This window comes from Microcaecilia unicolor, chromosome 9 (assembly GCF_901765095.1).
Source record: "Microcaecilia unicolor chromosome 9, aMicUni1.1, whole genome shotgun sequence".
Classification (NCBI taxonomy): Eukaryota; Metazoa; Chordata; class Amphibia; order Gymnophiona; family Siphonopidae; genus Microcaecilia; species Microcaecilia unicolor.
The window spans coordinates 30,785,762-30,894,643 of record NC_044039.1 but is presented as its reverse complement, the minus strand read 5'-3'; the positions used below and the strand labels follow the sequence as shown (position 1 = coordinate 30,894,643).

Below are 108,882 nucleotides of genomic sequence, written 5' to 3'. Positions count from 1 at the left end.
GGTTCTCAACCCAGTCCTCTGGACACATCTAGCCAGTCAAGTTTTCTGGATCCCCACAATGAATATGCATGAGATAGATTTGCAAATCTAGCACAAGCATATTCATTGTGGATATCTAGAAAACCTTAGTGCGGTGGTTCCCAAACATGATCCTGGAGGCACCCCAGCCAGTCAGGTTTGCAGGATATCCACAAAGAATATTCATGAGATAGTTTTGCATGCAGTCTTCACGACACCATCCAATTAAAACCACTTGGGCCAGCACACTTGACTTATAAACTAAAGCAGTGGTTCCTGCTGTATTTGTATTTTGAATCAATAAAAATGATTAAAAAAAAAAAAAACCACCCCCATCTATGCTCATCTTAAAGATGCATTCCCAGTCAGTTGGGGGTTCAAATCCAACATAGGCTATGGTTTGCTTTGGAGCTAGATCAAGAAACACCTTATCTTTTGAAGCCTTACGAGTAGTCAGACTGAGAAATACTGATGTCAAGGAACACACCCCCTTATCTTTCAAGGCAAGATCGGCATTTCTCAGCCTGAATACTCATACGGTTTCAAAAGACAAGGAGGTGTTTGTTGAAATAAGCTATGTCTGATTTACACCCCCGACTGACTGGGAATGCATCTTTCAGATGAGTACTGATGGGCATTTTAATTTAAAAAAAAAACATTAATAGTTTGATTAGAGTTTTAAATAAGGCAAAAAATTGTCAAACAAGTGTTTAAAAAGTATTATGTGACAGATGAGGAGATGGGTGTGAAATCTTGCTCATAAAAAGTTACAATCCAGTAAGGGGCACTGCTGAGGTCTGTAGTATTAATTGTTATATATTGGAGGCTGTTACTTGTTATGGATGTTGGAGGACCTCTATGAAAGTTTTTTGGTGCTTCATTTATGAGTCGCCTTAATTAGTCATTCCTGATGTAGACCAAGTAATCCAAACCACAGCATTCTTTCCTTTTCCCATGTAATCTAGGTTGGGTTTTTTTTTTTCCCCAATTACAACCCAAGTTACTCTACTAGAATCAGTGTACCATTCTGCTTAATCTCATTTCCAAACACATTTGAGTACTAGAAAAAAAAAAAGAAAAGTTATCAGTTCCCTAAAGATGTTTTATTAGTGTATAAATTGCAAATAACTGCTGCATTCTTTAAAAGATTTATTTTAAATGCAAAAATTAAATTCCATATAAATACAAATGAACATGAATACACAACCAAGGAGAACAAAGAGCAAAAATGGAGTATTTCAACTTATCTTACACAGGGCAAGTCAGTTGGTGCATCTGCTAGGAACATCCCTTTTTAAAATAGACTTCTACAGTTTCTTCATGTATGTGTCTCTCTCTCTCTTCCAATATGTGATGCAGAATGGTGTAGTGATCTGTGAAGGGATGGCTGAAGGACTTCATCTGCAGAATACAGTACTGTAGTTTGTGTTGGGCCTTTACTGCCTGCTTTTCAATGATTCCACCAACCTGTGAAATATAAAAAATTGTAGGTGAGGATAAGTGTTTGTCTGGAATAATAGCATATCTAAAATGAGGGTGGGTAGAAAATCATTCATTATAAGACGTGCTAAAAAAGAAAAAAAAAAAGTTACATGGAATAGGGACTTGTAGGAACCAAAAAAAAAGAAGACAGCAATATTTCCAGCAATGGGGGACAATAACACCATAATTGACATTGCAAATATACCTTAAACAGAGCCAGGGCTGAAAAAGGTGTAGGTGACAGGGAAAGAAAACTAGTATTGCTTTAAATATAGAAATTTATATGCTCAGCTATCCAGAGCAGGGGCGTATCTGTGTGGGGGCACAGGGGCCTGGGCCCCCTCCCCGCCAGCCGAGGTCCGACCCGCAGTCTCCATATTTCGTCTTCCTCCATGGGCCATGCTGCAAGGAAGTAACGCTGCAGTGCTGATTCGTTGAATCCAGTTCGGAGTCTGCCGTCGCAGCACGTTGTACGCGCGTACAACGTGCTGCGACGTCAGACTCCGAACTGGATTCAACGAATCAGCACTGCAGCGTTACTTCCTTGCAGCATGGCCACGGAGGAAGACGAAATATGGAGACTGCGGGTCGGACCTCGGCTGGCGGGGGTTGGGCCCCCCCCCCCCCCCCCGCCAGCAAAAGTAAGCAGCGGGGGAGGGAGGCAAAAATGTGCCCCCCCTCTCTGGCTCTGGCCCCCCCTACCGCCGGATTCCAGATACACCTCTGATCCAGAGAGGAAGACAAGTGGGCAGCCTGGCTATAGCAACTACATAAGATCTCGTAAAATAAGTAGGCAAAATTAATAGATCCTTAAATATGTAATAGTGTCCACTCACTATTTACTTAAATATGAGGGGAAAAAACCTCAGAAAATGCCTGCTGATATACAGTGGGGGAAATAAGTATTTGATCCCTTGCTGATTTTGTAAGTTTGCCCACTGACAAAGACATGAGCAGCCCATAATTGAAGGGTAGGTTATTGGTAACAGTGAGAGATAGCACATCACAAATTAAATCCGGAAAATCACATTGTGGAAAGTATATGAATTTATTTGCATTCTGCAGAGGGAAATAAGTATTTAATCCCTCTGGCAAACAAGACCTAATACTTGGTGGCAAAACCCTTGTTGGCAAGCACAGCGGTCAGACGTCTTCTGTAGTTGATGATGAGGTTTGCACACATGTCAGGAGGAATTTTGGTCCACTCCTCTTTGCAGATCATCTCTAAATCATTAAGAGTTCTGGGCTGTCGCTTGGCAACTCGCAGCTTCAGCTCCCTCCATAAGTTTTCAATGGGATTAAGGTCTGGTGACTGGCTAGGCCACTCCATGACCCTAATGTGCTTCTTCCTGAGCCACTCCTTTGTTGCCTTGGCTGTATGTTTTGGGTCATTGTCGTGCTGGAAGACCCAGCCACGACCCATTTTTAAGGCTCTGGCGGAGGGAAGGAGGTTGTCACTCAGAATTGTATGGTACATGGCCCCATCCATTCTCCCATTGATGCGGTGAAGTAGTCCTGTGCCCTTAGCAGAGAAACACCCCCAAAACATAACATTTCCACCTCCATGCTTGACAGTGGGGACGGTGTTCTTTGGGTCATAGGCAGCATTTCTCTTCCTCCAAACACGGCGAGTTGAGTTCATGCCAAAAAGCTCAATTTTTGTCTCATCTGACCACAGCACCTTCTCCCAATCACTCTCGGCATCATCCAGGTGTTCACTGGCAAACTTCAGACGGGCCGTCACATGTGCCTTCCGGAGCAGGGGGACCTTGCGGGCACTGCAGGATTGCAATCCGTTATGTCGTAATGTGTTACCAATGGTTTTCGTGGTGACAGTGGTCCCAGCTGCCGTGAGATCATTGACAAGTTCCCCCCTTGTAATTGTAGGCTGATTTCTAACCTTCCTCATGATCAAGGATACCCCACGAGGTGAGATTTTGCGTGGAGCCCCAGATCTTTGTCGATTGACAGTCATTTTGTACTTCTTCCATTTTCTTACTATGGCACCAACAGTTGTCTCCTTCTCGCCCAGCGTCTTACTGATGGTTTTGTAGCCCATTCCAGCCTTGTGCAGGTGTATGATCTTGTCCCTGACATCCTTAGACAGCTCCTTGCTCTTGGCCATTTTGTAGAGGTTAGAGTCTGACTGATTCACTGAGTCTGTGGACAGGTGTCTTTCATACAGGTGACCATTGCCGACAGCTGTCTGTCATGCAGGTAACGAGTTGATTTGGAGCATCTACCTGGTCTGTAGGGGCCAGATCTCTTACTGGTTGGTGGGGGATCAAATACTTATTTCCCTCTGCAGAATGCAAATAAATTCATATACTTTCCACAATGTGATTTTCCGGATTTAATTTGTGATGTGCTATCTCTCACTGTTACCAATAACCTACCCTTCAATTATGGGCTGCTCATGTCTTTGTCAGTGGGCAAACTTACAAAATCAGCAAGGGATCAAATACTTATTTCCCCCACTGTATATCTGCCATCGTATCCAGTGGCTTATTTAATCGCTCTCAGGCGGCCACTCAAGCATCTGTTCTGAAAAACCCCAGAGCAAATTTTAATTATCACACTGTGTGCTTTCATTAAATATAACTTCATTTCTTATGAATTCTTTATGATTTTTTATAAAATTGTAACACAATCCACTTAAGATAAGTGAAGAGTTCATCCTGCTATCTATTGGCGGAGATCCTAACAGGCACCTATTCCGGCACGACATTGTGTTTAGCGGCAGCTTCTTAATTGACATTCATGCTGAAGGTCCTCTGAGGAAGTAGGTTCTGTGAAACGGGTCCCTGTCGAGCAGGGACCGTCTCTTCATGTTCAAGTCTACAGCGCTGCGTACGTCTAGTAGCGCTTTAGATATGATAAGTAGTAGTAATCTCTGCCAATAGATAAGTGAACAGAGTTCCTCCTATCTTAAGTGGATTGTGTTACAATTTTATTAAAAAAAATCATAAATAGTTCATTAAAAAAAAAAAAGGTTATATTTAATGAAAGCACACAGCGTGATAATTAAAATTTGCTCGGGGAGTTTTTCAGAACCGATGACTGAATGGCCCCTGAGAGTGACTAAACAAGCCACAGGATATGATGGCAGAGGTGTTTTCTGAGGTTCTTTTCCCCCATATTTAAACAAAAATTCAGTGGATTTGCAAGGTCTTCTGTTTAGGCATAGCAACTCCATGGCCAAGGAAGATACCACAGGCACAGTCTTTAAAAATTTTTTTAACCCTTTACCCAGGATCTACCACCCTCAGAACCCTGAAAGAGAGCAAGAGCCCTCACAGGGACCTATCACACTGGCTAAGATTGCTTATCCACCCAACGGCGGACAGACTGAGAAATACTAGCTGGCTGGGAACTGCACAGGGTTCTTAAACAAGTCTGAGTCAGGTGTTCTCAATCTCCAGCTACTGGTAGGCATGCATAACCCAAGCATCTTGACCAGGCCAAAAGGAAAGAAAATTAGGTACGATTTCATTTCTTCTTAGATGCTCAGCTTGGCTAACTCTAACAAAGCCTTTTTGGCACACACAAAAAAAAAAAAAAAAACAACACCTAACCAATTTGCCCATTCACTCAGCCCAGCTCTTCCTGTCCCTGCCGCTAAGAATATATCCCAGCTACTACTACTACTACTTAACATTTCTAAAGCGCTACAAGGGTTACGCAGCGCTATACAATTTAAACATAGAGGGACGGTCCCTGCTCAAAGAGCTTACAATCTAAGAGACAAGTGAACGGTCTACTGCTCTTCAGATGCCATCATCAACTATATTAGGACAAAGCATCCTCTTTTTAAGTCAAATTAAGAAAATCAGATAATTTTGGTGCCAATTCCAAAATTTCCAAACAGGATTTTTTAAATTTCTGTGCTGCCTGACCCATCACTGGTTGTTAAGGGTTCCAGCATACATTTACACAATGAATATTTATCTTACACTGCTGCTTAACTGTGATGGCGTGAGTAGTACAGTGGCACCTGGTCCTAGGAACACTCCCTCACTGGTGTTGAAGTTAAACCACCTTATGGCAGGCAGCGCTATTATGCTGAGTTAGAAGAGCAGGACTCGGGCAAGGAGGTGGTTACATGCCCTAGGACAGACCAGTTCAGAGAGGTCCAAAGTGAAGGTATCTCCAGGAGAGAAGCTTCAAGGGAAAGAAGTCTCCCAAAATGGTGGCTGGGCTGCAGTATCTGTGGGAGAGTCATAGGGAACAAGGAGTGGCCCTAGCTCAGAGGTTTGCAGCCTGTAGATGCCCAGGGATTGCATGAGAATAAAATGCGCCTTTATTTTCTGTGAAGATCATGGTCCTGAGTGTCCTAGTTGGAGCCAGGCCTGGATTTATGTTTGAGTAACTAGAACTGAACAACATAGAACTGCTAAGAGAGATGCAAGTAAATGTTATCAGGGTTGGAGGACCAGACTGCATTGCTTTAAATTATTTTCCATCAATAATGGTTTCCTTTGACTTTACACTGTAAACTGTCTGTATCTGTGGGGTCCTATAGCCAACCGCAAGTCACTATCACAATAAGATTAATGATTTGCTTTCCGCTATGCGATGGTTAAGGATGTCCTACAGCTATGAAAAATATTTTCAGCAATTCTGTTTTGTAAATACTTACCATTCCATTGCATCATCAAGCCCAGTGCCTTTGGTTGCAGATGTTTTGAAAATCTGCCATTTCCTGTCCTTCAGGCATGGTAGGCCCAGTGAATTGGCTACTTCTGTGGGAGTCATGGCTTGTTCCATATCCTGCTTGTTCGCAAAGACCACAAGAATAGCCTTCTTCAGCTCTTCCTCCTGCAGAGTAAATTTGACCATGAACAGCTTATACATAAAGAGCTCGTTCAACAGGAAGTCTTCATATAAGTAAAGCAAAAATCAAGGGGCATTTTACCTTCTGTACCTCAGCAATAAACTCTACCAGGCACTACCATATACAGAACACAATAAGACTGAAAAATAAATGCAGTTCTTCCCACAGGACTGGCTTCAACCCATCACACACAGCACTATATTCAAGTTTTGAGCAAATACAGAATGAGAGAGAGAGAAGTAAAAGTTACTGAAAGTCCATTTGCTTGCACAATTTTGATTTAGGGCTTCTGTCTCAAAGTTTCATTTCCTGAAACTAGAAGATTCCACAGAAAACATTCAGAATAAAGTATTTGTTCACAAATTGGTGTGGAACACAAATAACAGGTAACCCATTGTATATATTTTAAAGTAGAATTTTGTTTTGTTCCTTCCTAAAAGTGAAAAAAATTATCTATGGCCAGACTACATCATTTCAAAATTGTGCATTGTTGTTTTTGCCTTACTGGACACAAAACTTTAATTTAGTTCAAGCATCTCATCTTGTGAACCCCTCCCCAGTTAGATGTGTACTCTGGAAACCCAGTAAAATTTCTGACACATGTTCATTGTTCCTATCCTGAATACCTATCGGTGAAGTCCCCAGGACAACACTGGAAATCAATGACCTAGGCTGCAGTCCATTCACCCTATAGTTTGATTTGCACAAGCAAAAAAATAAAATAAAAATAAATCAATCCTCTCTTACTTTTTCCACAAAGTTCAATGCAGCAAAACAGAAGTCAGGATAATTTAATTAGAATTACTCAGGTAACTTTAGCACCAACTCCATCCCTGCCCCTTAAAAAAAAAAAAGGGGAGGGATGAAAGGAGGATTATTATTTTCAGGATAAGGATACTAGAAAGCAACAGAAAAGCTGTCCAGCGCTGCTCACCTGTTTTTCAAAACCATAAAGGGCAATTCCATAAAGATATGTGCCCAACTGGAGCCTAGGTTATAGAATAACAGTGCTGCTATTCTGTAACATGCTTAGGTTCAAGGAGGCGCACACATTTTTTTTTTTTTGTTACATTTGTACCCCGCGCTTTCCCACTCATGGCAGACTCAATGCGGTTTACATGGGGCAATGGCGGGTTAAGTGACTTGCCCAGAGTCACAAGGAGCTGCCTGTGCCTGAAGCGGGAATCGAGCTCAGTTCCTCAGTTCCCCAGGACCAAAGTCCACCACCCTAACCCACTAGGCCACTCCTCCACTGTTGCTACTATTTGAGATTCTACATGGAATGTTGCTACCATTGGAGATTCTAGATGGAATGTTGCTACTATTTGAGATTCTACATGGAATGTTGCTATTCCATTAGCAACATTCCATGTAGAAGTCGGCCCTTGCAGATCACCAATGTGGCCGCGCAGGCTTCTACATTGAATGTTGCTAGTGGAATAGCAACATTCCATGTAGAATCTCCAATAGTAGCAACATTCCATGTAGAATCTCCAATAGTATCTATTTTATTTTTGTTACATTTGTACCCCGCGCTTTCCCACTCATGGCAGGCTCAATGCGGCTTACATGGGGCAATGGACGGTTAAGTGACTTGCCCAGAGTCACAAGGAGCTGCCTGTGCCTGAAGCGGGAATCGAGCTCAGTTCCTCAGTTCCCCAGGACCAAAGTCCACCACCCTAACCACTAGGCCACTCCTACACTGTTGCTACTATTTGAGATTCTACATGGAATGTTGCTATTCCATTAGCAACATTCCATGTAGAAGTCGGCCCTTGCAGATCATCAATGTGGCCGCACAGGCTTCTACATTGAATGTTGCTAGTGGAATAGCAACATTCCATGTAGAATCTCCAATAGTATCTATTTTATTTTTGTTACATTTGTACCCCGCGCTTTCCCACTCATGGCAGGCTCAATGCGGCTTACATGGGGCAATGGAGAGTTAAGTGACAAGGAGCTGCCTGTGCCTGAAGTGGGAATCGAACTCAGTTTCTCAGTTCCCCAGGACCAAAGATGTAGGCTAGAGCTTGTCATGCTGCCAGAATCCCAGCTATGTAGAAGGACCTGCAGGGCTCCTTGTTTATTTACTTGTTCTAGTTATTGGGATTTATTAGCTGCATTTAACAAAGAGATTTATCAAAAGCAGTCTACAACAGCTACAAAACTTGTTAAATTAACAATAGTAAAACAACCCAGTATAACCATAAAATACACTCAATGAGGTAAACTTTAAAATGGCAACCTAGTAATAGGACTAACATGATACAGTATCAGAAATGCAAACGCTGATCAGCAGTGTAGAACAATCATAATCAAAACCAGTTCTGTTGGGCATTTTCCCTAAAAGACTGTCGATTCCTTCTGAGGAGATGACCAATATGAATTAGAAGACACCTTAAAAAAAAAATTAAGTCTTGGACCTGGCACCATGAGTTTATTTGCAACCAGCTGGAGATTCCCACCCCTAACTTGTATTGTCTGGTCAGTACAGTGACAGTCCTGGCCTGCAAGAATGATCTTAAATCCAGTCACTAAATATTACTCCTGAGCAATGACCATGGTTCATTCCCCACTTCTCAGCATCCACAGCCAGCCCAAAGAGCCAGAACCAAGAACTTTCTGCTGCACTAAGCCACCCCATTGGGTTGGCACCACAAGCAGCCTGATTTTCATGGAAACGTTGATGATTTGTAGACCTGCTGGGCGCACACACTCCTGTGCATTATTCTATGGATAAAAGGGAAGGGCAATTTTAAAAGCTATATACATGAATAAACTGCCAGTGTAATAAGTAACTGTTCAACCCCACTGTCCCTCAGTAACTATTCCACAACATACTTTTAGCCACATATGAAGAGTTATGCTGTAACAGGGTTCCTGGCAGGAGTTTATTCTGTAAAGAAGCAGAGGCACCTATTTTCTTTTATAGAATACTAACCTGAGTACAAACATGCTTAAAATTTAGGTAAAGGAACTTACATCAGCCATAGACCTAGTGTAACTGCAGGCACCTAAATGCCAAAGGCACACATACTTTATACATGGAATCCAGAAAAAGCGGGACCCAACATTTTCCAAATAACCCAAAAACAAATGTACTATCATTAAAAAATTATTACTATTGAAAGGCATTACTACAAGATGCTGTAAAAAGAAAAAAAAACCTGGATGATCAGGAAGTGACCATTAAGATCCATTTTAGCAAAATGATGTTTAGCAAAGAAGAAAGTTGAAATTACATTTTTGAAACAAAATAAGGCATACTGTGCAAAGCATTTGCTAAGGGAGTTTCCTAATAAAGATTGGATTAATGTCTTTTCAAAAGTCATACTAAACGTTTAAACAATTGCAAAGTATTTTGAACCTCTGGAAGGGGTCCTGTATTTTTCCAGACACCATGTAGTATTTTATAAAGGTGTGTCCCTCCCAGGCTCCATCCATGTGTACCCCCCTTTGCAAATATACACTATTCATAAGTGCGTATTTACAGAATACTGCTTAGGCATAAATCTGGCAAATATGCATGCCCATGTTAGTATTCCAAACATTACCGAGCATGTAAATCTTAGTGCTCATTTTATAGAACTACCCCCTTAGTGGCAGCATTCCTGGTGCTGTGTTTAAATTAAGAGAGGAAAAATAATTTACACAGAGTGTACTTTCATTTCTATTTACATTTTTTTTTTCCATGGAAAAAGAAGCAACACACCAAAAAAAAAAAAAAAAAAAGGCAACAGCAAATGCATGTCAAGTTTTAAAGTGAAACTTCTACACCCGCACTTCTGCTTTGAAGAGTGGTACTAAGACAGGGCTTCCAAAAACTGAGTCGGGACCCCAAATGATGTCACAAAACACATTTGGGGGCACCACCTGGGTGGGCTTTCCATAGGCACATTATTATTCTGACCCTTTGGGGGGGGGGGCGGTCCACACAAGTTTTATTTGGATACAAAAAAAATTGCCACGCACAGTACTAAGGCCTTTATCCCAACTCAAGTACATCCAATTTAAATCTCTAGGAGGCATTTTTTCAAAGCACTTAGCCTTCCAAAGTTCCATAGGTTTCTATGGAACTTTGGAAGGCTAAATGCTTTGAAAATATGCCTAATATACATAAACATGTCCCAGACATCAATATGGAGCACAGGTCATAAAAAGTAACATTTTAGTATCTGGAGAACATCAGATCTAACTGCCTCACACAACCATCAGAACACACATTTGTTCTATCGCAATAAGCGAAATGGTGTGGTGCAAATCCCCATAGGCTCTCCTCGTTGTTTTACAACTATTTGTTTCATTCTTATATTTCTTATGTTTCTTTTTGTCAGACAATATATAATCTCATGAAAAAACTAGTGTTTCTAAGAACACTTATCTTAAAAGACAGCAGCTTGAAGATATCAGAGGTATCAAAGATATCAGAGAACCCCCGCCATGCATGCACAAAAATTAGCACTGCTTCCTTTTAAAATTCCCACCATTCTGCTCTTTTGGGGAAAATCATAAATTTTAAATAAAAAATAACTTCACATACAGTTGTAAAGAATGTGCATATCCCTGTTTTCATACCTCCAACATAGCTACTAATTCTGACTTGGAAATTCCAATTCTGTCACGGTCGCAGCTGTCCACTACATAAATAACAGCATCTGTGTTGGAATAATAGCAGCGCCAGTATGGTCTAGAACAAAACAGAGAAGGCTCTTTATGCTGCAGGATTTATTTAAAGCAATACAGTAAGTCGGTAAAAAAGAAATTATTATTATTCAGAACAATTTCAACCATAACTGTACCTTCAAAAAGAGTCACATTCTTAAGCTAAAATACTACCTCTGCTTATCCGTAACGTTAGAACTGTACGCAGTTTGGATTACTAAAGACTGAGCACCTTCTCAGACACGGGATTCTACTACTACTATTATTTAGCATTTCTATAGCGCTACAAGGCGTACGCAGCGCTGCACAAACATAGAAGAAAGACAGTCCCTGCTCAAAGAGCTTACAATCTAATAGACAAAAAATAAAGTAAGCAAATCAAATGAATTAATGTGTACAGGAAGGAGGAGAGGAGAGTAGGTAGGAGGGTAGGGTCACCACTTGCTTAGATTGTCAGCTCAGGTAAAAGAAAAAACAGGCCCAGTTGTACAGGCAGAGATTTTGCATATACTTCACAACAGTCACCACCCCCTGAGTCGGCTCATCTGGCCTCTGTCTTACTTGAAGTAAACTGTTTGATTGCTATGACCTGAACACTGCACAATTCTGTAGAGCTATTAATAAAGTATGGGGAGGGCCATTTTCTTTTTTTTTTTATTTCTTTATTTATAATTTTAAATTACAATTTTCAAGGATTACCTTGTACAGAAATACAGGAGGAAAATAAAATAATATCCAATCATTCACATTTATCAGGCATTATGATAACTTATAGACACATTTGCATATACACGTATATACATATACATATATATACATACTTATATACTTAGACTGGTTAGTCATCTTTAGGAACTATATAATTAATATCCTTTCTTAGACCCCAATTTGGATGAGGGGGGGAAAAGAGTAAGAGAAGTTTTACAAACTTATATTCAAATTAAGAAAAAAAAAGCTGCTTTTTCTCCAGAAAAAAAACAATTTCATTTCACTTGTTTCAATTCTACAAATGATTTAAGTTGTTCCAGCGAAAAGAAGATATATTTAGTTGGACCCAATTTAACTACACACTTACACGGATAAGCAAGAAAAAAGGAAGCACCAATATCTATTGTCTTTTGTTTTAAAGCAAGAAATAACTTCCTTTTTTGTTGGGTAGACTTGGTGACGTCTGGCTATATCCACACTTTTGAGCCATAGAATTGAGCTTTCAAATTTCTAAAATAAAGTCTTAGAATAGCATTGTAATCCTGCTCAAAGACCATTGATACAACCAATGTAGCTCTGTTCATTATAATGTCCAAAGATTGTTCCAGAATATCAGAAATATTTTGTAAGTCAGAAATACCTTTCTCAGAGCCTTGCACTCCTTCCCTTGTTTTAGGAATATAATATATTTTATTTAATGGGGGTATTGTCTCAGCAGGAAAATTCAAGATTTCTAACAAGTATTTCTTAAAGGTATCTATCAGAGTTACCCCCGCAATTATAGGAAAATTCAAGAGACGGAGATTTAGGCGTCTGTTAAAGTTCTCAATCTGTTCGATCTTACGTCTAAGGTCTGTAGAGTCCTTAGTGGAAACATTTTTAAAGGCATTTAAAGTATCAACCTCTTGTTGTAAAGATTGCACTTTTGTTGTTAAATCATTTTTAACAGAGTCTACGGTGTTTTTCAAATCTTCAAACTTAGTATTAAGATTAAACAAAAAATACCTGCATAAACTGAATATCTGAAAATTGACCTCCCTCAATACAGGAAACATTGCCATAACACTTTTCCACTGCATATAGAGGAGGTGATATACTATCTCTGCACAATTCTGCCTGTACACATAAAAAGGAGCCAGTATCTGCAAGTTCTTTATATCACCACCTTGAGTGAATCTCTTTATAAAGGCAGTTAATAAATCCTAACAAACGAACAGCGCTGCCTTGTGGTCAGAGCTAGAAAAGCAGTCTGAGGCAAAGAAACACTATTAGGATAATTTTAAATTTAAATGTAAATTTTGCTTTTTCCTACATCGCGGCTGTCCTTTGCGACGGGCTAGCTTGGTTTTAGAAATTTTCTACGTCCAATCTCAGAGGCATTGGATACATACACATTTTACACAATTTACGTCCAAACTCTGACCCCTGAGGCAGGCGTTGTTTAACGCCGAAACACGGCCCGTGTCGGGTCATTTCATTAATAAATACTCCTGCTGTCTCAGTCTTGAAGGCCCAGTGTTGCTTTTTTTGTTTGTGTACTTTTTATGTATACTGCTTACCCTCTCTGTTTGGCTTGTCTATATCATCACCAAAATTCACCCTTTCCTTTCTAAGCACACTACCAGAACCCTCATCCACACTCTTATCACCTCTCGCTTAGACTATTGCAACTTGCTTCTCACTTAGCCATCTCTCTCCTCTTGAATCTGTTCAAAATTCTGCTGCACAACTAATATTCCACCAGTGTTGCTATGCTCATATTAGCCCTCTCCTCAACTCACTTCACTGGCTCACTATCCGTTTCCGCATACAGTTCAAACTCCTCTTATGGACTTATAAGTGTATTCACTCTGCAGCTCCTCAGTACCTTTCCACTCTCATCTCTCCCTACATTCCTCCCCGGGAACTCCGTTCACTGGGTAAATCTCTCTTATCTGCACCCTTCTCCTCCACTGCTAACTCCAGACTCTGAAGCAAATCCTTCCTAATCCTAGAAAAATGTGTCTACATCAGAAAGGTAGTGCACACAAGGAAGGCTCTAGTCATTGGAATACTACCGAGGCTACTGCTTGGAAACCAGGCACTGTACAAGGCAAACCAATATTACAATTAAAATGTAATCAAACATTTATTACCTGATACTTGTCTGGCCCCCAAGGTCCCACACCTGAAATTTAAGGTTCTTGTACGTTACAGTCTCAACATTGAAACCAATTGCTGAAAAATAAAAAAAAGTTACTTCAATACTTTGAGCAAATGCAACCACATTAATGTACCTTTCAAGATATCAGAATCTTAACAGCAGCTATGGCATGATTTTTTTTCTGTTTTTTTTTTCCCCTTGTTTTGCTGATAAAATGAACTTGTGATGAACGGGTTAATAACACTCAGCAGACAAAACAATTTGGGCTCTTTTCTTCTGAGAATTCATAGGCTAGGCAGGGACAGGCCAAACATTACAAGAGGTGGTACCAGTGGTATAGCCAGGAATTTTACAGGGGTATGTCTACCACAATGCCCCTCCCCCCCGGTATCTTAAAATCATCGCTGCTACAGTCTTCACCCAGACAGTAGCACTCAGGCTGCCTGTGGCCTGCACTGAGACTTCTTCTCTGAACCGTCCCACCCTTCACAAAACAGGAAATTGCGTCAGAAAGGGCAGGACAGTTCAGAGAGGAAGTCCCGGTAGGCCACCTATGAGTGCCACTGCCTGGGTGAAGACTGCAGCAGAGATGATTGTAAGGTACAGGCGGGGGTGGGGGAGCCAGGTCTGACAGGGGGGTACATACGCCACACAAGCAACTTGTATAAATACGCCACTGGATGGTACTGACATACTTTAACTGGTCTTCAACTAATGCGTTAATATGACTTTGGAGCAGGGGTGGGTAACCATGGTCCTCAAAGACCACAACCCAATCATGTTGTCAAGATGTCCACAACAAATATGCATGAGTGATTTGAATGTACTGCTTTCACTGTATGAATATGCATGAGATGTATTTACTTAGCGGACATCCTGAAAACCCAACTGGGTTATGGCCCTCAAGGACCATGGTTACCCACCTCTGTTTTAGAGGATGAGGATTTTCTCTGAGTTATGCAAAAATCTATGTCGTGTCTACTATGGGACATTAAAGGTCCCATGCAAGCAGCACACTATTCTTATTCTGGTAACAATGAATTAATGCAACCAGGTACACTACATGGAGTCCAAACATTTAAAAAAAAAGCTAAGCACATTCGGAAATAGGATGCATACAACTGTGGCTAAAGAGCAGCAAGTTTCCCAAGATGGAAAAGCATAAACTAAACCAAAATGATAATGAACATTAATGCACTTATGCTTAAGGTCCTTTTGTGAATGTGGCCAATGGGGAATTTTTTCAGCAGATGAAGTTAACACAGTGGCTTCTCACACCAGTCAGGTTTTCAGGATCCCCACAATGAACATGCATGCAATAGATCTGCATCCAATGGAGGTAGTGCATGCACATTTATCTCATGCATATTCATTGTAGGTATTCTGAAACCCTGACTGACTGGGTGTGTCCCAGGACTGGGTTGAGAACTAGTTAGCTGGAGTGGAGGAGTGGCCTAGTGGTTAGGGTGGTGGACTTTGGTCCTGGGGAACTGAGGAACTGAGTTCGATTCCCACTTCAGGCACAGGCAGCTCCTTGCGACTCTGGGCAAGTCACTTAACCCTCCATTGCCCCAGGTACAAATAAGTACCTGTATACAATATGTAAGCCGCATTGAGCCTGCCATGAGTGGGAAAGTGCGGGGTACAAACTCCTATGTTCACTTATAGAACTGCAAATTCCGCACTGTATAGAAGGAAGTTTACTACAGTTTATTAACAAATGCAGAAGGCCAGATATATAAAATCACCTTTAAACCAGCACTTACTAGGAATGGTGGTAACAACCTCCCCGACCTGTAACCTATACAGAATTGTAGTCTTTCCTGCCCCATCCAGTCCCAGGATCAAAATTCGCATTTCCCGTGTTCCAAATAAACTGGAAAAGATGCTGGAAAAGAAGCCACCTACAAATAAAGCAATCAGAAACAACATTCTACGATTGTTGTGTTTTAGACTTTGTAAGATACAAGCTTACAAATGTAAAAAAACAAAAACCCAATAAACAACCTAAGGGAAAGCAGATGGGATTTGATATACCGCCTTTCTGTGGTTACAATCAAAGTAGTTTACATATTACATAGAAAAATATAGGTAGATAAAGCCTATATAGTCTATCCAGTGAGTCTGCCATGTACTCTCCCCATCACTCCCTTAGAGCTCCTATATACTTGTCCCACGCTCTCTTGAATTCAGACACTGTCAGATACCGTTTTCGACTCCACCACTTCTACCACCCTTTCCGTGAAGAAGTATTTCCTCAGGTTACTTCTGAGTCTATTCCTTCTCACCTTCATCCTATGCCCCCTCGAGCCAGAGCTTCCTTTCAATTGAAAGACTCACCTCCTGTGCATTTATGCTGCATAAGTATTTAAATGTCTCTATTATATCTCCCCTCTCCCACCTTTCTTCCAAAGTACACATGTCTGTCCCCATACAGAAAACCACTAACCATTATAGTAGCCCCCCTCTTTTTACATCTTTTTGAAGGTGAGGTCTCCAAAATTGCACACAATGTTCTAAATGAGGTCTCACCAGAGTCTTATGCAGGGGCATCATCTCCTCCTTTTTCCTACTGGCTATTCCTCTCCCTATGCACCCAAGCATCCTTCTAGCTTCGCCATCACCTTTTCTACCACTTTGGCCACTTTTAGATCGTCACATATGATCCCACCCACGCCTGCTCCTCTTATTATATTTTATACAGGTACTTATTCAGGTAGAAGCTTATCCTACCCAGTAAGTGCTGCTCACCAGAGCCATACCTAGATTTTCAGAAGTATTATCCAGATATTTATTTATAACTTCTTATATTTTGCCTGCAAGCCCGAAGTGGCATACATTCAGCTACAGCAAAGTATTTTTCTGTCCCTGGAGGGCTCACTAAATTTATACCTGAGGCAATGGACAGGGTAAAGAGTCAGGGATTTGATATACCATTTTTCTGTGGTAAAACCAAAGCAATAATATACATTTATACTATGCAGGTACTTTGTCCCTAGTGGGCTCACAATCTAAATTTTTGTACCTGGGGCAATAAAGGGTTAAGTGAATTGCCCAGAATAATAAAGGAGCTGCTTTGAGAATCATCAGCTCACTGCACTAACAATTAGGTGGCCTACTGTGCTGCAGAGGGATTTCAGCCAGGTTCTCCTGGTTATCAGCTTGTTACTCTATTAGGTTACTCCTCCATTCTAAAACTACTACTAAAAACCCTTTCAGACCACCCCAGCACTATCGGCATAGAACCAGGACACAAACTGTGTGACATTTCTAGTTATGTAGTTAGTGATGATTTTCAGCCAAATAGCTGTTCTAACCTTATTCAGGTGCCAGTTTGAATACTGCCAATAACTGGGTAACAGCTGGCAGTCAGTTATGGTAAGTTTATCCTAATACCAGCGCTAAATATCTAGGTATTAAAAAAACTGTAGCGGCCAGAACTTTTAAAGCGAATGCTACATACCTGTAGAAGGTATTCTCCGAGGACAGCAGGCTGATTGTTCTCACTGATGGGTTGACGTCCTCGGCAGCCCCCTCCATCGGAAACTTACTAGCAAAGGCCTTTGCTAGTCCTCGCGCGCCCATGCGCACTGCGCATGCGCGGCCGTCTTCCCGCCCGAAACCGGCTCGAGCCGGCCAGTCCAGTATGTAGCAAGACAATACAAGGGAAGACACAACTCCAAAGGGGAGGCGGGCGGGTTTGTGAGAACAATCAGCCTGCTGTCCTCGGAGAATACCTTCTACAGGTATGTAGCATTCGCTTTCTCCGAGGACAAGCAGGCTGCTTGTTCTCACTGATGGGGTATCCCTAGCCCCCAGGCTCACTCAAAACAACAACCATGGTCAATTGGGCCTCGCAACGGCGAGGACATAACTGAGATTGACCTAAAAAATTTACCAACTAACTGAGAGTGCAGCCTGGAACAGAACAAACAGGGCCCTCGGGGGGTGGAGTTGGATCCTAAAGCCCAAACAGGTTCTGAAGAACTGACTGCCCGAACCGACTGTCGCGTCAGGTATCCTGCTGCAGGCAGTAATGAGATGTGAATGTGTGGACAGATGACCACGTCGCAGCTTTGCAAATTTCTTCAATGGAGGCTGACTTCAAGTGGGCTACCGACGCAGCCATGGCTCTAACATTATGAGCCGTGACATGACCCTCAAGAGCCAGCCCCGCCTGGGCGTAAGTGAAGGAAATGCAATCTGCTAGCCAATTGGATATGGTGCGTTTCCCTACAGCCACTCCCCTCCTATTGGGATCAAAAGAAATAAACAATTGGGCGGACTGTCTGTGGGGCTGTGTCCGCTCCAGATAGAAGGCCAATGCTCTCTTGCAGTCCAATGTGTGCAGCTGACGTTCAGCAGGGCAGGAATGAGGACGGGGAAAGAATGTTGGCAAGACAATTGACTGGTTCAGATGGAACTCCGACACAACCTTTGGCAAGAACTTAGGGTGAGTGCGGAGGACTACTCTGTTATGATGAAATTTAGTGTGGGCTACCAGGGCCTGAAGCTCACTGACTCTACGAGCTGAAGTAACTGCCACCAAGAAAATGACCTTCCAGGTCAAGTACTTCAGATGGCAGGAATCCAGTGGCTCAAAAGGAGGTTTCATCAGCTGGGTGAGAACGACATTGAGATCCCATGACACTGTAGGAGGCTTGACAGGGGGCTTTGACAAAAGCAAACCTCTCATGAAGCGAACAACTAAAGGCTGTCCTGAGATCGGCTTACCTTCCACACGGTAATGGTATGCACTGATTGCACTAAGGTGAACCCTTACAGAGTTGGTCTTGAGACCAGACTCAGACAAGTGCAGAAGGTATTCAAGCAGGGTCTGTGTAGGACAAGAGCGAGGATCTAGGGCCTTGCTGTCACACCAGACAGCAAACCTCCTCCACTGAAAGAAGTAACTCCTCTTAGTGGAATCTTTCCTGGAAGCAAGCAAGATGCGGGAGACACCCTCTGACAGACCCAAAGAGGCAAAGTCTACGCTCTCAACATCCAGGCCGTGAGAGCCAGAGACTGGAGGTTGGGATGCAGAAGCGCCCCTTCGTCCTGTGTGATGAGGGTCGGAAAACACTCCAATCTCCACGGTTCTTCGGAGGACAACTCCAGAAGAAGGGGGAACCAGATCTGACGCGGCCAAAAAGGAGCAATCAGAATCATGGTGCCTCGGTCTTGCTTGAGTTTCAACAAAGTCTTCCCCACCAGAGGTATGGGAGGATAAGCATACAGCAGACCTTCCCCCCAGTCCAGGAGGAAGGCATCCGATGCCAGTCTGCCGTGGGCCTGAAGCCTGGAACAGAACTGAGGGACTTTGTGGTTGGCTCGAGATGCGAAGAGATCCACCAAGGGGGTGCCCCACACCTGGAAGATCTGTCGCACTACACGAGAATTGAGCGTCCACTCGTGAGGTTGCATAATCCTGCTCAATCTGTCGGCCAGACTGTTGTTTACGCCTGCCAGGTATGTGGCTTGGAGCACCATGCCGTGACGGCGAGCCCAGAGCCACATGCTGACGGCTTCCTGACACAGGGGGCGAGATCCGGTGCCCCCCTGCTTGTTGACGTAATACATGGCAACCTGATTGTCTGTCTGAACTTGAATAATTTGGTGGGACAGCCGATCTCTGAAAGCCTTCAGAGCGTTCCAGATCGCTCGTAACTCCAGAAGATTGATCTGCAGATCGCGTTCCTGGAGGGACCAGCTTCCTTGGGTGTGAAGCCCATCGACATGAGCTCCCCATCCCAGGAGAGACGCATCCGTGGTCAGCACTTTTTGTGGCTGAGGAATTTGGAAGGGACGTCCCAGAGTCAAATTGGACCAAATCGTCCACCAATATAGGGATGTGAGAAAACTCGTGGACAGGTGGATCACGTCTTCTAGACCCCCAGCAGCCTGATACCACTGGGAGGCTAGGGTCCATTGAGCAGATCTCATGTGCAGACGGGCCATGGGAGTCACATGAACTGTGGAGGCCATGTGGCCCAGCAATCTCAACATCTGCCGAGCTGTGATCTGCTGGGACGCTCGCACCTGCGAGACGAGGGACAACAAGTTGTTGGCTCTCGTCTCTGGGAGATAGGCGCGAGCCGTCCGAGAATCCAGCAGAGCTCCTATGAATTCGAGTTTCTGCAGTGGGAGAAGGTGGGACTTTGGATAATTTATCACAAACCCCAGTAGCTCCAGGAGGCGAATAGTCATCTGCATGGACTGCAGGGCTCCTGCCTCGGATGTGTTCTTCACCAGCCAATCGTCGAGATATAGGAACACGTGCACCCCCAGCCTGCGAAGTGCCGCTGCTACCACAGCCAGGCACTTTGTGAACACCCTGGGCGCAGAGGCGAGCCCAAAGGGTAGCACACAGTACTGGAAGTGACGTGTGCCCAGCTGAAATCGCAGATACTGTCTGTGAGCTGGCAGTATCGGGATGTGTGTGTAGGCATCCTTCAAGTCCAGAGAGCATAGCCAATCGTTTTGCTGAATCATGGGGAGAAGGGTGCCCAGGGAAAGCATCCTGAACTTTTCTTTTACGAGATATTTGTTCAGGGCCCTTAGGTCTAGGATGGGACGTATCCCCCCTGTTTTCTTTTCCACAAGGAAGTACCTGGAATAGAATCCCAGCCCTTCTTGCCCGGATGGCACGGGCTCGACCGCATTGGCGCTGAGAAGGGCGGAGAGTTCCTCTGCAAGTACCTGCTTGTGTTGGAAGCTGTAAGGCTGAGCTCCCGGTGGACAATTTGGAGGTGTTGAGGCCAAATTGAGGGTGTATCCTTGCCGGACTATTTGAAGAACCCACTGGTCGGAGGTTATGAGAGGCCACCTTTGGTGAAAAGCTTTTAACCTCCCCCCGACTGGCAGGTCGCCCGGCACTGATACTTGTACTGCGGCTATGCTCTGCTGGAGCCAGTCAAAAGCTCGCCCCCTGCTTTTGCTGGGGAGCCGCGGGGCCTTGCTGAGGCGCACGCTGCTGACGAGAGCGAGCGCGCTGGGGCTTAGCCTGGGCCGCAGGCTGTCGGGAAGGAGGATTGTACCTACGCTTACCAGAAGCATAGGGAACAGTCTTCCTTCCCCCGAAAAATCTTCTACCTGTAGAGGTAGATGCTGAAGGCTGCCGGCGGGAGAACTTGTCGAATGCGGTGTCCCGCTGGTGGAGAGACTCTACCACCTGCTCGACTTTTTCTCCAAAAATGTTGTCCGCATGGCAAGGCGAGTCCGCAATCCGCTGCTGGAGTCTATTCTCCAGGTCGGCGGCACGCAGCCATGAGAGCCTGCGCATCACCACACCTTGAGCAGCGGCCCTGGACGCAACATCAAAAGTGTCATACACTCCTCTGGCCAGGAATTTCCTGCACGCCTTCAGCTGCCTGACCACCTCCTGAAAAGGCTTGGCTTGCTCAGGGGGAAGAGCATCAACCAAGCCCGCCAACTGCCGCACATTGTTCCGCATGTGGATGCTCGTGTAGAGCTGGTAAGATTGGATCTTGGCCACGAGCATAGAAGAATGGTAGGCCTTCCTCCCAAAGGAGTCTAAGGTTCTAGGGTCTTTGCCCGGGGGCGCCGAAGCATGCTCCCTAGAACTCTTAGCCTTCTTTAGGGCCAAATCCACAACTCCAGAGTCGTGAGGCAACTGAGTGCGCATCAGCTCTGGGTCCCCATGGATCCGGTACTGGGACTCAATCTTCTTGGGGATGTGGGGATTACTTAATGGCTTGGTCCAGTTCGCCAGCAATGTCTTTTTGAGGACATGATGCATGGGTACAGTGGACGCTTCCTTAGGTGGAGAAGGATAGTCCAGGAGCTCAAACATTTCAGCCCTGGGCTCGTCCTCCACAACCACCGGGAAGGGGATGGCCGTAGACATCTCCCGGACAAAGGAAGCGAAAGACAGACTCTCAGGAGGGGAAAGCTGTCTTTCAGGAGAGGGAGTGGGATCAGAAGGAAGACCCTCAGACTCCTCGTCAGAGAAATATCTGGGGTCTTCCTCTTCCTCCCACGAGGCCTCACCCTCGGTGTCAGACACAAGTTCACGAACCTGTGTCTGCAACCTCGCCCTGCTCGACTCAGTGGAACCCCGTCCACGGTGGGGGCGTCGAGAGGTAGACTCCCTCGCCCGCATCGGCGAAGCTCCCTCCGCCGACGTAGTCGGGGAGCCTTCCTGGGAGGTAGCCGCGGTCGGCACCGCACGCGGTACCGACGTCGGGGACCTCAACCTGGGCGATGGGCCAGCCGGCGCCACGCTCGACGGTACCGGAGGCGCAAGCACCGCCGGTACCGGAGGGGTAGGGCGCAACAGCTCCCCCAGAATCTCTGGGAGAACGGCCCGGAGGCTCTCGTTTAGAGCGGCTGCAGAGAAAGGCTGAGAGGTCGATGCAGGCGTCGACGTCAGAACCTGTTCCGGGCGAGGAGGCTGTTCCGGGCTGTCCAGAGTGGAGCGCATCGACACCTCCTGAACAGAGGGTGAGCGGTCCTCACGGTGCCGATGCCTGCTGGGTGCCGGATCCCTCGGCGACCCAGAGCTCTCGGTGCCGACACGGGAAGGAGACCGGTGTCGATGCTTCTTCGACTTCTTCCGAAGCATGTCACCGGAGCTCCCCTGCACCGACGAGGAGGACGTAGAATCCATCCGTCGCTTCCTCGGGGCCGAGACCGAAGAGGGTCGATCTCGGGGGGGCTGTACCGCAGGAGCCCTCAGGGTAGGAGGAGACCCACCCGAAGGCTCACCGCCACCAGCAGGGGAATGGACAGCCCTCACCTGCACTCCTGACGATGCACCCCCGTCCGACGACATCAGCAGACGAAGTCTCGGTACCACCGACGTCGATGCAGTCGCCCGATGCCTCGGCGCCGATGCAGAGGTCCGATGCCTCGATGCAGTCGATGAAGAGGCGGCCAAGGAAGATGGACCGGACGCTGACAACGTCGATGCACTCGATGCCTCCGGTGCCGATGCCGACGAAGAGCCCGAGAACAAAACGTTCCACTGGGCTAATCTCGCTACCTGAGTCCGCCTTTGTAACAGGGAACACAGACTGCAGTTCTGAGGGCGGTGCTGGGCCCCTAGACACTGAAGGCACGCAGAGTGCCTATCAGTGAGCGAGATTACCCGGGCGCACTGGGTGCACTTCTTGAAGCCGCTGGAAGGCTTCGATGTCATGGGCGGAAAAATCACGCCGGCGAAATCAAAAGCCGAAATGGCGAAAATGTAGCACCAAAATTTTAGAGGGAGAAAAAATCTCGACCGAGGCCAAAAGAGGCCTACCCCGATGACGAAAGAAAACTTACGGGGCGAAAACTAGAAACTACGGGAAGGGCAGAAAACCCGAAAGGGTCCTCCGGAACACTTCCGGAGCGCTTCCCGAACTCTTTTTACACAAAAAAACAGAATAAACACGTCGAACCGGACGCGCGAGGTCGACTCTCCGGGGCACGAACGGCGTAACACGACCGTACCGAGCGCGGACGAAAGAAGACTGGCCGGCTCGAGCCGGTTTCGGGCGGGAAGACGGCCGCGCATGCGCAGTGCGCATGGGCGCGCGAGGACTAGCAAAGGCCTTTGCTAGTAAGTTTCCGATGGAGGGGGCTGCCGAGGACGTCAACCCATCAGTGAGAACAAGCAGCCTGCTTGTCCTCGGAGAATGGCTTAAATACATTTCATGAGACTACATGGTCTAAAATGTTCTTTGCCTGAAAAAAGTCAAACAAGCCCTCATCGCCACTGGAAAACACAGTATTAACTTTCCTTTTACATTTGAATTATTTAAAATATGTAAGCTACTTGTATTATGTTTTCCTATGAAGTCAAAGAGGGGTAAAACCAAGTAGTCTTTCCCCTAGAGCATTTTCCAGAGACCGGTGTTTTCATTTGTTAAAATATTAATTCTGACAAAGGCTAAAGGAAAAACAGATTTCACATTTTCTTTTGTACCATAAGCTAGGTAGAATGAGAGAACGGTGTAAGCTTTTCCATATTACCCTGACAATAATTTCAGCTCAGAAGGATCACAATACACGATGGGCAATTCTATAAAGTGATGACATGCGTGTAAATGCCAAAATTCTTCCTAAGCACTATTCTGCAAATAACTGCTTAACTTACCTGGCATGTATTTGCAAGGGGGCATACACAGGGGGTGGAGCACGGGCAGGACGCCTTCTTAAAGAATACTGTTTAACATAGAAACATGATGGCAGATAAAGAGTCAAATGGCCCATCCAGTTTGCCCATCCACAGCAACCATTATCTCCTCCTTTCCCTAAGACAGTGGTTCCCAAACCTGTTCCTGGAGGCACCCCAGCCAGTCAGGTTTTAATGATATCCACAATGAATATGCATGACAGAGATTTTGCAAGCACTGCCTCCCCTGCATGCAAATCTCTCTCATGAATATTCACTGTGGATATCCTGAAAACCTGACTGGCTGGGGTGCCTCCAGGACCCGGTTTGGGAAACACTGCCCTAAGAGATCCCACATGCCTGTCCCACACAGTCCTCGTCTCCACCACCTCCACTGGGAGGCGATTCCATGCATCCACCACCACCCTTTCCGTGAAAAAAGTATTTCCTTAGATTACTCCTGAGCCTATAGCCTCTTAACTTCATCCTATGCCCTCTAATTCCCTAGTTTTCCTTCATTTGAAAGAGGCTCACCTCCTGTACATTAATGCCACAGTTAACATCTCTATCACATCCCTTCTCTCCCACCTTTCTTCCAAAGTATACATATATTGAGAGCTTTAAGTCTGTCCCCACACTTTATGAAAAAAGACAACTGACCAATTTTATAGCCGCCCTCTGGACTGACTCCATCCTGTTTATATCTTTTCATAGGTGTGGTCTCCAGAACTGAACACAGTATTCTAAATGGGGCCTCACCAGAGACTTATACAAGGGCACTATCACCTCTTTTTTTCCTGCAGGCCATTCCTCTCCCTATGCACCTAAGCATCCTTCTGGCTTTGACCGTTGCCTTTTCTAACTGTTTAGCCACCTTGAGATCAGACACAATCACCCCCAAGTCTCGCTCTACTTCACCCCCTATACCAGTGTTTCCCCAAGTCCAGTCCTGGAGTACCCCTTGCCAGTCAGGTTTTCAGGATATCCACAATGAATATGCATGAACTTGATTTGCATACACTGCCTCCATTATATTTATTTATTTATGGCATTTGTATCCCACAATATTCCCGCCAGCAGGCAGGCTCAATGTGGCGTACAATAGTCTATTCAGCAAAACAATAGTACAAAATACAGTATTCAAAGACATATATATGCCCTATACTATACCTTTCCCTTGGATTTTTGCAACTTAAGTGTATCACCCTACATTTTTTAACATTAAATCTGAGCTGCCAATTGCTGGACCATTCTCCAAGCTTTGTCAGATCCCTCCGCATGCTATCCACACCCTCCGGGGTGTCTATCCTATTACAAAGTTTGGTATCGGTCACAAACAGACAAACCTTACCAGACAAACCTTCTGCAATATCACTCACAAAGATGTTAAAAAGAGCCGACCCAAAGACTGATCCCCGCGGCACACCACTGATAACATCCTTTTCCTCGGAGCAAACTCCATTTACCACTACCCTCTGTCTCCTTCCACTTAACCAGTTTTTAACCCAATCAAGGGCACTGAGTTTATTAGTCACCTGTGCAGAACTGTGTCAAAGGCTTTGCTAAAATCCAAGTACACCCTATCTAGCGCCCCTCCAATAACCAGTCATCCAGTCAAAGAAATCAACCAGATTTGTCTGACAAGACCTGCCTCTAGTGAAATCATGCTGTCTCGGGTCCTGCAGTTCATTTGATTCTACAAAACTCACAATCCTCTGCTTTAGAAGTTAACTCACCACCAAGGTCTGACTAACAAGCCTGAAATTCCCAACCTCTTCCTTACTTTCACTCTTGTGCAGAGGGACCACATCCGCCCTGTTCCAGTCCTTCGGAAGCACTCCCGACTCTAAGGAAGCATTGATGAGGTCAGACAATGGAGCTGCCAAAACTTCCACGAGTTCTTTGAGCACCCTTGGATATATCCCATCAGGCCCCATTGCTTTGTCTATTTTTAATTTAGCTAGCTCCTCACGAACACGGTCTTCTGAGAATTGGTCCTGGTCTACTAAACATCCATTCTCATTAGCATTTTGTTTCTGCGGTCTTACCCCCAGCCTTTCATCCATGAACAAAGAACAGAAATAATTGTTAAACAGTTCAGCTTTATTTTTATCTGCTTCTAGAAAATCCTCCTCTTCACCCTTGAGCCTCACTATGCTCATACTTAAGTCATCTCCATGGCTGGTATAAATGTGGGTGCCTAGTTCCATTATAGAATATGCTCTTAACAGTTCTAAAATAACTCCCCACATCTGATGAAGTGGTCTCAGAATTCATGTAAAATACTATAGATGGAGAAAATAATGGCAGATAAAAACGTATATTTATCTATTACATTTGATAATGCTAAGGTACACATCCTTCTGGCTTTTGCTATCACTTTTTCAACTTATTGTACAGGTCATGACATGTAAGTCATGAGCCAGTTCCCAAATACCCCACCACAGCATCAGAAACCACCACCTTAACAAACAGCTGGTACAAGCAACACAGTAAGTGATGGCAGATAAATCAACATAGCCTGCAGCAGGCTGGGCTCAACGGCCCACTAGTCTTTCAACCTATCATGGAACAGGACAAGTTATGACAATTCTCCTTTGATCTTCATATCCAGTACTTTTAAATCTTCTTTATCCTTGCTCTAACACCATCAAAGCATAAATCTACCAAAATAACTTTCTCTGGAAAAGTAGACTGGGGTTAGAGCAATACCCTGAAAACAAATTCAAACTCCACTGATGCTCCTAGTGACCTTGGGCAAGTCACAGACTTAACTGACAATGCCCAAAGTACAAACTTAAGATTAAAAGGCCTCTGGAGATAGGGAAATACTTAATGTAACCGAATGCAAATTGTCTTAAGCACTGCTAAAAAGGTACAAGTATATCTCTCTATATAAAACGCACCTCCAACATTCTAAAAGTGAAGTGGCTGAGATAGGCATTCCTGCTCTCTGTATCGCTGAATTGACATCACGTACTTCCGGGTTCGTTACAAGCAGAAGTGACCAACCACACGAGGTTTCTCGGCTTCAGAATGTTGGCGGTGCATTCTGTTAAATAGGATTGGTCAGTTCCTTGAAGCACAGCTAGAGCTCAGCGTCCTGCATAGTAACGCTCAGACACCAGAGAGAGGGAGGGAGGGGGGCCTGACACCAGAGAGGGGGGGGGAGGTATCTCTGTCACACACACACTCTCTCTCTCACACACACTGTCTTTCACACACTCTATGTCTCACACTGTATCACGTTCACTCTCTCTGTGTCACACAGTCACTCGCACACTCTCTTGGTCTCGTACACTCAGAGGCTCATTTTCAAAGCACTTAGCCTCCCAAAGTTCCATAGAAACCTATGGAACTTAGCCTCCCAAAGTGCTTTGAAAATATGCCTCTCAGTCTCACAGAGAGTCTGTGTCTCACACACACTCTCTCTCTCGCACACACTGTATCTGTGTGAAACACACTCTCTCTCACACACTGTGTCTCACATACGCACTTGCACACATTCTCTCTCTGTCACAGACACACTCACACCCAGACTCACTCTCTCTCACACACACACTCGCACATTCACACTCTCTCTCACACACAGTCACTGTCACATATTCTCTCAAACATACACACTCCGAGGAAAACCTTGCTCGCGCCCGTTTCATTTGTGTCAGAAACGGGCCTTTTTTTACTAGTATTATATATTTTATAGAAGATAGATATACTGTGGTTTGCTGGCTTAACTGGACAGCTATACTAAATTCCTCTTCAAATGAACTACTGCAAAACCAACTAAACTCAGCTCTGCTTTATTATTATTATCAACTTTTCTCTCTAGCCCCCTCATCTAACACCAACAATCAGTGGCAACAGGAGATGAAGAGTTCGATTTTCCCGAGCTGCCTCCTCCCCACCACAAACTTGCGTGGCAGAGGGCGCAGACCTTTTCCTCACCAGGGCCAGGCTGCTAGTTGAGAGAGGCTTGGGGGACAACCGAGTACCCCCCCCCCCCCCTCCCTCCCCCGGTACCCAACAGGGGCGCCAACAAACTACAGAGCCCCCCACGCTCAAGCTTCCATCGCGTTAGGAGGTGTTGTGTACGGGAGTCGTACAGCGCTGCGCACGCACGGTGATGCCTCTTACTAGGGCTCGCGCTGAGTTCATAGGTCACTCACCCACCCCACCCTCAGGTCGGTACCGTCGGGGGCTACCTCGTGGGTCCCCTTTACTAAGCAGCTCAAGCGGCGCTATTAAGAGATGTCATGTTGCGAGAGAGCTGGTGCTACCCGGCGGTCACGGAGCCGAAGAGGGACCTCGGGCACGTCCGGTTCTCCGCCTTCTTCTTACCCATGTCGTCTTCTTTCCTCTCTCTGCTCCAGACCCGAAATCTCTGTCACTGAATCCGGAAGTGGCGCGCGGCTCCTCCACGTCACATAAACAGACTTGCCAGCGTGGGGCGCGAGACGTCTAATCGCGAGCTCACTCAGAGCCTGACGTTTCGCAGCGACGCAAAGCGGTTTGTTTCCCTTCAGACTCTTAAGGAAAAAAGACGAGACGAGACGGTTCTTTCAGGGAGTTCATTCTGGAAAAAAAAAATAGTAAAGAACAAAAATCAAACATTTGGAGAAAGGTCGGGGTAACGGTAAGCGCTGCTCCTCGTACTGACGAATCTACCGTTGCTGAATCCAAAGCTGTAGGCAATGCTACCTGCTGCTCCGAAGGGGCGGGATTCACGAACCGCTGTGCGCCTGCGCCAGGTGTGCTGGTCGGAGGCGTGGTGGGAGCTGAAGTGTAGCCTTTCTGTGTCAAATACCATAATTCTCGTGCGATTTCTGATATTTTTCATTTGTCTGAAGTGCTTTCAATCAGTGAAATCATATTTGGTTCGTCTGTTATTGAAAATGTTTTAGACAAATACTCCTCCAAACTGTATGATACGTTAATTGCTATAGGTTTAAAAATGGTTTTAGCAAATTGGAAGGATAATTCCTCACTTTTGGTGGCATTCTGTTTTACAAATACACAAATTTGAATTATCTTTAGCCATCAAAGTTAAAAATTCCTTATATTTTGACAAAGTGTGGTTGCCTTTAAAAACCTATCTTTCTTTAAACAAGAGTTCTCCGTAATATTTGAGTGTAAATTGCAGGTTCTGTTTTGAATATATTTATAACTTGCTTTCCACTAACCCCCTCCCCCCTTTACCTTCCTACCTTTCCCTACTCTGATACTTATATGTTGATATTCTTTTATATGACTATTTGATTATTCCTTGTATTTTGCATTTCTTATCCCTGTATCATTGTAAATTAATAAAACATTTCAAGGGCATAATTCTGAATTTAATCAAATCTTATTGCTTCCGATCCGAAACGCAAAGTTTTTCCATGTATCGGAACTTGTTTCTAGGATTGCAGCTTCACGTGCCATCGGAACAGAGTGCTGTTGTCCTGGGTTTTATCCTATTCCATGCATAGTAGTATAGCACCAGACGGTAGATAAAGACCAACATGATTTATCCAATCTGCGCAGTAAAATATTCAGGGTTGTAATTGTTGCTTCTCCCCCCACCCCGTGCCTGGGGTCCTAGTTCTTGATAGTCGAAAATTAGAGCACTGATTCACTGCTTGCAGTGAAACAAAATCAGGCCTAGATGCAGTAGGCTGAGAACCAGGGAAGTTAGGATTCAAATTCTACTGCCATTCCTTGTGATGTTGGGCAAGTCACTTAACCCTCCAGTGCCTCAAGTACAAAAATAAACAGGGAAATTAAACTGTGCCAGAATGTAACTTGCCCTTAAGCTACTACAGAAAAGACATGAGCTAAAACCAACGTAAGTAAATTGGACCTTGTAAAGTTTTATACTATTGTAGGTGCGGACTCTTTCACTGTATCCAGGAAGAGATAACTTGTGTTATGTTTAACTCCCTACCTCAAATATTTTGAAAAGTTGGCTGCTATGCATATTGTAGTTGTAATTGACCTGACACTCTGTTCTTCCATTGGTAATGATGTGTCATCAGCATTATTTGTACTGAAAGACCCTTTGACATTATTAAAAAAAAAATACCTAAATTTAGGTATTTCACCTGACTAATGTGTCACTAGATGTGTTTTAAGGGCACAGTACACTGCAATATGAGATGGAGCCAAAGCAGTCCAAATTAATAATAGGCAAAATTTGTAGAATCACACAGGGGCAGCATCTTCTCCTTAGCCACAAAATGAGGAATGCACTTCACAGTGATTCTTAAGAAAAGAATGTCAATGGCCATATTTATTAAACCATGCAGCAGCATTGTTACAACAGAAAGAAAATTAATAAATTATCTTCTCCTGCCTTAAGCAATCTTTCCCCCTCTACTACTTTATATTTGCCCTCCCCAGCCCCTCCCCCTGCCTTCTCTTTCCCCTCTATACCTCCAGTCCTTATCTCTTTCTCTCCCTTTCTCTATACTCAGCAAATCTCCTTTCCCTTCTGCTCTTTCTCACTCCACATATTTCCTCCCTCCCTCACTCCTAGATAGTTGCCCTCGGGGTGGTGAATTGAACAAATGCAGCAGACTTCACCTACCAGCCAGTCAGCTGTTTGCTTACCAACTGGCAAACAAGATTGGTCTGCAGGCAGTACATGAGCCACTGGGTACTCTGCTGCTGTTCCTCAGCAATTGCCCTCTCCCCCAAGACCTCAGCTTCTAATGTCAATCATGCATCTCACTTTCATTTGCACTCCCTTCTCCCCATTTTTGCCCCTGACCTTGTACTTTCTAGGATCTGCCTCACTTTCACCTCAGTTTCCCCTCACACTTGTTTCCCCTTCCCCTATACTCTTTTCTCCCCCCCCCCCCCCCCCCAGGTCCCCATCAGTCTTCTGCTGCCTTCTTTTCTCAGAATATTGCTGTCATCTGGTCCCTATTTTATGCAATCCTGCCTTCTACACCACCTGCTGCTTTTTCCAGCCCTATGCGAGCTGATGCCATTCTTATCTGTCCCTTATGCCACACTAGAGTGTAGAAGAGTGGCCTAGTGGTTAGAGCACCAGCCTTGATATCTAGAGGTGGCCAGTTCAAACCCCACTGCTTCTCCTTGTGATCTCAAGCAAGTCACTTAACCGTCCATTGCCTCAGGTACAAAACTAGATTGCAAGCCTTCCAGGGACAAAGAAATACCCAGTGTACCTGAATGTAACTTACCTTGAGCTACTACTGGAAAAGGTGTGAGCAAAATCTAAATAAACTAGAGAACCACTGCTTCAATGTAACTAGCCCATAAAGCTTTTTAGCATAAGCTGATTTTCAAGCTGTATTCAAATGTTCTTGCTTTTAAACTTTAAAATATAAGCTGGAGTTGCACATTGGAGGAGATTCTATATATGGTGCCTAAAAAATCAGCACTGAAATCAATCCCGATTAAGCATATTCTATAATCGGCTCCTAGATGTAGGTGCTGATTATAAAATAGGCTTAATTGATATCTCAGCGCCTAAATCTACGCGCATCCATTTACACCACTGAAAACATGGTGTAAATCCCAGCACGTAGATTTACATGCAGTGGGCCAAATTCTATCACTACGTGCGTAAATTTCAAATTACCCACAAAATGCCCATAACCACACCCCTCTTTGCCTGCACGCGTTAGTTCTTCACACTTCATTACAGAACATGCTTAGCAAGTTGTGTGCCAAAGTTTTAATTAGTGCTCATTATTGCTTAAGTGCTGTTATCAGCGCTCATTAGCTTGTTAAGCCAATTAAGTTGTGTGTCTTCTTATAGAATCCGCACCGATTTCAGCTCAGATCTCCAGGTACTCTATATAGAATCCAGGGGTGTATGCCATTTTGAAAATGCTGTGACACAAATGAGTCACACAGTGAGTCCTAAAACCTTTCCAGCCTCTAGTTCAGTTTCACCAACTTGACTGCATTCCATCTGTTGCACCATTGCACTCCGGAGATTTTTGGAGTCGTTTCCAGTTTGCCTAGTCTTCCCGGAGAATCTTCTCTTTGTTTGACTTCAATATCATCAGAACAATAAAGCTATAATGTGACAGAGAGCACAGTCATCCAAAACAAATGAGGAATGCAGAAGTAAAAACAATCATGTATTTGTATGAAGCAGTAATAACCTAAGTTTATTTTTGCAGCAAAAACAACAGTTAAAGGAAAGAATGGTCCCTTTCATAGCAGCAATCCACACCTGTACTTCACTAGGCCACAATTCAGCAATTCAGGGGGAAAGTTATCAACATAGGCTACTGTTAAGACATGTTAGTCTACTGTTAACCCCAGCCATTAGCAACAAGGTTCATTGCATAAAACGGGGCCTATGTTAAAATAGCACCAGTTAGTGGTAAATAAGACATCTTTAATTTTATTTATTTGTTGCATTTGTATCCCACATTTTCCCACCTATTTGCAGGCTCAATGTGGCTTACATGTGGCTTACATCAATGTGGCAGGCTCCACTGATAACTATACCCCCCAGCCTTACAATGCAAGTTCTGGAACTTTTTATTTTTTGAAAATGCTACTTACAGATGGATGTGTTCACCCGGAAAACGTCTACCTCAAAGCCATAATCAAATTGTTTTTCTGGCTGTGTGCTAGATGTTGGATTGATTTTTAAGTAAACAATAGGAGGATCACCATACAGGACTCCAAGATACAAAGTCACCAAACATATAAAGAAGAATCCAATAAAATTTATATGGAAATATGATGTTTGACTGTAATAAAATATTTCTAAAAAGCAAGTAAAAGACCTCAAAACGCCCAACCACTTACTTTCAGTTTTCAGCGGCTTTAACTGGGGGCGTGGTGTTCATCACTGGTCATAAAAACCTTGCTTGGAAAGAATTATTTTAACTTTTAATTTATTTCCAAAAAGATTTTAGCAATTTTGCTCTTTTTTAGATGTCATATCAAAAATGTCCCTCTGTATACTTTTATAAAATATTCCCTCAGAGCCATCCCTGATTGTGCACATTCACACACGCAACTTTCCACCTGTCCTGTAGAAGATGCAAATGTGTACGTATATTTGCTTGTTTTATAAAATATGTTTAAATATTGCAACTACATCCCCTCAACTTCCAAACTACACCCCTGGAAATGCCTACAGATGGTGCATATGTAAGTATGCAAGAAACAAGAGAATGAGGAAAATGAGCACAGGAGAGCGGTGGCGACCCAGGAAAGGACTGTGTAAATGCCAGACTCTCTACAGTGTGTTCTAAAATCTGGAATACACAAAGGACCAAATTCTATAAATGGTGCCTAAAAACTTTGGGCCAAAAAAAACTGCACTTAGCATTATTCTGTAAACCTCGCCTAAAGTTAGTTGCGGTTTATAGAATACTAGTAAAAAAAAGTCCCGTTTCTCACACAAATGAAACGGGCGCTAGCAAGGCTATCATGTAATGGCAATTATGTTTTTAAGGGAACCGTTAGGAGGCGAGTTGTGCGAGTTCCGCGCTCGCCCGCTTCCCGCCACCCTGCTGGTTACGATGGAGTTTGAGCGGCACAGGAGTCTGGACGTCAACGGCCAGTTATGGCGTGAGTTCCTGCTTCACGGCCATTCTGAGTTTGACACGGCGCTCATTAATGCGTACGGGCTCTGAGTTCCATGGCCCTCCCTCTCCTCCCCTCCAAGTTCCAGGCCCCCTTCTCCTCTGAGTTCCAGGACCCCGCCTCTCTCCCTCTTTCTCTCTCCCTTTCCGAGTGCCAGCCTGAATAGGAAAGAAGGCCATTTTTGAAAAAGAAAAATGTCTACCTTTTTTTTTTTTTTTCGAAAATATTTTTATTTATTTTTTATTTTTGTTACATTTGTACCCCACACTTTCCCACTCATGGCAGGCTCAATGCGGCTTACATAGGGCAATGGAGGGTTAAGTGACTTGCCCAGAGTCACAAGGAGCTGCCTATGCCTGAGGTGGGAATCGAACTCAGTTCCCCAGGACCAAATACTGTTTCGAACAAGGTTTTGTGCTTTGGACATTTTCTTTTTTGGTCCACTTTCGGGAAAAAAAAAACAACAAAAATAAGTGCAAAACATAGAGATTCATGCCATTCGGATGTAGGAGGAGCCAGCATTTTCAGTAGACTGGTCCCCCAGACATCCCAGGAGAGTAATGAGAAACCCTAGAGGGCACTTCTGTGCACTTCATAAAAATGTTCTCAGGTACACATCTCACTTTGCTCCCTTATCCTGTCCCCTGAGCCTTCCAAATCCCACCTAAAACACACTGTCCCCCACTGTACAGCACTACAATAGTCCTTATACCGTGTTTCCCCGAAAATAAGACACTGTCTTATATTAATTTTTGCCCCCCAAAATGTGCTAGGTCTTATTTTCAGGGGCTGTCTTATTTTTCGGGGAAACATTGGGGTTGGCCCGCCTGCCCTCCGTCGCTCCCGGAACTAACCTTAAATGCCTCCTTTCACCTTCGCAGCAAGCAGCAGCAGGGCAGGGCACGCCTTCCTTTCGTGTCCCGCCCTCGCCTGACTTAACGTTCGCGAGGGCGGGGCACGGAAGGAAGGAGAGGTCTGCCCTGCTGCTACTTGCTGCAAAGGTGAAAGGAGGCGTTTAAGGTTAGTTCCGGGAGCGATGGTGGAGGGGGGGGCGCCTGGTGACCTCGGGTGGGGGGGGCGGCTCGGGGGCGGCCTTGTCCGGCTCTCTGCAGCCCTGCTTTCAAACAAAAATTTGCTAGGTCTTACTTTCGGGGGAGGCCTTATATCTACCAATTCAGGAAAACCTCTACTAGGTCTTATTTTCGGGGGATGTCTTACTTTCGGGGAAACAGGGTAGGTGAAGGGGGCACCTATATGTGGGTACAGTAGGGTTTAGGCAACTTTGGGAAGGGTCACAGTTTCCACCACAAGTGTGACAGGTAGAGGGAGATAGGGACCTGGATCTCCCACTCCATAGTGCACTGCAATGATGGCCACTACACTACTTCAGGGACCTGCATGCTGCTCTAATAGACCTGACTTTAACATCTGAGACTGTCAGAGAAGTTGGTAAGTCATATTTTATTCATATTTTAGGGGGTGGGAGGGGTCAGTGACCACTGAGGTGGTATCGAGGGTCCAAATGGTGCTTTATGAAAATGTTTGGACGTCTTTCTCTTTTGAAAATGAGCCCCAGTCTCTAAAACTGAACATAGCACTCCAAGCAGGGTCCCGCCTATTGCTTGTATTAGGGGCATTAACTGTTACAGCTTGACCAAAGCTGGATTTTTAAACTTTGGTTTGTTGAACCTCGTGGTCTGAATGCATTTGTAGTAGCAGTTCTACTTCACAGTAATTCACTGACATTTAAGACTTGATTTTCTCTGTCTGCGGGGGGGGGGGGGGGGGGAGGGGAGCTTTGTAGATTTTTTTTTGTTACATTTGTACCCCGTGCTTTCCCACTCATGGCAGGCTCAATGCGGCTTACATGGGGCAATGGAGGGTTAAGTGACTTGCCCAGAGTCACAAGGAGCTGCCTGTGCCTGAAGTGGGAATCGAATTCAGTTCCTCAATTCCCCAGGACCAAATTCCACCACCCTAACCACTAGGCCACGATTTGACCTTTCACTAGCAAGTCTTAATGTCCTGTGAGACCCATGAGCATTGGGTTATGCCGAGAACATTATACTGAATGCACCTTTCTTGTATAATATCCTACCAAACTCTGAAATCCCTTCAAGGTTTTGAAATCATTAAACTGTGGCACAGCACAATGTAAGCTGTATTATAAATACGCCTTTTTGAAAAGTATTCAACATTTCTGTGCTGTTTACTTATAAAATTGTGATAGTGACATTTGGTGTTCTGAACGAGCACTTATCAAACAATGTACATCGTTCCAAAGGTTCGTTCATGAGTATTGCTGTTCAACTGGAAAAGCCATTCAGAACTGAATGCACGGTTTTGTAAAGTATGAAGCTGTCACAGCACAGAAGCATAATCGTGTATGGCAGTAAATCAAAATTTGGCAACCCATTAAGGACTTGTGGATAGTTCTTTTTTAGTCTTAATATTCGTACTGATTTTAAAATAAAGAGAGAACATTAATAACAACAATTGTACTACAATATGATATTTAAATTGAGTTAAAAAAATACCTTAAAGTATGTAAGCAGTATAAAGTTCATACATGTGACACAGATGGTAATAATATACATGTGGATTGTTCTCCTGGCTGCTCCCATGTCGGTTAGACAAAATTTTATCACTTGATACGGCTGCACTCAGGTTCTGTTGTGCTTTGTGTTTTTGTTTTATTGGTGTTTTACTGAAAAAAAAAATAATAAAAAGGATTGGAACTAAAAAGTCATATGCCTATTTGAGGGGCCCATTTATAAAGGTGTGTAAGAGCCTACACGCATCCAGCATGCACCAAATTGGCATTACCGCCCAGCTACCACATGCCCTGGGCGGTAATTCTGAATTTGGTGCATGCTGAAAACGTGGTAGAAAATATTTTCTATTTCCTACCGCGTGGCGCTTACCCGGCGGTAAACAGCAGTGGGCGCATGCTGCACGCCTACCGCCAGGGTAGCGGATGAGACCTTACCGCTAAGTTAAAGGGTGGCGATAAGGTCTCAAGATGAAACTGGATGCACGCTGGTTTTTATTTTGCCGCAAATCCATTTTCCAGCCCCTTAAAAAAATGTCCTTTTCCAGGACACTGTAAAAACTGGTTCGGCACGTGCCCGAAAGATGCGCTCGCACTGCCGCAGGCCACGTTTTGCTGCGGCTTAGTGAAAAGGTCCCTGAGTGATTAGTCTTTGTAGCATTTAGGCTTGTCTTATATAACTGAAATACAGCTCCATGTGACACTTTATTTTCATAAAATACTTTTGATTCCCACTGCAGCTCCTTGTGACTCTGGGCAAGTCACTTAACCCTCCACTGCCCCTGGTACAAAATAAGTACCTGAATATATGTGAACCGCTTTGAATGTAGTTGCAAAAACCACAGAAAGGCAGTATATCAAGTCCCATTTCCCTTTCCCTACCAAAAACACATACACTTTCATTCTCTGCCTCTGGCCTCCAGAAATGCCTGGCATTGGGGATGTGAAGGCTGAAGAATCCTAGCAATTTCTCACTAGGTTCAGAACTATCCTTTTGAGTTTTTTAATCCGATCAGAAACCAGCTGAGAAGTAAAAAAAGAGCAAGAGGAAACACGCTAAATGAAGGGGATGGCAGACATCTACTTTTCAGCCCCAAATGGGACTTCTCCAACTTGCAGTCATAGTATAAATGGTCAGAGCATGTTACAGCTAAAACAGGTCATGTGGTATTTCTAACATCCTGTTCCTGAGGAAGATGAAAAGTACCCCTTTAATTCTGTGCAACTTCCCCAGCCATGAGTTACCCATATATAAGCAAAACCATGTTTTCCTCTTTTATACAAATGTTTTATACAGAGCTCTATAAAGGAAAATGACGGCATTTATAAGACTGGTCACCTGTGTGAGAAACGACTTGCTAAGCGGAGGAAGATTAAAACCAAGTCTCGAAAAAGGTAAAAAAAAAAAAAAAAAACAGTATGGGTGATTGGGAGGAGAGATTGCTGTTCTCTTAATGTCATGAAATAGTAACATGGTTCAGCATTAGGTACTGTAAATTACCCTGGCACATTCAGCTAAGGATTCATTCAGAAGTTCCTGTGATAAGGCCCTGATTCTGTTCTCTGATCATCAGATACTCCATTTCTTTTGTAAATGTGCTGTAGACTGGAATACAGAAGTTTTACCTAAACTGAAAATCATTTACATATAAGATAATGTGTTGCATAGTTTGTAAATTTGGCCCTGTGTGTTTCTTAATGTACCCTGCTCAAAAATAGCAAATATAATTTGCTATTTTTGATTGACAAATAAATTCTGCATGTATTATTTTAAGTCAAGGATTTTATCTGAATATTTCATAAGGTGAACAACTTCCCCATTCTTATGTATCTGATGCAATGTTCTTTTCCCTCTGTCTAGAGGTTAAGATCAAAGTTAAGGTTGTCTTCTATCTGATTTGCTTTCTCTCTGCTTTACCCTTGGGTTTATGGTGTTTCTGAGTTTCTGTATTCTACAGCTGCGAATTCTATTGACTTGTGAGCTTTGGTATTGATATGCTGCTTAGAAACTTGGGGGTCCTTTTACCAAGCTGCAGTAAAAAGGGCCCTATGGTAGTGATGGGGTCTGTTTTTACCACAGCGAGTAAAAAGGCCCTAAAAAAAAAAAAGACAGGGCCATGCAGTAAGATTATTCTTTTTTTTTTTTTAAATCATTTTACTTAATTACATTCACATTTATCACATAAATGTAAGGAAAAACAGAAATTGATATTAAAAAAGAAAACATTTTCTCCCACCAATATATCTCTCTATATAAAAGGCAACCCCAACGTTCTGAAGCCTCCACGGAAGTTGAGGCACCCGAGATATCCGGTGTGCCCTGGAGTGTCTGCACCGCCCTCGCGTCAAAACGTCATGACGTCGAGGGCGGAGCTATGACACTCGAGGCCCGAAACCGAAACGCCACAGCAAACTAACAAGGCAAGTAGCTCGGAGGGACGGAGGGAGGGGGCCCCTTGCTAGCGCCCGTTTCATTGCCCTCAGAAACGGGCATTTTTTCCTAGTGTTATATAATCGTCCACAACTGGGAGATCCAAGATCAGGAAAACAATCTCAAAGAAAATAAGAAAAACTCAAAATGATTAATCTTACAATTCACATTTTCTGAGGGAGGAAGGTTAATCGGTAATTGCAGCCAGTACAGTGGTAACTGAAGGAAGTTGCTGCAGAGGGTTCTTCATCTGTTCTTTCAACTCCACAAACTCTTGTAATTTCTTAGGTTCAACAAATAAGTAATTATTAAAATTCAAAGAAATAGGACATTTACAAGGGAATCACACTAGGAAGATCCCACTTAGGGCAATGATCTTTGGCTTAAAAGCCAAGAGTTCACACCTCCTAGTCTGCGATTCCCCTGATGTCAGGAAATATATTTATCTTTGAACCCAAAAAACTATCAACCATGTGTCAGAAATACAATTTCAAAACATTATTCCTATCTAAATCAAAGGCGAAAGTCACTAGTAATATAGCTTTTCCAAACTATCAGTTAAGTTCACATCTCTTTTCTCTGATAAAGAAGATTATTTAGGGGAAGTATAAATCGCTTTAAACACCGGAGGGTGGCTATCAGAAAATGTTTGCAAATTATCAGAGAAATATTTCTTCAACAATTCAATAAAAGAAAAAATTCCATAGTCAAAGTCTCTTTTTATATCTTGGACTTCCACTTTGTTAGATAAATATTGATATAAATTCTTTAATTCACATGTTTATTCCTGAAAAATTTTAGACATCTGAAGAAGAAAGTTATTCACACTCTGCAGCGCTTCTCATAATGCGTCCATTGTGACATTTTTTGGCTTCACCAGGTCCAATTTCTCCACAGAAACCGCTCCAGATATCTTCGGGGGAGGGGGGGAGAACTCACTCTCCAATCCCCCAGTTGGTTTATTATCCGGAGTCGATGCTGCGCCAGGACCTCCTCGGGTCGCGTGAAAATCCTGATCCACTTCAGGCGTTTCCACTGTCGACCTCCATAGCGAAGCGTTACTGTTTCCGAGTCTTGGAGGGGTCGTGCCAACAGGGGGACTCAAAGTCACTCCCTCTCCACTGAGCTTTGGCAATAAAGCCTTGCTGTTCCCCGAAGCAGGAACCGATATCCCCGACGTTATGACCCTGAATCTCTCCAAAGTAGGCTGAGAAGTGGTGGGAACCCCAGCCGTGTTCGAGGAGGACAACACCACGGCTTTCCCTTTTCTCTTCCCCATTCTCTGGGGAGCACACCTACTTCTTCAGGTATTCTGGCGTAAAACGGGAACTCAACTAACGTACGTCCTCCCTCAACGCCATCTTGGATCCTCCAGTTTGGGACATTCTGTCTGGTTTCTGCTCAGAGGCCTGTCTGATAAGGGTAACCCTACAGCATAGCCCTCTGAGTCATTGAAACACTGAAGCCCCTCCACCACGACAAGGTGGTGTCCCTTTGGAGGGGGCGGTAAGATTATTCTTACCGCATGGCCATGCAGGGGGAGAACACTTACCGCCACCCATTGAGGTCGTCATAAGGGCTCCCACGGCAACCTGGCAGTAACCAGACAGCCCACAGCACTGCCCAATTATCACCAGGTTAACAGTGCATTAGAAATTATGGAATTATTTTCTGTAGTGCCGGATGTGGCATACACTTGAGGTGGAACTAGCGCCAGTGGCCGCGTTGGGCCGGCGGTAGCTCCGGGTTGATGCTCGGGTAAAAGGGCCCCTTGGTGTGCAATGATGGAATCCAAAAAATTATCAATAAAACAGTTTTCTGGATTAATAGTTCAGATATCAATTTCTAACTGTTAACTAGAAAAAAATAGCCTGGAATAATCATAGAATGAACTTATACTTGGTTTAATTGACGTGCAATAAAAATGATCCTGTTGTATGAACACCTGTGTATCGCAAACTTTATGTACATTTCAAGATATTCCAGGCTGCCTTTGTTACATTTTGAATGCTGCATCGTGAAAAGAATCACATTTGAAAATATACTGTGGTCATCCATATAGAATACATGAGGCCTATTGGCTATTGAAGAGCGGACTTAAAATAAACATTTTTGTGATTTTTGAAATTTCACCTAAGTAAAGCTCATGAAACTTGATTGATTGTCAGCACTGGATGCCCGAGTTTCCCGTTTAGCCATGGAACAGATACAGGACGGTCAGTGGCATAGCACATTTCCCCACACTGCCCTGTTAATGTATGTCAGTGCTTTTTTCTGGTGGAGTCACTTATAGGGGTGAGAAGGGAGGTCGTTCTCTATACCTGCTCCGTGGCCTCTTTATAAAGAATGCCATTTAGTGCCAATCATATTGGAAACTGAACTAAGCCCACTGACTTTTCATGTAGACCACAAAATGGCACAACATGGGGCCATGCCTTTTGATCATTTCCTACCTAGCAACCTGATGGTATCCAATCTGAGAAGCGTAACCTTCTCTAATATATGCCTCATTTCTATAACTGGTCACAAATTCAAACTGAAAGCTCCAGCAGACTTCACTGTAGGCCCCCCCCCCCTCCCCACCCCTCATATTTTACTACTACTACTACTACTTATCATTTCTATAGCGCTACTAGACGTAAGCAGCGCTGTACACTTGAACATGAAGAGATAGTCCCTGCTCGACAGAGCTTACAATCTAATTAGGACAGACAAACAGGACAAACAAGAGATAAGGGAATATTAAAGTGAGGATAAAATAAGGGTTAGGAGTTAAAAGCAGCATCAAAAAGGTGGGCTTTTAGCTTAGATTTGAAGACGGCCAGAGATGGAGCTTGACTTACCGGCTCAGGAAGTCTATTCCAGGCATATGGTGCAGCAAGATAAAAGGAACGGAGTCTGGAGTTAGCAGAGGAGGAGAAGGGTGCAGATAAGAGAGATTTACCCAGTGAATGGAGTTCCTGGAGAGGAATGTAGGGAGAGATGAAAGTGGAGAGGTACTGAGGAGCTGCAAAGTGAATGCACATAGGTCAATAAGAGTTTGAACTGTATGTGGAAACGGATAGGAAGCCAGTGAAGTGACTTGAGGAGAGGGTTAATATGAGCATAACGACACTGGTGGAATATTAGTCGTTCAGCAGAAGTTTGAACAGATTGAAGAGGAGAGAGATGGCTAAGTGGGAGACCTGTGAGAAGCAAGTTGCAATAGTCTAAGCGAGAGGTGATAAGAGTGTGGATGAGGGTTCTGGTAGTGTGCTCAGAATGGAAAGGGCGAATTTTGGTGATATTATAGAGAAAGAAGCAACAGGTTTTAGCAGTCTGCTGAATATGTGTAGAGAAGGAGAGGGAGGAGTCGAAGATGACCCCAAGGTTACGAGCTGATGAGACAGGAAGGATGAGAGTGTTATCCACAGAAATAGAGAATGGGGAGGAGGAGAGGTTGGTTTAGGGGGAAAGATAAGAAGCTCAGTCTTGGTCATGTTTAGTTTCAGATGGCGCTGAGACATCCAGGCAGCAATGTCAGACAGGCAGGCTGATACTTTGGCCTGGATTTCGGCTGAGATTTCTGGTGTGGAGAGGTAGATCTGGGAGCCATCAGTGAAAAGATGATACTGAAAACCATGGGATGAGATCAGAGTACCAAGGGAAGAAGTATAGATGGAGAAAAGAAGAAGAGCTCCCAGGACAGATCCCTGAGGTACACCAACTGACAGTGGGATAGAAGTAGAGGAGGATCCTCTAGAGTATACACTAAAGGTACGCTGGGAGAGATGAGAAGAAAACCAGGAAAGAACAGAGCCCTGAAATCCAAGTGAGGACAGCATATCAAGGAGAAGGCTGTGATCAACAGTGTCAAAAGCAGCAGATAGATCGAGAAGGATGAGGATAGAATAGAGACCTTTGGATCTGGCCAGGCACAAATCATTGGAGACTTTAGCAAGTGCTGTTTCAGTTGAATGAAGGGGGCGAAAGCCAGATTGAAGTGGATTAAGAATATCTTGAGATGAAAGAAAGTCAAGGCAACGGCGGTGAACAGCATGTTCAAGTATCTTGGATAGGAAAGGGAGGAGGGAGATGGGGCGATAGTTGGAAGGACAGGTAGGGTCCAATGCAGGTTTTTTAAGGAGTGGTGTGACTACGGCATGCTTGAAGGCATCAGGAACAGTCGCAGTGGAAAGTGAAAGATTGAGGATATGACAGATAAAAGGGATGACAGTAGGAGAGATAGTGTTAAGTAGATGGGTGGGAATAGGATCAGAGGAACAGGTAGTTAGTTTCGAGGAGGAAATAAGATGTGTAGTTTCCTCTTCAGTGATTTCAGAATAGGAAGATCTTTCGGTGTGGGGTTGCAATGTCTGCTAGATTATATGAATCATAAATTATTCTCATGTTATTTCACTCTACTTTTTTTTTGTTAAGGGAACGGATTGTATAATGTATTAATAATTCTTATTCAGACTGCCCATTATAATCCAAGGGGGTCCTTCATATATGGTGTATTGGTAGGACTGCCCATCTTTATTTCTTTCCTGTTCTGTTTCTTAAACATTTCTTACCCACCCCCTTTTTTCTCTTAATCCCCCACCCCTCCTTTCAGGTGGGCCATTAAAAAGTAGTTTCTGTACATATTTATTTATTTATTTATTAGGATTTATTTACTGCCTTTTTTTAAAGGAATTCACTCAAAGCGGTGTACAGCAAGAATAAGTCAAACATAAGACAATACAGCAGTAAAAATGTTCAAATAACAATACAAAGTATGGCATAATATACTACTTACAATGTCAACACAATGTGTAATAAAACATTTTAATAGACAGCGTAAGGTATAAGATGGAACATATAGATAGGTAAGAGAGTAAGAGGAGTTAGAAAATAAAGGGACTAATTAAAAGCTGCATATTAGGTCAGAGCAGGGCCGTGCCGACAGGGTAAGCGAGGTAAGCATGGCAGGAGGGCGCCATCCTCTGGGGGGGGGCGCCCCGCCGCACCATGCTTACCTCGCCCTCTTCTCCCCAGATCCTTGTCCTTTTTTTTTTTTTGATTAAATTTACCTCTCTGGCGCGTGGCAGCGTAGCGTTAGTGAGGAGGCGGCGCTCCCTCGCCCCGACGTGTCAGTCTGTTCCCTTCGCTCGGTTCACCTTCTTCTGACGTCAGAAATGATGTCAGAAGAAGGCGGGACACTGAGCGAAGGGAAGAAGACACGTCGGGGCGGGGGAGCGCCGCCTCCTCACTAACACTACGCTGCCACGCGCCGGAGAGGTAAATTTAAACAAAAAAAAAAGGATCTGGGGAGAAGAGGGCGGGTAGTGTAGCGATCGTTTTCGGGGGGGGGGGGGGGGGCGCCGGCGGGGCCAACTGCAGGGGGGCACCGGAGACCCTAGGCACGGCCCTGGGTCAGAGAGGTGGTTATATATTATCTCAGCTAGGGTAGGAGTGGATAAACATGTCCTGCTGCAGTATGTGCAGCCCGAGTCACTCCTTGTATGTGTGTGAGACTAACAGGCTAGTTACTTCTTCCATTAAAGACTTTGGTTGAAGAGCCAAGCTTTCACCTGCTTCTTGAAGTAGAGACAGTCTTGTGTTAAGCAGAGCCTTTCAGGCAGTGCATTCCAGAGTCTGTGGGCTACTCAGGAGAAGGCTCGCTTGTGTTACGTCTGTGGCAGGGGCGTAGCCAGACCTTGCCAGGAGGGGGGGCCAGAGCCTGAGATGGGGGGGCACTGTTAAGCCGCCTCCCCCCCGCTCGATCGCGCCGACACTCTTAAACTCCCCCGCCCCCTCCCGCTACCAACCCTCGGCCGCCGTCGCCGCCCACCCCATGAAGTACCTTGTTTGCTGGCGGGGCTGCCCAAACCCCGCCAGCCAAGAGTGGTCTTCAGCGCTTGAGTTAGTAAACTCCGGCGCCTTCATTCAAGGAAGTTCGTCTGAAGGATCAGCTGGTTTTGACGCATTTACGTCCTGCACGGGGCTACATGCACGGTGCAGGACATAAGGCGTCAAAACCAGCTGATCCAGGATCCTTCAGACGAACTTTCTTGAATGAAGGCGCCGGAGTTTACTAACTCCAGCGCTGAAGAACACTCTTGGCTGGCGGGGTTTGGGCATCCCCGCCAGCAATCAAGGTAAATCATGCGGTAGCGGGGCTGGCGGCGATGGTGGGGGAAGGTTGGTAGCGGGAGGGGGGGTCGTCGGCAGGGGGCCAGGGGCGAATCTGCGGGGGCCCGGGCCCCCTCAGGCCCCACGTAGCTACGCCACTGGTCTGTGGCTGTGACCACCCTCAGACTTACCCTGTTTCTGGGAGTCAGTGGCTGTGCTGGCTTCTGCTTGTCTCTGTGTCTGTCTCTGTCTTAGTTTCTCTCTGGCTCTGTGTGCTGATTGCCCTACTGAACCTCACCTGTGTGGGCTATGCCTTTTCCAAGATGGCTGCCGCCGACTCCTCTATGCCAGTATCCAAGATGGCTCCCGCTGGGCTGACTTCTCTGTGTGTCAAGCCTCTGTTTGGATGCAAGGTGATTGCTGCAGCTGTGCCTCTGGTGTGGAAGGGCTTTATTAATCACTTAGAGACTACAGCCCTGGCCTTTGCATTTCATCTAGGGCCCTGGTGTATAGAGTGCTCTGTACACTGTTTCAGTGTTTGCTCTGTGTGAGTTTCTATGTTTGACTAGATAGCTTAGGCACCGTGTGGCTTGTTAGCCTGTGTATAGCTTTGCTAGTGCTCTGTGTTTGTTTAGACTAGCCAGCTTAGGCACCGTGTGGCTTGTTAGCCTGTGTATAGCTTTGCTAGTGCTCTGTGTTTGTTTCCAGTGCATGACTTGTTAGCTTGGGCACAGCTTTGTTGTTAGCTGGTGTATAGCTTTCAAGTCTCCTGAGTGTGCTCTGTGTATGTTTCTTGTGTATGACTGGTTTGCCTGGGTATAGCGTTTCTATTAGCCTAGGTACAGTTTACTAGTCATTGTGTTTAAACCTGCCGACTGCCAGAACCCGGACAGTCCCTGCCTGTCGGCCTTGCCTGCACCTAGGTGCCAGGGGGCACTCCTGGATCTTCATTCCTGCTGTTCCTGCTTGCAAGTTCCAGTTCCGGGTTTTCCTGTAAGTCCTACCGGCTGCCAGAACCTGAGGGCTCAACCCTCGGGGAAAGGTGGTCAAGCGTAGGTGAAGCCTAGGTCCAGTGTGTTCCAGTTCAGCGGGTTTCACTCCTGTATGTTCCAGTCCTGTGGGGCCCTCCAGTGTGTTCCAGTCCAGCGGGCTCCACTCCAGTGCGCACCTGTTCGGTGCGTTCCAGTTCCGTGTATTCCAGTGTAGAACTCCAGTCCGGGGTTCCGGTCCAGTTTTGTCTCATCTCTACCTTGGAGGTGATCTTGCCTGCCACTGCCGCTCCACGGTAGTGGCCCATGGGCTCACGAACCCAGTGCTCCCGGGGAAGAAGCCTGACAGTATGCCAAGGTCCTCGAGCACGCGACAGCTTGCAGGTATCACATCCTGTAATGTAATTTCCTCTCTGTAGCAATGGTGCTGCATTACTGTCAGTTAGGGGGAAAACATACCACAGACTTTTTCTATGGGATACGGGAGGGTTTTCCAATACAGATGTTTACTTCTTTAAGAGCATAGAAAATCAAACCATTCTGAATTTACTGAAAGCCATGCAGAAACTGCCTAAAGCTTGCATTTACTGATATCAGTGTATATGGGAGTAAATTCTATAGGTGGTGCCTAAACATCCACGGCAAAAAATTGCATGTAACACTATTTTACTTATTTATTTATTTATTGAATTTGTATCCTACATTATCCCACCTTCTGGTAGGTTCAATGTGGCTTATATGGAACAAAGGGGGTGGTTACAAGTTATCGAGCAGGTTAACGATTCGATAGAATAGTTTGAGTCTGTGGGGTTGTCTCGCGGAGAGTATAGAGCTAGGTTGCGTTCATAGGGGATTCTGTGGAGATTATATGACTGTTGGTAGAAAGTTACAATAGCACTTAAAGTTAGGCCTGTTTATAAAAAAATACTTTGGGGCCTTTACAGAGCGGCGGTAAGCCCAACACAGGCTTAACACTCGCTGTTCCAGGACTACTGCCGGCCCAATTCGGCTGCTGGCAGTAGTCCCACCTTGAGCACGCGCCATTTCTGGGGGAAAAAGAAAAACCCCAGAAATGGCTTGCGTGGTGATAGCCCATTGGTAATCGCACAGCGATGCCCGGTTACCACCGGGTTAGTGCAGGAGCCGTTATCGCCACTTCAGTGGGTGACAGTAAGGGCTCCCTGCTGCATGGCTACGTGGTAAGAGTTATCTCACTGTGTGGCCATTTTTGGGGGTGCTTTTACCGGCTGCGGAGAAAAGGACCCTGGCGCACGGGGAAAAACTGCCCTCGCCGCTACTGCAGGGCTCTTTTTCCTGCAGCTTAGTAAAAGGACCCCTTAGTTTTGGGAACTGTGACTACATTTAGGAGCAACCATTTAAATAATGAAACCTTGGTGAAAATCCTCATGCATAGATTAGAAGCAGATCGCCTATTTTCTGTAACATCACAAGGAACATCCCCTGATCTGCCCATGACCCTCCCATGGCCGCACCCCCTTTTCGGACACATGCCTAAATTTATTCGTGTGAATTTAAACCCATTTAGCACCGATTGCTTGTTAAGATCTCAATTATCTGCGCTGATTGGCTGGTTATTTAATTAAGTTGTACGTGCAAATTGGGCTCACACCATTTTTAGCAACTTTTATAAAATTTGGGGGATGATGTGCGTCCAGAATATAGAAAGCAAGCAGGTGATGTTCTGCAGTAGAAATGCTTTTGAGTGGGGCAACCGTGGATTCTATATATAACGTTCAAAAATTGCACATGAAAATTTGGGCACACACAATTTGAGTAATGAGACAATTAGCGCTAATTATTGGATGCCAACAATCAATTATTGATAATTGGTAACAATTTGGATTTGCTCGCGCATCTTGCTAAGAGCTATTCTATAAAGACGCACAAGTACATTTTTTAGTGCGCAACTGAAAAGGAAGCATGGGTGGGTCAGGAGTGTTCACTAAAGATGCGCTCGGTCAGTGGCGTAGGAAGGGGGGGCGGGAGGGGCGGTCCGCCCCGGGTGCCAAGCGCTCGGGGGTGCCGGCCCCGCTGGTTCCCTGCTCTCTCTGCCCCGGAACAGGTTACTTCCTGTTCCGGGGCAGAGAGAGCAGGGAACCAGCGGGGCCGATGCAGCTCTGAGTGACGTGCACTCTGGGCGGATCGGCCCTCCCGCAGGTAAGAATGCGGTCCGGGGGGGGGGGTGCACAGCGGCGACCCGCCCCGGGTGCCATTAGCCCTCGCTATGGCACTGTGCTCGGTATTATAGAATTTGGGGGATCCGCGCCTAATTTATGTACCAGGATTTACACCAGGTTTCAGTTGGTGTAAATCCTCGCACCCAAAGTTGGGTGCAGATCCCAGAAGTACACTATATTCTATAAAAGTTGTCCAACTTGAGCACAGTATATAGAATAGCGCTCAGCGTGTATTTGTTTCAGTGACCAAAGTGGGACACTATTTACTGAATCTAGCAGGGGCGTAGCCAGATAACAGATTTTGGGTGGGCCTAGGCAAGAAATGGGTGGGCACCAAGGGCATCTTTTACTAAGGTGCGCTCACAATTTTAGCGCACGCTAAAATTGTGGGCGCGCTAAACGTTAGAGACGTCCATAGGAATGTATTGGCATCTGTAAAGTTTAGTGCGCCTACAATTTTAGCGTGCACCAAAAACGGGGAGGATGGGCCTGGGTCCGCCTGCCTGAAGTGCACTGCACCCACTAAAACTGCTCCAGGGACCTGCATACTGCTGCAATGTACCTGAGTATGACATTTGAGGCTGGTATAGAGGCTGGCACAAAATATTTTTAAAGTTCTTTTTTGAGGGTGGGATGGGATTAGTGACCACTGAGGGAGTAAGGGGAGGTCATCCCCAATTCCCTCCGGTGGTCATCTGGTCAGTTCGGGCACCTTTTTGTGCCTTGTCATAAGAAAAACTGGACCAGGTAAAGTCATCCAAGTGCTCGTCATGGGTCGAAGATGCCCATGTGTTAGACATGCCCAAGTCCCGCCTTTGCTACGCCCCCAACACGCCCCCATGAACTTTGGTCGTCCCTGCGATGGAAAGCAGTTGGAGACGTCCAAAACCGGCTTTCGATTATACCGATTTGGGCGACCCTGTGAGAAGGACGCCCATCTTGTGATTTGTGTCGAAAGGTGGGCATCTTTCTCTTTCAGAAATAAGCCTGATAGTATATACAGGTATTTATTTGTACCTGTATCAATGGGCAAAAGCTATCAATAGTAGTATACATTTGGGTATAGTATATATCTTTCTGTCTTTGAAGGGCTTACAATCTGAATTTATACCTAAGGCAATGGATAGTTAAGTGACTTGCCCAAAGTCGCAAGGAACTGGAGTGGGATTTGAACAAGGGTTCCCCTGGTTCTCAGTGTACAGCTCAAACCATTGGGCTATTCCTCCACTCTGCTTAGTTCAATTTAATTAATCTTTCTGCTTTACATAGCTCAGAGCTCCTGATAGAAAGCCAGCATCACAAATATAGAAGCTGTTGATGTCATGATTCCAATAATCAAAGAACAAATTTGAATAACATAATATTGGAATTAAATAAATTAATGATTGTATTTGGGATACCTACTTTGTAGTCAGCCACAGATCAGAAAATTCTAACACAGGATCTTGCTCACCTTTTCATATAAAGAAAAATGTTTTCTTCCAAACAGTAATCAGAAAGTTATTTGGTGACATCCTATCTGTATGCAAAGTGTAACAGCCCAGTCCTGTTTTAAGTGTTCTGAACTGTATCTACTAACATTTGTAACTGGAGAGCCCAAGAGGATATAAACTAGTGTTCTGAAAATATTGCAAGTGTATATCCTATACACAATGGTGACACCTAGTGGCCAAATTCAGAATGCATGCATACTAGGTTATGAAGTAGGGACAGTCTGGGTGGGTCACTGACCAAGGACTCTCACTGCAATGACTGAGTTTGAAAGGAGTGGATTGGGGGGTGAGGTATAATTAAATGGGGGAAAATCCAGGGTAGTTGTCAATGAAGGTTCATAGCACTGTAACCCAACAGAGTCCGGTTCCAGAAATGTACAGGTTAAAAAAAAAAGGTTTGAATTAAGCCCATTGTGTAAGTAGACGCCATAGTAATCTTTGGAAATACATCCATTAAATCCTTTCCCAGAATTGAGTGTGTGTGTGTTTTCATCTTAATAGAGTCAATTTTCAGCTGATGTGGTAACCATGTATAAGCATCGGTGCTGGTGCATAAATTCATTTGCATATTCAGAGCCACCATGCGTATAATCAATAGTGTTAAATACACATATAGGGTTGGATTCAGTAAATGCAATGAGCGCTCTGTACAGAATAGTGTTGGGTACCGTAGGATGACTTACACCAACTGAAACCAGGTGTAAATCTTGATGTGCAAGTTGGGTGCACATCTGCAGTATTCTATAATATTGTGCAAATTATGTATAAGCAGCAGTCAAATATGAAATAATGAAATTATCCATCACTGCAGGCCACAAATGGGCTCTGCAGTGTTGGGGGCTCTGGCCGGGTTCACCGGGGAGGCCTCTCTCCGTCCCTCTCTTTGCCGATGTGGGACCTTGGCCGCAGTGCTCCTTCTCATAGAGAGCGTAGGAAGGGGGCAAGCCCTGCTTTCTCTCGGGGTGGGGCGGGGCTGGGCAGAGTCCTGATGTTGGATGCCTTCCCCTATTTGATCTGTCCTCGCTATACTATCAGGGCCTTAGTATTGGTCCTCACTGTGGATCTGCCTCTGTGCTGAGACTCTGCTTGACCTGATCTGACTTCTGCTGCCTGATCTGACTTCTGCCTGAACACTGACTCTTCTCCTGCCCACTGCTTGACCCGACCTCTACCTAGGCACCATCTCTGCTTCTGCCTTCTGCTTGACCTGACCTCTGTCTGGATGCCTCTGTTCCCCTACGCTGAGCGTGGGACCATTTTACCTTCAGACATCCTCGACAGCCCGGACCCTTGATTTGGATCGAAGGCCTGATGGCCACCTGCAAGTAAGGGCTCAACCCAAGGGGAACGGTGGTCAGTGCAGGTGAAGAATTCCTGGCTTGTCGACCACTCCTCGGTGGTTATTCAAGGGCTCACTTCAATCCCAGGGGAACCATGTGATAATTCTATACCATTGCACCTAAATCTTAGGAATGCCCCTGACCCTCCCATGGCCACACCCCCTTTTGAGATGCACACTATGAATTTTAGGCACGATGTTATATAATTGGGTACGGAGGAGATTCACATGTAATTTTCAATTATTGCCAATTAAGTGCTTTTTAACACTAATTATTAAATGTTAACTCCTAATTAACTAATTTGTTTGCACACGGATCTGTGTTCATGTGTTTCATGATCAGTATTTAACAGATTGAGAGCTGCCTCATTACTTCATCCAGTCAGCAGATGCCTCAATATCCTAACCAGTAGGTGTCAGGCTATTCACACCTATGATTTATAGTTCATCAGGAGGCAACTGTGGCACAGCAGTAACTTCTCTTTAATAAATCTGATAAAAAATGATAAAGGGGATGGAACTCCTCTCATATGAGGAAAGGCTAAAGAGGTTAGGGCTCTTCAGCTTGGAAAAGAGACAACTGAAGGGGGATATGATTGAGGTCTACAAAATCCTGAGAGGTGTAGAACAAGTAAAAGTGAACCAAATTTTTTTACTCGTTCCAAAAATACAAAGACTAGGGAACACTCAAGGAAGTTACATGGAAATATTTTTTTCACTCAACGAATAGTTAAGCTCTGGAACTCTTTGCTGGAGGATATAGTGACAGTGGTTAACATATCTAGGTTTAAAAAATGTTTGGACAAGTTCCTGGAGGAAAAGTCCACAGTCTGCTATTGAGACAGACATGGGGAAGCCACTGCATGCCCTGGGATTGGTAGCATGGAATGTTGCTACTATTTGGGATTCCAGAATCTTGCTACTCTTTGAGATTCTACTTGGAATGTTGCTACTATTTGGGTTTCTGCCAGGTACCTGTGATGTGAATTGGCCACTGTCGGAAACAGGATACTGGGCTAGATGGAGCATTGGTCTGACTCAATCTGGCTGTTCTTATGTTATTATGTAATCTAATAAGTACTGTGACAAGAGTTGTAGACAGTGAGCCATGGATACACTTGGGGCTGGATTCAGTAAATGACACTCAAAGTGTGATGCTGAAAAAAATCCACGTGGAGCGCTATTCTATAAATGATGCTCTGAGTTGGCTGCCATTTATAGAATAGCGCTTAGAGCAGATTTTTACACCAAACTTTGGGCACAGCAGTTTACACCAACTGAAATCTAGTGTAAACCCTGGCACGTAATTTAAGCACAGATCCCTGGTATTCAGTAATACCACGCACATCTCTAGTGAATGTTCCTGACCCTCCCATGGCCATGCTCCCCTTTGAGTTGCACACTATAAGATTTGCACGTGGATCTTTATAGGCTAGCGCGTAGCGAGATGCACAATGCAAATCCAAATTGGTGCCAATTAAAGCCCGTAATTGATAGCACCCAATTATTGGCACTGAGCCAATTGAGTTACATCTCAGAATAGAGTGCAATTGTGCACACGGAAGTGTACGCACCATTTATAGAGTCTTGGGGTTGATGTACCTGCACAATATTTATTTCATGCATTTATTACCTACCAATGCTTAGTATTATTAAGGATTACCAGTGGCAAGTGTTCACCTGTAGGCCCTAAGCTACAATTTTGGAAAGGGCTCACAGAATGAAAGAAGTCCATCTCACAAGATCTGGGAGTAACTGCAAGTGGCCCAAGTCTTCCTTGGGGCTCCCCAGAAATGCAGGAGCCCCTTAGGCAAAAGTTAGGCCATTGTGACTTATGGTATGTGTAGCAGGTATTTAGCGGTACATCTGATCGTGGAGGACTGAAAGGAGATCATTATTGTCTAGTATGAGACACTTGTCCACTGTGTCCACTTCTGCCTCCATGGCCCACCTGTAGACTCAAAAATATTGACTTCCTAAGGACTACAGCAGATTGGTACCCCCATAATACGAAAAGTAATCTAAGTGGAACATTTTTTATTTCTTCAATAGAAATCATAATAAAGAAAACCCATAAGATCAATTATGGGTGGATAATATTGGTATTCCTGCAGTAGGGCTTATATATTTCAATTATAGATTTATTATTGTATTAGATTAATTTACTGCATTGGCATTCGCCTCCGGTGGATGTAAGCCACATTGAACCTCATACAGTTGGGAAAATGTGGGGTATAAATTAGATAATAAATAAATATATTTAGTTATGGTGAAGGGATAAAAGAAAAATGGGTGGGGGGGGGAAGATATATACTCGATAGGAAGATAATTTAATTATTTTGCAATATGAGTCTTATAAAGACTTAGGAATTAAAATTAATGAAATTTGATGTAATTGAATTAATTAACAAATTAATTAGCAAAGAGGGGTAAATAAGAAGGGTTTACTGGGAAGAGATGTTGAGGTTTAGTAAGGCATCCAAATTAGAACAAAAAGAATCGTTTTTTGTTTTTTAAGGTTGGGGTGGAGCAAAAGAGCACAAGAAATTCAGGAAAACTGGCGGGCTCCAGGCTGAGGAGAATTGATGGGCAGCAAGGAGGAAAGCTAGTTGAGGGAACAGAAGCAAGAAATTTCATCCCACCCAATCCCTCCCAAAATTTAGAAGAGTGAGGGTTGGGATTGGGATCTTGGCTAATTTTGTAGTGGGGATAGCGATGTTTAGGGATGTTAAAAGGGGTAGTTTAAGTCGCAGCTGCGGTAATTTAAATGAGAATTTTAAGGACAATGAATTTACTGGCTATATGGATTTTACAGTGTAATCTGCTTGTGTGCGAAACCGCCAGAAGCAGAAGTCAGGCCTTGATGTCACCACAGGTCTCACTTTACAAGGTGGTTCATGGAGTATTAATACATTTGATGGAATAAATATGTGCAGCCTGGTCGGCACCGATTAGCTTTATAAAAGGAAATAAAAAAAAAGTGAAGGTTGCATTGAAATATTGATAATAACTTTTTTATTTGTGTTGGTTATGAATTTTTGATTGGTTAATAAAGCTGCAACCAAAATTATTCCTCCAGTTTATAAGGTTGTCATATGTTTATCCCAGAAGGAATGGATCCTAAAGAGCTTAGACGAGATTGGGTGGCAAAGCCGGTGACGGGAGACGGAGATGGTGCTGGGCAGACTTATACGGTCTGTGCCAGAGCCGGTGGTGGGAGGCGGGGATAGTGCTGGGCAGACTTATACGGTCTGTGCCCTGAAAAGGACAGGTACAAATCAAGGTAAGGTATACACAAAAAGTAGCACATGTGAGTTTATCTTGTTGGGCAGACTGGATGGACCGTTCAGGTCTTTTTCTGCCGTCATCTACTATGTTACTATATTCTTTGTTCATGTGTGAGTCAGGAACGGATGCGAATCAAATGCCAATATTATGCTATATTAGAATTCTAAGCTGACCATTTAACATCAGAACTCAAGCTCAATTTCAAACAGCATTAGAGCTAGGTACTTGGCCACTTAAATAAAGGCAGTAGCCCATCATTCTCAGTTTTATTGTGAAGAGCCAAGTCTAAACTTCAAAGGATGCATTGCAATAGTTGAACGCTCAATGGTTAGCTTTATTTTCTCCTGCAAAGCAGTCTTAAGTCAGCAAGATCATATGATGTATTGTGTCAAGCAAAACAGAGAATTCAATAAACAGTATTCTAGAAACTTCTCTGTTGGTCCATGATAGGTTGAATAGGTATATTTACAAAAAAGAGGAAGAGCTGTACTGTAGGCTATTCATAGATAATTGTGTTTGGTGACTTCCTTTTTAGAAAACGGACTTTTTAAATTTGAATATTACTTCATTCATTACTACCATTTTTATTATTATAATGAGGGGTTTAGAGAAGTACCTTTATATATTTCTTTACCTTTTTTTTTTCTTTTGTAAAGAAAAGTTCATCTTATATGATCAATATATAGGATCAGTATTCATAAGTATTTTTGCAATTTGCATGGGGTGCTTCTGGCCACACAAGCACTCTTGTTTGAAAATCAGCTGCCAGCAAAGTTATATATTTTGGCCATATAATTTCATATACCGTCAAAATTTGTCCAGATAACTTCACAAGGAGCCCAGGGTCTTCAGGAGGTGGAGCCAAAAGTTAGATGGGTAGTGGTGATAAGTTTCTAAAAATCTGCAAAATTTACCCTTTTACGTCTGAATACTGAAATAGTACTTCTAATTTTAAACAGATTATGGCCATTTATTTAAAAGCATATCTTTAAACAATGACTGTCTCACTGTATGTGACTGAGTCACAAAAGAGAGGGTAACAGCATACAGATATAAACAGAAGCACAAGAAAAGCAAACACTGGGCCTTCAGGATTGAGAAAAAGTTTAACCTTTATTCCGAAAATGACCCGATACGGGCCGTGTTTCGGCATACAAACAAACTGACGGCGTTTCTAAGCTAGAACGGACTCTTAACACACTTTGGGAAATACATCCTGATTGTTAATTTTATCTTATATGTCCATGAGCAGACCTATAGGATCTTTTTGACCCCTGATGCAGGCGTTTGTACGCTGAAACACGGCCCGTGTCGGGTCATTTTCAGAATAAAGGTTAACATTTTTCTCAATCCTGAAGGCCCAGTGTTTGCTTTTCTTGTGTCACTGTGTGTGACTGACATAATGCTACCAAATTTATAAATTAATAACATGACAGAGATAAAAAGTTAACATAATACCTGCCAGCTATTCAAACATTTAGGGGCCCTTTTACTAAGCTGCGGTAGAGCCTACGTGCGTGCAGTGTGTGCCAAAATGAGACTACCGCCAGGCTAGCATGCCCCCTGGTGGTAACTTCAGATTTGGCATGGTGCATTCCAGCGGTAGAATTTATTTTTTAATTTTCTACCTCATACGGTGTTTCCGGCAGTAATCGGCACTTGGCATATGCCAAATGGTTACCACATGTGTAGCACATGAGCCTTACCGCTAGATCAATGGGTGGCAGTAAAGACTCAGGCCGTAAATAGGCATGTGTTTTAGTTTCAGCACTTGCCCATTAAAAAAATGTCCTTTTTTCCCAAATGCAGTAAAAAAAAATGGCCCTGTGTGTGCTAAAAACATGTGCCCACACTACCACAGGCCACTTTTTACCGCAGCTTAGTAAAAGGACCGACCCCTTAAAGAATAATGTGTCTGGTCAATATTTAAATGATATGGTTTGTGCCTGTTTAAAATGACATGCCACAGCATTAAAATAATTCACTGATGTTTAGTACCACTAGATATACAGACCACTATCCAGATAAACACCCCCCCCCCCCCCCCGTTTAATAAGCCACGATAGCGGCTGCTGTGCGCTAATGCCAACGCAGCCCATTCACTTTGAATGAGCTGTGTCGGCATTGTCGTGTGGCAGCCGCTAGCACAGCATAGTAAACAGGGGGGAACGTTTGTTCCGCTTTTTTGCTGTCCTAACTTTATCTAGATAGGGTCCGATATTCAGCTGGTGGCAAATTGCGTGTGGCTGAATGCTGCTGGTATTATACCCGATATTCAATGCTGGGCCAGGTTCCAGCATTGAATTTATGAGTATACAGAGCCGGCCAAACTACAGATGATTAAGTGCAATATTCAGCACTTAACCAGCTATAAAGAACTGCATAAAAATAGTACTGCCTTTTATGTGGTCCTATTTATGCGGTTTAGTTTAACCGGTTAAGTGCTGACTCCACCCCTGGAATTCCCCCAGAGTAGTCAGTTTTCATTTGGGTGCTAACTAGACATTTTCACGGTCACTATCCAGTTAAGTACCTGGTTAGCCTGGGACAGACGATTTAAACAGCCTGGAACCTTTCCTGGCTGTTTAAATGATTTTGGATATTGAGCCTATAGTTTTCAGGACAGCGGTCTGAAATCACCACTAGGATTTCCCCCTATCTTGTATCCTCCTACCCAGCCCAGTTATGACAGCAATAGTCTTTGGTCAGGGACCGCAAACTGCTAGAGCCTGATTAACCTAGGCCTTAACCATCGCTCCCTCCTCTCCCACCTTAGCCTCAGTAAGCCCAGAGCCAGCACCTGCACCCAGGTCCTCTGCATGGTACTATTTACTGAGCTCAAAGGAGAGAGAGAATCCAAAAGCACAAGGACCCTTCAAGAGCGGGGGTATCTCAATTTCACTGTATTAATCAAAGCCGACACGGTCTGTGTTTTGGCGGGAAAAGCCTGTGTCAGGGTTCCAATGGTGATGTCTAAATCCAAGGTAACAATTCATCCGGTGAGGGTAAACAGCCTTGCCTTGAAAGAGACAAATCCACTGAAGACTTAGTTGAATGATGCCAAACAAAACTGCGTGGGAACAGAATAGAACCTTGAAAATTCTTTCCGCACTGAGGAAAACCGCCGTACACCAGCAAAGGTAGTTTTCTTCAATGCAGAAAGAACTTTCAAGGTTCTGCTCTGTTTCTGCGCAGTTTTGTTTGGCATCATTCAACTAAGCCTACAGCGGATTTGTCTTTTTCAAGGCCAGGCTGTTTATCCTCACTGGATGAATTGTTACCTTAGATTTAGGCATCACCATTGGACCCCTGACGCAGGCGTTTCATGTCGAAACAAAGACCATGTTGGGCTCCTCGTGCTTTTTTGACTTTTAGCTTTCACTTTCCACTGAGCCACCAGGCAAGCCCTGGAATGGGTAAAATTAAGATTCTGGCAGGCAAAGCAGAACATTAAAGGCCTCATATCCAGATAACAGCAGCTATTATCCAAATCATTCCCTTAGCTGATGTTTTCTGCAGAATTTCAGCAGCACTTAACACTGCTGGAAACCCTTCCAAACTGCCTCTGCAATATCCGGCTAGTGTCAGGACAGTACATGGATAAATTATTTTTACCATGTTTACCCAAACTGTGCACAAGTACCAAGAGAAAGTAACATTGAGATGTTTCCCGTTTTGTATTTAGTTATAAAACTGATTAAGGACAAGCACGATATAGATTCTTACTAAAATAAGGTGAAGGCGTCCAGACACTGGTCTACACTGCAGACACTATACTAGCCTGATGCACGATTCAGAATAAAAAAGCACATTGATGTTACTGCATGTAAGGACTATTTGCTGTGATATGCTTTGATGTCTCCATGCATACCTCCTACCCACCCCCATCCTCCCACCCTGTCAGACTGTCATAGTAATGCTTGAATGTTTTCACTTATATACACTGTCAGCTAGCACATTTGCTTATTTCCGATCTGACGAAGAAGGGCAACCTTCGAAAGCTAATCAAGAAATGTATTAAGTTATGTCCAATAAAAAAGGTATCATCTTATTTTCTTTTCCATGTTTTATTTTGTTTGATTTCTATAGATTCTACATGGAATGTTGCTATTCCACTAGCAACATTCCATGTAGAAGTCGGCCCTTGTAGATCACCAATGTGGCCGCACAGGCTTCTGCTTCTGTGAGTCTGACGTCCTGCACGTACGTGCAGGACGTCAGACTCACAGAAACAGAAGCCTGCGCAGCCTTCTACATGGAATGTTGCTAGTGGAATAGCAACATTCCATGTAGAATCTCCAATAGTAGCAACATTCCATGTAGAATCTCCAATGGTATCTATTTTACTGTCATAGTAATGCTTGAATGTTTTCACTTATATACACTGTCAGCTAGCACATTTGCTTATTTCTGATCTGAGGAAGAAGGGCAACCTTCGAAAGCTAATCAAGAAATGTATTAAGTTATGTCCAATAAAAAAGGTATCATCTTATTTTCTTTTCCATGTTTTATTTTGTTTGATTTCTATAGATTCTACATGGAATGTTGCTATTCCACTAGCAACATTCCATGTAGAAGTCGGCCCTTGTAGATCACCAATGTGGCCGCGCAGGCTTCTGCTTCTGTGAGTCTGACGTCCTGCACGTACGTGCAGGACGTCAGACTCACAGAAACAGAAGCCTGCGCAGCCTTCTACATGGAATGTTGCTAGTGGAATAGCAACATTCCACGTAGAATCTCCAATAGTAGCAACATTCCATGTAGAATCTCCAATGGTATCTATTTTACTGTCATAGTAATGCTTGAATGTTTTCACTTATATACACTGTCAGCGAACACATTTGCTTATTTCCGATCTGAGGAAGAAGGGCAACCTTCGAAAGCTAATCAAGAAATGTATTAAGTTATGTCCAATAAAAAAGGTATCATCTTATTTTCTTTTCCATGCTTTATTTTGTTTGATTTCTATTGATAACCTGTGAAAAATTAAAATCAAGAGCTGTACATTTCTCAAATTATTTTCTAATATATAAACTTCATTTTATCATAATACCATTTTCCTGCTAACACTATAAGCTGACAATCACTGCAGGTTCTTTTCTCTTAGAATCTAGCTTCTGCACACCACAAATTCGATTAAAACATTGCATCTTCATTATATCCAACAGAACCTGGAAATTCTTTACTATTTACCTAAATAGTATCCAAGTCAGAATTTAATATAATAAGTTAAATAAGAAAGACCATAGTTTACCTCCAAGCAAAATAATCTCTGCACAGATGGATAGCAACTAATGACACACAGTGCTTTAACAATGGCAGATTCTGCGCCACACTTGAAGTGACAGCTAATGTCACATCTCCACAAAGAGCTAATTCTAAAGGAGCTTATCATCCTAAATTTATGGATTTCAATTCCTGCAAAAGTTTTCTATCAAAAGCATCTATTGTGCAAGATCATGACTGCATTTCTTGCAATCGCATTAAAAAAAAAAACAGCAAAAAGTACCCCCCTCCCCGGGACTACCTTACAATTTTTGGTGGTCTAATGGTGTAGTCATGGCGGGAGTGATCCCCAGTCTCACAAGCAGGGGTGTAGCCAGACACCCAATTTTGGGCAGGCTTGAACCCCAAGTGGATGGGCATCTCCCCCCCCCCCCCAAGTGATCTGGCATCTCTTAACTTCACTCCCCCCTCCCCCGGTGTTTTTAAAATCCTTCAATGCTGAGCTGGCAGCGACTCATACTGACTGCTTGCACCAGAACTGATCCTTCCCTTTGATGCAACTTCCTGGTCCCACGAACAGGAAGTTGTGTCAGAGAGAAGGTTCAGGGCAGGTGTGAGCAGCCAGTATGAGTCTCTGCTCGCTGCCGGCCTAGCACTGAAAGATTTAAAAGGTATCGGGGGGGGGGGGGGTTGTGGGGAGGAAGTTAAGAGATGCCAGATTGCTGGGAGTCTTCAGTTGGTGGGCTTGGGGAAATTCAACGCTGTGCCGCTGCTGGGTGGGCCTGAGTTCAAAGTGGGTGGGCCTGGGCTCACCTATGGCCACCCATAGCTGCACCACTGCTCATGAGACTGCCACTAGAGGTTGAGGCAGCCATTTTGAGAACAGAGCCAGCATGGGCAGGAGCAACTAGAGATTGTTCTTGCCCCAACTCCATCCTCATGAGGGTAATTCTGTAAGTGGGCACCTCCATTTAGGTGCACCGAGGGCGTGTAGCAGGAGCCTATTCTATGCCAGAATCTGAGCACCTAAGTTCTATTATAGAATGCTAGTGTAAGTGAAAGTGCCTGAATGCAGCACAGACATGCACAAGTTATTCTGTAAGTTACTGTCACATTCCTGGTGCTTGTCCTGATTGGAGCAGGGACATTTTGTACCTAAATACTTATCACTTTTGTACAGTGCTGTGTACAACAGTAACTCTGTAAAACTGAGCAGTATTATGGCTGGCAAGAGGTACTTTTCTGAGGAACCCAGGAAGAAATTGTTATCATCGACTTTATGTCAACCAGGCATTATATGAAAAAGCAACATAGAGTAGCAATGTGTTTTATCCAACAGTCATACTCTCCAACAGGGATATGCCCAGTAATTTGGTATTCCATCTTCCTCTTGCAAGTTGTATAGAATCTAGTCCAGTGGTTTTCTCCTGCTGCTCCTCTGGGCTTCCAGCTCAGTCAGAAATGGCTTCTCTAGGTCTCTAGCAGCAAGAATTTTCATTAACAGCTGAGATACTGGGGAACTAGGTTTGATTCCCACTGCAGCTCCTTGGGACCTTGGGCAAGTCACTTAACCCTCCTATGCCCCAGGTACAAAAACTTAGATTGTGAGCCCACTAGGAACAGAGAAAGTACCTGCATATAGGGGTGAATTTTATATATGGCACTGAAAAAGTGCTATTCTATAAGCTGAACTTAAAGTTAGGCATGGTTTTTAGAATAGTGCTTGTGCCTGGGAATCGCGCCTAACTTTAGGTGTGGCCATTTACATGCATCCTCGTTATTCTCTAACAATGCACGTAAATGCTAGGAACGCCCCTGTTCCACCCGTGACCCTTCCATTTCTATATCCCTTTTTTCAGATCATAGGTAAAATTTAGATGTGGATCCCACACCTAAATTTATATGCGTAAACTTTTAAATTTAATTACTGCCAATAATTGCTTGTTAAAAAAATTATTAGTGCTAATTAGCTTGTTATTGAATTAAATTGTGTGCACAAGTTTTGATGGTTTTTATAGAAGTACAGGGACAATGTGTGCAGCACTGCATATGTCTAATACCACTATAGAAATGATGAGTAGTAATATCACTATACAAGTGACTAGTAATATTAGTAGGTAGTAGTAGTAGTGCTATAGAAATGATTATAGTAGCGCTATAGAAATGATGATGATTAATAGTAGTAGCACTATAGAAATGAGTAGTAGTAGTAGCACTATAAAATTGATTTGTAGTAGTAGTAATACTAGTAGCATTATAGAAATGATTAGTAGTAGTGTAGCACTATAGAAATGATTAGTAATAGTAGTAATAGCGCTATAGAATGATTAGTAGTAGTAGCACTATACAAATAATAATTATTATTATTAGTAGTAGAGCTATAGAAATGATTAGTAGTAGTAGTAATAGAGCCATAGAAATGATTATTATTAGTAGTGCTATAGAAATTAGTAGTAGTAATGGTAGTAGTAGTAGCAGCACTATAGAAATTATTATTATTAGTAATAGTAGTAGTAACACTATAGAAATGATTATAGTAGTGCTATAGAAATTTGCATTAGTAGTAGTAGCACTATAAAATTATTATTATTAGTAGCAATAGTAGCACTGTAGGAATGATTAGTAGTAGTAATAGTAGTAGCTCTATAGAAATGATTAGTAGTAGTAGTAGTGCTAAAGAAATGATTAGTAATAGTAGTAGTAGCACTATTGAAATTATTATTGTTAGTAGTAGTAGTAGCGCTTTAGAAATGATTAGTAGTAGTAGTAGCAGCAATAGCCAGATATTCTGCATCCTGGAAACTTTGTAGAATTGAGCACTTTAGCATCAATAATGTCTGTTTCATTCAGCTTTATCTGTGTCACAGATTGCTAAATTAATAATCACCACTACAAAATAGTTTGTTAAACAAGGTATGTTCCTAGCAAGTTTATTGATCTGTGAGACCAGAAGTCCCTAATTTGGCTGTAGACCATTCTATGTTTTGTATTCAAATAGATAGCAAACATATTTATTTATTTATTTATTTATTTATTTTTTCAGGATTTTAGTGCATGCTATAATATTCCTCATACACACGAAGCTTTCTGGAACATCTTGACTCAGCGTATTCTCCAAATTTCTTCTACGAAGCAAGACTATCGGCCTCAAATTCCTAGCTTCGACAGCTTATGTCGCCTCCTTATGGCTCCCTAAGTCTACATCAGCTCTGTATAAACTCTTGCAAATGTCAAAGCCGAATATATGTTCAAATATTACTTCTGCCTGGGAATAAGATTTGAGAGTTTCACTTACAATCAAAGAATGGGAGGTTTTTTGGACAAAGACCATGCGTTCCTCATTATCTGCTGCCCTGCTTCAATCAGCATATTATATTGTACACAAATCCTATTGGACACCTGAAAAACTTTCTAAAGTAAGATCTTCTGTATCCAACTTATGCTGGTCTTGTCAATCTGCAGTAGGGTCCCTAGACAGAGCCGTAGCGAGGGGAGCTGACACCCGGGGCGGGTTGCCGCTGCGCACCCCCCCCCCCCCGGGTGCAGCACGGCGCACCCTCCTCCCACTGGAGCGCACCCCCCCGGAGCGCATAGCTGTGGTGAGGGACGGGCGGGAGGGCCGATCCGCCCCGACTGCACGTTGCTGGGGTGTGTCAGCTCCGCGCTGGTTCACTGCTCTCTCTGTCCCGGAACAGGAAGTAACCTGTTCCGGGGCACAGAGGGCAGTGCACCAGCGCAGCGGCGTGCACCCGGGGCGGACCGCCCCCCCCTTCCTATGCCACTGTCCCTAGAACACATGCTCTATTCCTGCATTAATCTGCAGCTGTATTGGAAATTGATCTGGAGATCCCTTCAGACAATATTTGATAATTCAAATGTGTTAACCTTTAAGGTACTAATTCTTAAAGCATCTACTCCTGGCCTATTAATTCCACTGAAACATGCTAAATTGTTTAATTTAATGATCTCAATTGCACTCCATCTGATAGTTCTACACTGGAAGAATAATCAACACGTCTCCTATCATGAGTGATGGAATTGGCTTTGTTCATATAGGCGATATGAAGAAATAGCTGCTTTGAGAACAGGTCATATTTTGTCCTTTCGTAAAACTTGGTCACTGCTAGACAAATATGCAAGTTTAACGGACTAATACCTGCTTGTTTTATTTGTTTACATTATAAATTACTTGTTTAAATATGCTGTCTATTATATTCAATGTTAACCCACTGTCATTTGTTTTTTTCTTTTGTTTTATTATGTTCGTGTTTTCTAATTCAAAATTATAAATAAAGATAATTTAAAAAAAGAAATAAGATAAAAAGCAGCTAATGAGCTACAGAGCAGTAATGGTCTCAACATCTCAACACATGCCACGAAGGGTAATAATGGATAGAGTTTAAAACAGTTGGGATTTTCACACAATACTTTATAGAAATGTTATTTGATTAAAATTTACCTGAAAGCACACTGTCATTGCCATTTTATTGCCTTCAGTACAATGTGGGAGGTAGGTGAGCATGTCAAGTCATTATTCAAAGCCTGTCAGCTCGTGTTTATGAGTCGTCCTGGTCTGAGATTCTGTGGTGTAACCACCTGCTACCCACTCTATCTCTGTGATCGAGACCCGCTGATTAACTACTTTTCACAGAATTAACCATGCTGGATGAAACATTTTACAGTAATCTGCAACTGATAACAGGACATATAAACTGCAATCTACATAACTGACAGAGATGAACCAGCTGTTTCCTGGGGGTGAATTTAAGAATACAGTTATAGGGGAAAGAAAGCTTTCTTTAGGTAGATAAGCTGGCTTTATTTATGAATTTAAGCAAAGACACCTGTAGTGCTCTCATTTTTAGGTGCACCTGTCTAAACTATGGAAATTAGTATACTTCAAAATTTATATGGTGAATGAAAGTGGGTAAGGCAGGGGCGTAGCCAGACACCCAATTTTGGGTGGGCCTGGGCCCAAGATGGGTGGACAAAAGAACATTGAGCCTGCAAATAGGCGGGAAAACGTGGGATATAAATGTAACAAATAAAAACTCTACCCTGTCTCACAAGTGATTTGGTCTCTTCCTCTCTTGCCTGCATGCCATATGGTCTCTCAAACATCCCCCCTCTTCTGCATACCTTTTAAGTAGCAGATTTTCACTGGCAGCGAGCAGCAACTAATACACACTGCTCATGTTGGCCCCACAGCCTGATGCAACTTCCTATTTCTGCATAGGCTGGAATACATCAGAGGGAAGGCTGTGGGGCCGGTGCGAACAGTACATATCTGTCACTGCTTGCTGCAGGCGAAGATCTGCTATTTACAAGGTATGCAAGAGGGACAGTTGTTGTGAGTTCTCAGCTGGTGGGGCTTGGGGATCCCTGCCAGCCACATTCATGCTTGTGCTGCTACTGGGTGGGCCTGAGCCCAAAGTGGGTGGACCTGGGCCCACCCTTGGTTACGCCACTGGGGTAAGGGATCCTGACTCAAAACAATATGTGGTTAGATTTTGCTAATCAAAAATTTACTTTTCTCACATCCATAAAATCATATTTTGGGGGAGAAGATGGGGGGGGGGGGGGGGGGGGGGGGGGGGGAGGGGGGGGGGAGGGGGAGGGGGTTGGTCCATTGGCTTAGTGCAGCCATTCCCAATCCAGTCCTTGGGGCACACCTATCCCATTGGGTTTTCAGGATATCCACAATGAATATTCACAAGTTAGATTTGCATCCAATTAAGACAATGCATGCAAATCTATCTCATGCATATTCATTGTGGATATCCTGAGAAGCCAATGGGACTAGGTGTGGGCCAAGGACTCGGTTGGGAATGGCTGGCTTAGTGACAGAGCTGTGTACTGCCATGCAGAAAGTGCCTGGTTGAATCCCAGAACTGGGATTTCTGCACCTTACAGGTCAACTGGAGATTGGGTTATGGCAAGGAGGTTTGATGACTGGAGACGGCATGACTTCAAAAGGTTGAAGCCAGTGCAGCAGCCATATTGGTTTGTCCAAAACAAACTAGCAGCTGCTTCATCCACATTGTCGATGTTCATTGTTATTTTATCTCAGTTATAGTTAGAAACATGCCAGCAGGGCCATCGAGAGACTGGGCAGGGCCACTGCCACCCCCCCCCCCCCCAAGATTGCCACATCTCCAAATAACTTGGCTGGCAGGGATCCCCCAAGCCCCACCAGCAGAAGAAACCTTCCTCTAGTGCTGTTCTTCACTCTGCCGCATTGCCTACCCTGCCCCCTTCGGCTGCTTTTCCCCTCAAGTTACGCATGCTCAATTTAATCAAAACCGAGCATTTGCGACGTGAGGGAAAAGCAGCTGCAGGGCAGGCAATGTGGCAGAATGAAGAACAGTGTTGGAGAAAGATTTCTTCTGTTGGAGGGGACTGAGGACCTCTGCCAGCCAAACCAGAGTCCCAGCCAGAAGCCTTGTGTCTGCTCCTCTCCAGCCCCTAAGGGGACCTGGCGCCAGAGTTTTCTCTCTCCTGCTCCTGTCAGGATGCAATCACCGGGTCCCCTCAGGAGCAGGAGAGAGAGAGAGACCCTGGCACCGGGCCCCCCTTGGAGGCTGAGCCCGGGGGAATTTTGCCCCCCTGCCCCCCCCCCCCCCTCTTAGCGGTCCTGCATGCCGACTTGTGCAGTATACAGATGTAAACAGAGGAAGCATCTAAACAGAATACCCTTTCAATGGTTAGAGTCTGTGTGTGTGTGTGTCGGTAAGGGCTCCCGCGCTAACCCAGCTGTTACTGGGTAGCACACAGCACTGCCTGATTACCGCCGGGTAACCACGCAAAAAAATCGAGCCCTATTTTCCCCAGCAAGGGAAATGGCATGCACTGGGACTGGAACTACTGCCAAGCACCTGCATTGGGCTGGTGGGAGCTCCAAATTGGTGCCCGGTAAGCCCACATTGGGCTGCTTTGTAAACAGGCCCCATAGTTTGTAGAATACTGTAAACTATGTGCATTGTTCCCTGAGCAGGAGTCCTCCAACTGCATTGCTGCCACTAGGGGGTAGTGGTTCAATATTGTGCTTTCAAGTATTAGAGAGAGGCAAGTTCTCTGGAGTCCTGCAGAACTTGCTTGTCCCTCACTATTGAAAATGTGTTAGTAAAGCAGCACCCCCCACTGGTAAGACTGTAGGTGGAGGACTCCTGCTCAGCTTAGAGGAAACAGTATGGCCTTTTTTGAGGGGGTACTGAGTACCGGCACCTTTTCCATTGTCTGCTAAAATTGACCCATGGACCCCATGTTTTAATGATAGAGCTCAGGCTTTACACGCCAATTCTGTCTTGTAATACATTCTGTGACTGGTTGCAGGGGGCCTGGCTATTATGGGGTGGGTCCCTCAGTGATCGCCTCACCCCTGAAGGGTGGCCTAGCATTTGAGTACCGGCACCTTTTTTGCTAGAAAAACACACTGAGTATACATATCACTTGGTGTACCTAGGTGTGGCAACTTACACCCACCATTGACATGCTGTAAGAGGGCGGGCCTAAACATGACTGCACCAATGTCTACTTACACCAGTATTCTATAACGGAATCTTGGCGCCAAGATGCTGCTATATAATTGCCACTAAGTGCAGGGTACTGGGGCGCCTAGACCGAGACCCCAATTTATCAAATTACTGCCATAGAGTCCGTTCTAAAATACATGGAAAGATGGACATTTATGCGCTGGTTATGTGTGGCATGAACATCTATTTTGGAAAAATAAACATCTGAGATATCAATAGGTCAAAATAAGCACGTAAACAATTATGTGCCGACACATAAACGTTTATCGTAGTCATTTTAGAAACCTAAACTTTCATTTTTCCTGAAGCTGTCACAGAGCCTGGTTTCCCTTGCCAGTCTGGCTTTCGGAGGGAGGGGGAGGGGGGACATCAAGCACTGGAGAGTTAAAAGGGTGACCTCCCCTAATTTCTGTAGAGGAGCGCTGCTCAATAGGAGCTCTTTTTGGAAACCTCCACATCCTAGGTAGCAGGCATAAATCCCGTTGTCAATCTGTTAGGACATAGACTTTCATTCCCCTTCTGAAACGGGAAATAAATATCATTATTTAGGCCCACCCTTCTCCCACTCAAAACTTGCCAGACTACATCGCCTTCCTATTTGTGCACTGTTCAGTTTTAAGCATGCACACGCTGTCTTTGTAAAATCAGAACATATACATTTATGCAGGATAAATGTTTAAGTGCTGGTTTATGCACATCTAAAATAGAAATGACACTTCTAAAATAAGCACCAAAGACTGTATCTTTATAAAACAATCTAACAAAAGCCAGGGCTGCCGAGAGGGAAGGGGGGGGGGGGGGACAAAATTCCCCGGGCCCAGGCTGATATGCTTGAATTCAGCAACAACCTTTAAGTTCAGTGCGCATTACACCAAAGAGTACAGACAAACCACAAGAATTTACAAGCTAAAAAGATAGTAAGCTAACAACAGCGAATGATCAGCAGGTCTTTAGCCTAGATCTTTCCAGTGTTGATTTTTGAGCACCATTTACCAAATCCAGCCCCTGAGGCATTATATGGTGCCACTTACAGTACAGAAATGCTCTTATCAATGCTGAGAAGTGAATAAACAAAGTGATGCATATTTCTTCTGCATGGCTATGGCTATTTACAGCTCCCTTGATAAGCAAATGTTTATTGCCTTTCGGTTGGGGATTTTTTTTCTTTGCAATTTACACAGTATTGACAAGGAACTCAGTTCACTGTAGGAATTTTTCCTCTCGGTGGCAGCCCAAAAAGCATTCAGTAAGTGCAGACACAAACATTGTTCTTGTGCAAACTAGTCCATCTTCCACAATAAATGTCACATTTGCTTAAACAAACACGGTGTGGTTAAACAGTGTGAAGGATTCATCAAATGAAAAAGCCCTGATAGCTTATAAACATTCTCACAGGTGCACGATGCTTCAGAGCTGCCCAGTTCCAGGAGGGAGACTTGGACAGTCCAGGTTTTGAATTTACATCATAGAGCAGTGTGCTGTTTGTAGTCCCTCATTCTGCTTGTCCCAGAATGCACCAGGATAGAATTGGCAGAAATACAGGAGCAGCCCAAAATCTCTCTATTGAAATTGGACAACTTGATACTTGACTGTTTGCTATGGTATAAAAATAAAATGTGTTACAAATGTTTTAATCCTGGCTTTTGTGTGATTGGTTATTTCAATGGTATTCACCCTCAGGGGTCCTTTTACTAAGGTGCGCTGAAAAATGGCTTGTGGAATGAACTGAAACCTCCTTCCCCTAAAAATCAGGGGGGGGGGGGAGCCCAAAATAAACTGAAAATGAACCACAAATGTTTGCCCTCTGCACATCCCTCCCTATTATGCATGTTTTGAAATCTGTTGAAATACAGAGTAGTAAGAAAATAACACAGCTGTGTATAAAATCTTTCCGACTTTGATGTGTGAAAATGGTGCTGTGAAGTTAGCAAGTTTCAAATCTCCTATGAAAACAAGAACTTGTTTTATTAATAAACCCTGAGATGTTCTTTTTCTTCTTTCATAAATTGCTGAGTCATTTTAAGATTGTTCTCAAGCATGTTTACACTTTGTTCTCATATTCTTATTGGCCAGGAACACACGGGAATTTCATATTTTGAAAAAAAAATGAATGGCTTCAATTTTTTTTTAATAAGTGAAACTGTACTAGATGTTCCCTCAAAGTTTATGAACCTTTTGACATTGCTTTCTCACACACAATGCCATGCTTGCACTTTTCCTGTGTTTGCATGATTAGCATTTTGTAAGGCATCATTCAAGGAGCTGATGCAGTCTATTCTGAACTTCCAGCTCATTAGAGCCCAGTTCTGTTGGGCTACTGCACCATAAGTGCAATTCTATAACTGAGCATCTACATTTACACATCACTTGTGCACATAAATGTTCAGAACACTAGTGCTTTCACAGGTAAGTAGTCTGAGCAAGCAGCAGCAAATCATCTGATCACTGATCTGTATGGATACGTGTGAGCGGCATAGGGGTCCTCTTTATAATCTGCTGTAAAACGTGGCCCTACCAAGCCCTTATGTGAGTTTTCCCCATGCACCAAGACTGTAAAACTGGCCTTTTTGTATTAATGACCATGCGCTAATGTTACCATGAACATGTGGTCATTAAAAAATTTACTGCGTGAGTACTTACAGCCACCCATCTTGTAGGCGGTGAGAGCTCAGTATCCATGAGCTAACCAGTTAGTAAGTGCTAATGTGGTTACACAAACTGGTTAGCATAGGAATGTCCACCCTCTGCCACCTCAAAAAAAAAACATTAAAATGAGTGTGTAGATTTCACAGTTACTGAAGGAAGCCTGAGAACGTCCTATGTTACGCCATTTTAAGTAGTGTTAGGCGTGCATTAGTGCCTATCTGAGCTTAGTAAAACAGCCCCATACTCCCTAATTCTATAAAAGCCACCAAAAATTGTGCATGCAAATTGGGGCATGCACCCAATTTGTGTGCGCAGTTTGATTCAATTATGAGCTAATTAGTGCCAATAACTGGCTTTTAAAATAAGCAATTATTGGCACTAATAAGAATATACATAAGTAAATTTAGATGAGGGATCCTTGCCTAAATTTTAAGTATGAGTAAAAAATAGGGGGGCTCCAAAATAGGGGGTTATGAGTAGAACGGGGACATTCCTAGCATTTACATGTGTTGTTATAGAATAAGGGGGGATATGTGCCTAATTTAGGCGTGTACCACGTTTCAGCTGGAACAAATGACCATGCCTAACGTTAGGCATGATTCCCAGGCTTAAGCTCTATTCTATAAACTCTGCCTAACTTTAAGCACGGCTTATTCAATAGTGCTTTTTCTTTTCAGCATCATATATAGAATTCACTCCATAGTGCATACCTGCTAGGGGATGTTCTCCTGGGTGGGGCATAGACAGGGCTGCCACTTAAACACATAGCTTAAAAAATACTGTAAGTGACGGGTGCCCTTGTCATATTTAGGTGTCCGCATTTATGGCAGGTTTATAGCTGGTGTAAATGCAGACATTATACAACAAAGCAGTGGGTAAAAAACCAGGAGTTCCAGAGTGAAGATAAACCAAACTTTATTAATCAATATACTGATTAATAAAGTTTGGTTCATCTTCACTCTGGAACTCCTGTTTTTTTTACCCACTGCTTTGTTGTATTGTGACTATCCGTGGGATTTCGTTGAGTTCTCCACATTTGTGGATTCTCTACTGTAAATGCAGACATTTAAATGTAAGGTGTGCTGATACTGGGCTACACTAGTATTTTATCATGGAATCTGGGTGCCCCAACGCTTTTATAAAACAGGATGTCAAAAAACACACAAAAGCACAAATGGACCTTCAGGAGCAGGACAATGAAAAGTTCTTTATTAAGAAGAGCCGACACGGGCCGTGTTTTGACAACTATACGCCTGCATCAGGGGTCTAAAATGCAGGAATTCTTATTAAACGATCCAGGTCTGCCACTCACAGTGTACTGCAGTGTAATCCTGCTCAAAACATCGCTATAGAAAAACATACAATAATAGCTGTAAATATCCTAGCTACCAGGGGCGTAGCCAGACTTCGGCGGGAGGGGGGTCCAGAGCCCGAGGTGAGGGGGCACATTTTAGCCCCCCCCCCGGCACCACCAACCCCCCCGCCATTGCCGACACTCCCCCCGCCGCCGCCACTAACTTTGACCCCCCGCTGATGATCCTCTCGACCCCCCTCCCGCCGCCAACCCTCCCCTCGGCCACTCTGAAGAAGAGGACTTCGGCTGGCGGGGGTTGGGGACCCTCGCCAGCAAAGGTATCCAACGGCGGCATCAGCAGGGGAGGGTTGGCAGCGGCAGGGGGGGTCGAAGGGGTTGGCAGCCAAATCTACAGGGGCCCATGCCCCCGTGGCCCCACGTAGCTACGCCCCTGCCCTTAACACCACCTACTTGGCAGTAAGGGCTCACACACTACTCCTGCGCTAATCAGACAGCGTGCAGCAATGTGGCTGCACTGCCAATTACTGCCGGGAATGCCCCCATGCTAGAAAATTGTTTTCAACCATAGGGGACTGCGCATGCCCATGCTACCCTGGCCGTAGGGTCAATTTGGCGCACACTACACACGTGTTAGCCATACCTTGGTTTATTTAAAGGGCCCTTAAATGTTGACGTGCCTGCTGTCAGCATTATCCATCATCACGGGACTGTACCAAATTACATGCTGAACATGATCGGTTTGCCTGCCAGAAATGCTGACCCAACATCTCAATTATATCTCACCTTGCATTACCCAAGCTGGAAAGGATGTAAGCATGGCTCTATTCAGGCGTCAAGCTTTCCCTTCATCAGTGCGCACAACTGGAATGCACTTCCCAGAGCCATAACCACTCTGAGCGACTACCTTCTCTTTCGCAAGGCACTAAAAACGCATCTGTTTGCAAAAACATTTTCTACAGGACCTATGTAGGACTATAACCCCTACATGCATGCAAACGTGGATTCTGGTTGGACCCATTCTTTTGTAATGTTCTATGTAAAGTGTCATTTCTTTCTTGCATATTTGCTCTTCAATATCACCCAGAGATCTGTCTCTCTCTCTGGTTTTGTAAGCCACATTGAGCCCGCATGTTTGTGGGGATAATGTGGGGTATAAATACATTGATAAATAAATAAATCCATATGATAGTTTTACCATCACCATTTTGTGATGTTGTACCATTGATGTAGCTTGCAGGCGAAATGTGACCACATAGGGTTTTATTCTACAACAAAGTGGAGGAGTGACCTAATGGTTAGTGCAGTGGGCTGAGACCCTGAAGGACTGGGTTTGACGCCCACTGCAGCTTCTTGAAATTCTAGGCAAGTCACTTAAACTTCCATTGTCCCAGGTACAAAAACTTAGATTGTGAGCCCGCTAGGGACAGAAAAAGTACCTGGCATTGAATATCTGGGAATAATGCCAGCAGCAGCCAAAAAAAAGGCGCAGCCTGCTGCCAGCTGAATATTTAACCCAATACTGAGGGGGTAAGCAAACATGTGGACAATGGGGAGCCGGTTGATATTGTATATCTGGATTTTCAGAAGGCGTTTGACAAAGTGCCGCACGAAAGACTCCTGAAGAAATTGCAGAGTCATGGAATCGGAGGTAGGGTATTATTATGGATTAAGAACTGGTTGAAAGATAGGAAGCAGAGAGTAGGATTGCGTGGCCAGTATTCTCAGTGGAGGAGGGTAGTTAGTGGGGTCCCGCAGGGGTCTGTGCTGGGTCCGTTGCTTTTTAATGTATTTATAAATGACCTAGAGATGGGAATAACTAGTGAGGTAATTAAATTCGCCGATGACACAAAATTATTCAGGGTCGTCAAGTCGCAGGAGGAATGTGAACGATTACAGGAGGACCTTGCGAGACTGGGAGAATGGGCGTGCAAGTGGCAGATGAAGTTCAATGTTGACAAGTGCAAAGTGATGCATGTGGGTAAGAGGAACCCGAATTATAGCTACGTCTTGCAAGGTTCCGCGTTAGGAGTTACGGATCAAGAAAGGGATCTGGGTGTCGTCGTCGATGATACGCTGAAACCTTCTGCTCAGTGTGCTGCTGCGGCTAGGAAAGCGAATAGAATGTTGGGTGTTATTAGGAAGGGTATGGAGTCCAGGTGTGCGGATGTTATAATGCCGTTGTATCGCTCCATGGTGCGACCGCACCTGGAGTATTGTGTTCAGTACTGGTCTCCGTATCTCAAAAAGATATAGTAGAATTGGAAAAGGTACAGCGAAGGGCGACGAAAATGATAGTGGGGATGGGACGACTTTCCTACGAAGAGAGGCTGAGAAGGCTAGGGCTTTTCAGCTTGGAGAAGAGACGGCTGAGGGGAGATATGATAGAAGTGTATAAAATAATGAGTGGAATGGATCGGGTGGATGTGAAGCGACTGTTCACGCTATCCAAAAATACTAGGACTAGAGGGCATGAGTTGAAGCTACAGTGTGGTAAATTTAAAATGAATCGGAGAAACTTTTTTTCTTCACCCAACGTGTAATTAGACTCTGGAATTCGTTGCCGGAGAACGTGGTACGGGCGGTTAGCTTGACGGAGTTTAAAAAGGGGTTAGATAGATTCCTAAAGGACAAGTCCATAGACCGCTATTAAATGGACTTGGAAAAATTCCGCATTTTTAGGTATAACTTGTCTGGAATGTTTTTATGTTTGGGGAGCGTGCCAGGTGCCCTTGACCTGGATTGGCCACTGTCGGTGACAGGATGCTGGGCTAGATGGACCTTTGGTCTTTCCCAGTATGGCACTACTTATGTACTTATGTACTTATGTACGTAAACTGCTTTGGTTGTATCACAGAAAGGCAGAAAGACGTATGAAGAGAGACTTGCTGACCTGAACATGTATACTCTGGAGGAAAGGAGGAACAGGGGTGATATGATACAGACGTTCAAATATTTGAAAGGTCTTAATCTGCAAACGAACCTTTTCCGGAGATGGGAAGGCGGTAGAACGAGAGGACATGAAATGAGATTGAAGGGGGGCAGACTCAGGAAAGATGTCAGGAAGTATTTCTTCACGGAGAGGGTGGTGAACGCTTGGAATGCCCTCCCGCGGGAGGTGGTGGAGATGAAAACGGTAACGGAATTCAAACATGCGTGGGACAGGCATAAAGGAATCCTGTGCAGAAGGAATGGATCCACAGAAGCTTAGCTGAAATTGGGTGGCGGGGGGAAGAGGGGTTGGTGGTTGAGAGGCTAGGATGGGGGAGGGCAGACTTATACGGGGTCTGTGCCGGAGCCGGTGATGGGAGGCGGGACTGGTGGTTGGGAGGCGGGAAATACTGCTGGACAGACTTATACGGTCTGTGCCCTGAAAAAGACAGGTACAAATCAAGGTAAGGTATACACATATGAGTTTATCGTGGACAGACTAGATGGACCATGCTGGTCTTTTTCTGCCGTCATCTACTATGTTACTATGTTACTATGAATATCAAATGCTTACTACCTTTCTAAGGTACAAGCAAAGCAGTGTACAAACCATATACAGGTGCTACTCTGTTCCTAGTGCGCTCACAATCTAAGTCACCCTTACTGTTATTGCTTTGAGCCTGCATTATTTGTCCTGGAATAACACAGCTTGTGAAGTTCAACACAAGCTGTTGTATTTGAGTTACATTATAAAGAGGTGTTTTGCTTGCATTAAGGTGCAGCGAAGGGCGACTAAAATGATAGCGGAGATGGGGCAACTTCCCTATGAAGAAAGACTAAGGAGGCTAGGGCTTTTCAGCTTGGAGAAGAGACGGCTGAGGGGAGACATGATAGATGTATATAAAATAATGAGTGGAGTGGAACAGGTGGATGTGAAGCGTCTGTTCACGCTTTCCAAAAATACTAGGACTAGGGGGCATGCGATGAAACTACAGTGTAGTAAATTTAAAACAAATTGGAGAAACCTTTTCTTCACCCAACGCGTAATTAAACTCTGGAATTCGTTTCCGGAGAACGTGGTGAAGGCGGTTAGCTTGGCAGAGTTTTAAAAGGGGTTAGATGGTTTCCTAAAGGACAAGTCCATAAACCGCTACTAAATGGACTTGGGAAAAATCCACAATTCCGGGAATAACATGTATAGAATGTTTGTACGTTTGGGAAGCTCGCCAGGTGCCCTTGGCCTGGATTGGCCGCTGTCGTGGACAGGATGCTGGGCTCGATGGACCCTTGGTCTTTTCCCAGTGTGGCATTACTTATGTACTTATGTATTATGGTAGTATCATGCGTGATTTTTGCCATTTAATATACTTTAAGAGGCAAATATTGCATGCTATTCCTTTAACACAGGTTAGTAACTACCCTCCTAAATCTAAATAGTGCTGATTTCCTGTGTTAAGTAAAGCCCATATATTCACACCCACATCTACTCGAGTCACGCAAAATAAAGCCAAAAAAGTAAGCTATGGTCTCTAACAATTGAGTCAGAATGACAATTAAAAATTCAAAACTACAGTATTCTTGTTTTACTGACATCAAGAAAGGGCTTCAAACAGAACTTTCTTCTCCATTCCATTCCAATGGAATCAGATACAAATGGACCAGTTTCAAGGGAGGAAAACAAAACACTACACTTTCACTTGTACAAAAATAACCCCAGGAGCTAAGTCAACAAAAAGGAAGTCACTTGGACTTACTGCTTCTCCAATCTGGAGTAAATCTGTTTAGGATAGAGGCCTCACGGAGGCATATCGGGGCCCTTTAACTAAGCCGCGTAGGCGCCTATGCGCACCCAACATACGTCAATTTGGAATTACCTCCCAGCTACCATGTGGCCTGGGCAGTAATTTCATTTTTTATGCGCGTCCACTACGCAAGCCGGAAAATAATTATTTTCCGGTGTGCAGCGCCAACGGGGTGGTAAAAGGCATTCTACATGCGTAGGCCATTACCGCCCAGTTCACGCGTGAGACCTTACCACTAAGTCAATGGGAGGTGGTAAGGTCTCAGGCCCAAAATGGATGTGTGCCAATTTTCATTTTGCCGCATGTCCATTTTTGGCCAAAATTTTGAAAAGAGATTTTTTACAGGTGCGCTGAAAAGGTGCCTGCAAAAAAATGCCCTTTTAAATATTTTTGCTGAAAATGGACGTGCGGCAAAATCAAAATTGGCGCACATCCATTTTGGGTCTGAGACCTTACCGCCAACCATTGACCTAGCGGTAAAGTCTGACACGGTAACCAGGCGGTAATAACCTATGCGCGTCAAATGCCACTTGGCATGTGTCCAATATGCGCGTCCCAAAAATATTATTTCAGATGCGCGTATCGGACGTGCACCACAAATGAAATTACTGCAAGAGCCACACGGTAGCCAGGCGGTAACTCCATTTTGGCACACGTTGGGCACGCGTAGACACTTATGTGGCTTAGTAAAAGGGCCCTATAGTTCATATGCCAGGAAGAGCATTTATGTTTCAATATTTTATTGGCGATACAACAAAGTTGAACATTCGATAAACACAAAATGCAAGAATAGCAAACATCACTGTCTGATTGAAATAAGTATGAACAAGACAATTGTACTATCAACCAAATGCTATCCATTTTCTCCCCATCCAACCCACCCCCAAACCCTTCCCCACCCTCACTATTATATACAGTGCATCCCCTTAGCTGTGCTCCCCATTCCAATCATCGACCCAATCAACCATATACTTAAATCCTTTCCCCACTTCCTCCTCCCAACACACTCCTCCCCACTTCCACTTCCCCAAATCCGTATTAGTATTCATCCCCAACCCCATCCTAACCCTAGAGACCACCTTATAAATCTCCTTCCTCCCCCCTCCTTCACCCCCCCCCCCCCCCCCATTACCAGCGGAAGAGCATTTATACATGGTTATTAAAAGTTTGTTCCCTTCAAAGCCTTTTTACATTAGGATATAAGGCCTACAATTATAATGTCTAGAATCCAATTACACAACACATCCTATTAAAAGTTGTTATTGGGAAGCACCTAATAGAATTCATTTGGTATTTTCCATATAACTACCACTAGGGATGATCTAATTGGCAGGGAGAACACTGGCCATTGTTACTAGTAGAGGTATTACCAATATGAAAACGAGACTCTTTTGTTTAATAAGTGACACAAACAACTTTTCTTTTCACATACCCCTACTCCATTTAGCCTCGGGCAGTCTGGTAGAAACTGTTTTGCATTTAGATGAACACTGAAGCCAAAATAACTCCCCACTTTCCCCAAATCATGTTACGTGATGTTTGCATAAAAGCTCTGTTAAATATACCTGTTATAGAGAGCATGCTTAAAAATAAATATTACCCTGCCTGCACAGAGCAGAATCGCTCCAGTGAAAACAAATGAAGTTCCCTTCATTGACTGGAAAGATTTCGCTGACCACTCAGCAAGATCATTTCCGGTGAAAAACTTTTTCATACCTTCCTGGTCCCACAAGACTCTCCAGCAGTAGAGTTTTGGGCTGGAATTGGTAGGATTCTCTCTGCGACCATAACTAATATCCACAAAACTTTAACTCAGGACCATTATTTTAGACCCCTGTCATTGCTCTCTCCGGGACCTGAGGTTTCAATGGGCATTTCTTTCTTTGACTGTCTATTCGGGCTTTGTGAGAGCTGTTTTCAGAACAGATACAAATCAAGAACTGTGTAGTCTCGCAAGCTCTGGTACAACATCCTCACTGAACAATTATCCTACTGACCCGATGAGAGGTGTCAGGTGTGAGGAATCCACAATACCAGCCTGTCTTGAAAATTCTTCCTAAAAATGTGCATGGGTTCCACAGCACTGGTGTTTTGGCTGGGTTAAAAGGAGATTTTTCTTTGGATGTTTTCCTGTCAGGGGAATAAAACTATATGTATTTGATTTTCAAATGCATGCATGCCATTTGTGGCCCTGCTTGACTGCCTGCATAAGTAGCAGGTGGATAGTTCTCAGGTAGGCAATAGCTTGGAGAAAAGGCGGCTGAGGGGAGATATGATAGAGGTCTATAAAATAATGAGTGGAGTTGAACGGGTAGATGTGAAGCGTCTGTTCACGCTTTCCAAAAATACTAGGACTAGGGGGCATGCGATAAAGCTACAAGGTAGTAAATTTAAAATGAATCGGAGAAAATTTTTCTTCACTCAACATGTAATTAAACTCTGGAATTCGTTGCCAGAGAATGTGGTAAAGGCGGTTAACTTAGCAGAGTTTAAAAAAGGTTTGGACGGCTTCCTAAAGGAAAAGTCCATAGACCGTTATTAAATGAACTTGGGCAAAATCCACTTTTTCTGGGATAAGCAGTATAAAATGTTTTGTACTTTTTTGGGATCTTGCCAGGTATTTGTGATCTGGATTGGCCACTGTTGGAAACAGGATGCTGGGCTTGATGGAACTTTGGTCTTTCCCAATATGGCAATACTTATGTACTTATATATATTCTTAGGGAAGAATTTTAGAACAGGTCCCCTAGAAGACAGAAAGGAAAGTAGACCTATTTCTAGCTTATTTATAAAAACAAAGACATGTCAATATTCAACGTTTTTTAAAATGCTGACTGTTACTAGTTAAATTAGACCTGGATAGCCCCCATGGCTACTTTAACAACCAGCTCTCAAAATTTAGGCTCGGGCCTCCTCCTGAACTTCCTTTTACTTTGCTGGCAGGGAGGATGCCGAGCACCGCCAGCCAAAAAAATGGCCTGATGCCACTTCCCGCTGCTTGTTTCCAACTCTGAGTAGCACCCTGGGCTTCTCGTGCCTGCTCTGAGCATAAGCAAGAAGTCCCTGCCTGCTGCTCAGAGCTAGGAACAAGCAGCGGGGAGTGGCAATAGTCCATTAGTTTGGCTGGCGGGGCTCGGCATTCCCTGCCAGCAAAGGTATGCCTTGTGCACCTGCACGGGGTGGGGGGGGGGGAGAAGAATGCATTGCTCCCCAGTCCACCCCTGCCCCCCCCCCAAAAAAAAATTACAGAGCTGGCTACACCCAGAGAGAGATCCTGTGGTTAAAAAGTTGCCTTAAAAAAATATCCAACGGACTCAAGGAGTTCACATCAGAAATTTTATTCAAAATTGTATTCTATCTACCTAGAAAGTTTGAACTTATTAGTTTGCGGGTGTCTCTCATCTGATATATTATTAAACAAATCGGAACCTCAAATCTCCAGAAAAGGGGAACTACCAGTGTATCAAAAAGCCCCTATCTATATAGGAGTCCGTTCATATCATTGGTTCCATAAAGGGGAAGGGAGAAAAACCAATCAATCGCAAAAACTTACAGTGAGTGAGAAAATCGATTGATTTAAAAAAAAACCCTTACCACCTTATTAATCACCTAGTGAGGGACACCAAACACCAAACTACCTAAGACTGAATCAAACTCAAGTATGTATTGAAGACTGCAAGAACAACCCCCTAAAGAGACCCCCTAGCCATAACAGTCCATGCTAGCAACTCCAAAGGTTTATATATATATAATCTAAGCAAGTAGTACTTAGCTTGAAAAGATGGAGGGTCCAAAACCCACCAGACAGGTACCAATAAGGAAAAAGTGAGTCGGCAGTCTCTTCAATTTCTTGGTCCCAGCCTCTTATACAACCCTTCTACAAGTGTGCCTTGTTTCGCCAAATCTGTAGCTGCTTCAGGAAGGGTATGCAACGGACTCGACACAAATCGTGTTTCGGCTGCAAGGACCTGCCTCAGGAGTCCCTGTATAGTGCAGAAGTTGAACTTCTCTGTGTACTATAGCGTCTGAAAGAAATGACCTAGTATCTGGTGTAACGAACACCGGAGCGCACACTTCTAGACAGGAGCCAAATGTAGCAGACACTGTTGCTCGTAATTTTAGAAGTGCGCACTGCTGTGTTCATTACACAAGACATTAGGTCATTTCTTTCAGATGATATAGTGCACAGAGAAATTCAACTTGTGCACTAGGTTATCAATAGAAATCAAACAAAATAAAACATGGAAAAGAAAATAAGATGATACCTTTTTTATTGGACATAACTTAATACATTTCTTGATAAGCTATGTCCAATAAAAAAAGTATCATCTTATTTTCTTTTCCATGTTTTATTTTGTTTGATTTCTATTGATAACCTTTAAGAGTGGACTAACACGGCTACCACACCTCTCAACTTGTGCACTATAAAGGGACTCCTGAGGCAGGCCCGATTCGTGTCGAGTCCATTGCATATATTTTGAATAACACTTCTGATGTGAACTCCTTGAGTCCATTGGACGTTTTTTCTACATACTACTACTACAACTATTTAACATTTCTAAAGCGCTACTAGGGTTACGCAGCACTGTACAATTCAACATAGAAGGACAGTCCCTGCTCAAAGAGCTTACAATCTAAAGGACAAATGTACAGTTAGTCAAGTAGGGGTCATCAAATTGGGGCAGTCTAGAATTCCTGAAAGGTATAGAGGTTAGGTGCCGAAAGCAACATTGAAGAGGTGGGCTTTGAGTAAGGATTTGAAGATGGGTAGGGAGGGGGCTTGGCGTAAGGGCTCAGGAAGTTTATTCCAAGCATAGGGTGAGGCATGGGGTGTCACCTTCGCTGTGTTTGTCTGCTTGCATTGACCTGTGCGGAGGTTTTTTTCTTTCTTCTGTGCTTGTCAGTTAAAAATTTACCCGCAGACCTTTGCCTTGCCTCTCTGTTTACTGAGCCACGCTAGTGGCTGCCATGCATTAATGCAGACACAGCCCATACACTTTGAATGGGCTGTATCGGCATTGCTACGTGGCAGCTGCTAGCGTGGCTTAGTAAAGAGGGGGGTTAGTTGGTAAGATGCTTGTACATTTTCTGCTTCCTTTTCAGGTTCATTTTTTAAAATTGATTTCTTTCTACATTATGCTATGTTCTTCGTGGCCTGTATGGTCTTGACAGCTCAGGTCCTACAATATCTTTTCATTGTCATTATGTTGGTCCAGCTTACAACAAATCCAGTTTTTTGTGGGGGGAGGGGGAGAGAGAACCAATAACAATTACTGGAACCTTACACCATGTTGTTGTTTTTTTAACATTATTTTTGCATGTAGGCAGTAAGATATTTCCCCAGTACTGTGTTCATGCTATTAAGGCACACAGTAACACATATCGTACAGGGCTGGATTTTCAGCTGGCACTGTCAGCGGTTGAAGTTAAGCACCAGTGTTTAACTTAATACATTTACATAGCTCTGCTATCTGGATAAGTAATTGTAATTGATAACTAGCTTCAATTTCGGATAAAGTGAAAGCCAGTGGCGTTCCTAGGGGGGGGCGGTCTGCCCCGGGTGCATGCCGCCAGGGGGGGTGCCACGCGCTCCTGCCCTCCGTTGTTCCATGCTTCTTCTCTGCCCCGGACAGGCGCGCGTGGCACCCCCCCAGCGGCGTGCACCCGGTGGGGGGGGGGTCCTTCGCGGGGGTGTCCTTTCGCCGGGGAGGGGTCCGCGCTGCATTGGGGGGGTGCTGCACCCGGGGGTGGGGCGAATCGGCGATCTGCCCCAGGTGCCAGCCCCCCTAGGCACGCCACTGGTGAAAGCCAATTTCTTTTACAAACATTTGGGTCTATTTAAAAGCTAATGTGGCTTCTGATATTTTTTTTGTTTAATTTCTTTTATTGATTTTTGATACAGATACCATCAAGAGCTCACAACATAACAACAAATAACATTTTACAAAGTAAGGCAATACCGGAGCTCACATGTAAGAAGGAGCAATCTACATCCAGAATCAAATTAAGTGAAAACAAGAGAGAGGGAGGAAAGAGGAAAAGAAGAGGGAAAGGGGGGGGGGGGGGGCTGGAGGATACAAATCAAAGTATAAAGCATGCATATGCCAAAAAATACATCAAATTTAGTACTTATCTTTGTACTGTATCAAAATAAGAGACAAGTGGCAGCCATTTTTCCCTATATGAAGCAAAACGAGAAGATTTCTTTGTTTGTATTTTGTTTTTGGGGTTTCACCCCCTGAAATTTACCAATAGAATAGAATGTCACTAAATAAATAAATAACTGGGCAGACACAGTAGCTCAATTGGTCATTTTCTGCTGCTTCTATTACGTTACTATGGATTGGAACAGGAATGCATTGAAAACATCCCATAGATTGTTCCACATGCAACCAACATGCTGGACCCATATACTCTTCTCATAAAACATCCAGTCAGAAATCAGAAATTCTGTTAAAAGGTGATGCCTCAGCCAGCCCTGGCATATCCATCTCAGAATTCCACCAGCCATGAGTCCAGATACATAACAAAGAATAATGCATAAGAAAGTAATTTGTTGTAAGAAACTAATTTTACGATACAGTATCATAAACGTACTTGGAGAACTATGGATGTTTAACATTTAGAAAATCTATTATGAATGAGAAATTGTACATGACGCAAAGAGAAAGTTAATGATAAATAGAGTAATAACCAATTCAGGTAATAATTAGTTGTTTGAGATATGGTTGTTCTTTGCAGTGCGTTTTTTTCTAGCAAAAAAGGTGCTAGTACTCAAGTGCCACCCTTCAGGGTTGGAGTGATCACTGAGGGACCCACCCCACAATAGCCAGGTCCCCTGCAACCAGTCACAGAATCTCTGACAAGCAGAATTGGTGTGTAGAACCTGAAATCTTTCATTAAAACTTGGGGATTATGGGTTAATTTTAGCAGACAATGGAAAAGGTGCCTGTACTCAGTACCCCCAAGTACCCCTCAAAAAAAGCCCTGGTTCTTTGAGAAGGTTTGTTTGAATAGGAATGATTTGAGGATTGTGCAGAATCTAGTATATTCCTGTATTTTTCTTATTTTGGGTGGTAAGGGGTTCCACCATTTGGTTTCTAGGTAAGTATAGAATAGCGCGTAGGACCGGGGAACATGACTACAATTAGGCGCAGCTATTTGCGCCACTGAAAGCCTGGTATGGATACCCACGCCTAAATGTAGGTGTATTCCCTTGAATTCTATAACAACATGCGTAAATTTGAGTAATGCCCCAACACGCTCACACTCCTCTCATGGCTGCGCCCCCTTTTCAGCCACTTGTGTTGCAATTTACATGTGCCTCTTTTTAGAATGTGTCTAAAAAAAACTGGATGTAAATTCCAATTAATGCCAATTACTGAAGATAATTGGTTATCAGCCAATTAACATCACTGATTGGCTTGTCACTCAAATTGGGCTAGATGGACCATTGGTCTGACCCAGTATAGCTACTGTAGCCATTGTTCTTAAGTTCTAAGGACTTTTGTTGCAAACTATGTATTAGCTCCCAATTAAGGAATGTCACCTTTAAATTGTAGATGATAATTTTTAAGTTGCTAAATAATTTGGAAGGATGTCTGCATCATTATACACCATCTAGAGTTTACCAACAGTGGTGGGTAATGCGGTTGGTCAAGTGGAAGGCCGGGGCTTTGAGTGTCGCAAAACCAGTAATGTCGAATAACCTCCTATTTGATTTGCAGATAGCAACTAGCATGTGGGTTTTCAGTAAGGGATTGAAATGATATTTATTTCCCTGAAGTTTGGATTCAGGCTGATGCTGTGTTTTGGGTTATGATATGCGCGCCAATGTGTACTTTGACATTTTAACTCTGGACCCAATATTCAGAAGGGTTTAACCGGGCAGTATAGGCTCCTTCCTGGTTTAACCCTGCTGAGCTGGACATCCACCGATATTCGGTGGCATGTATTTGGGAGATGCTGCTGAATATCAGCTTTGACCACCGTGGCTCTGTCCAATTAGTGCTGTGGCAGCCTATGGGCAGAGCTTGGGCAGAACTGGTACTTAACTGGTTAGTAGTAATATTCAGTCTACTAACCATTTAATTAAATGGATAAAGTTAGGTCAGCAAAAAGACTTTTCTAACTTACATAGTAACATAGTAAATGACGGCAGAAAAAGATCTGCATGGTCCATCCAGTCTGCCCAACAAGACAAACTCATATGTGCTACTTTTTGTGTATACCCTACTTTGAATTGTACCTGTCCTCTTCAGGGCACAGACCATATAAGTCTGTCCAGCACTATCCCCGCCTCCCAACCACCAGCCCCGCCTCCCACCACTGGCTCTGGCACAGACCGTATAAGTCTGCCCAGCACTATCCTCGCCTCCCACCACCGGCTGGCTCTGCCACCCAATTTTAACTAAGGTTCTGAGGATCCATTCCTTCTGAATAGGATTCCTTTATGTTTATCCCACGCATGTTTGAATTCTGTTACCGTTTTCATTTCCACCACCTCCCGCGGGACGGCATTCCAAGCATCCACTACTCTCTCCATGAAAAAATACTTCCTGACATTTTTCTTGAGTTTGCCCCCCTTCAATCTCATTTCATGTCCTCTCGTTCTACTGCCTTCGCACCTCCGGAAAAGGTTCGTTTGCGGATTAATACTTTTCAAATATTTGAACGTCTGTATCATATCACCCCTGTTTCTCCTTTCTTCCAGAGTATACATGTTCAGGTCATCAAGTCTGTCCTCATACGTCTTGTAACGCAAATCCCTTACCATTCTCGTAGCTTTTCTTTGCACCGCTTCAATTCTTTTTACATCCTTCGCAAGGTACGGCCTCCAAAACTGAACACAATACTCTAGGTGGGGCCTCACCAATGACTTATACAGGGGCATCACCACCTCCTTTCTTCTGCTGGCCACACCTCTCTCTATACAGCCTAACAACCTTCTAGCTACGGCCACCGCCTTGTCACACTGTTTTGTTGCCTTCAGATCCTCAGATACTATCACCCCAAGATCCCTCTCCCCGTCCGTACCTATCAGATTCTCCCCGCCTAACACATACATCTCCCGAGGGTTTCTATTCCCTAAGTGCATCACTTTGCATTTCTTCGCATTGAATTTTAATTGCCAAACCTTAGACCATTCTTCTAGCTTCCTCAGATCCTTTTTCATGTTTTCCACTCCCTCCCGGGTGTCCACTCTGTTGCAGATCTTAGTATCATCCGCAAATAGGCAAACTTTACCTTCTAACCCTTCGGCAATGTCACTCACAAATATATTGAACAGAATCGGCCCCAGCACCGATCCCTGAGGCACTCCACTACTCACCTTTCCCTCCTCCGAGCGAACTCCATTTACCACCACCCTCTGTCGTCTGTCCGTCAACCAGTTCCTAATCCAGTTCACCACTTCGGGTACTATCTTCAGCCCTTCCAGTTTATTTAAGAGCCTCCTGTGGGGAACCGTGTCAAAAGCTTTGCTGAAATCTAAGTAGATTACATCCATAGCTCGTCCTTGATTCAATTCTCCTGTCACCCAATCAAAGAACTCAATGAGATTCGTTTGGCACAATTTCCCTTTGGTAAAACCATGTTGTCTCGGATCTTGCAACTTATTGGCTTCCAGGAAATTCACTATCCTTTCCTTCAGCATCGCTTCCATTATTTTTCCAATAATCGAAGTGAGGCTTACTGGCCTGTAGTTTCCAGCTTCTTCCCTATCACCACTCTTGTGAAGAGGGATCACCTCCGCTGTTCTCCAATCCTTCGGAACCTCTCCCGTCTGCAAGGATATGTTAAACAAATCTTTAAGAGGACCCGCCAGAACCTCTCTGAGCTCCCTCAATATCCTGGGGTGGATCCCATCCGGTCCCATGGCTTTATCCACCTTTAGGTTTTCAAGCTGTTCATACACACTCTCTTCCGTGAACGGTGCTCTATCCACTTCAATCTCATTTATACTTTTTGCAGTCCATCGCGGTCCTTCTCCAGGATTTTCTTCTGTGAAAACAGAACAAAAGTATCTATTTAGCAAATTTGCTTTTTCTTCATCATTATCCACATAGCGGCTCGCAGTATCTTTTAGTCTCACAATTCCCTTTTTAGTCATTCTCCTTTCACTTATATACCTGAAGAAATTTTTGTCACCCCTCCTTAGCCATTTGTTCTTCCGCGTGCGCTTTCGCCAGACGTATCTCTCTCTTGGCTTCTTTCAGTTTCATCCTGTATTCCTCCTCGTGTTTCTTTTCTTTAGTTTTTGGTGGATAAAGCTTACCAGGCCCCGATCTGAATATTGGCCCATAAAGTGGTTAGTTTCCAGATGTCAGCTGTTATCCAGATATTCAATGTCAGTTCCTAGATATGGCTGAGCATTAAACACCTGGGCTCAGTCCAGCTCATGGCTGTAAGTGGCTTAAAAATTGCTGAACGTCACAGGCTGAACATTACCCCTTCTATTTCTATTTCTATCTCTGTTTTATGCTTTTATTTTTCCTTTGATTGCTTTATTTTATTATGTACCCCATAGGCTGTTCTAAATCATTAATTGGTCGTCTGCAACTGGTGCAGAACGCAGCTGCCAGATTAATATATTTTGCTCAATGTTCAGACTCTGTTTTTCCACTGCTTAAGTAAAGGAGTGTGGTAGCCATGTTAGGGCACTCTTAAGGTTATCAATAGAAATCAAACAAAATAAAACATGGAAAAGAAAATAAGACGATACTTTTTTTATTGGACATAACTTAATACATTTCTTGATTAGCTTTCAAAGGTTGCCCTTCTTCGTCAGATCGGAAATAAGCTTATTTCCGATCTGACGAAGAAGGGCAACCTTCGAAAGCTAATCAAGAAATGTATTAAGTTATGTCCAATAAAAAAGGTAGCATCTTATTTTCTTTTCCATGTTTTATTTTGTTTGATTTCCACTGCTTAAGAAATTACACTGGTTGCCTATTAATGCTAGAATCCAATTTAAATTATGCACCCTAGCATTTCGGATCTTATATTTAGTGGATCATTATATTTAGTGGACTGGGTATCCCTTCTTTCTACCAGAAATGGTGGTAAGACTCGTAACCAATTTTCTGACATTTAAACAAGCTAAAAGTCTTAGAATTTTTAATTCCTCTATATATTATCAGGTTGCACATGTTTGGAATTCATTGCCTTTACCAATTCATCGTATGGCAAACTATCTTACATTTCATAAGACTCTCAAAACTTACTTTCTTGTAAAACTCTTACAATTATAATATCAACTATGTAATTATACATTTATGTTAAATTCTGGGGTATTGATCCTTTTATCTTGTCATGTGATCCACATAGAACTAGCAATGGTAATTGCGGAATATAAGATTTGTGTAACATAACATAACATCTTGGATGATTTTTCAGTAGGATGATACCATAAATATAAATAAATAAATTGCTGTGTAGCACATTATTTAGTACACAGCATCCATACTAACCTTTATTTATTTATTTTTGCTCACACCTTTTTCAGTAGTAGCTCAAGGTGAGTTACATTCAGGTATACTGGATGTTTTTCTGTCCCAGGAGGGCTCACAATCTAAGTTTGTATCTAAGGCAATGGAGGGTTAAGTGACTTGCCCAAGATCACAAGGAGCAGCAGAAGGATTTGAACTGGCCATCTCTGGAGTGCAAGACCAGTGCTTTAACCACTAGGCCACTCCTCTACTGTGTAAACTCCTGAAGAGTTTTGTGTCAATGGCCAAAAATGCTAAATACACTCAGGGGCCCTTTTACAAAGGCATATAAGGGCCTACACTCAGCCAGCATGCGTCAAATCAGCATTACCGCCCGTCTACCACATGACTCTGGCAGTAATTCTGAATTTGGCATGTGCTGAAAACACATGGTAGAAAATATTTTCTATGTACTATGTTACTGCATGGTGCTTACCTGGCAGTAAACAGCAGTGGGCGTGTGCTGCATGCCTCCCAAAAATTTGGTATTGGTATAAAAAACCACGGAGGGATTCAGTGATTGAGATGCTCAACCACCCACAGAGATTGTAAAATTTATTTACTGTGTCTCATTTTGGGAGAGTTAATACTCTGAGAATCCTCAAAAAAATTAATAATTATCAAGAAAATGTTTTTCTGATCAAGAACATAAGAATAGCCATGCTGGGTCAGACCAATGGTCTATCTAGCCCAGTATCCTGCTTCCAACAGTGGCCAATCCAGGTCACAAATAGTACTACTACTACTACAAAACATTTCTACAGCGCTACCAGTCGTACGCAGCGCTTCACAATTGAACATGAAGAAAGACAGTCCATGCCCAAAAGAGCCTACAATCTAAATCAGGACAGACAGACAGGACAAATAAGGGATAAGGGTAGGACAGACAGACAGGACAAATAAGGGATAAGGGTAGGACAGTCAGATAGGACACACGGAAAGGGGATTATTGAAGAGAGGAAGACAAGATAAAGGTACGAGCAACTGATAAGTTAGGAATCAAAAGCAGCATCAAACAGGTAGGCCTTTAGCCCGGATTTGAAGGCAGCCAGGGATGGAGCTTGACGTAATGGCTCAGGGAGTCTATTCCAGGCATAAGGTGCGGCAAGATAAAAGGAACGGAATCTGGAGTTACCGATGGAGGAGAAGGGTACAATTAGGAGAGATTTGCCTAGTGAACGGAGTTCCTGGGAAGGAGTGTAGGGAGAGATGAGGGTGGAGAGGTAGTGAGGGGCTGCAGAGTGAATGCACTTATAGGTCAATAAGAGGAGCTTGAATTGTATACAGAAACGGATAGGGAGCCAGTGAAGTGACTTCAGAAGAGGGCTGATATGGGCATAGCGACTTTGGCAAAATATTAATCGTGCTGCAGAATTTTGAACAGATTGAAGAGGAGAGCGATGGCTGAGTGGAAGACCTGTGAGAAGCAAGTTGCAATAGTCTAAGCGAGATGTGATGAGAGTGTGGATGAGGGTTCCGGTAGCGTGCTTAGAAAGGAAAGGGAAAATTTTGGCGATATTATAGAGGAAGAAATGATAAGTTTTAGCAATCTGTTGAATATGTGCAGAGAAGGAGAGGGAGGAGTTGAAGATGACCCCAAGGTTACGAGCAGATGAGACAGGAAGAATGAGCGTGCCGTCAACAGAAATAGAGAGTGGGGGAAGGGGAGAGGTTGGTTTAGGTGGGAAGATAAGGAGCTCAGTTTTGGACATATTGAGCTTCAGGTGGCGGTCAGACATCCAGGCAGAAACCCAATTAGTAGCAACAATCCAGAACCCCAAAGAGTAGCAACATTCCATGTAGAATCCCAAATAGTAGCAACATTCCATATAGAATCCCAAAGAGTAGCAACATTTTATGCTACCAATCCCGGGGCAGGCAGTGGCTTCCCCCATGTCCATCTCAATATCAGACTATGGTCTTTTCCTTCAGGAACTTGTCCAAACCTTTTTTAAACCCAGATACACTGACTGCCATTACCATATCCTCTGGCAACGAGTTCCAAAGCATAACTATGCTTTGAGTGAAAAATATTTCCTCCAATTTGTTTGAAATGTATTTCCATTCAATTTCATTGAGTGTCCCCTGGTCTTTGTACTTTTTGAATGAGTGAAAAATCAATTCACCTCCACCCGCTCCACACCACTCAGGATTTTGTAGACCTCAATCATATCCCCCCCTTCAGCCATCTCTTTTCCGAGCTGAACAGCCCTAACCTCTTTAGCCTTTCCTTGTATGGGAGCAGTTCCATCCCCTTTATCATTTTGGATGCTCTTCTTTTCAGAATGCCCCTGAAACACCCATGACCATCCTCTTTTGAGTTAGGCACCGTGCCTTATAGAATAGTAGCCAGATGCACTTGCAGATTTTAATGAGATCCAAGTATTGATACAATATAGAGCTTTGTGGGAGCGAGTTGAAGTGTACCCTCATTGAATCTGTAGTATGGGGAGGGTTGTGCGTCAGGTAGTTCCAATATACCTAGCTCTTGCTGGTGCCAAATGGGGGCTGGGCACTCTTGGTTAACATACCCAAGGAGCAGGTATTTAGGCTCCAGACTCAGTGGATGGGGGGGGGAGGGGGAGAATATAGAAGGGGGAGGTTCAACCTCTACACTAATGTTCTGGGGGGGGGGGGGGGAGAAAAAAGGTAAAAAAGGGAGGGTCAGGGGTGGTTCTACTAAATGTTGTTGCACTATTGCCGTTGGTTAACGGTTCTGTTGCATATGGAGAAAGTGTAACTCATTCACATTAATGTATGAATAGTGTTGTAATCTGATGCTTGAGCATTGATGCTATTGTAATTTATATGCCTTTGACTCAATAAAGATATTAAAAAAAAAAAAGAACAGGCATAAACAGGGGTGGGGGGAGCTTCACCTCTTCTTTCCCTGAGCCTCCCTAACCTCTGCCTGGCCCTTCCCTTTTATACTCCCCAGTCTCAACTCTACCCCGCCCAACTCACTTCCGTGGTGGGACCTGTGTTTTTAAGGTGACCATGGTTAGTTATAGAAGGATCATTCTTAAGGTGGTCCCAGCTATCAGAGGGACTTTCCTTAAGGGAGAGGGGCAATGTTCGTAGACCCCGTCACAGGCAAATAAAAAATAACTAAGGGGCCATTTTACCAAACTACGGTAAAAAGTGACCTTAGTGCATGCTTACATGGGTCATTGTGCTAAAGCCATTTAAAATGGCTGAATTTCGGAGTTTTTCTATTAATGGCTACAAGCCAGTTTTCCTATTAGCGTATGATCCCCTACTGCCACCTATTTTGTAGGTGGTAAAGGCTCACATGCTAACCGCATGCACCGGCCATGTAGCTGTGTTAACCGATTAGCACAGAACACGCCTACCCTCTGCCCACAGACCCACCCCCAGTGCTAAAAATAATCGGCTATATTCAGCGATTAAAATAGACCACATAAATAGCAGGCCTATCTTTAACTGCTAAAAGTTAACTGGTTATTGCTGAATATCGGTTTAAATGGTTAACTTTTTAGTGGTTAAAAGCCCCCGCCCCCCCCCCCCCCGGATGATACAGATCACGTGATGCACTGAGCACGGTGGCTGTGTTCAGCTAATACTCTGTGAGCCTTGCTCTTCAATCATTGCTTCAGAAGGGTCCCATTTGCTTGAATAGGATTATTTAGCTGCAGCATACCTCACAGGCCTTTATAGACAAATTTATTGAGAAGTCCGTTTCCACTATGGCGAATAAGCCCGCAAAAAAACAAGTCACGTGGCAGTGAGGCCAAGATGGTGGACGACCCACTTCCCACCGATGTGGTGTTCACGGATAATCAGCTCGCGAAACTTACTAAGGCGGTAGACAAGGCTCTGGAACATCTCCTGGGCCCTGTGTCTCATTGATTGGATTCTATGCAAGTGCTATTAGACACGATTACTTCCCGCAGAGGAGACTTGGAGATGAGAGACTCTACCCTGGAAGACGATGCGTAAGTTGTGGACCCACACATCGAGGGTCCCTTTCACAGAGCATCGGTGAGCCCAACGCAGGATTGCCACTCGCTATTCTGTGCCTACTGCTGGCCCAATGTGGCCGCCTGCTGTAGTTTCGGGTTGAGTGTGTACCATTTCCAGGGAAAAAGACTCTGGAAATGGTTAGCACAGCGGTAACCTGGCAGTAATTGGGCATAACTTAGCATTGGAACCTTTACTGCTAGCCATAAAACAACATGTTAATATTCATGGAATCCAACTTAATGACCATGGATATACATTCTCTGCATATGCAGATGATGTTTTATTACACAACTAGTAAAAAAGACCCGTTTCTGACACAAATGAAACGGGCGCTAGCAAGGTTTTCCTCGGAGTGTGTATGTTTCAGAGAGTGTGTGTGAGAGTGACTGTGTGAGAGAGAGAGAGTGAATCTGTGAGTGTGTGTGTGACAGAGAGAGTGAGACTGGGTACAAGTGTGTCTGTGAGAGAGAGTGTGTGTGCCTGGGGCCCCTCCCTCCCACCCAGTTCCAGTGTCCCCCCTTCCTCTGTGTTCCAGGGTCGTCGTCCCCCCTCCCTCCCTCCGAGCTCCAGTGTCGTCCCCCCGTTTTTAAAAATTTTTTGTACAGGTGGTGCATTCCCCCCCTCCTCCCCTCTCGTCCCCTCCTCCAAGTTCCAGACCCCCCTCCTTCCCTCCCTCCCCCGAGTTCCAGACCCCCCTCCCTCCCTTCCCTCCCAGTTCCAGACCCCCCTCCCTCCCTCCGAATTCCAGACCCCCCTCCCTCCCCCTCTGAATTCCAGACCCCCTCTCCAAGTTCCAGACCCCACCTCCCTGCCTCCCTCCCTCCGATTTGCAGACCCCCCTCCCTCTCTCTGAGTTCCAGACCCCACCTCCCTGCCTTCTTCCCTCCGATTTGTAGACCCCCTTCCTCCGATTTCCCGAACCCCCCTCGGAGTTCCTGACCCCTGGACCCCCCTCTGCCGCGACCCTCTCGAGCCCCCCTTCCCGCCGCCAACCCTCTGGGCTTCGGAGCCCATCTGTGAAGAAAGTTATGGACACAGGCAGGCAGACGCATATAACGTTGGAGGTGAGAATTATTATATAGGACGCCTCATAATGGGTCTAGTGACATCAGCTAGGGCTTCGGAGCCCATCTGTGAAGAAAGTTACGGACACAGGCAGGCAAACGCATAGAATGTTGGAGGTGAGAATTATTATATAGGATACTAAGCAAGACGAATCCATTCCATCATTACTTAACCTCATAGACAAGTTTGGTACCTTCTCTGGCTATAAAATGAATTGGTCTAAGTCAGAAATTTTGCCCTTCAATGTCCATGCTACTAAAGGGCTAGTAGATAACTACCCTTTCCAATGGAAATCAGAAAGTCTTAAATATTTAGGCTTAAAGCTTCTTCCTAATATACATAACACCATTTAAACCAACCAACTACATGTGTAATCTAAAATTAAAGTCCTCTGCTCTAGATGGAAAGCGAAATTGCTGTTTTGGTGGGGAAGACTTGAAACTATAAAAATATCTATTGCACCTGTAATATTATGTTACTTCAACATGTAAGTCTGTTTGAGAAGAGGTCCCTTACTGTTGAATTGTGACCTCAAGTGATACATGACTGTAGGGAAAGCATGTTTTCATTTTCTGTTATGATAACAAAAGATCAAAGGTCTATTATGTACAGTGTTTATGACAGGGTCCTACTGACATTCAAATGTTATTTCAGTAAATCAGGGTCACCAGTCATTCAAAGCAAAAAGATTTGAATAGAGAGTTCTCGTTTTTGTATCTCTGGAATTCATTTTACATGCATAGTTACAATACAAAGAAGAAAAATTAAAAGGCAGTTTCAGTTCCTATATAAACAAAGATTGTATCTACACATTGTATTATAATGAAAATTCAACAGATGTGATGCATGTGCCTATTGTTAATGAGAAGAATAGAGCAATTTTCCTAAATTATAGTTTTCAATGGGCCAGTTACTGTATGACTGCAAATTCACCCATGCAGTTTCCCTGCCTTTTTCTATTAAAGACCAAGATGTCCGAATAAATTGAGAAAATTGACCATCTTGAGCACAGCACCTTCTTTGCAAACTTCTAGAAAGACTGATGCTACTTAGACTTTTACAGACTGTGTACTGTAATTATGTCATTTGTGAAGCAGGTATCTGCTATATAGTAACAGGGTCCTTTTACTAAGGTGTGGCGAAAATGGGCTGCGCTAGTGTAGGTGCGTGTTTTGGGTGAGCGCAGATCCATTTTTCAGAGCGCCTGTAAAAAAGGCCTTTTATTTCTTTTTGCTGAAAACGGACGTGCGGCAAAATCAAAATTGGTGCGCGTCCATTTTGAGTCTGAGACCTTACCACCACCAGCCATTGACTTAGTGGTCAGGTCTCATGCATTAACCATGAGGTAATCATCTACGCGTGTAGAGTGACGATTACCGCCCGGTTTTTGCTGCGTGCCAGAAAATAAAAATTGTTTTCCAGCGTGCGTAGTGGACGCACATCAAAAATGAAATTACCGCAAGGGCCATGCAGTAGCCGGGTGGTAATTCCAAATTGACACGCGTGGAGGGGCATAATCGAACAGGGGCGCCCATCTCTAAGGGCGCCCAAAATCCAGATATAGTGGTAATGGCATTGAGTATAGAGGTGTTGGTCCCAAGGGATTTTTTGGTGGATCGTGTGGAGATAGCAAAAATCTTCAGGTTCGAAGAAATGCAATCTGAGACCAAGAATTGCTGTTTTTAAGTTCACCTAATAAAGGGCTCCTGTTTACAAAGCCACACAGCAAAGCAGACACAACCCATTCAAACATCCCTTGTCTTGTCCTATTCATAGTTTAGACTTTTTAGTTTGCGAAATAGAACTTATGCTGGATGTAGCCAACTCTTAGATGTCTATTTCTCATGTATTTTAGAACAAGCTGTTTATCAGCAGATCCTGTTCTAAAATGCATGAGAAATGAATGTCATATCTGATGTACAAATTTGCACGTTCATATTCTGAGTTGGACGTCCTTTCTCAAATTCCGCTCCACATGTTTAAGGGGCATAGTTACAATCATGGGCTACCATTAAGACATGTTATTTTACTATGTTACCATGTTACTGTTAACCCCAGTTATTAGTAACTAGGGGGCCCTCTTTTAAAGAGTTGCCGACTAGCAACCTGGAAATACCGCCGGCCCAACGCGGGTTATGGCTTTAGTTCCACCCCCAGCACGCACCATTTCTGGCACTGGGGGATTACCCGACAGCAATCGGGCAATGTTGCCACCTCAATGGACAGTATGTGCTCCTCCCTGAAATGGCTGCGTGGCAAGTGTGAACATACTGCATGGCCATTTCTTTTTTCGGCCTTTTTACCTGCTGTGGTAAAAAGGGCCCTGGTGTGCAGCAAAAATGGCAGTCGCCACTAGTGCAGGGCCCCCAAGGTCTCTGTATAAAGTGGGACCTGTAGTAAAATAGCACAAGTTAATGGTAAAATCATGTCTTTTGTTTAAATCATTTATTTATAATTTTTCATTTTACAAGGGTCACTTGCAAACAGTAATACAGAGATGACTGCACATTAATACAAGATAAGAAGAAAACGATCCCACCTAGATATATGGATTATATACAATCTTTCTCTTTCTTAGACCACAAAGTGAAGAAAAATAGGGAGAGTGAGATAAGACAAGGAGATCAATTAAACAGTAAACAGAAAAAAAGAAAACATGGTATTAACCTGATTATTCCCAGATATTATTCATCTAATTCATTATTCCACATTGATCATCTGGTTGGCTTCTTCAAGACCAAATACGGTGTACAGTCAATTCATTTCATTGAGAACATACTTATTGTCCAGATTTTAGTTAGAAATAACACATCTGATTACATTCTCTCTCTTTTAAAAACCAGAAATTGTTTAACAATACATATACTTAAGTCTCTAATTCAAATCCCACTGATTAAAGCAATCCCAGTTTTCACAGGCTTCACTCCTTCCGAAGTAATAATTAAGGAAATATTTCTGAGGAAAACTTTAGGAGTCATACCTGGAACTCTGGGAAAAACAATAATCTCGACATTAATCATCCACAATAACATCCACTTTATCATTCAAAGTTTCTGGTCCATTATCATTTTCAGGATCATAACCACTTCTAGCTTGTGTAGAACTTCATTTATTATATCAATTTTTCACTCTCAAAGGGTTCAGTCAAATTGTCCATGTAACTCTCCAATAAGATTATATCTGAAACAAAGTTATTTACTACCGCAGTCAGGTCCCGAAGCGCCTTCCAGATGGCATTCAATGTAACCTCCACAGAAGCCAAAAACTCCAAGGTGATTTCTTTTGAGGTGGTTAGGAGTGGCTCCGCCGATTCGGGTTCTGCTGTAAACGTCCTCCGTTTCAGCATATGCCTCTAACTCACTCCTCCACTCCTTTGGACATGGTGGTTGAATAATTCGGGAGCGATGGAGTTGTTTTTCCAGGTCCAAGAGCGTCAATGCTCCTTCGCCGGCGCTAATCAAAGGACTCGCCAACCCTTTCATCTGTGGGCAGTTTGACGTGCAGCGGTCCCGCACTTGCTGCTCAGGGGACAAAACGCTGGCCATCAGCAGTTGACCGCCGGTTGTTCCCTTCCTCTCAGTTAAGGAAAGTGCAATTGCAGAGAGGGAATTTACATAAAGAAGACAAAACTTCAGAGGGCAGCTGGGCCGCTGGGCATACGGACTTCAGGTCACCATCTTACCACTCTCCCAGTTTGGGACACTCTTTGTCTGGTTTCTCCTCAGAGGCCTGTCTGATATGGGTAACCCTTCAGCATAGCCCTCTGAGTCATTGAAATACAAAAGCCCCTCTACCACTACAAGGTGGTGTCCCTTCGGAGGGGAAAATAATGTCTTAATGGTAGCTCATGTTGATAACTATGCTCGTGTGGTGATGTTCAACCATTGAATTTCTACATTATGGGACCGAAATTCAGAGTTACACATTGGCTTGGCTTCTGGAAAACTTGTGAATTCAAATGTGTGCTTGATTCTGAATACACTCTAGCATTGCCCATTTTAAATTTCCAGTGTTCTGCATAATTTGAAAAGCAAGTGTCATAGTTTTCAATAGTAAGTCAGTAAATATAATACCGTCCTTTCCATACACTGTTTGCTTATTTAACTTGAAATGTTAAGACCTTAGCCGTCTGAAATTTGTATATGATTTGGGAGACTTACCCTGCCCAATCAAAACTCTGCTATCAAAGCCAAAACCTACGAGAGGTCAGTAGATGAGTATTTCTGGTGGATTCTGATTCAGTGTACTGGAATAATTTGTGATGGAAGGGGTTGAGTGTCTATAAAATCCTGAAAGGAGTGCAATGGGTAATCACAAATTGAGTGGTTTACTCTTTCAAAAGAACAAAGTACAAAGTGTAGAACTACTACTACTACTACTACTAAACATTTCTAGAGCGCTACTAGGGTTATGCAGCGCTGTACAATTTAACAAAGAGAGACAGTCCCTGCTCAAAGAGCTTACAATCTAATAGACAAGTGAACGGTCGGTCCGATAGGGGCAGTCAAATTGGGGCAGTCTGGATTCACTGAACGGTAAGGGTTAGGTGCCGAACGCAGCATTGAAGAGGTGGGCTTCAAGCAAAGACTTGAAGACGGGCAGGGAGGGGGCTTGGTGTAAGGGCTCAGGAAGGTTGTTCCAAGCATAGGGTGAGGCGAGGCAGAATGAGCGGAGCCTGGAGTTGGCGGTGGTGGAGAAGGGTACTGAGAGGAGGGATTTATCCTGTGAACAAATAGAAGAAAATAATCAGGATATATAGCAGGATATATAGACGATATAGTTAATCTCTGGAACTCATTGCCAGAGCAAATGGTAAAAGCAGTTAATGTAGCTGGGTTCAAAAAAGGTTTAGACAAATTCCTGGAGGAAAAGTCCATAGACCATTATTAAGGTAGAAGTGGGGAAAGCGACTGCATATCCCTGGGGTTACGTAGTATTGCATATTGCCACTTTTTGGGACTCTGTCAGGAACTTGCGGCCTAGAGAGACCACTGTTGGAAACAGGATACTGGACTAGATGGACCGTTGGGCTGAACGAGTAGGGCAATTCTTATCTTTTTAGGTTCTTTGGCTCTCTTGTCCTTGCCACAAGTCAGTGATGAGATGCCCACCGGAATTTCACTAGTAATCTGTCAGGGGCTGACACTTGCTATGGCCCCTGTTGCTGGGCTGAGAATAGCTTCTCATTTTACACTGTCCATCTTGGTTGGGATTTGAACCTGTGGCCTAGAGGGAAAAGGCTCAGAAATGTTGTGACCTTTCCCCAGCTGAGATGATCTCTCTGTTATAACAGCCGTAGGGGTTCTGCTTCAGTTTTCTGAAATAATTTAAGAGAAAGGTATGTGAGAGTTTTTGTGCTTCGACAGCTGTGCAGACCATGTGAGGGGACAGTTATAGAAGCTGATAGCAAACAAAAGCAAAGTTTATGGGACAGGAGATTCTAATTGAACAGTATTTGACTATCTCTAACGTATGGGAAAGAGATAAGAATTTACATTTTTTTAGGGTACAGTGAAAAATCTTATTTGAATATAAGAAGTAATACAGAAGTAGCTTGTGTAACAGGTCTCTCGGTGGACTGTTTTGTTATTGACAGTTTCGAGGAATACAGTGGTGATAGTAGAGAACTTTCCTTACCTTCTGCTGGTGTGTCCCAAGGGGTGGGGGGGAAACTGGCTTTAAGACTCTACTTCCCTTCATGTTTCATACAGGCTTCCAGTGTCACTGTCCTCATGGATGGCACTTACCAAAACAAGTCCAATGTCCACTCCAGCTGGTTGTGTATAGATAAAAATAATAATAATTTATTGAGTAATAACATCACAGGCATTAAAAAAACACACACTCTCTCTGTCTGTCTCTCTCTCTCTTTTCTGTGAATTCCTCTGGACTACCAAGAATTCTTTGATATGCAAGATACTTGTTGACTGTCCTCTCCCCTAATTTAATCCACCATTGGTCTTAGCCTTCCAGCCAACCCTTTTATTTTCTACATGCAAAAAAGGAGGTAAAGCCAGCAAACCCTTCAACTTGAAGGTAAAAGGAGAAATAAACCCACAACCCTCTACTTGTTCTTTGGTCCAGGCCTTGTTCAGCACACAGAAGCCCTGTGCTCCTTCTTGGATGCATTGGCAGAGAGAAGGTAGGGGCCCCTTTTATCAAGGTGTGCTAAGCAGTTAGCACACAGTCACACTAATGGCTGCTGCATGCTAATAACAGCCAAGGCTTAGCCGAAATTGGGTGGCGGAGCAGGTGGGGGGAAGAGGGGTTGGTGGTTGGGAGGTGAGGATAGTGGAGGGCAGACTTATACGGTCTGTGCCAGAGCCGGTGATGGGAAGCGGGACTGGTGGTTGGGAGGCGGGAAATACTGCTGGGCAGACTTGTATGGTCTGTGCCTTGAATAAGGCAGGTACAAATCAAGGTAAGGTATACACATATGAGTTCGTCTTGTTGGGCAGACTGGATGGACCGTGCAGGTCTTTTTCTGCCGTCATCTACTATGTTACTATGTAAGGCAGTAAATATCCTATGGGGCAGGCCATGCTTGGACTTCACATTGCACTTAGTGCATGGTAAGGTTTACTGTCAAATATGCATATACACCAATCAAACTTTCTTCACCCAACGCATAATTAAACTCTGGAATTCGTTGCTGGAGAATGTGGTGAAGGCGGTTAGCTTGACAGAGTTTTATAAAGGGGTCAGATGGTTTCCTAAAGGACAAGTCCATAAACCAGTACTAAATGGACGGGAAAAATCCACAATTCCAGGAATAACATGTATAGAATGTTTGTACGTTTGGGAAGCTCGCCAGGTGCCCTTGGCCTGGATTAGCCGCTGTCGTGGACAGGATGCTGGGCTCGATGGACCCTTGGTCTTTTCCCAGTGTGGCATTACATGTACTTATTAAAGCACAGTAGGGCACTTGTCTGTGTAGTAACTGTAGGAGAAATGTTGGATACACCCCTAACAGTTACTACACAGCCTTTACCAGGGGCGGCCCAAGCCAACCTGCCACCTGAGGCAAGGGCTAAGATGCTGCCTGAGGCAAGGGCTGGGATGCCATTCCCCTGACCGCGGTCTGGCATTTTCCCCTTTTCCTTCTTCAACTCCCTTCCCTGAGCCTACCTTTATTTCCCAAAAAGTGATGGCAGTCCCCTAGGCTGCCCTGTGTCGGCACCGGCCTCTTCTCTGTACTGCAACCCGTCTCTGAGGAAACAGGAAGTTACATCAGAGAGGCGGGCCGCTGTAGAGAAAAGAGACCGATGCAAGCAGCAGGGCAGCCTATGGGAATCGCTGGCACTGCCGACTTTTTGTAAACACAGGAAGGCTCAGTGAAGGGGACTGAAGAAGGAAGGGGAGAGGAGCCAGACCGTGGCCAATGTGGGGAGATATGCCGCTCCCTGAAGAGTGCCGCCTGAGGCCCCTGCCTCAGTTGCCCTAATGGCTGGCCTTTACAATAACTGCATGCTAGTTTTTACACCTATTACCTTTCTGTGGTTACAATCAAAGTGGTTTACATATTATATATAGGCCCTAATTTTGTACCTGGGGCAGTTGGGAGGAAGGGGGCTTAAGTAACTTGACCAGAGTCACAAGGAGCTGCAGTGGGAATTGAACCTAGTTCCCCTGGTTAGGACCTCTGCATTAACCATTGGGTTGCTCCTCACATAGCAAGTAGAGCTGTAATTCGGCCGAATACAGATAATGAAAAATATTATTTAGCAGAATATGAATACCGAATATGAACAATGGGCATTGAGCTTTAACATAGCAAGTAATAAAAGAAGCAACGTGAAATCAGAGATCAAGTGTTTATTTCAGTACGATTTAGCACAGTAGAGCCCCAAATTATTCATATTCAATTTTAAATCACTGTTTGACTGAATCAAAATCAAATACAAATATTTGGTACAGCCCTAACAGCAAGTGCAAAAACTTATTATGCTGTAGTAAAAGAGCCCAAATGTTCTCTTCAAAAATTCAGTGACATCACAAACTCCTCCCCTGGCCAGTCTCACAGGATAGAGCCAGCTAGATAAACCCATCCCATACATTACTTTGCAGAGATACTAGAGCATGTACTACAACAACACAAAACCCTGCTATCAGTAGAAAAGCAGCACTGAGGTATGACTACAGTATCATTGCATTTTGTAACACTGGGTCAGACCAATAGTCCATCTAGCCCAGTATCCTGCTTCCAAAAGTGGCCAATTCATGTCACAAGTATATGGCAGAATCCCAGTTAGTAGCAAGATTCCATGTAGAATCTCAAATATTAGCAACATTCCATATAGAATCCCAAATAGTAGCAACATTCCATGTAGAATCTCAAATAGTAGCAACATACCATTTAGAATCCCAAATAGTAGCAGCATTCCATGTAGAATCTCAAATATTAGCAACATTCCATGTAGAATCCCAAATAGTAGCAACATTCCACATAGAATATGAAATAGTAGCAACATTCCATGCTATTTTCTCATTGCCTTCTCCTAAAGGGAAGAAATCCTTGGCTCTATTTCATGCCTCTTTAGCCTATTAGGCAGCTAAAGTTAGGAATGATCTTCCAGAGGATTTACAAATCTTAACTCATTATCATACTTTCAAAAAAAATCTAAAAACTTACTTTTTCCGTAAATATGTCTTAGCTATGATTTCTTGATTTATTAAGCATTTTATGTGTCTTATATAATGTTTGTTTTTTCATTAGTATTGTACTAGTTGGCATTTTATTGTAGAACTCAATATGGCTGTAGTGGAATATAAATTAAAATATTATGTTACTAGTAAATAAGGCCCGTTTCTGACACAAATGAAATGGGCGCTAGCAAGGTTTTCCTCAGAGTGTATGTTTGAAAGAGTGTGTGTGAGAGTGACTGTGTGAGAGAGAGAGAGAGTGAATGTGCGAGTGTGTGTGTGTGAGTGTCTTTGAGAGAGTGTGTGTGTGAGAATGAGAGTGTGTATGTTTCAATGAGAGTGTGTGCGAGTGTGTATGTGAGACACAGTGAGTGTGAGAGAGTGTGTTTCACACAGATACACTGACTGTGAGAGTGTGTGTGTGTGAGAGAGAGTGTGTGTGTGTGTGTGTGTGTGACAGTGATACCTTCCCCCTCCCTCTGTGGTCTCAGGAACCCCTCCCCCTCTGGTATGAGGACCCCTCCCCCCCTGTGGTCTCAGGATCCCTTCCCCTGTGGTCTCAGGACCCCCTCCTCCCTCTGTGTTCCCCTCCCCTGTGGTCTCAGGACCCCCTGCCTCTCCCCCCCTCTGCGTGGTTGGCAGCACCGTGCGAGTGTGTGTGTGTGACAGAGAGAGAGTGAGTCTGGGTGCGAGTGTATATAATTGTCCTCTCTCCCCTGCACCCCTCCAGCCACCCAGCGTTTCTCCTCTCTCCCCTGGCCCCCCTCCAGCCACCCAGTGATTCTCATCTCCCCTGCCCCCCTCCAGCCACCAAGTGATTCTCCTGTATCCCCTGCCCCCCCCTTGAGCGATTATGCTCTCTCACAACGTTGGAGGTGAGTTTGTTCCCTCAGTCCTGCCTTCTGATTACCCGCCCTCGACATCATCACGTTTTGACGCAAGGGTGGGGGGCCTGCCCTCCACATCATCACGTTTTGACGCGAGGGCGGGGCTGAGAGAGATGGTGAGTCGATGACACACTTATGAACCCTTCACTGAAGCCACGGAGTCAGCTTCAGAACGTTGAGGGTGCTTTTTAGTATGGTAGATATTATGGGGTGGAGTAGAGGAGAAGCAGTCTAGTAGTTTAACTGAGCATCGGGCTACAAACCAGGAAGACTTGGGCTCAAAATCCTTTTGACGCTCCCTACCTTCTTGGTCAACTCACTTCATAGTCTGTTGCCTCAGCCACTACACTTAGATTATAAGACCTCTGGGGCAGGGGAATACTTATTAAATCTAAATATTACTCTCCTTGACCTTGGATTTAGAAAGGCATATAATGAAGTCTAAATACTTAATCTCAGTTAAAGAGTTCTATAAAGCATACTTCAGGGTTGTAAGAATTATTTCCATATTGTCTGCAGTGTGGTATAGTTTGTGGGTACTTTTTACCCACAGATTTTGCATCAGTTATCATAGGGAGTATGTGTGGGCTAAGGAAAAAAGTAACTGCTCACATTTGCTCCTGCCTTTTTTGCAAATACGTTGTCCAGCAAAAACAATGCACATAGAGGCCCTTTTATAAAGCGCGTAAGAGCCTATGCGCGTCCAGCATGCATCAAATCAGCATTACTGCACGGCTACCACGTGCCCCAGATGGTAATTCTCAGGGATCTGTTTACTAAGCCACATTACATAAGTACTTAAGTATTGCCATACTGGGAAAGACCAACAGGCTTATTTTCAAAGCACTTTGGGAGGCTAAGTTCCATAGGTTTCTATGGAACTTTGGGAGGCTAAGTGCTTTGAAAATATGCCTCTCAAAGGTCCATCGAGCCCAGCATCCTGTTTCCAATAGTGGCCAATCCAGGTCACAAATACCCAGCAAGATCCCAAAAATGTATAAAACATTTTATACTGCTTATCCCAGAAATAGTGGATTTTCCCCAAGTCCATTTTATAATGGTCTATGGACTTTTCCTTTAGGAAGCCGTCCAAACCTTTTTTAAACTCTGCTAAGCTAACCGCTTTCACCTGAACATGTATACCCTGGAGGAAAGGAGAAACAGAGGTGATATGATACAGACGTTCAAATATTTGAAAGGTATTAATCCGCAAACGAACCTTTTCCGGAGATGGGAAGGCGGTAGAACGAGAGGACATGAAATGAGATTGAAGGGGGGCAGACTCAAGAAAAATGTCAGGAAGTATTTTTTCACGAAGAGAGTGGTGGATGCTTGGAATGCCCTCCTGCGGGAGGTGGTGGAGAGGAAAATGGTAACGGAATTCAAACATGCGTGGGATAAACATAAAGGAATCCTGCTCAGAAGGAAGGGATCCTCAGAAGCTTAGCCGGTGGTGGGAGGCAGGGCTGGTGGTTGGGAGGTGGGGATAGTGCTGGGCAGACTTATACGGTCTGTGCCAGAGCCGGTGGTGGGAGGCGGGGCGGGTGGTTAGGGGGCGGGGATAGTGCTGGGCAGACTTATACGGTCTGTGCACTGAAAAAGACAGGTACAAATCAAGGTAAGGTATACACAAAAAATGGCACATGTGAGTTTATCTTGTTGGGCAGACTGGATGGACTGTGCGGGTCTTTTTCTGCCGTCATCTACTATGTTACTATGTTACTATGTTACATTCTCTGGCAACGAATTCCAGAGTTTAATTACACTTTGAGTGAAAAAAAACATCTCTCCAATTCGTTTTAAATTTACTACATTGTAGCTTCATCGCATGCCCCCTAGTCCTAGTATTTTTGGAAAGCGTGAACAGACACTTCACATCTACCCGTTCAACTCCACTCATTATTTTATAAACCTCTATCATATCTCCCCTCAGCTGCCTTTTCTCCAAGCTGAAGAGCCCTAGCCGCTTTAGCCTTTCCTCATAGGGAAGTCGTCCCATCCCCTTTATCATTTTCGTCGCCCTTCTCTGTACCTTGTAGGCACACAAACTTTTTAAGCGCACGCTAAAAGTTTGCACGCCTACAGTGCGGTTTAGTAAACAGGGTCCTGAATTTGGCATGTGCTGAAAACACGTGATAGAGAATATTTTCTCTTTTCTACCACGTAGCACTTACCTGCTGATACCTTGCTTTCTAACAATACAGCAATATTTGGACCTGGGACTCCACTTGTGCGGTGAGGGAATCATTGAAAAACGTTTAAGCTGAGACCTTGCTTTTACAGCATGGCATCAATTTTTGGCCAGTGGAAAGAGAAAAAATGTAGGTTTGTCTATAGAGAAGAAGAAACTTTTGCAGAAAGCAACTGCTAAAGAAAATAAACATTAAAGATGTTTTGAACTGTTTTCCAGCCAGCGAATCATTTTTAAAAAAATCTGAGACCATGCTTCTCTAGAACGTTTTGGAGCTGACATGCTGCACTAGGTGACCTGAGAACCTGCTTTTCCTGCCAGGGGTCCATTTTTGATCTGAGGCTGTGGTTTTGCAGAAACGGATCCATGGTAAGATTCCTGTGCACAATAATTTTTATGTAGTACTGTATGTACACCTGCTGTATTCCTGTTTGTTCATTTATATTTACAGCACTTTCTTTATTCTTACTTTCATTCTTAGATCCGGAGGGTTTCCAGTTGCAGTTCTGCTGTCTTGTGACATGGGGCTCTGATTGGTTCTGCTGTCTTGAATTCTACTTCATATACGGTACTGTTATTGACTAGAGAAGACAACTCGAGTGAGGCTGACGGTGGCGTACCAAGGGGGGGGGCGGTCCGCCCCAGGTGCACGCCGCTGGGGAGTGCCACGGCGCGCGCCTGTTGGCTCCGCTGAGTTCACTAACTTTGCTCGTTCGCTGCAGCTCCCTCTGCCCCGGAACAGGTTACTTCCTGTTCCGGGGCACAGGGAGCTGCAGTGAACGAGTGAAGTTAGCGAACTCAGAGCCGACAGGCGCGTGCCGCGGCACCCCCCCCCCAGCGGCGTGCACCCGGGGGGGGAGGTGTCATTTCGCAGGGGGGGCACGCTGAACCCGGGGGGGGGGGGCGCATCGGCGATCCGCCCCGGGTGTCATCCAGGCTAGGAATGCCACTGGAGGCTGAACATGCAGTGATCTTGAGAAACGGGGCTCTGCTTGGTTCTATATTTCTGTAAATGCAGTTGATAAATACGGTTTCCCTTGCTTGGTTCTGTACCTGTACAGTACAGTATTTCTGTTCATTTTGCTTGCTTTACAATTGCTGTGCTACGTATACTGCTGTGTATTTGTGCTCAAATTAGCTGCTGTATAATTTTTTTCATGCTGATTAGTGTTCATAAACAATATTTTGTAATTAAAGATACCCTATGACTGTTCTTCATGCATAGAGTATCTTTTCCATGTATTGCTTGAGGGTTTACCATTGCTTACCATATTAGCTGACTTTTCACTTTTCTGATAATGGGCTGGTCCCTGTTATGTCAGATAACCGAGAATCTACTGTATTGAAAATCAGCATGAACTGAAAAACAGATGAAATAAAATGAAAAATACATATTACATGAAAAGGAATAAAACCCACCAATGAATGAAACAAAGAAAAACAAAAAAAAAACTGCACACCCCTTTTGTTCCTAAATATTTTGTAAAACGAAATGTGTAAGAAATTATATAGAAAAAAATGTTTAATTGGAAAGCAAAGTATCAATACTAAATATACAATATTAAATTTTGCTATTTTTGACTATGATAAAAGGATGCCAAATACTTAAGAAAATATACCTCAACTGCCTGGCAGGGGCTACAATGCCTCACCTCCCACTATGGCTACTATCACTGGTTTCAATGTAAGAAAAACTCAGAACCCAAGAGCAACAGAAAACAACTTCTAAATGAAGAAAAAAAAACCTAGTATTGCTCCCAGGAAAACTGGACATAAAAAGTCATACAGTAAACTGTTGCAGCAAAAGTCACTACTACATAAATTGTAGTATTGAGTGGAGGAGTGGCCTAGTGGTTGGAACACCCGTCTTGCAATCCAGAGGTGGCCGGTTCAAATCCCACGGCTGCTCCTTGTGATCTTGGGCAAGTCACTTAACCTTCCATTGCCTCAAGTACAAACTTAGATTATGAGCCCTCCTGGGACAGAGAAATATCCAAAGTACCTGCATGTAACACATCTTGAGCTACTACTGAAAAAGGTATGAGCAAAATCTACATAGACTTTTGAGATGCTACATGGAATGTTGGTACTATTTGAGATTCTACACAGAATGTTGCTAGTGGAGGAGTGGCCTAGTGGTTAGAGCACCAGTCTTGCAATCCAGAGGTGGGCGGCTCAAACCCAACTGCTGCTCCTTGTGATCTTGGGCAAGTCACTTAACCCTCCATTGCCTGAGGTACAAACTTAGATTGTGAGCTCTCCTGGGACAGAGAAATATCCAGTGTACCTGAATGTAACTCACCTTGAGCTACTACTGAAAAAGGTGTGAGCAAAATCTAAATAAATAAATATTTGAGATTCTACATGGAATGTTGCTAGAGGAGGCATGGCCTAGTGGTTAGAGCACCAGTCTTACAATCCAGAGGTGGCCAGTTGAAATCCCACTGCTGCTCCTTGTGATCTTGGGCAAGTCACTTAACCCTCCATTGCCTGAGGTACAAACTTAGATTGTGAGCTCTCCTGGGACAGAGAAATATCCAGTGTACCTGAATGTAACTCACCTTGAGCTACTACTGAAAAAGGTGTGAGCAAAATCTAAATAAATGGCCAGTAATCAAAAAGTCTAAACTCAAGTTAGAAATACTGTGCACATGAAACATTTTTAAAATGGCTTATCTGTATAATTGCATTTAACCATCTTCAGAGCAATCTTCTCTTCAGCTCTGAAATATTCCAAACTTGTGCCTCAGTATATAGAAAATACCCAGCAAGGGACATAGTCCATCGAAACAAGGGGGTCCTTGGGGAGTTTCTATATACTGAGGTACAGGTTTGAAATCATTCGGAGCTGAAGAGAGAGATTGCGTTGAAGATGGTTAAACGCTACTCCTCTGCTTTATATTCACTACGTCTGTAGCAGATCCAGTTTCTCCACCTTGGTGGTTACATCCAAACAGGGCAGGATTAAGGCCTAAGGTCCAAATATTTAGAAGGGGCCCTTTTAGATATGTAATTCATTAGCTGTAAGTCACTTGCTGCAGGAGATTAGTGTCACTACTGCTCACAGAAGCCTGTCTAATCTTCTCACAAAAAATAACCCCCCCCCCAAAAAAAATCACTCTATATATCTACTTGATAAAGAAATGTGTGAGATCTGAGGAAGACCATCAGTACATGGAGTCACATGGGACTAGATTCAGTAAATGGTGCCCAAATTTGGGTGTAAAAAATGCGCTCCGAGTTGAATCCCATTTATAGAATAGTATGTAGCGCTGGGATCTGCACCCAACTTTGGACATACGAGTTTACATCAACTGAAACCTGGTGTAATTAAGTACATAAGTATTGCCATACTGGGACAAACCAAAGGTCCATCTAGCCCAGCATCCTATTTCCAACAGTGGCCAATCTAGGTCACAAATACCTGCCAAGATCCCCCCCAAAAATACAAAACATTTTATGCTGGTTATCCCAGAAATAGTGGATTTTCCCCAAGTCCAATTTAATAGTGGTCTATGGACTTTTCCTTTAGGAAGTCATCCAAACCTTTTTAAAACTCTGCTAAGCTAACCACCTTTACCACATTTTCTGGCAATGAATTCCAGAATTGAATAACACGTTGAGTGAAGAAAGTTTTTCTCCAATTCATTTTAAATTTACTACTTTGTAGATTCATCGCATGCCCCCTAGTCCTAGTATTTTTAGAAAGCGTAAACAGACGCTTCATGTCTACCCATTCCACTCCACTCATTATTTTATAGACCTCTATCATATCTCCCCTCAACCGTCTTTTCTCCAAGCTGAAGAGCTTTGGAGAAAATCCTGGTGGGTAAGTTAGGAGCGGATCCCCCAAATTCTATAATACTATACATATCTTTTGTGAACGCCCTGACCCATCCATGCCCCTCCCAAGGCCACACCTCTTTTCATTTGCATGCTAAAAGATTTACGTGAGCATCTTCATAGAACAGCACTTAGTAAGATATACGTGCAAATTCTAACTGGAGCCAATGAACTGCAAGAGTTGGTTGTTAGCATCCGATTATTGCTAGTTATTGGCTCATTATTCAATTAAATTGTATGCACAAATTGGGGGGAGGGTGATGTCTATTAATATGACACCCAGACTTATCACAGCGTATTCTTCTCACCCTCCATGCTTTGTCCTTAAGTCAGCAGAAGATTTAGGTGAGCAGCACTTTTACCTGCCGCTTCTTCTGCTGCTGGTTTTCCAAACAGGTTTTCATTTGTGGGAATTTTAACATGTATTTGTATTATAAGGCGGGGGGGGGGGGGGGATCCTACATGGGTTAAAGCAATACCAGGTGTTCGATACCAGGAACAAGTGGCATTATGGTAAATAATACTTTATTAATGAACTCCTCAGTCACTCTTCCACTGTTGGCCTCCAGGTTCAAAATGGTGCTTGATAATCCCTAGAGAGAGTCCTGCAGAACTATCACTAAGATTTAAGCTGCCAAATGTGTTTGTGTGGCCCTTATTTGGCAGCTAGACTCCAAATAAGGGCCACAGTACTTTTACGAAGCTTCAGCAAAAGGAGGCCTGCGCTGGTGTTGACACTGGGGGCATAGCTAGGTGGGGTCACGGGGGCATGGGCCCCCACAGATTTAGCCCTGGCCCCCTCTACTTTCGACCCCCCCCCCCCCAGTGCATGCAGGACGTCAGGAGTCAGGACTCACAGAAACAGATCTGCGAACGCACCGGAGACCGGCGCTGAAGGAGACTTCGGCTGGCAGGGGTTGGGGACCCCTGCTAGCAAAGGTACCTGGCGGCGATGGCGGGGGTGAGTTGAAAGTGGCAGGGGAAGGGCGGCAGGGGGTCAAAAGTGGTGGTGGGGGGGCAGCTGGGGGAGGTGGGCTAAAATGTGTCCCCCCACCTCGGGCTCTGGACCCTTCTCCCGCCGAGGTCTGGCTATGGCCCTGGTCGGCACGTGTTTTTGACGGATGTAGAAGCCCCTTTTTACCACAGCGGGTAAAAGGCAGGTTTCCCTTTTCTGAAAGAAATGGCCATGCAACAAGTGAACCACTTGCCACGCAGCCATTTCGGGGGGAGCACTTACTGCCACCCATTGATGTGGCGGTAAGGGCTCCCGCACTAACCCGGTATTAACTAGGCAGCATGTGGCACTGTCCAATTACCTCTATGGATCTTCTGTGGTATCGTGGTAACAAACCTTTTACTCTTCTCAATGTTTTATTAATCCAAATGGAAAAAATAAAAATTAGGAGGAAAAGACCTCA

General features: G+C 44.0%; 1 protein-coding gene and 1 long non-coding RNA gene across 2 annotated transcripts; one reads left to right on the top strand and one right to left on the bottom strand.

The window, feature by feature from the left end:
- Positions 1 to 669: 669 nt before the first annotated feature.
- Positions 670 to 28,401, bottom strand: ARL1 (ADP ribosylation factor like GTPase 1). The gene is made up of 6 exons (XM_030214663.1): positions 28,306 to 28,401; positions 15,614 to 15,751; positions 13,840 to 13,921; positions 10,910 to 11,021; positions 6,140 to 6,318; positions 670 to 1,485 (listed from the first exon to the last, which is right to left on the bottom strand). The coding sequence occupies exons 1-6, from the start codon at positions 28,307 to 28,309 to the stop codon at positions 1,455 to 1,457; spliced, it is 546 nt and encodes a 181-aa protein (XP_030070523.1). The 5' UTR covers positions 28,310 to 28,401; the 3' UTR covers positions 670 to 1,454.
- Positions 28,402 to 28,518: 117 nt separating this feature from the next.
- LOC115477649 lies at positions 28,519 to 62,635 on the top strand. The gene is made up of 3 exons (XR_003943356.1): positions 28,519 to 28,600; positions 37,377 to 37,474; positions 62,183 to 62,635. It is a non-coding gene; the product is annotated as an uncharacterized LOC115477649 (long non-coding RNA).
- The last annotated feature ends 46,247 nt before the right edge of the window (positions 62,636 to 108,882 follow it).

What these genes read in the sequence shown, in the direction of transcription:
- ARL1 (XM_030214663.1), bottom strand. An exon ending in GGGGGCCAGACAAGTATCAG is followed by an intron (nt 11,022 to 13,839) that starts GTAATAAATGTT and finishes GTTTTGTTCTAG; the next exon opens with ACCATACTGGCGCTGCTATT. An exon ending in AATTAGTAGCTATGTTGGAG is followed by an intron (nt 6,319 to 10,909) that starts GTATGAAAACAG and finishes TTTACTCTGCAG; the next exon opens with GAGGAAGAGCTGAAGAAGGC.